Raw genomic sequence first — 130,223 nt, 5'->3', positions numbered from 1 at the left:
AAGAAAAAAGCTGCAACGCAACGTTCCAATAATGTTTCCGTCTTCATCGCGTAACAGAATGTGGAGTAATTGGTACGGGTTTCTTTATTGTAGTCGGACCTCGGGCGCTGAAAACAGCTTTAGGCAGCCGTTATATATGCTAATATTTGGCCCGCAAGCCATGTGAAATTTTTGGTACTGTCCATGCTTTAGAAAAAAGAAGAGCAGCCCAGTAGCCGAATTAGCAGCTACATCGTGGATATGGCATTGCGCTGCTCAACTCGAGCTCAAAGGCTGAATCCAGGTCGCGGAATGCGATGGGAACGAAATAGAAAAACCCTCGTGTACTTATGTTGAGGTGGAGGTTGAAGAAACCCAGGTGGTGATAACTGAACAGGATGTCTTATAATCATATGACTAAAAGTAAAACACCAGAATTTCAGTAAAAAAAGAAACAGAAGGTAGCTGCGTGCTTGGGCTTTTTTAGGGCTGTAAACGAAAGAAATTATTCTCAAGTCTGATTTCTTGAGAAAAACACGTTACGCTCATGTTATATTTCACACCTATATGTAATGCCGTTCCCAGCTGTAAATACACTCAACTAAGCAGATTCTGTATTATAAACGGCAGCTTTCAGTTATCCGATGCACTCTAATATTGACGATAATGAAGCAATTATAGGAACAGCATGCTTCACATACACGTAGAGATGTTTGTAGATATGCTGTGTTCATTGAAAAATATACTTGTCCTACCACGTTAGGCACCCAGCTTTAATGGTTTCGAGACATGGTGAGGCTGTCAAAAAAGTTTTCCTTGCCTAAATCAAATTAGCATATTTACAGGCTGCACAAGAACGGGGCGTTTACATTGAATGACAGCTAGGAACTTGTTCCCCAGAACCGATTAGCACCCGAGCGTGATTTCTCTCAGGAACTGGTGCGCCTTAGCGCAACAGCCCCGCTCCTGCAGCTGAAAAATCATTCGGAATAAGAGTGCTCGCATGCGTACACACCTCGCCTTCGAGGCTTCAGAAGGGGTGTTATGCGTTACATTTGGACGGAAACGTCTTTTCGACAATATTTAATTGCAAATTCGGAAGTCGAATACGATCTCAATAGCAAATACCATTCGATTAGACTGTTTCTACTACATTTCGCACGCTGGTACTTTGAAGGAAATCACCAGACAAGCCACAGGGAAAACAGTGGTAAATACTTCCCGGTCTCCCCGATTCAGTCTCTGTACATAGGCAATCTTTTTTCCCTAACACTGTTGTTTATATTAACGTTCAATAATTCCCTTGATTCCCTTTCTCGGAAAGTCGATTGGTTCAACTGGGGGCTGGTGCAGCTTTTAAAACAAACATGCTTATTTGGGCTGGGAGTTTTCACTTTTTTGAACAGTGCATTTAGAATATTTGATTATTACTTCCTCACAGATATGTCGTGGATATGTAAGTCTATGTACCCTTAGAATTGCCCAGAAGTGATTGGTCGTTCGCACCTCTTCGCGCCACGCAGTTTATTCCACTATAATAATTTTTATTGATGATATTCCCTGATCAATATTCCACCAACAAGAGGCACGCTAAAATGTCACGATAACAATAAAGTTTTTTACCTAGCTTTATGTTGTAGATAAGCGGCTACTGTGTCAAAAATGACATGTTACTTTTAGAAAACAATGTTACATATAGCAGTTCACTTGGCTAAAACTACAATTGGTAACGGCCGACAAAAGTCGCGGGCGCACCAAATCAAGTAAAACCATAGAAACTTGTACTGGAGACACTTTCTGCGAGAAAAACTGGGCGTCCGCAAACGTCCGCGGACAAACCGGGCGCTCGCTAGCAGACGAGTCACTCGACAACATCAAAACGACAGCAACGACACCAAAGACGTCATGTTGTATAGCCTACGCCTAAAATATATATACAAAGCAAAAAGGTGTCAATGTAAATTTCCACTTGAAATAAGCCACCATTATAAGAGCGTACGCGTGGAATCGGCGTCAGCGCCCGCAGCGAAATTACGTTAAATATGCCGTGAAGCGCGTCTTCGCCCCAATTCAGTTCGCTCGCAGCGCACTAGCGCAATTTTCCCACACGCGGCGCCTCGGCGTAAGAGCGTCGTTCTGCCCACTCGACCATTGTCTAGTAGACTCTAGTCACTGCGACGACGTTAAGATAGCTAAAATATTGGTTTGGAGAGATTGATACATGGATGAACGCAGATTTGGCGGATCGATGAAGACGATGATAAGGTCGCTTTCACGTGGGCCGAACTAGACATCATCTCTGACACTAGATTTTTTCGTAAATATTTTGTTTTTATATCCTTCGCCTGTATCTCGCCTCCGTAACATTTTGGTGGAAGTGCGGGGTACGTTACGCCTCGCAACAGAAATCGGCTGCGGCCGTCATATTGGATATCTGTCTGCAACGGCGGAAGACGCGGCGCCTGTACATCAGCGCCCGCCACTTCAACGGTGGTGCAACCCTGTGATGCTGGCGCGTTCTGCAGTTCCGGTTAAGCGGACGTTGAAGATTGGCTGGAGGAGTACGAACGCGTGATTGCTAACAACCGATGCGACCCTAGCCTGATGTTGGCAAATGTCGTTTTGTGCCTCAAAGGCACTTCAAAAGTATGGTTCAATAACCACGAACCTACGATCAGGAGCTTTGACACCTGCAAGGACAAACTACGAGGCTTGTTTGGGAAGCCAGTTGGCCAGAAGATCGCCGCGAAAAAGATGCTCGCGTCACGTGCGCAGACGTCTACAGAATATTACGTCCCGAACATTGAAGATGTGTTATCGGTATGTCGCACGGCTGATGCCGAGATGCCGGAGGGCGACAAGGGCGGGCATATAATAATAATAATAATAATAATAATAATAATAATAATAATAATAATAATAATAATAATAATAATAATAATAATAATAATAATAATAATAATAATAATAATAATAATAATAATAATGAAAGCAACGTTATTCATGAAAAGGTTTGCCGAAGACGCCTTCAACCTTTTGTTGTGCAAAAATGTATTTACAGTCGACGCTAATATAAAGGAGTGCGGCCGTTTTGAGCAGGCCAAAGCCGGCGCATTGGCCATGCGTTTTCCCGTCATCTCAACATGGAGGCGACGTCCTCTTGCGAAGTCCACAACACGGCAGCACAGCCGTCAGTTCTACCAGAACAGGTGGCACGCATTACATGCCGCGAACTTGAGGCCATGATCCCTGCCCCACTTCACGCTGGTGACTCGAACTCGATTACGACTGCATTCGTCCAAGCCATTGTCCGGCAGGAGCTCGCCTATTCACTCAATGTGCACCGTGGCTAGCCCAACACAAGCATCATGGCGTCCGCTCTCATACTATCGAGAGCAGCTATTCGCTACGCGATCTCGCGACCCTGCTGCGTGGAGAACCCCTAACGATCCACCGACATGCTTTATGTGCCACCGTATCGGCCACGACGCCAGTTACTGCGCCGTCCTCGCCGCCACGACCGCCGTCTTCTCCTTACCGCCGTTCAGACAGAAACAGCTGCCCACCTTCGACGCCGTCGTATTTTCGCAACGCGGATGCTCCCACAAGAATAAATAGTCGCTCCCCGTCGCCGCGTGGTCACCAGTCACGCTCGCCTCCAAGCCATCGCCCGTCGTCTCGCTCACCGCAGACTCGCCGCCCGTCGTCCCCCTTTAGCCCTGCACGTGCCTGTCGGGAATACTAAGCTGTGCAGCGTCCGGAGGTGACGCTGCATTGACAACTCCTACCACGAATGCTCCTCTGACGCTGCCGACTAGACGAAGCTTGTTAGGCCTTGATGTTGATGGCGTCACTATTTCTGTGCTCATCTACACAGGGGTGCATACTCTCTAATAAGTGCACATCTTCGTCGTCGCCTTCAAAAATCACACCTGCTACCTCCTGCATCCTCCGCGTCGCTGATGGAGACACTCTTTTCGTTCTTTGGGTGTGCACCGCCTGCGCCTGCATTGCTGGTCATCGAACCTCACTACAATTTGCCCTCATTGAGAAGTGCGCCCACGACCTAATCCTCGGCTTAGGTATTTTGTCCAGTCATTATTCCCTAATTTATTGTGCGACCGGTGCTATTCCGCTTGAGCTGCCCCATCTTCCCGCTATTCCACCCGGCATACCACCACGCTTATGCTTTCGCCATCACGTTCGCTTGCCGACGCCAGCTGCTACATACGTTTCATTGACGTCTTCAGGTGATATCCCTGATGGCGACTACGTCTTGTCTCCGATTAACGCCGTTCTGTTAGCCCGCGATGGCTTCCCTGCTAACACCATTGTTTTCATTGCTGACAATACAGTGGGTGTTCCCATTCTCAACGTCAGCCTGTTGACTAAAGTATAGGTGCAAGGCATGTCACTGGCCACCATTTCCGCGCTTGATCCCGGCAAGATTGTCGCTTTGGATGCAAATGTTTCGCCGCCTTCTTGCTCCGCCAACTTCGCTCCTTCGTCTCTCGGCGACATTAATAATATGACCGCTCCCAATGTAACCCAGGCCCAAGCTCAAAATATCAACCACGTTCTGGCCTTCTATCGTGATACCTTCAATTTTGACGGTCGCCCTCTTGGCCAAACATCTGCCATGACTCATCCAATAAACACTGGTGACGCCATTCCTATACGCCGGCAACCATTTCGAGTATCCGATCATGAACCTCAAGTCATCCTGAAAGAGGTCGACAAAATTATAGCAAAAGACGTCATCGAACCTTCGTTTAGCCTGTGGGCCTTCCTTGTCGTTATCGTGAAAACGAAGGTTGGCAACTTTCTGCGTTCATTATCGGATATTGGACAAAATAACCCGTGAGAACGTCTACCATTTGCTTCGCATCGACGACGCCCTCGAGTGCCTTCATGGAGCCGAATATTTTTCGTCCATCGACCTTCGGCCCGGCTATTGGCAGATTTCAGTTAACCCTATGGACCGCGAAAAAAAACTGCATTTATTACAGCATATGACCTGTACCTATTCAAGGTCATGCCGTTAGGACTGTCCAGACTCAGGAACTCTCGAACGTACGATGGACCCTCGGCTGCAGGGATATAAGTGGTAAGCCTGTCTATGCTATTTAGACGATGTCAGTGTCTACTCGCCAACATTTTACAGCCATCTCACCCGTTTATCGGCTGTTCTTTCGGTCTCCTTTCGAGCCAATGTTCTGCTTAACTCTGCCGAGTGCCGTTTCTGGCGATGCCAAGTAACTATGTTCGGTCGTCAGTTCTCCCGGTGTTCAACCAGACCCCGACAACGTGATAGCAGTGGAACGATTTCCCGTGCCGTGCTTAGCCAAAAATGTCTGGAGCTTCGTAGGATTATGTTCCTACTTTCGTCGCTTTATCCGAAAGTTTAAGGACATCGCCCGCCCTCTCACTGAACCCTTGAAGGACGTTCCTTTCGTGTGGGGCCCGAAGAAGTAGCTTTGTTTAGGGCTCTCGTCCATCTGCTTGCTACACCACCAATACTGGCCCATTTCGACCCCTCATCGCCCACAGATCTTCGCACCGATGCCAGTGCTCATTGAATTGCGGCAGTCCTAGGTCAAAAACAGCACGGCAAGAAACGTGCCGCCGCCTACGCCAGTCGCCTTCTTTCGTCGTCCAAACGTAAGTATTCCATCACTGAGTGCGAGTGCTTGGGCTGCCACGAAACTTGGACCTTAGTTGTTCGGCGCAACATTTTCTCTGATTACAGACCACCATGCTCTCTGCTGGCTCTCGTCGCTTAAGGACCCGTCTGGACGTCTCGACCCAGGAATACTCGTCGGCCCATTACGGCTCCAGGAATACTCTTTTGTTGTGCACTACAAATCTGGACGATTGCACCAAGACACAGATCGCTCGTCAGGCCACCCTGTCGATGTTCCCGGCCTCATTGACCCTGACTGAGATGCCTGAGTACTGGCGATCCTTGCTTCTGATGATATTCCCACCGAACCAAGACAAGACGAGTCTTTACGTTAGTCTGGTAATAGAACGAAGAGCACAGCAGTGCTCTCGCTATAGAGAAAGATAGTCTCTCACAGTCAAGTTGCTTCCGAAGGCGTCGCTATTCTCTTGCCAGGCACGCAGGCTGTCAGGCTGTTGTGTTTCAGGCTGTCTACACGACGGCGTGAAAGGTGCGCGTTTTTGCTTCAGACATGTCACGGCTAACTAATTTCCAATGGCTTCTTTAGGCGTGAGTTCTGAGTTTTTATGCATCCCTCCTTTAGGACATGCGTTAACTAGGACCTAATTAAGAGTGTGCATGAGCGTCTACATATCCTCGATACTTTTCTGCTCTGTACACGTCAATAACGTAATCAAGAATACTAACCACACGATACGTCACCTTCGCCGATACTTCACTTCTGCTTTATTATTAAAGCCAATTTTATACATTATTAGGAGTAAAATGCATAAGCCTTCTTCCATCTGAGATCTGCTTTCGGAAACCTTTATTCAATCACTTCAACTTCTTCAACACAATGGCGTTGGTTTTATTTCCCGTATGTACAGTTGTACAGCAAGCATAGCTTGAATGAAAAACTCTGCAACTTCCTCCGCTTTTGGCCGTCATAAGTGCTTTCTCAATTCTCTCTTTCACAAATTATAATTGCTCTTGAGTGTACAATAAAATGAAAGAAAGTAAATAAAGAACATCATCCGGCCTCAATGAGCTCTAGTTTATGAATTCGGACCTAATGTCCAAGAAACCAACCCGCCCGAACATCCCGTGTCCTAAATTACTGTTTAGCTTGCAGTAACATAAAACTTCCGCGTATTTGGCCTGCGCGAAGACATTTGGTCTGCGGCACCTAGCCGTGCTAGGCCCAGTAGAAGGACATGTGTGGCCATGTTGCATTCTTAATCAATAAACTTGTCACCTCAGACATTAATTGCAGCGTCCTGCAGCATCGTTGCAGATTATACAGCGTCTTGTTTGGCCAATAGACATTCGGCCACATCTCCGAGGTATGTCGTAGATTGTGCCCACGGTGCACCGCAGAAAAAACCTGGCCTGCTTTCTTTTTGCACGCAGGTTTTTCACTTCTAGAACAAATGCGGACGCAGGGTCTCGATATTTTGTTTGGAGCAGACTATACCACTGGTATTTCGGGCCGGTTTGCAACGTTTTCTGGTTATAATATGTTGTGGATATATGACACAACTTGTGGTCTTCATTTGTTCTCTCACTGCAAGGGCCCCAGCCTTCTGCTGACGTGTTTCAGCTTCTGAACGAACTACTAAGAAACAGTGATCAAGACGATCTGGAAAACCGGCTGCAATGAGCCGCGAGGTCGGTAAGTTAAACGTTTGCCCAGTGTAAGCTCGCATGACTTGAGTAGCGCCGAATGAAGACACAGTAGCAATAGTCCTTTTCACAACGTAGCAGGGAGCCTAACGAAAGGGACGTAAATCTTTCCGCTTTCTGTGACAAAACTTCATTGGGTGCTTCCTGGCATAAAATCAGTGGCGATGCTGTTTACTCCTTATGTCTCTAACTGTTTGCGTTGATCTTTACGCCACACATCCTTCTTAATACTTTGGGTGTTCAGCCTGAGACAAATGCAGTAAGTGTTTGTGATCCGCCTCAATAGTAAGATGGTCCGATCGTAATGATGATGATGATAAATGAACTTTGACAAAAAGAAGATAAAACTTCTCCATTGAGCACACCAGGGCCAGTGACTCGTGCTCGATTGCTTAGTATTGAATTTGACGTCAGGCAAGCTATCTGCTTGCATACGAAACGAGTTGTGGAACGCCCTCATGTTTTTGCATGTGGATGTGCCCTACGCCTTCGTCCGAAGCGTCGGAACGGAGTATTTTTTCATGCCCACTCTACTAATGGGCTCGGCACTCGTTGCGAGAACGGGTTTCACACTCCGGAAACGGACGTAAGCCCTATAGGTCTTATCCGATTTTTTACGAGGGTCAGAGGAGAGTCGCAGGGAGATTCAAACAATTCTTTCGGCTAAATTTCGGCATTACTTTCACCTATTTTAAAACAGCCTCCGGGATGACACAAGGCGGGATTGTTTGAGCCGTATGAATAGGGTTCTGTGTCGTCAGTGCGAGTCGACATCTCGACAAGTTTGTTCTTGCAGGGACTTCAGAGAAAATATCCTTATACAATTGCGACAAGTTTTCTACTTTTGACGTTTGTGGTTCGTTCAGTTTCTCCAACACTGGATGCATTCGATTTTAGATTCTTATACTCTATTAAGACTTCGAATCAGGCAATATGTCTCCGTTTCTTCAACAACAATAAATGTCGACGCTTGGAATGTCGTTAACACCTTGCGCTTAGTAGCGCTTCAACTTTTTGACGTGGAACAAATTTATGGTGTTTCGAACATCCAACAAATAGTCAGAGCTGTTTTTTGCAGTGAACATGAAAGGCCCCTTCCAATCCGTCAACCATTTCTTGTGTTTTTCCGGGCGTGATACCAATGCTCGCGCATCAATATTAAGCTGTCTACAACTACTTTGGCATAATAGTAATATTTCACATAGTAGTGACGGAGAATAATACAAGAAAACTGTGAATGACGAAACTGAATTATCATTGCGCGAACTTATGAACACGAAAGCAAGTTACACTCAAAGCACAGCGATAGCGGTGAACGCGGTCGGCGATCGTCGAATCTGATCTCCGGGTCAAACGCGTCGGCGTTTATATATGGGTCATCGAAGGTTCCAGAGCAATTGCTGGCGCAGCGTGTCTTTCAGAAAATGCTACACGATTCGCGTCGCTCATGCAATCAGATTACATACGCTTTGGTGACAACAGACAACGGACAGAACAATCCATAACATTCGAGAAACATTCGACACATGTAGGCGCGTCCTGCGCTGAGCGATAACGTTTAATATTTGTTAGCCGGTGAAAAGCGATCATCCGAATAAGATAAACAATTACACGTGTCAATGCCTCCTTCTTAAAAAGCATCGTCCCGATGCTACAAACAGGAGACTGAAAAAAGCACACTTATAGAAAAAATAACAAAACAAAGAAAGAAAGTAAAGTACAGCTATGCAAATTGCCAAAGTTCGTTAGCGCTGGCTAGAGGAATATACCTCAGGCCGACCTCTCTGCACTTCGTATCATTAAAGTTCTCTCTCTCTCTCTCTCTTTCTGTCTCTCGTTAGCGCTGGTAGAACGGCTTAAGCCGCCCAACATAGACTATTTCAGGTCGTGAGCGGCGCCGCCGTGATTGCGAAATGCCATCTGGCAAAACCTCATAGTCCAGAGCACTATTGCGTGGGATGGTTTTGTAGGGTCCGAAATAGCGGCGTAAAAGCTCCTCACCAAGTCCACGTTGGGCTATCGGGGTCAGAACCCAAACACGGCTGACAGTCTTGTATTCCATTGTATTGTAGTACCGTTTCTAGGTCCTCTACTGATTCTTGATACACAGGCACGCGAGCTGTCGGGCTTCTTCGGCGTGTTGGAGATAGGCAGCGGCGTCGAGATTCTCTTCGCCGATGACGTGCGGCAGCATGGCGTCGAGAGTCGTCGACGGCTTCTTTCGGTAAACTAACTTGAACGGGTTTATTTGAGCTGTTTCTTGTACTGCTGTTTCATAAGCAAAGGACGTCATTCCACGTCATGCGCTCGATGTAGTTGTACATTGCTAGCATGATGGGGGGAGGGGGGTCTTCTTCAGCCGCTCTGTAAGACCATTCGTCTGCGGGTGGTAGGCAATTGTCCTCTTGTGACTTGTCTGGATGTATCGTTGAATGGTTTGGCTGAGCTCTGCTGTAAAGACTTTTCCTCTATAAGTTATGAAGGCTTCTGGGCCACCATGCCGCAGCAGGATGTTCTCGAGGAGAGAGAGAGAGAGAGAGAGAGATAAAACTTTATTTGGTCCATTAAGGGTTTAGCGTTGGGTCTTCGTCTTCATCGCTGCAGACGCTTGACCTTCTTAGCAGGGTTGGGCCCCTAGTCCAGGGCTGCACTGAGCCGCGCTGCTTCGCTTGCGTGCTGCACCATTGCTCTTTGGGCGACGAGCTCGCAGCTGGTGAGCCGGCTCTCCCACTGCTCCGCACTCGCGGTATTGTGTTGGTGGAATGTGCAGTTACGTTCACACTCCCAGGTTATATGGTAAAGCGTGGGGGTTACCCCGCACCACGGGCATGTGTTCCTAATTTTTGTAGGATACATCTTGCTTAGTATATGTAAGTTAGAGAAGGTTCCCATTTGCAGCCTACGCCAACTAGTTGCTTCTTGCTATGTTAAGGCTTTGTGTGGCAGGGAGTATCTAATTCTCTTGCCTCTGTGGTAGTTCAGTAACTCTGACTAGCCGATCTCCACGGTGAAGTGCTGTTCCAGAGTGTGTGGCCGCTCGACTCGGTACGTGATCTCGCGAGCCAAGCTGTCCGCCCTTTCATTTCCTTCTATCCCCGTGTGTGCCGGAATCCAGATCAGTTTGTGGGTTGCGGTGTGTCTGAGGTGTTCAGCCTTGCGGAGGATAGCTAAGGCAGCCCTGCAGATACTACCCTTTGTGTAGTTGCTGCATGTATCTTTTGAATCCGTGAAAATGACCTTTGATTTCTCTTTTCGGCAGCCCTCAGCCGCTGCCAGCTCAACAGCGACCTCCTCCGCTTCCACTATCCTGGCGCTACGTGTAGTTGCGCAGGTGATTAGCTTGCCTGCGTTGTAAACCACTACCAAAGCTGCGTTAATGTAAATTGTATGTCTATTCCATGGATATAGTGTTGCATCCGTGAATTTTGCCGCTTCGGCTGCACTACCTTTCGGGAGAGCTTTCGTTTCAGCGAAACGGGTGAGGTAGTCCGTTTTCACGGCGACCCATTTATTTCTGGATGTTGACGTCGGAAAGGGTCCCAACAAATGAACCCGATCTGCTGAAATAGTCAAAAAGGAAGCTCGATTGGCTGTCGTATTCGCGCTGGCTTCGTTGTTGGCGTCTTGCGCCTCTGACAGTCTCGTCATTTCTTGACGTAACGCGCGACGTAGGCAGTCAGGAGCAGCGAGTAATACCTTTCCTGTATCCTCGATAGCGTCCGGGAGAATTCGAGGTGCCACGCGTTCGGATCGGCACGTAGGACGTGCAGTACCTTTGGACGCAGTGTTGAGGGAAGAGCTCGAAGGTAGCTGGCGCGGACTCGTGAGAATCTTCGTTGAGAGTCGGTTAATTTGCAATAAAAACGAACACAATCCTCGCTTAAGCGTGCTAGGGACAACGTCGCTCATCATCTTCACAATCATCAGCCTGCTTACGCCCACTGCAGGGAAAATGCCTCTCCGGTACTTCTCCAACTACCCCGGTCATGTACTAATTGTGGCCATGTTGTCCCTGGAAACTTGTTAATCTCATCCGCTCAACTAACTTTCTGCCGGCCCATGCTATAGGCTTCCATTCCCTTGGAATCCAGTCCGTAACCCTTGATGACCATTGGTTATCTGCCCTCATCATTACATATCCTGTCCATGCCTCCGCCCCCCCCCCCATTTCTTTTTCTTGATTTCAACTAAGATGTCATTAACTCGGGTTTGTTCCCTCACCCAATCTGCTCTTTTCTGATCCTTTAACGTTACACCCTCATTATTCTTTCCATAGCTCGTGGCGTCGTCCTCAATTTAAGTAGAACCCTTTTCGCAAGCCTCCAGGTTTCTGCCCCGTACGTGAGTACTGGTAAGATACAGCTGTTATACACTTTTTTCAGGGATAATGGCAACCTGCTGTTCATGATCTGAGAATGCCTGCCAAACGCACCCCAGCCCATTCTTATTCTTCTGATTGACGTCGGTGATGCATTCCAAATATTTGATGAGGCTTTTTAGCTCCGGGTCTGCTCGTTGCTGTTCAGCGAAATCTTGCGCATTTGTTATTCTAAGCAAAACGTCGTCACCTTCGTCGTATTGCGGCGGAGGGCCAATGGGGGCGCTTGATAGGCAGTCTCGCATCAGAGTGGTTCCGTCCCGACCATTAGACGACGGTGATGTTGAATTCCTGGAGTGTCAGACTCCATCGTGCGAGGCGTCCTCAAGGGTCCTTTAAATGTGCCAGCCGACACAAGCCATGGTGGTCGCTTATAACTTTAAAGGGCCTGTCATGAACGCAAGCGCGGAATTTCGTGGCAGATAAAATTATGGCAACGCATTCTTTTCCTTCGTCGAATAACTCGCTTCCACTTTCGACAGCGTCTAACTAGCGTAAGCAATGAACCTTTCAGATCCGTCTTTCCTTTGAACTAGGAAAGCGCTGAGGCCCAGGCTGCTTGCGTCGGTGCACGTGGATTTATGTGTCGGCTTTTTTGTCGAAGCGGGCAAGCACTCGTGGTGACTGAAGGCGCTGTTTGTTCTCTTTGAAAGCTTCAGCTTGTGGCACTTCTCAATTGAAATCGACGTGTGATTTCGTGAGAGAAGGCAATGGTTCGGCGATGCCCTAAAAGTTCTTGACAAGGCGTCTGTAACAGGCGCACAAGCCAAGGAATACGCGCACACCCTCCATGTCGGTGGGCTATGGGAAGTTAGCGATGACAGATGTCTTCTGCGGATCAGGGTGGACTCCAGATTTGCTGATGACGTGGCCCAAGAAGAGAAGCTCGTGGTAAGCGAAGCGGCGCCTTTTCGTCTTCAATGTGAACGCTAATGACTTCACGGCCTCTAATACTGTCTGAGGCCGCCTAACGTTATCATCTAATTCCTCGCCAAGACGATGACGGCATCTAAGTAATGAGACAGTTCTGCCACTTCAATCCTGTTAAAACCATGTCCATCAAGCGCTGGAACCTTGCAGGCGCCGAGCACACTCCGAATGGAATCACCTTGAACACTTTCTTTTCCTTTTTTTCCATTTATTTACCCTAAATACCCAGTCTGGGAATTATATCTGGCAGTCTCTTTAAATCTGTTAATCCACATTCACCTCTTAATTACAGACCTATTTCACTAACAAGCATTCCTTGCAAACTTCTTGAATATGTAATCTACTCGAACCTTGTCTCCTTTCTAAAATCAAACTCATTTCGCACTCCTTCCCTGCATGGCTTTTGTAAAAGTTGCTCCTGTGAAACACAATTATTTGCCTGCATTATTAACTTAGTTTGCGCTTTAGACAAAGGGCTACTAGTTGATTCCATCTTCGTAGGCTTTGCCAAGGCGTTCGACAAGGTGCCACACCTACTGATACTCCTTAAAATTCGTGCCCCAAATGTAGATCCAAACATACTGAAGTGGATTGATTGCTTCCTTACTTACCGTACGCAATTTGTTACTGCAAATCATTCAGTGTTCCAGAATTGCGCAGTTAAATCAGGTGTATCACAGGGCTCCGTCTTGGACCATTGCTATTTCTAGTATATAAAAAAGACCTCCGCGGTGCAATTACCTCTCCAATTAAACTCTTCGCAGACGACTGCATCCTTTGCCATGAGATAAGAAATTCGCTGGACTCTTTCATCCTGCAGACTGACCTTGACATGATCTACAACTGGTGTTACAAGTGTGAAATGGTCCTTACTTTAACCACATGCAAAGTAACGGCCTTTTCTCGGCAGTCTAACCCATCCAACCCCTTGCAGTACAAAGTAAACAAAATTTGTCTTGGAAGACTTCCGTCGTATAAGTATGTCGGTCGGTGTCCATGTGACTAATAATCTCTCTTGGCATGCACATATATCCAAAATCGCCAGTAACGCGAACAAAATGCTAGGCTTCATACGCAGGCATTTTTCTCAAGCCCCACAACACATAAACCTGCTTCTGTATGGAACACTCATTAGACCGAAGCTAGAGTATGCCTCATGTGTATGGGATCTTGGACTACAAAGAATAACAGATAGCGTTCAACCAGAAAGAAACCGAGCAGATCGCTTCATTGTTTCTAATATATTCACTCGGAGCTCGTATTTCCTCAATAAAGTCAAGCATGGGCCTTAACAATTTACAAATTAGATGAAAAATTCGCCTCTGTTTATTACACAAATTTTTCTTTCAGAATAAACTGTTAAAGCAAGAACTTTTGAAAGAACCAGCTTATGTGTCTTCCAGAGTGGATCACCCGCAAAAAGTCTTCGTTCCCTTTAGTGGAACAAATACATTGTTTGACTCTTTTTTGCCCAAGTACCGAGTGAAACCACCTTCTTTCATCAATCACCTGCATAGAAGACATAATAATTTTCGAGGCTGCCATTAGTGACTACCTACTTCACAGTAGTTGAGTAACATATCTTCACTAATATTTTGTTCGGAGCTTGTTGTTATTCATTTGCTTTATTTGAGTGTACTTGTCGCGCGCTGTCTGTAACATTCTTTTAGAATTTTTTTCTTTTCGTTTGAATGTTTTGTCGTTTCTTATTTTTTATTTATGTACATTATAACCATCCCCTCTCTAACGCCCAATGAGCCTTGAGAGTATTGCAAATAAAATAAATAGAATAAAACATACGGGGTGGATAACTATTGATATACCAAAATGTAAAGTAGCAAACATGCAAGTCGAACATCCTATACGAAGTTGTACAGGCTACATAGGAGTACAACTTATGTACGCTTTCTCATCCGACAACGCTAATTTTGACAATATACAAACAATAATCTTACATCCTCTGGCATTATAAGAATAACGATAATAAAGGTTATAGCAAGGCTATAAAATATCTTTTTTTGTATTATTGAAATCCAACAAGAAATCTACAAAAGAAATCTCAAAGTTTCGCCTTGTTAAATTTCGAAAGTTTCATAAGTCTATTTTTAATGTAATATGAGGGTCAGTTATTTCTGCTATACTAGTTGGAAGATTATTCCATTCCGAAATGGTAAGTGCAGGCGTGAAAACTGCAATAGTTTAGTGCGTGAAAATGGTTGTGCTACTTTAACTTCGTGATCAATTCGTGGACCGTCCGGCTAATGAAGGTGATCTGTTAGCGATTGCTCTCGTTGACCTCTATTTGCCAGTAGCCAGTCTTCAAATTCATCACCGAAAAGTATTTTGTGTTGAGGAACCGATCCGATGCGTTGCCTATCCGTGGGAGGAGTATACGCCCTTTTTCGGGATTTTGGTCAGTCGACGATAATCGACGTAGAAACGCAGAGTTGCGTCCTCTTTCTTCAGAAAGGGTACAGGAGATTTTCGACGGCTCGATGATATCGTCGCGCAGCGTTTCATCGACTTGTTGCCTGAGAGCTTCACGTTCTTGCGTCGGAACTGGGTAAGGGCTCTGTCAGAGTGGTCGTGCGCACTCTTGGTTTATTATGCGATAATTTGTAATAGGTTTTGGTCGAATCCTCAACGTCGAAAAGCAGTGTTTTTACTGTTGAAGAAAAATTATGAGCCGTTAATGCTTACTCATGGGAACACTTGGATTTGTGTCGAAGTCTGGTTCTGTAACTATGGTCGCCGAAAAAGATGCGGCAGAATTCAATAGGACAATCCCATTGCTGGTATCCAGAATTTCCTCGATGTATGGGATCGTCGTGCCACTGTTGATGTGCTTGAACTCCTGGCTGGAGTTTGTCAGCATCACTTCTGCTTTCCCTCCGTGCAGTCGAGCGATCCCTCTTGCGACACAAATTTCATGGTCGAGCTGTAGGCGTTAGTCGCGCTCGATGACGGCTTCTACGCCTGCAGGTATTTCAGTGCCGAAGGAAATGACAATGCTGGAGCGAGGTGGGATACTGACTCGGTCCCCAAGTACACTCAAGGCATGGCGACTACGAGCGTTTTCCGGTGGTATCGCTTGATCTTAGGATAGTGTTATCGACTTCGACTTCAGGTCGATGATTGCGCCATGTTGCTTCAAGAAATCCATGCCGAGAATGAAGTCTCGTGAGCAATGTTAGTATAACGAAGGTGGCAGGTAGGTCCGGTCATGAATGGTACTTTTCTTGTGGTGCAGAGTCCAGTCGGCAATTTTAGATGCCCTTCAGCCGTCCGAATTTTGAGAACCTCCCCATGCAGTCTTGACTTTCTTCAACTGGGCGGCAATGGGTCCACTCATAACGGAGTAGTTGGTTGTTGTGTCCACTAAAGCGGTGACTACGTGGCTGTCGAGAAGCACGTCGAGGTCACTGTTTCTTTGTTTTGCGTTGTAGTTTGGTCATGGCGTCGGATCACGGCTGCGTCAACCTCCGGAAGGCGAATGCTAGTTTCAGTTTCAAGGAAAATACGCGCTTTAAGCGGTTGCAGAACATCCTAACTACGGGTCAAACGCGTCGGCTTTTGTGCGTGAGTCATCGAACGTTCCAGAGTAAACTATGGTGCCCACGTGTCTTCCAGAAAGTACTAGACATTTGGCATCACTCATACAATCAGATTTTATAAGCTTCGCTGACAACAGACAACGATAGAACCATCGATAATGGTCGAGAAACATCCGATACATGCAGGCGCGTCCTTTGCTGAGCAATAACATTTAACCTTTGTTAGCTGGTGGAAAGTGGTCACGCGAAAAATATAAACAACTACACTTGTCAGTATTCGAATTCTTGTGCCTTGACCAGGTTCCGATGTGCAAGCTGTAGCGTTTGCTACAGCCGTTCTGCGAGGTACAGTAGATATCTGTATATCCTTTGAACTCGCTAACTAAGCTCTCCTTCTGTCTTTAGCTGATTAAGCACGCTGAGTGATCATCTAGCTTGATGACCGTATGTCACTGCGAATGGCGAGAACCCGATATTTTTTTCAACCATCTTTATGTATGCGAAAAGAAGCGAGTTATCGATCCCACTTCTTGGGTTGCTCCTGACACACTTCCGCAGCAGTTCTTTTAGCCTGCCATTAGAACGTTAGACCATTGCGTTGCACATCGAAGGGAGGTAATAGGGCTGATGTATTTCGTTGCGAGCCTGTCATTGTTTTCCTTCGTTACCGCAAGCATAAAACAAGAAAGCTTATCACACACGAATTCCGATGGCAACCCAATTATAGAGAACATTTGCTGGAAACTCTCCGCTACTTACTCACCAGCTGGTAATGGGAGAGCGTGAGGGAAATAAAAGCCGCGGGGACTACTTGCTCAAAAAAATCAAATCCTATAATAACGTGATGACCGGAATTAACTAAGCTAATTAAAGTGTTTTTATTTAGTTAGATATCTGTTTCAGTTGCTCATGCAAGCAATGTCCGTGTCTGTAAAAAAACAGCTCAAGGACTAAAATTAGGTTGTCCGCCAGAGATAATATTCGAAAATTATGTAAAACCTGTAGCAGTGACCACTGTTATATTGTATTCGCGCTTACATTCTTTGGAGATATAATTGTGTCTAAAGTGTTTAACGTTTCAATTGTTTCTTGTTTAGTTGGAAGGCTGACGAGAACCTCTAGATCCTATATTTAGGGTAACAGGCAACCGGTCTCAAATAAATTACTTGTTTCATACTGTGAAAATTTACAAATGTGTCAGTGTCATCAAAGTGTTATGCTGTAGGCGTGATTCACGATGAATACATTATTGCAGGCTTTCAAAAATATGTTATTGAGGAAACAGCCCTGGGGGTGAGAAGCAGTCACTGGCTGTGGCATGGGCTTCATGCTAAGCACTCGAACAACATGCTCACCTTTAAATAGAAGACATGAAAGAATTCTCGCAGACACGCGGCCACACCTTCCAAGGTCACAAAACTATATTTGTCAAAACGAGCGTCGTCAACCTTTATTGCGCTGCCATCATGCTTACGTTACAATAACTTCAAAGCGCCGTTCTACGTAGGCACTCTTCGACTAGGCAATTTCGGTTGACTTTTCCGGTTTCAGTCTTTGGTAGTGTGTCCACGAAGAACACGCCTCCGTAAAGGCGCTTGTGCACAGCCAAGTTATCTGCCAGGAAAGAAAGGTAAACGCCGTATTATAGTTTCACAACGTCTTTTCTTTTTGTCATAAAAAGGTAGATGCTTAATGTTCAAATTTATTCTACGAGGAATTCATCAGCGCCGACCAATTCCACATTTTTGTGACAACGGCGCGGCAAAACGTACTAGGCCACCAGAGGCAACATCACAGATACGAAATAGAGACGAACGTTACGACATGTATAGGTCGTTTTCCCGCGTTACACGTAGCTGCAACAGAGACAAGCACACGACTTGAGTCGTAATAAATTAAAGAGCTCCAGAATGGTAGGTGATCGAGCCAGTTGCTACATAATTAACAAGGTCAGACTAGCGCGAAAGACACGGCCGGAAAAGAAAGACAGGGACAACACGAGCACTTTCCTTCCCCTGCGTTTTGCACTAGTTTCACTTCTGTAATGAAATAAGAGGATAACAAATATGCGGTGTAACTTTCCATCGGAAATCAGCTGCAGTTTACGACATGCAGTAAATGCTTTGTTCCATTAATTGAAATTGTGTGTTTCAGAAATTTCAGTCTACCTACTGAAAAGGTAAGTCGTGTCCTTGTGGCTGCTAATATACGTATTTCACTCTCTATTATTAGTGCGATATATTACTTTTGAAATATGTTAATATAGGAGATATCGCTTGCAGTTTGTACCTGTGGGACCTTTTTTTTCATACGCTCTTACGTGCAAGCACTATTGCATTTACAATAAAGTTTGATTAGTTGCCTTTTTAGGCCTTCGACTGAGGTGGTCGTACTGTTAAATGTGGTATTGGAACAGCAGGCGCCGCACACGCCTAACGAGTCTGTGGTTTAGCTTTTACAGGCACTATAAAATAGTATAGAAAGGGCCTCAACGCATCGCACCGACAGGTTATTTATTATCTAGATAGCAATTTACCTAAAGTTACACTAACTAAAGCTGCTGAATTTAAAGCAGACCGTCAAAATGCCTGCGCATGTATCGGAAATTATGTGACTAGCCAGAGTTTGGATTTACATGTGCCCCAAGTTGGGTACCACAACATGTACTGGAGCTGGAGTCCCTGGCTTCCCAACAACCTCCATCACGAACTGTGAGACAAAATTGATCAGAAATTTAGTATGTTGAGTGCGACAGAAGTCAGAATATGTTGAATCATATTTTCGACGAGCAGATCGGCAAAGAATTCCGCAGGGCTATATTACTCCGTCATAGATAGGGCTTCTCTTTCAACGGCATTTTGCAGCAAGTGCAGTAATGTGAATGAGGTGGGACGCCATCCGATAACATGAATAAACTATGATTTCAAAATCTGACAAACGTAATCTATGATTTAGATTCATGAAGAGAATAACAAGCACATTTGTAAGACATTCGTTTCTAGTTCCAAAATTGTGCTACATACCCCAAATACAAGTCACCGGGAAACAATAGCCAGATTCACGTTTTGACGCTGAAGAACCGAGTGAAAACCACGAGGAAAATCAAATCCAACAATGTAATTTTTTATTTAAATTCTATTGTCTGTCTAAGTCGAGCTGACTGACTTTTTGAAGCAACGAATAAACTTACTTGTGTTCAACAAGCGACACGAGTCGTAATGCTGCTCTTCGTAATATTTAGCTTCTTTTGACTGATGTGAACTGTGGTATCGATACGTACTATGACGTCTGTCTTAAAGTGGTTATTTCCGCGCGCTAATTTTCGCTGTTTTAATAAGGCATTTCCTGATCTATTAGAAGCACTGCTATAAGTCTGGCTTTTGTCTGATCAAAGAGATGCGATGGTTGAAGAAAGCGGATTCTAGTCTCAAGCGAAGCGTGAATTCAGGGTGTTGGTGGATTATGTCGACATGGCTTATCTGGCGATACCGCAGGCAGGTCTGACAAGCCGCTTATCAGAACGCACCGTATTGTAAAGCGCACGAAAACTGCTATAATGGGCAGGCGAGAAACGAACATTTCAAATCCGTCTTTGTGGTGAGAAAGGCGGTAGTAAGGAAACAAACAGAAGTGGCAAATCCAGAGGCTCTGTTCTCTATAAATTTGACAATATTGTTAATTAGATTTGTGTCAGTCATCTACCCAAGAATCATCTTAAAACTGTCCACTGATGTGTAAATTCATACTTTGAAATCAGACGGAGTGGTTATTGCATTGTACGCCAGAATCGTTGCTATCAGGAAAATTTCTGATCTGAGTAATGCGATGGAACCAAACAAAATTAAGGACATTCGAAACGCCGATTATGTCACGCCATAAGTGCCACGAAATCCAGTGGTGTAAAGTAGGCGGTACGCAAATACGGTACATTAGCACTGTTTTGGAAACATTGAGGGCTACACTTTATGTCACCTGTATCATGTTTTAGAAATACCGTAATTTTTTAAAACTGGAAAGCGCTATGTACCATAAGCGACCAACCTGAAATTGTTGCTTTGATTTTCTGGGCGAAGTCGTGAGCCTGATTTTCAATGATAGTTGGCTGCTTGAGCACTACTACCGCAGCCGGTGCCTGCCCGTACTTTGGATGTGGCAGTCCTACTACCACAACCTCGGAGATGTATTCCAAGTGCTCTTCAAAGAGGAGCTCCTCGAGTTCCCCTGGCACCACCTGATTGTCCATGCACTTGATCATTTCTTTTAGCCGCTGTACAATGTACACCCTGCCATTTTCATCGTAGTAGCCGGCGTCTCCTGCACAAAAAGGATGTTTTTGCTGATGACAAGTATACTCGGTCCAAATGACGATTAAAGAAATTTTGTGTTAAGCGAATGATACGCTCAACGGTAAAGGAATCACGCAGCCAATGTTAACATGGAATATCGGTAAAGTTGGCCCATGTATTCTCAGTGCACCTTAGGTCCAGCGTAGCGAAACAAAAGATGAGAAAGCAAACACAAGGCCAGAGCTCTGTTGTCTCTTTAGTTTCCCGGCCTTTGTTTCTTCAGGCTTCTGCTAAGATATGCTTTCAGACGACAATGTGAAGTAACTTTTACCACTGCGTCACTTTAGGTCACGCGAGATTCTCAGTATAGGGTTATATATTCGCGTCTTCAATGGCAGACGGGAATGAATAAACCTATACAGAAAATATGGCGCCCCGTAGCTCACAGGGCCTTTAAGTAACGTTATTCCATCCATCCATCCATCCATCAATCCATCCATCCATCCATCCATCCATCCATCCATCAATGGCATGCAGTAACACCGGCCTAAAGGAACTGGAGAAGCTGTACCGCCGCTATCATTATGCGGTGCTGTTCAGACGAGCAACAATGTACCCGGAGCAGCACTTCAATTTCGGCAAATAGTGAAGCGGCACAAAAAAAGTGCTGCCTCGCCATTGCAATAGTGATCCGACTTGACAGCTTGCTCCGCACTCTAGAAATTCCTGTCGCAACGAGAGAGAGGCGCATGATGCTCATTCAAAAAATTAACTCATTATATTGCTTCCTGAACTAGCTTCACAGGCAAAAAAATATGTGTGTTGCATAGATATATTTGTCTAAGCTAGCGCATCAGTTAAAAATGCTTGCTGTTCGGAGTGCATGAAACTTAATTGCTCTACCTGACTTGCACCAGCCTTCCTGATCGAAGAGATTGGCTGTCTCTTTTGGCTTCTTGTAGTATTCCTTCATTAGCGTCGGAATGCGAAAGCAAATTTCTCCAACGTGGTTCGGCCCAAGCTTCTTTCGCGTCAGTAGGTCGACAACCTGCGAGATAACATTTTATAGCTTGATGCAAAAAATAAATATGAAGCTCTCTCGCTCTGAACAAATTTTGCAAGGTGCTCTCCAGTGATGATTGTCGGACAACTTCGCTCGTCTACATGCTAACCCATAACGAGATTGTGCTCAGATGTAGTGGTGAATGTGTATTCATTTGAAGTGCAATGAAATAGAAATAAATATTAATGGCAATATCTTTAGGGGCGCACTTTTGTCATCTTTGTGTACAAAATCCTCATGTGCATAAATTTGTTCAGGCCATCAAGAGAGGTATAAGTAGAACAGAACATGAGAGCCTTCTGACCGCACTCTGTGAGGCGGTCCCAGCTAAATTTAACCAAGCCGATAATAATAATTTGTACTATATATAATTACGAGACCTACGGTCATCTATTGTTTACAACAACGAGAATTATCCTTCTTACCCAATTAGCCGGCTATCGAGAGATTCTTTAGAGGAGTTACATTTTTTTTCAAGACAGGGTGTACTTTCCTGGTAGAACTATTATTGCACCTTAAACCACCACATTTAGTAATTTTGATTAAGCTTTGGCCTTCGTAATTACTTCTTGTACGTTTTATACTTACAGCGCGAGGAATAGGAAAACCCGCGTGATTGCACGCTTGCTCGCTGCAACACTAGTGGTTGTAAAAGTGATTTCAAGGAGCTAACTCCGCTTCACTCTGGAACTGCCTGGTTACTGAATAGCCTGCGAATATCATGCGAAACACGCAGCACGTGATACGTGGAAGGCAACACCGACAGCTTGCCCCTCTTCAGTGTGATTCGGTTTATGATGTAAATAATCTTCCAACCATTGCCGCAATAAGTAGAGTCACAATTTAACTATGCTGATCACATGCATTTCACCTTTTCACATCCTCCTCCCGCACGACTTTGATTTTGTGCCAGAATTTTCATCTTGTATTAATAAGACTAATGGTAATAATATGGCATATTATGGTATTAATGTAGCATTAACATGAGAATTCCCGACCAACACTCATCGCATGAAATGCGCTGAAAACATACCTGCTAACACTTTTACCGCATCTGCTGATATTGATACCTTTTTCTTCCTGCTTGCGCGACTTGAAGATTTATAAGCACCAGAGAAACACATACGTGCTGTCCGGTCAACACATCGCTCGTCCATGCATATGCATTCGTGACTCAGACATTCGCAATTTCTGCGACGTAAATGCGAGTTCTGGCCGCCAACGTCATTGGGCGTATCTCCACCTCCTCTTTTTTTGAACATCACAGGCTTGCACATCCCATGATGATAATGATGCTGTGTGGTGTTTGAGGTTGCAAGGGCCAACTATGGCGAAAAGAGCGCCATGACATATGGTATTGAATTGTCTACGTGTTCTGTAATAAATGTTCAGATGACTTGGAAATGATAAGTGTAATAAGGTTGCAAAGAGGGCTAAAAAATTTGACAGATACTCTTAAGACTGCTTACATGTGGGAATGCGAAAGCATTAGAGTCCCTCTGGCAAAATGTTGTTTCTGTGCGTTGCCTCATATCCAGCTTTTCTGGACACGTACCAACTAGCGCCAAACGCAGCCGCGCCACGAGCTAGCGCTTGTTTATTGGAACAAGCGGGGTTTTCGCGAATAATTAAAAGTGCAGGTCGATTATTGAAAAAGGCAGGTGGCGGACATTTTCCAGAAGATAATCCACACCAGACAAATGCAGTGATCATGCTGTGGAAATGCAGGATTTTGTCCCCAGAGTGGTTAAATATTCAGCAATGGAAGCCTATGGAAACAAAGAAAATTTGTATTCAATTTTTGACACAAGAACGGTAGCCGTGATAATACTACGGCTCCTATCGCAATAGCCGCTTGTGCCTATGTAGTCCGGGGACGCAGCTTTCGATTAATGCTGATTTCGACTCTCTACACATGGCTTAACAATGTTCCCAAAAGCGATTCTTGAAACGCCGTCGTGCAAATTCCCGTGGTTCCTTACTGAATCCAAGTGTATCACTGCGGAAACATCGGCAGTTGTAGCCGAGTAGCTTAATTGCACGCGCCTCTTATCCCGCGTCGTGCTGGCTGCGGTTCTATACCGTGCTCCATGACGTTATTTTTTGAACCACATAGGACTTAATTCCACACTGTCCCACTAGATTGCAGCAACACAAGACGCAATATGTCGTTTGGGTTTTTCAGTGGTACTCTTCACATATTACATTTTCTAATTTTCCTTCTAAAACATAGCAATGTATTGCTCATTTGTTAAGTCATACCTTTATAATCAGATTTTATTTCTTGGACAACGTAACAACAAGGATGCTCATGTCTTTGTGTTACGTTAAAAAAAGAAAATAGAAGTATCATCATGACTTGTAGCATAGACATACTCAGTAATTCTGTAGATTGTACCTTCCAGATTCTGCGGAACTTCAAGGCAATGCACATACGTAACTGAATGGTCAAAATGTTAGAAAATTTTATTTCATATTATCAGACGAGTATCAGCAAGTTTCAACTGACTGCGCCAAGAGGGTAGTCCCTTCTAAGAAAGTATGCATTTACGGTACTTAGTTTAAACTTTAGTGATGCGTTAAAGCAGTGTATTGGTCAGGCATGGGCGGCTATCTCACACGACAAGAGCATATCGTTGTGCACCCTGTCGGCAGAGCTCGCATAGTCTTGAAGAAGCGCCAAATTTCAAACGTAACGCTACTTACTACAGCTGGAGTGTGAACGGTAATTGCAGAGCGAATGCCATTCACTCTACACGCACAAGATGTTTTTTTTCGAAGCAGCAAGGAAGGAGAGAGAGCGTACATGCGTATATGCGAGTGCACGCCTTAAACATGCGTCGTGCGTACTTGCATTTACGCATGCGCGTCTGTTTGTGCCTCCGCATTTGAATTTGCGTGCGCATGAGTGCTTGTATGCGCGTGCGAGCATACACGCGTCTTTGTGTGCGTGCGTGCGCACATTTTTGTGCGTCTGTGGGCAAACATGTGTCGGATCTTTATGTGTGTTTGTGCGTGCGTTTGCGTGCATGCTTGTGTGTGTGTGTGTGTATGTGTGTATGAGCTAGCGACCGAGCATTTCCCTGCTTAACCTTACTCTTGGGGACGAATGTGATACAGTTTTGTTAAACACATATTTAAAACTATGAGACAAGAATGGATGACACTGCATTTATACCATTATCTCTTTCTGAAAGTACAATCAACGGAAAAAATCACCTCAGGCTGTAATATAACCGCCCCAGATTTCGTCACGATGGCACCATCAACACTACCTAGCAGTTCACCTTTGTTGTCTTCCTTGCTTCGGAGGCGGTGCATTGTCTTGACGTTATCGACGCGCTAAATCAGCACCATCATTGCATCATGCAGCGCTTCTGTGACCTAGCAAACTTTCGGTGGCACACGTTCCCTGCTATATTGACATCGGAACTTTAAGACTGCTTGCTTTTGAAAAGAACAACGTGAATAAAAATGGCAAGTGGTCTGGCTGCAAGGAATATGCCCATGGAACCCTAGTATTGATGGCAATATCATAAAAGGCTAAGTTGTGCAGAAACAGCAGTTGTACAGGCAAGGTAACATTTACCATCAACCCACTACTCTCGTATTACAGCAAACGCTGAAGAAATGAAACGTTCGCAGTCAACACTACCACTAATTATCGCCAATTAAAGCAAGCAACACAGAGAGCTTCGCTTATATTGATTCCCACAGTGCGTGGGATCCGTAGAATTTTCTACACCGTGAAACTTTGTACGCTTAAGGATATCGCTCATTAATGAAATAATCCTAGTCAAGTGAAATGTGCTGATGATACGGGGAATGAGCGTACTTTTTATGCACAGTTTCTATTTCTCTCCTCTGGTCGAGGACACGGAGAAAGAAGGCACCACACCTTCGACGTGAGGGAGGATCACTTCTTGCCAGTAGATAAAAGTGAGTGCCGAAGGTCTGGGCTATTCTTCATCGCCCAAGAAGCACTTCTTTGTATTGTACTGTTGTCTCCGACCCCCTAATTTAGGTTTGATCAAGTGTAGTTTATTGGACACTGGGTATCCCAGTGTTTCTGCCAGTGCGTCCTCAAGTTTGCTATACTTTAAGGTCTGCGGCTGGAATGTATATCAGTTTCGCTGAAAGCTACAGCGTTCTTGTCGACAGCTTCATTGATATTCATGCCACTGTGGCCACATAGCCAACACAGGACGCTGTATTGTTTTCCCATATAAGCTGAGCATAGCGATGCAAGTAATTCGTTAAAGACAATATATTTTTATGTTTTCGCAAACTTATTAGACTCGATGAGTCTGATACTTATTGTCTGATACTTATTGTCTGATACTGTCTGATACTTATTGTCGATGAGTCTGAAACTTATTGTTTTCAGACTCGATGAGTCTGAAAACAATAGCCATAGTGAGATTCGTTAGCTTTATGGGTTTACCTGTAGACAGTTTTGCGTATGCCTCCACCGTAAAAATATTTTTGTGTATTCAATGTGCCGGATATTAAAAAAGTATGTTCCCAGAGCTACGTAAGCAACACCAGCAGGAGGCTTAGAAGCACTGGTAAAAATTTTGTACAGGAATACTTCCTATGAAGTTCAAGAAATTGTGAACTTGTATGTGTTCTCAGGTGCTTCTTTTCATATTTCTACGAAAAAGAGGTCACACTGCACAGTCTGACACTTTCAAGGCAGTGGAAGTCGAGTAGGAGCCATTAGGACATTTTATAGACGAGGGACACCTGTTTTTTCTGGGAGCGATTTCAACCGGAATAGCAGAACAGACCTAGTGGCGTGGTGGTTATACAACAGCCTGGAAGTGTGCAAGTCGCAAATAATTGAATTACATGGATGATCTACATCTGTTTTGACTTTAGAGGTGTAGGAGAAGCTTAAATATATTCTTTGTAGATTGTATCAGGGCGGATACTGAAGTGGTGTACAGGACCTAACACTTTAAAGCACCAGGCGTACCCGAGTATGGCTCTGTGGTCAAGGTGTGTCACTTCCACAGGATGTGCGTGGCAAGAGGTTCAGCACATTCATAGTGTTGAGGCACTTCGCTTTAAGATACTTCAGGTAGGAGATAAAGGTTACTCTAGTCTCGGAGAGAATACCTAAAGGTATCTCCATATCTAAAAACACTGATAACAAGAATTTATGCACAAATGCATCACGGATATCAGTCTCGATGCGGACAATGTGACCTGTTGTGGATGTATTTTCGATGAAACCGCACTGTAAGCGGTGTATAATTGGTTTCAAGAAAGTAGAGCAGCCGCCGGTTAATCATTTTCTCAAAGAGTTTGCATAGACAACTTGTGAGAGCTATAGGCCTGTAACTGTTTTAGAATAGGTATTATGATCGCTTCTTCTCAGGCCGACGGAATGCTGCAGCCAGAGAACATGGAGTTCAAGATTGACACTAGTGTCTTGTAGCTTTCAGGGTGTAAGTGTTTCATCATTTCATGCAATATTCGGTCACTTTCTGGAGCGGACTTGTTACAGCGATTCAATGTAGGCTGAAGTTCCGCCACGTTAAATTTACGATTCTATACTTGATCGGTTGTGGTTTACCGACTCAGTGGCAGTCGCTCTGCTTGGGGCTCGTATCTTAGAAATCTTTCTATGTCATAGAATGTACTGGAAGTGTGCTCACAGTGTGCGCCAAGAGAATAATCCTGGTCGTAAAGGATGTATCCCTGTGCATTTTCTAGTGGTAGAGGATGAGCTTGCCGGCCTTTTATTTTGTTCAGCCTGTTCCAGACCTTTCTTTCGTCGGCACAAGACTCAATGCTGGATTTTGATGCTGATTTGATCTTCGCCAGCTTTCCCTGTTGGCACAAGGGCGCCTTCTGCTGCTTTCAGGCTTTATTTTCTTAAAGCTGATAGGGTTCTCAGTAGTCGGAGAGCCACGGAGTTCACTCCAATATTGTTTTTTTCCGCTTCCCTACGCTCGTCGGTCCACCGGAGAACATGTAGTTTAGAAGGTGATTCATTTCTTCGTGAGATACATATTGAGGCACATTCACACTATATGCTGGTAAATATGGAACTGCGTCGTCAGTACTGAGCGTGAAAACGTCATCCCAGGTCAAATGTGCTAGCTTTCTGTAAATCTACACTGAGTCAACATTTCATCGCGCTGCATGTGGAGGGCAGTCATCCAGTTGTCCCAATTTTCAAGTAATTGGGAAATGGTCCTCCTGTGTTGTCTCTTAAGCGCCTTCCACTAAAATTATGGCACGACTGCACTTGTTCCGATGGTTGAATCTACCGAGGAAATTGAATTGCTTGCAACGTTGAAGAATTATTATTTTTATTTATTAAACATGCCCCTGTACCAGGCACGTAACCAGGGGGGGGGTGCCCAGGGAGGCCCGGGGAGGCCCGGGTGTGAAGAGAAGTTTTTTCATCGATTCGGTGCCCGCGCGATTTACTCAATATGCGTTAAGTTGTCACCGTCTATTCAACGGTCGCACGTATCGCTGTTGATTCGTTAGTCGAACCTTATTCGTTTAGACTGATCCAGGGACAAGGAAAGGGATTTGGTTCGTACTCAGCTGGTCTGTATGCTCGTGGAACGAGCTACGGCCAGAGACAACGTCCGTTACGTCTAACTTGTGCTTTTGCTTCATTATTCCCTCGAATGACGGCTCACTGCGACGCCGGCAGATCCTCGGAACCATAAGCCCGTGATACGGTTCTGTATAATTATTTCAGTGCTAATTCAAAAAACTATTCTAGAAGTATTTTACACCGTCGCTTGTTGAATTGTTCTTGGCAGTGTTCTTCCTGCACCTCTTTCATGCGCGAGTCCATTTGATGTGGTTCCCTATTTGCCAAGTAAAAGAGGGGTGTATCTCACAGGCGTGCTTGTGAGATACACCTTATTTCCTTTCTGTTTTACGGCTTTACGTGTCTTTATGGCGAATGGTGGGCATTATTCCTATCTGCACTAGTAAAGGTACCCCCTCATTTGCATAAAAATGGTACCTCAGGCTGCCCCCCCCCAAAAAAAAGAAGAACAAATCCTAGGTTCGTGCCTGACCTGTACACAAGAGAAAGTTTTCTTTCAGCCACCCTCTTGCAACACATTGAGAGTCCCGCCACAGGCTATTATACGCATTTAGGTCTGAAAGGACAATATAACGCTCCGGTAGATGTGGAATAAATATTTCGAATTCCGTTATAGAGAGTTGGTAGTTGGGAGGGATGTATAAAGTAACTGTCAACAGCTTATCAAAAAGCTACGGAAATTCGGAGAATTGTCTACTAATTCGAAAACATTGTTTGGCTGCTCTATGACTTCGTTTTTTGCTTAGTTTCGCTCACTTTTTTTCCTAGTTTGTGCGAGTCTACCTATAGCCTTGACGCTGGCAAGGAATGTTTTGGCTGTAGTAGACAATTGTCAGATAATCTCGCCGCATCCTGCGCCTTGATTGCAATCGTAGCAATTGGGCCGGAACGCCATCCACGGGCGCGCTTTGACGTAGCACAATAGGGGACACCAGCGGCCGCACTGGACCGTGAGGCGTAATGCCACTAAGTAGTGAGGCATTGCGTCAGGGGAGAGTACATCGGCGCGAAACCATGTCACCGTCCCTGTCGCCCTCTCAAGCCTCTGTTATGCGCCCGTTCCTTGTCGACGCAAGCTCTTGCCTGCATTATGACTGCCTCAGTAATGCCAAATGAAAACATGCGAAGCGTCTCAATGTGCTGGTTTGCCCGCGAAGTGCTCATAACTCGAAGGACACTCAGCAGCATTCAATCGGACATCGGGCTATCCCGAAATCTCCACTTTGCCCAGCCCCAAATTTAAGTAGGTACACCCCCAAATTTCAAGTTGGCCCGAGCCCACATTTTGGTGGAGCCACAACATCTCGAAACTTCAAGTTGACTAACCCCTCAATTTAATTTGGCCCACACTCACTTTTAAAGTGGCCCCCTCCCATATTTGGTTTAGCCCACCCACAGACTTCTAGTTGACAAACCCACAAATTTAAGTTGGCCCACCCCCAAGCTTATGCTTACCCACCCCAAAGTTTACCTTGACCCACTTATAAATTTAGGTTGCACCACCCTCAAACTTCAATTTGGCCCAACCCCGAATTTCAGTTGGCCCATATTCAAACTTCAAGTTGGCTCACCCCAAATTTAATTTTGCCGATTTCCAAATTCCAAGGTGGCCCACACCGGAATATTAAGTCTGGCTCGCCCCATAATTTAAGTTCGCTGACCCCACATCCCATGTAGGCCCACCCACAAATTTACGTTGGCCCTCCCACAAAATTCAAGTTGGTCCAGACACCCAAACTTGAAGTTGACCCACCCCAAAGGTTCAGTTGGCCCACCCCTACTACAAGCTTGCCTATGTATTTGCTAAGGAGGCCTATGTATCTCTATGGGCATTCTCTTTTTATTTTAATTTTTTGCTTTAAATTGCTCCTGATCGCTTAAAAGCGATCATCCACATCCAAATCATCCACATTTACACTATTATATTGACTACAAGTGTTAACTTTGCAAATTACACATTTTTGTACAGGTAAAAGCCATTGCACTTCTCGCGTGGCAGGGGTGGCCAAAGAATGCTCATGTTTTAACAGCACTGTTGTGACTACAGCTACCTCAAGGGTCGTTGTAGCTATAAATCTTGGCAGGCGACACCCTTATCGACTATTATGGCCACACCGCCCGATAAGGTGAGAGCGTTGTTAAGGTTTTGCGGTAAATGGCATATTGCGGGAGAAAGTTTGTGTGTGCAGAATTGAGGTGTCTCTCTTGCATACACAGCGCCCTTGGATTGATCATATGTAGGAGCTCCTTTATGTCATCCAGATTGTGGTGTAGACCCCTCACATCCTATTGTAGTGTCCGAGTAGCAATATTGGAAGTGTTTGTGCTGTGTGTCAAGAGAAACAGATTAGGTTATCTCACGGAACCGTTGCAGGGACCGTGATATGGGATTTTCATTTTTTTTGCTGGCGATCTCCAAGGAGCTACAATAGCAGCTTGGGCTTGTTGGTTTTCCATCCTGCTAGTAACAGCGCAAAATGTAGACAAGGGATGAGACAAGAAGACACCACAAGCGCTGACTTTCAACAACGTTTATTCCGAAAGAAACACGGCTTCTTATAAACATTGCCCTCACGTGTCGCAGTCACGTGATCGCACATCATGTGAAACAAGCACTTTTTTTCGTTTATACACCCAAGATAGCGGTTGCACGTGCAAAAGCTCAAGTTCTTTTTTTGTCAGTAACAAGGACGGCGTGCTCACGCATTGGTCACCAAGTCTGGTAATCTCGGCCGCCTCAGTTATCTCCCGGACCAGCTGGTCATTGTGTTTCTTCGGCACTTTACAGCGTCTAAATTCTGCGGCGCAATCTTTTCAGGGGCAATCCCTGATATGTGTGCCTAGATTCCTGTTAGCCTGCTCGACGCTAAGTTTGTGTTCCTTCAGTCTCTCATTTGTGCATCTAGAAGTTTGCCCTACATACCTTTTTCCACATTTCAGATGTATTGAATACACAACGGCTTCCGTGCACTCCACAAAACGATTCTGGTGATTAGTCGTGCACCCTTCCTGGTTTTTCGGCTCTTCAGCATTGACGCGTCGGCAGAGGCTTTTTAGTTTTTTCGGGGCAGTAAGCACTACATTAACACCAGCTTTGCGCCCAATCTTTTTCAGGCGGTGAGATAAGTTGTGCACGTATGGCAGGGCCACGGTCCGTCGTTTTTCTTTTGGCTTCTCGCTACCTGGCTCGCCATGGGCACGCTTGAGTTTTAGGTTCTTGCTCATTTTTTCCGCAACGGACACAAGAAGGTGCGACGGGTAACCAGCCCTAGTAAGCCGGTCAACCTGCCGACGAAAACTTTGTTCCATTGCGTGGATGCACGATTTTTTGAGCGCATTTGTTAGACAAAGGTTTGCAATTGCTCTCTTCACTATTTTTGAATGCGCTGATTCGAATGGCAGTGGCGCATTGTCGCCTCTGGGTTCATAGGCCCAGCAGACCTTCCCTTTGGAGAGCTCGAGTCGGAGATCAAGGAATCTCAAAGACCCTTGCGTGGGGACCTCGTGGGTAACAGCCCTTGTCTACATTTTGCGCTGTTACTAGCAGCAAGGAGCTACGCCGTTGCTTCGACATCTGATATGCCTGATGTTGCATCCATCGCCTATTTGGAGGCGCTGGATGATGCCTGCTCAGCGGGCGCACTTGGGGGTTTTTCGGGCCTCTCTGGACGGCAGGCCCAGAAGTCTGCTGGCCCTTCATGTGTTCTCCTGCCGAGGTGGCTAATGGCGTCACCGCTGTACTACCCTGTTTCGACGACCGCCCTCTTACTTGGGTGGCCGCCGAAAAATGTGGCGCTGCCCCCAAGCGCGTCACATCGGTGCAGAAAGGAGCGAACTGATCGTAAAGAAAAAACGCGTACGTGCGTCTTACAAGCTTACCTTTAGTTTGACTTTCAGTTCTATGACCTCTCTTTTTCCACAAAAGGTACGATCGCTAGTAGGCGGGATGGGCCCGTGAAAGTTGGCACAGTGGGTGGCTGAATGTATATGACAAAAAGTGTTGAGTTGGACTACACTTAGCACAAATAGCACGCCATCTGCAGCTTTGCGACCTATGCCCAAAACGCTCACACTTGAAGCATTCATGTGCAGTAGGAAATTATGAATTGACACGAAACTTACATAACCGGTTTAGACTGATTCAGGTAGGTTGCTGGTTCTAAAGTTAGTGACTACGTGCTCGGTTGGTATTTTCTTGTCATCTCGCGTTATCGCCATCCTCTGCACCTTGAGCACGTCGTGGTTTTGCCATCCTCCCAGTAGTTCACTCACTGAGTTCCAGAAGTTTATCTTCCCCGATGACACCGCGCACTGTGTTCGTCGACCTGAGTGGGCCCACTCAAACGGTAGTGTCCCCAACCGCTACAAGTTTTAAGTTTGGTATACTCTGCTGTTATTGTGAACTTCGAGAAGAAGATCGCCGCTTCCCGTTTTCGCTACATCATAGCCTGGGCTGATTGTTTTCCATGAGACATTTTGCCGGAAGAAGAGCTGAGATCATTCGGACGTAATTTTGTGCTGACTTTCACAAGGTGGTACGTGGCAATGGGCAGTTTTGGTTGCAAAATGAAACTCAATGTTTCGTCGGTGCGCCTCCTCTTCAGGGAGCGATGAGGTAATAGGAAAAAGCGTTTGCCTCCTAAACGCTAGAAAACTCGGCGGCGATGGTAGCCCCCTACCACCGAGCACAAGGAGACGCTACAAGGTTGGAAGGATACCAGCAGATGCCAGCGATGCGTTACCGCACGAACATAATCTAACATATCCAAGATTGGATAGGTACACCAGATTAATCCCTGACCTCCAGAAATTTGGAAGTGAGAAGTAAAAAAAAAGACAGGAACGATGAAAAGGCGAGAGAGGAAGAGAAAACTTGAAGAGGGGGACAGGAATAGACGACTGCCGATTTTCTCCAGGTGGTCACTCTGTGTCTTTGTGCAGCAGAGGCCAAAAAGCTGTGTTGCCTCAGCCGGGGGCCTTAAAAATTCGAGCAGCAGGCACTGGCTAAATCCCCATGATCCTGCTTTCCCCAAACACGGCTAAGCCGCGCACGGCTGCACGCGATAGGCTCCAATCCTCACGTGCTCGAAAACGTGGCGCCTGAACACAAGAAACGCCTGCTCGTGCAGACGCCCCTGCGGTCGCTTTCACATCCCAGGGTATTTGCTTTACAACACTTCGTCACGGTCCGGCGTGTTTAGTCAGGATTCAGCAACGACGTTTGTACTTGGGCCCACTCATATATGTGCTGCCAATAGACAGCTAGCGGTGGCATACTTCTACCCGATTGGAGCAGTTCGCTGTTCCCAATACCCTTTTCACCTCCGTCCATGCAAGCGCCTTAGGATCATTCGCGCCTTCCAAGGGGCTCTGTTATATTTCGATCAACATGGACAGATTCGCCCGCTAGCTTGACGCGACACTATTACAAGACGTTACGTCCGAAACCGTCACTCAGACCCATGTTTGCGTTTCGGTGGCCAATTTAGGCCTAATCACCGGGATATTTACTACTTGCAGATTTGCCTTCCGTATAGTGGTCCAATTACGTTCAGGTAATAAATCTGATAATGCTTTAATGGCAGCCACCAGCATTATCAGGCAAGCCTTGTTGCGTACGCATAGACTCGTTGCTCAACTGTCAGGAAAAGAACGTGCACCTAAATGTTCCAATCAACACGGCCTCTGTGGGTCTCTCGCAACAAAAGCTAGTGATGAGCGCTACACTTGGAGCAAGCGGAGGGAAAATCAGACTTCAACAGACGTCCTCATCAAGGTAGTTGGAAAGACTGTTAATCAAACTTGTATGTAATTGATTACAAGTAACAAAATTACTTGAGACCGCTACACTTTTCTAATACCTTGTAATAAAAGAAAGGTCTTTCAAGAGTACTTTGTAGCGTAATTTCAGTACATAACAAAGAGGCTAATTCCTTTCGTATGTTAGTCTTCTTTTTTCAGAGACAAATTCTAAAGCGTACATTACATCGCGTCCTGAGCAGGCGCCTTTCCACTAAGAGAAAACCTGTAGTGCACCTTCTCACACCGTTGCTGCTCTTGCGGGTCTGAGCTGGTCAGCGCAGTCTCCCAGGAGGAAGGTGAAGGTGAAGGAATAGGGGAGTAGTCCGGAGGATGTGGGCACTCGTAAGTGCAACGATATACAGTGGGCTTTGCTCCACAATAGGGACAGTATGAGGGATATTGTGTGGGGTGGAAGTGGTGAAGGTAAAAGAGGCAGGGAAATGAATTAGTTTGAAGCTGTCACCACGTGACGGCATCTTCTTGATTAATGGAATTATGTGGTTGAGGGAAGTGTCTCCTGGTATCTCTGTAATCTTGTAGAGTTCCAGTGTAGTTCAGTGGTTCTGTCGGTGCGTCGTCTCGGTTGGACAGCTCTTCCAATGGCGCGCGGTTAGCGAGCTCTCGGGATACCGCATTAGCGCCTTCATTACCATGGAGAGAGGCGTGTCCAAGTGTCCAGACGATACGCACCCTGTGTAACGCTGTGCGGTGTAATGATGTAAGGATGCGGTGTGTGTAGAGTGTCACCCTCCCTTGTGCCAAGTCCTGCAGGCGGTCTGTGAATCAGTGACCACTGTGATGGGTCCACCCAGTGCCGGCATGGTTGAAGAGAGTACGATGGCTAGGGCGATAGCAGCTTCTTCCACCGTGCCACTGTCCACAGTGTTGAGCGTGGCCGAAGCCCTCAGGATGTTTGCACTATCTAGTACGACTAGAGATATGGCACGTTTCAGTGGGTAGCGGGCCACGTCGGTGTATAGGACCGCTGTGTTCGATGTGTCATCGCCAAAGAATCGAGCCAGGGCGTGTGCTCTTGCCTTTATTGGACCTTTGTGAAGGTCATGGTGCTTATTCCGGGGAACGGGGACCACGTCATTTTTGTTGCGAATGCTAAGCGGAAGAAGTGTGCGGCTTTCCTGTTGTGGTTTTCTTGGTGTTTGGTATTCTAGCCGGGATAGAATGCGGCACCCTTGCATTGTTCGTTGCAGACGTTGCAATTGGTTGTTAAGATGACCTTCAACTAGTTCGCGGATGGTGTTGTGCAATCCCAGGCGTAGTAGGATCTGCGTAGACGCATGTTGGGGTAGTCCCAGCGCTGCCTTTAGTGCCGTACGGAGGAGGGTGTCCATCTGGTGCTTCTCAGTCCGAGTCAGATTATGATAGGGGAGGTGGTAGTTTAATCGGCTAATTATGAGGCCTCGCACAATTCGGAGTACGTCATTTTGTTGTAGTCTTTGTCGGCGGTGTGTAATGCGTTTTGTCATGAGCGTTACATGGGTAAGTTGTTGGCTGAGCACGTGTAGGGTATGTGTGGCCTTCCCGTTGTGCTGTATGTGAAGGCCTAGTACACGTAGTCAGTCTACCCTTGGAATAGCGTTGCCATTGAGATGCAATGTGATGGGTGGTGGAATATCGGCCTTATTGCGTCTTTTGAACACAAGCAGAAGCTCCAACTTCTCAGCTGCGCATGTGAGTCATCCGGCTGTTGCATACTCTTGTACTAAATTTACGGCTTCCTGTAGTGTGTCCTGAATGGCGCCGTCTGACCCTGTGGTCACCCAGATTGTAAAATCATCGGCGTGCAGGGCGTGCTGCACGTTCGGAAGTATGTCGAGGAGCGGTGGTAGCGTTGCCATGGCCACGTTGAATAGGGTGGGTGAGAAAACCAAACCCTGGGGAGTTCCTCTGCCAGAAAGATACATGATATCCGACCGAATATCACCTAGGCCAATGGTGGCTGGGCGGTCAGATAAAAAGGCTCCGACATAGTCATAGATGCGTTTTCCGCATCCGGAGAATGAGGTTATGTGAGACGTTATCGCAGGCCTCTTGATGTCCAATGCCAGAATGACTCTTGTTTGAGCTTTACTTGGACTATCCACAACATCCTCCTTAAGTTGTAGGAGTATGTCCTGCGCAGACAGGCCTGGTCGATAGCCGAATAAGGTATTGGGGAAGAATTCGTTCGCTTCGAGGTGAGGCTGGAGGCGATTTAGAACTATGTGCTTGAAGAGTTTTGCCAATACACGAAGTCAGGGAAATGGGTCTGAGATTTTGGAGGGACAGCGGTTTCCCGGGTTTCGGAATTAAGGTGATATCGGCGTGTAGCCATTCCTGTGGAAGCGCTCCCTTTTTCCAATTGTCGTTGTAGTATGCAGTGATTTGCCGTATTGCCTGGTCGTCGAGGTTGCGTAGCAGTGCATAGTGAATGCCGTCTGCTCCGGGGGCCGTGTTACGTCTTATGCCGTCTAGGGCTGCCCTCGCTTCTGTCTCTGTAATATCGATGTCCAATTGGCTTTCTTCCTCCTGTGGATAGTCTTTGTACTCCAGTCGGTGGCCTGTAGCAATGTATCTCTGTTGCAGTGTTTGGAGGAGCGCGTCATCATGCATTTGTTCTAGGTGGATGATAGTGCGGACGGTGTTCGTTGTGTGCGTTTTTGTGTGCGTTGGGTTGAGTAGTGCTCTGAGGAGGGACGACGTCTTGGAACTACATAGTGGGCCACTAAGGCGGTCGCGGAGGTTGTGTCAATTGCTATTAGTGAGGCTGGTGGCGTATTCTTCAGCTTCTGCTGTGACCCGGGAGATTCTTTGTTTCAGCATACGGTTGTGCCACTGCCTCTTCCATCGTTTGGTCAGGCCTCTTCGAGGATCACAGAGATGGAGCAGATGTCTCTCCACATCCGGTGTCTCCGTTGTTGCAGTAAGTTGCTTAGTGGCTGCTTTAAAATCTGCTTGTAGCTGTTGTGTCCACTCGCGTAGAGATTGCGGGTCGTGTTGTTCACATTTGGTTCTGTTACGCCGGAAAGCGTCCCAGTTCGTTATTTTAATTGGACGTTTAGGTTGTTCCAGGAGCATTGAGTCAACCCCTTGACCATTGTTAGGTCAGGGCAGGTATCCCTGCTTACGCTGTTGCCCGTTCTGGTTGGTGTGTCAGGTTCTGTCAGCATAGTGAATTGATGAAGGTTCATGGCGTGGGCTAGACGGCGGCCTTTTTGAGCATCTGTTTGGTACCCCCAGGCAGGGTGGGTCACATTGAAATCTCCCAGAATAATCAATTTTTTGGCTTGTTTACTGGCGGCCGAAAAAAGTTGTCCGAAGTCGTCTCGTCGCGATTTGGGTGCACTGTAGATATTAAGTAAAAACAAGCTGGTTTTATATTGATTCCTAGGTACAATGTTTAAGAGCACGTGCGCAATATGGTATCTGTCGAGGGTGCGCTCGATCACTGTGATTTGTTTGGACACCAGGGTGGCAGCTAGTGGCGGTGTCATGCTTGTCGGTGTATGCACTGTATCTAGTGAGTGTGGGAGTGCAGTGTACTTCTTGAAGTGCTATAATGTCTGGTAGGTGAGGATGTGTCGCTAGGTGTGAGGGAACCCCTCTTCCTTCGGTACCCTCTACAATTCCATGGCCACACCCGTAAGGTGGTGGTAGTGCGCCTCTAAAGTTTGCTGGCCATGATTGGTTGATACAGCCTCCCTGGTGAGGGCACGTGTTGCTGTACGAGCCGGACGGGTATAAGGGTGTAACCTTCTTGGTTCTCGAGTGGCGTCAGTGCATGTGGAAGTGAGTTGTTTTGATGGCTGAAAGTTTAGCTAAAAGTTGCACTGATGAATTGTTTCATGTCAGTCATGGCATCTTGTATGACCTGTTGCAGCATGTGCTTCACATCAGATGATCTCTTACCTGAATTTTCGCATCTACGCTCTCAAAACAGTCGCCATTTCCTCTATCATTTCGCACGCTTCTTGTTTGGTGCAGGAATTGTGAGGGAGTTCCTCAGGTGCGAGTATGGGTCTCTGGGGGAGTAAGAGTGTCGCTGTGGGAGACTGTTTTGTTTGTTTGTTTGCTGTGCGGACAGAGGTGAAGGAAGGGAAGAGGAAAGAGAGGGAAACTGCGCTGACCAACTCACCGCTGTCACCTTCCTGGTGTAATGGTCGGGCGTTCGATGGTTTGCGCAAGGCTGCGGCTCCCAGATCGGCTTGGACCGCGTGATTGATTCTGGTCCTTGGAAGGCCTGCGGACCCTGGACCTACGGCGACTTTGGTACTGGCTGTGTCCCAGTGATCGGTAGCGGGGACGACCACGTGTTGCTTCAGTAGTCATAGGTGCCGCACCGTTGAATGTCGTTACCTTACTGGACTTCTGGTCGTGCTGGAGTTGTTGCTGCGTGATTTTCTGCTGCTCTCGGAAAACGTGGCTCTTGTTAAAGGGTGTACGTTGCCTTACTGAAAATTGACAGTCAGTGGCGGGGTGCTCACCACCACATTGAAAACATTTCAGCGTGCAATCATGTCCTTTGGAGGTGTTGGAAGTGCGGAACTGCGGAACTGCGCAACTGCGTGTGGGTTGGGAAAACATCCGCTCGATGACCTGTGGAGAGGCACACGCTGCACAGCTGCTGTCGGGGTTTATGAATGTAGCACCGGTATTCTGCCTCGTAATAGTAGATGTTCAGGGGAAACCGAATGCCAGAGAACGTGATGATGGCCGTGGCTGAATTTCCCATCATTCTTGGATGCAGGACCTGAGCCATCGGTGATCGGTTATTTGTCATCAGCGTTGTCGGCGTTGTGTTCTTTTCTATGCCGGAGATGGCTCCTTTGCAGGAAGCATCCGGAGCAGCCACATAGGCCTGAACCTCGTACTGCTTGTTTTCCAGGCATATAGACTTGATCAACTGCATTCTTTGCGCTAGTTCTTTGCCCGGTGTGCTGACCACTGCGACGTTCTGCTTTCGGCGTATGCGGATGGGTAGCTGGTGGAGCGTGCTCTCGTTTAATTTAGCCGTCGTGCCTATAGCTTTGGCTGTAGTGTGCTGCAGCCACTCACCGAGATTCAGTCCATCTCTCGGTGGGAAGTCCACTTTCAAGTGGTCGATCGGTAGCGGGGGCAGCTGCGAGCTCTTATTGCGCAATATCAGATGTAGGTGGTCTTGCTGTGCGGGTTCGGTGTTGGGTGGCAAGCTCGACGTAGCTTGGACCTGTTTCTTGCGCTTTCGGGCCGCGAGAAAACAAGTCCCGTCTTCGTTGTCTTGACTCGGTTCTTGATCCATAGCGGCGGCTGGTGTGGTTTCGTCCAATGCTGCGGCAGGCAGGGGGTCTCGGGCAGTCATCGTCACGGTAGCAGTGCAGTGGGCATGAGCGGCACGCGATGCTGTCACGCCGTAATCGCGGCGCCTACGTTAGGCCTAGCGTTGCGGCCTGCTCGCCTCGAAATGTGCAAGGGCAAAGTTATCACCGGATCTGGGGGATCTTGGTCTCAAAAGATTTCACCCGTTAAGATCCGTCGACTGGTGGTGGTAAGCACGTTGTAGACGCAAAAGATCAGCTGTGAGGTGTTCCAAGAGGCGGAGCCCATCGGATTTCATTCTTCACACGCGGTCTTCTTCTTCTGGTTCGCGAAAGCGTGAGAAGTAAAGCCCCTTAAACTTCGTAAAGTAAGGACACTCTCCTCCTCCGCCTTCACTCCTCCTCGTTTGTCCTCTCGTTAACGCTCCCTCCTCGACCGCGGCGCCGCTTACACTACTAGAGCGTAGCAACGGCGCCAACAAACGCTTCTCGCCACTCTGTAGACGCTTCTCGAGCAAAAATGGCGCTGATGCACGGCGCGAGCGCCCACGGGATGCTATTAGGCCAATAGCGACGCGGCGTCGGCCTCGGCCAGAGCGCGCATGGAGGAGGCGGCATTGTTCAAAGCGTGGCACTACTTTACGAAGCGTAAGGGGCTTTAGTGAGAAGAAAAGCGTATAGCCGCTCCGCGGCGACGGTGGGTACGCGGGAGTGCCGGAGTGGCACACGTCGTGTGTTCAACGATCGCATGCACGCGAGAGCGTCCTGCGTTACTATAAATGAAAACAAAGCGCTACATTAGCCGCGGTCTGCTTGCGGCGGCTGCTCTGAATCGCCTCCACGCGTCACCCACGCGCTGTCTCTTGCCACCTCCCGATTAGCGAGGCAGACGTGCCACACTTCGCTCCGTTTGCAACGTGCCGCCCTATATGTTGTCTGTGACAGCCAATACATCGCGAAATGAAAATACGCATAGAGCTGCTCTCAAAGTTTGCATTTGGGAGTATCGTAATCATGAATTTTTTTCAGCGCATTTCATTACAGTAATTTGGTGCATTTTGGCATTGTGCCATTGTATCTTTTTCCTCTCTCATTCTCAATAACGAGTTAAAGCTCGGTAATAATAATAGCAATAAATCTCCAGAGAACTTTAACGACTTCCTTGCTTCTGTGGCTGGACTTCCAATTGCGTTCGTATAAACTTGATATGCTTGTGTTCACGCACGCATTTTGGCTAACAGGTGATGACCCATTCATATTACAGGGTTTCTTATTTCTAGCGAAGTCTGTGTGCAACTCATAATTTCTGTGCTGTTGTTGTTGTTTGCAGCTCTTGTACGTACATCTATACATCCTCTTATGCGATTGTCGATAATTAAGTAGCAAAAATTAAAGTTTCCGATTAGCCGGGTGCAATATAATTACAGGCAGTGAACATCAGTAATTGCCCAAACACTTCCGCCCGCTCATGAACCGTCTCGGCATTTCTAAGGCTATACTTCTACACAACATATGTAAATAAACGGAGTGGTACAGTCGTATTCCCACTCGATGCTGCCAGCATGGCGGTATCAAACCAAAGGATTACTGCACGTGTTCCCGGAAGGGCCTGCTATGGCAATTAAATAGCTACTTTCTGCCGCTTTCAGGTACTGCAGGTGTGTCTGTCGCATGTGCCCGCTTTACGTTTGTTCGCTTCATCCTCCACAACACGGTATTGCCAGCAGTACTTGACCAGGTGTTCTACAGTACCCGTGTATTATTCACCAAGGCTCAGAGAAGAGAAACGCATTGAAGATATGGCATGCTTGTGAGCTTTGCATACGTGATTTTTGCAGTAAAACTCACTCAGCGCTCTCCACTGGTGTCGTTCACCAGCGCACATTTCTTGTTAGCTAGCCTCGTGAAGACGTTTTCAATAAACGTCAACAATCGCTACATCGTAGTGTTCAGTGAGCTTCTCAGCCAGGCCAAACTTCTCTCAGTGCATCATCTTTCACCACCACTTCCATTCCTCCACGCTCGTCCATTTCCTCCTCGAAGCAGTTAAAGGTACCACTCACGATCTCGTCGTACGCCTCATTAACAAAAGCCTGTCTAAAAACTAATGCAGATTAGGGCTATTTCTTTCGAAAGATGCCGTGAATGCTACAGGTGCACATGAGGTTACAGCTGGAATGCTAAGGCCTCTTAGAAGCGCGGAATGGCACATTTGATACATTAAGCCATTACAAGTGGAATTGAACAAGCCATTACAGCCACTACTTGCAGCTAGGAGCGCCTGCAACTACGAGGTGATTATAGAGAAGAAATGGGTATTGCATTTAAATGCCTACAACTCGCAAAACAAGCACATGATGATACTTTTATTGAGTGCTTAAAAGGCGTAATTTACGCTACTTAGTCGCACCCACCTTGATTTCCGATGATGGAGCAGGGAATCCAACGTCCATGCCAGTGACCGCATGAATGGATGGTGAGCACAGGATCCCCATAGACTCAGTCAGAGCGTATGCGTTCACTAGACATTCGAAGTCGCCAAACGCGGATTGCACTTCCTTGAAAAGGGCTTCCGGAAAAGTGCTGCCTCCGAGGCCGATGCGGCGGACGCCTCTGAGCGGGTTTCCTGTGCTCTTCATTTCGGCTAGAACAGCCCGTAGGTGTGCCGGTAGAACAGTAATGGCGGTCACCTGAATGGAAGGAATAATATTACGGAGTAAGCCCTTGAAATGGAGGAAAGGAAAATGGTTGGCACTGCCCTTGCGATTTTTCGCACTAGCACTGAAATATTGCGCCGAAGTGCTCGCAGATACCATCAGCGCTTTGCTGGTCGATATTATTGGGAAAATGGCCGTTGAATGCACTGGAGTGCCCTTTATACGACCGCGATGCCGTCGCCAAAGAGGCGCTTCTCTTCCAATTTATTATAATCGAGCTACTTACAAGATGGTTAAACAAGCGCCTGCGAATAATTCACCGTTTGTCTCAGAATGCTCGTAGGTGACGTTGGTCGATTGATGAATGATTATTGAGAACATACCAGCAGGGAACATTTCAGCGCAAGCACTTCGGTGTTGCGTGTTAGAACTGTCGGGAACTGGAGCTGCGTTGAAGCCCCTGCGTACATTGGCACACAAGGTGGACTGTCCGGACTTCAATGCCAGCTCCTTTGACGGGTCTGGGCAGCGACGCATTACATGTCTCAGCGCACACATGAAGGGCGCCACAAAGACAGCACATGACACGTGCAAAGATGTAAGTGGGGGATCATCACTTAACTAAAGCACACCTGTTTGTCTTCAATAATGTCAAGACGGTGGCGCAGGAGCAGCCACAGGGCCCCAGAAAATTTATCAAATCGTGGCTTATTCCCCATAATCCGGCGCCTGTACTTTAACAGTGGCCTCTGCCGGATATCTACGGCTGCTTCGTAGACCAATTTGGACATATTGCTACGGAATAGTATTACCAATGACGAAGAGGCGAGCAGTAAGAAGACGACGACGACGATTAGAGGCTAGCGCGGGCTGTGGACCCTTGGCCAAGTGCGGCGTATTACGTTGTAAATATACTTGTATATAGCTTTTCATCTGCGTCTTCTTACGTAACATATCTGGTGGAGGTGGACGTTGCCTGTACCTCGTCACGGAGCTTCGCAGTGGACGGTACGTCGAGCCTAGCTTCATGGCTCCCGGCGATGACGACTCAACTCAGCCGCCCCCGACACCTGCTGCCACTTCGACGACCTACATCACTCTCCCTGCTCCTCGTGATCCTGGCGTATTCTCGGGCAAAGATGGGGAAGATGTCGACGACTGGATCAGCCTGTACGAACATGTCAGCCGCAATAACCGGTGGGACCCTACTATCATGCTCGCCAACGTAGTCTTTTACCTCGGTGGCGCACCTCGAGTTTGGTTTCGGACGCACGAAGATGAGCTCACCAGTTGGGATTCGCTCAAACAAAAGCTCCGAGACTTGTTCGGCCACCCCTACGGTCACAAACTTGCCGCGCAGAAGGCGCTTTCCGGCCGTGTGCAGACGCCAACAGAGCCCTATGTCACGTACATTCAGGACGTCTTGGCTCTGTGCCGCAAAGTTGATGTACACATGACTGAGTCAGACAAGGTATCTCACATCCTCAAAGGCATTGCCGATGACGCCTTCAAGTTGCTCGTATTCAACAACGTCGCGACGGTGGATGCTGTTATAAAAGAGTGCCGCCGCCTGGAACTTGTTAAAAGCCGACGTATCGACCAGCAGTTTGCCCGTTTGCCCAACACCCCAGCGACATCTTCCTGTGCCGACGCTCCTCGCCCCAACAACACTGGCGATATTACCAAGATCGTCCGGCGTGAGATTGAGGCCGCCTATCCGGCTGCCTTCGAATCCAGCCCCACCAACACACCTGCAGTCACCGTTTCCCTGATCCAGGCAGTTGTCCGCCAGCAGTTCGAAAACATGGGCCTTCACACCATCTGCTCGGCCCATCGCCCTGATACCCATCCGGCTTCTTCGATTCCGCCCCGTCCCGCATCTTCTTACCCACCACGTTTCCGCAACCCATCTGAATGGCGCACTGCGGACGACAAGCCCATTTGTTTTCACTGCCGTCACATCGGGCACATTTCTCGGCACTGTCGAAGTCGCTGGACGTCCCCGACCCGGTCTGCTTATACTGCCTACTCTCGCCCCTCAGGTGGCCTTTCTCGTCCCTATGCCGCACGCTCCGATAATGCCGCCACTGACTCTCCTGCGCCGAACTGCCCCTCTTCTCGTTCACCTTCGCCCCAACGACGACAATCTCACTCTCCTCAGCCTCGTCGTTCCTTTTCGCCGACTCCCTTCGGACGCCGCTCCCAGCCGGAAAACTAGATGATGCAGCGCCTCGAGGTGACGCTGCATTGCTCCCTACGCCGCCAAATCCTCCACTGACGTTGCCCACTCATCTGAATCTTCTTGACGTGAAACTAGACGGTGTTCCTGTATCTGCTCCTATAGACACTGGGGCGCATTTGTCGGTAATGAGCGCTGACCTTCCTACCCGCCTGAAAAAAATCATCACGCCCGCCACGATGCATGTTGTCCGTGTCGCCGATGGCGGAACAGCCCCCGTAATTGGTATGTGTGCCGCCCGTGTCTCCTTCGCTGATCGATCCACAATTGTGCTATTCACAGTCATCGCCCACTGTCCCCACGACATCATCCTCGGCTTAGACTTCCTCTCCGCACATTTTGCTCTCATCGATTGTTCCGCCAGTACTCTCCGCCTTGACCTGCCTGTTCTGGATCCCGCTGAACCACACCCCAGTCGCCTCAGTTCCGTCGACTTCGTTCGCTTGCCGCCTACGGCACTGACTTACGTGGACCTAGTGTCATCCCCACCAGTGCCCGACGGTCACTATATCGCGGCTCCTATGCAAGACGTCCTCGTTACACACGGGATCACGGTACCTCATACCGTTTTATCTAGTACGGCGAATTGCGTCTGCCTGCAAGTGGTCAATTTTGGCTTGACGACACAAGTGCTGCCACGCGGGATGTCTGTGGCCCAGCTTTGCTCATTCGAGGATCACTCAATAGCATCTATTGAGGTAGACGACAATTCAGCCGATCCTCCTCTACCATCGCAGCCGACAAATTGTACCATCGCCGACTTACAGAAAATGATTGCGCCCGACATGCCGTCCGAGCACGCTCGTGAGCTCTACCGCGTTCTGTTTACCTACAACGATATTTTTGACTTTAACGATCGTCCTTTGGCCCAAACTACAGCTGTTAAACATCGCATTAATACCGGCGATGCCCCTCCTCTTCATCGCCGCCCGTATCGAGTGTCACCGGCTGAACCGGCTGAGCGTCAAGTTATTCACGCAGAAGTTCGCAAAATGCTTGCCAAGAACACCATAGAACCGTCATGTAGACCTTGGGCGTCACCTGCTGTACTGGTAAAAAAGAAGGATGGCTCATGGCGCTTTTGCGTGGACTATCGGCACCTTAACAGGGTTACCAAAAAGGACGTGTATCCCCTACCTCGGATCGATGACGCCCTTGACTGCCTCCATGGTGCTCGCTACTTCTCCTCTATTGACCTCCACTCCGGCTACTGGCAGATTGCCGTGGACGATCTCGACCGCGAGAAGACTGCTTTTGTAACTCCGGACGGTCTTTATCAATTCAAAGTGATGCCGTTCGGTCTATGTAACGCTCCTGCCACTTTTGAACGCATGATGGACTCCCTTCTTCATGGTTTCAAATGGTCCACATGCCTGTGCTACTTGGACGACGTTATAGTATTCTCCCCAACGTTCGCTACGCACCTCGAGCGCCTCTCGGCAGTCGTGGACGTTTTTCGTCGCGCCGGTCTGCAACTGAACGCATCGAAGTGCCAATTCGGCCGTCGCCAGATTACTGTCCTTGGGCATCTCGTTGACGCGAACGGAGTGCAACCGGACCCAGGCAAGATCCATGCTGTTACGCACGTCCCTGTTCCGAAGTGTGTCAAGGATGTACGCAACTTCATCGGCCTTTGTTCCTACTTCCGCCGTTTCGTGAAAAATTTCGCGGCCATAGCACGACCACTAACCGAGCTTTTGAAAAAAGACGCCCCTTTCCAGTGGGGCGATAACGAGGCCTCTGCATTCTCGCATCTAATAGACGTTCTCACAACGCCTCCCGTTCTGGCCCATTTCGATCCTTCTGCGCCTACCTAAGTCCGTACTGATGCCAGCGGTCATGGAATTGGCGCAGTACTGGCACAACGCCAGCGCGGCAACGACCGTGTTATCTCTTACGCCAGCAGGCTCCTCTCACCCTCCGAGCGCAACTATTCCATTACTGAGCGTGAGTGTCTGGCCCTAGTTTGGGCGGTTGCGAAGTTCCGCCCATACTTATATGGCCGACCCTTTTCCGTTATCACAGACCATCACGCGCTTTGCTGGTTATTCTCACTGAAAGATCCTACAGGAAGACTTGGTCGCTGGGCCTTACGCCTCCAAGAATATTCATATACTGTCACCTACAAATCTTGCCGACTACACAAGGACGCTCACTGCCTGTCTCGTTACCCGGTAGACGAGCCTGACGGCGCCGACAGTAGTACCGGCAACGGCATTTTCTCTGTGTATGCCTTCGCTAACATCGCCGGTGAGCAGTACCGAGGCCTGCCGCTGCGAGCACTCATCGAGCGCCTGCGCTCTACACCTACCGACGCGTCCGTTTGCCGATATGTCCTCCAGGGCGGCATTCAGTACCGAAGGAACTTCCTCCCTGACGGATCTGATCTTCTTCTTGTCGTGCCAAAACATCTACGACAGACTGTGCTCTTTGAGATGCATGACGCACCTACTGCAGGACATCTTGGCGTAACCAGCGCGTACGACCACGTCCGCCGCCGCTTGTATTGGCCTGGTCTCGCTCGCTCCGTCCGACGCTATGTTGCTGCCTGTGATACCTACCAGCGTCGGAAAACACCTCAGGTGCTACCTGCCGGTCATCTCCAGCCGATCACTGTCCCTGTTGAACCGTTCTTTCGCGTTGGATTAGACCTCCTCGGTCCCTTTCCCACGTCATCCTCTGGGAACAAATGGGTAGCCGTCGCAACTGATTACGCCACCCGGTACGCTATCACGCGGGCTCTCCCTACCAGTTGAGCCACTGACGTCGCGGATTTTCTCTTGCGTGACATTATCTTCATGGCGGCCCGCGACAGCTCCTTACTGACCGTGGTCGTAACTTCCTCTCGAAAGTTATCGCCGACATTGTACGTTCCTGCTCCACTCAACACAAGCTGACAACCTCATACCATCCTCAAACCAATGGCCTCACAGAGCGGTTAAACCGTACTCTTACCGATATGCTGTCCAAGTACGTTTCGAAGGATCACCACGAATGGGACATTGCCCTTCCTTACATCACATTTGCTTATAATTCTTCCCGGCACGACACCGCCGGATTTTCTCCCTTTTATCTACTCTACGGTCGCGAACCGACCTTGCCCCTTGACACGGCACTTCCTCCTGCTTCTATCTCAAAAAGCGAGTATGCGCGCGACGCCATCGCCCTCGCCGACCATGCCCGCCAGCCTGCCCGTGCTCGACTGACGGACTCGCAAATCACTCAGCAGCGTCACTACAGCGCCCGCCACCATGACGTACAGTTTTCGCCTGGTGCGCTCGTGCTCTTGTGGTCGCCCTCTCGTCACGTCGGACTTTCAGAAAAGCTCATTTCGCGATACACAGGGCCCTACCGCGTGCTGCGCCAGGTGACGCCTGTGACGTACGAAATTGCTCCTGTGAGCTCAACCTCGTCATCTACTCTGGCATCTAGTGATGTCGTGCACGTCAGTAGGCTCAAGGCCTACTACACTGCTTCCGAGTCCGGCCTTTAGTCGCTCCGGAACGGCGCTTTTGCCGCCGGGGGTAGTGCTACGGTATAGTATTACCAATGACGAAGAGGCGAGCAGTAAGAAGACGACGATGTTTAGAGGCTAGCGCGGGCTGTTGCCTCTTGGCCAAGTGCGGCGTATTACGTTGTAAATATACTTGTATATAGCTTTTCATCTGCGTCTTCTTACGTAACAATATTCTACTCTATTGGAAAATTTATGTACTGACGATGCCACCCCACATAGGTGGTGACACGTCCATATTTTTTTTTCAGTCCTTGCTGATTGAACCCAGTGCAATGACGTTGACAAGAATGAATTCTCCTAGGTTTCCGGAATATTTTTTCAACGCACCGTGCTACACAAATAACACGAAAACTAGTCTAGGAGGGCTATTTCCAGTTGGATGAGGCAATAGTTTTCTAGCTTTTTAATGGACGACGCTTCCGATATCTCCCACTTCGATTCTTTCCTTCCCCTTGTAATGTTCCATGCGCTGGAAAACGTTGGGGTGCGTCTATACTTTCGGGCAGTATACAGTACTCGAACGCATGTGTTCACGCACATTCTACTGTGCCATACGTAATACTTTCGGCACGACATTTACAGAAAAAGCTCACTGTAATTCCGCATATGCACGGATTATCGCACGGACTAAAGAATATAGCCCTGCGGTAAGGAATGCGAACTCTCACTCGCAGGAAAGCTTTCAAAGTACCGCAACAAGGAGGGAACGAAACTGCCTCTTCCACCCTTGTAGGTGTATGTCAAGTGAACTACACTTGTTCCTACGTTCCTTCTAATGCAGGCATCGTTTACCGGATGTTCTTATCACGCCGAAAATCTTACGTGGGGGAAAGTGGAAAGTGCGCTAGCACACGCCTTCGGGAACACCAGCTGTCCCTGAGAAACTAAGCTCGGTTTGACCTGTCCGGACTACATTGCAGAGAGTGGGGATGCACCCCAGCGTTCGCGCAGCACGGATCCTCAAAAGGAAAAGAGAACAACTCAACCGCAAGATAGCACAAGCATCTTCATTAGGAAACTTGGAAGAATGCATAAGCCAACCATCAATAGCCCTCACAGATAAGGAGTGTCCCTGTCTGTGCGGCACGAAACGTTGAATTTCGGCACATTGAAAATGTTCGTCTTTGTTTTTGTGAGCTACAGTGATTTTATGCTGCCCCGTTCTTTGTGCCGCAGATATCTTGACAAGTGTACCTAAGTGAGCTATTTGTTTCAAGCACCTTCCAAAATAAAGCAGTCGTGAACGTGCGCATGTGTTTCATTATGGAAAAAAGAGGTGAGGCGTGCAGACAGGATACAAAAGTAGAGTAGTGGACAACACAAACGCCGCCTATCAACTGAAGGGAGTACCGAGGCGAAAAAAGAAAGAAGAAACAAAACTCATCTGCGCAAGCTAAGGAATGGTATCACCACGTGTCAGTCAGGTAGATGTGCCAGTCTACCTGAGAGATAACTGTTATGGCACTTAATCTCTTTCTTATGCAAAGAAATAGAAGGGTGACTCACGCACGCACTGCCACCATTGTATATATATATATATATATACATATATATATATATGTATATATAATTCTCAAGGTGCTCCATGGCGTAAAATCAGGTTTGGAAGGATAAAACAAGCGACGTCTTTTTCTGCGGCAGATGCTAGAGCTGAAGTTTCAGTGTACCGCGTGAGGTGGTCGATAGCAACAATAAACCAGCGGTTGCCGCCTGAAGTGTTGGGAAGCGGACAGTATAGGTCAATGCCGACGCGGTCGAACGCTCTCACGGGACATGGTAAAGGTTGCAAGGGGCCGGCGGTATGTTGAGGCGGCGTCTTGCGTCGTAGGCATATGTCGCATAACCGGACGTACTGGCGAACGAAACGGTACATACCGCGCCAGTAGTACCGAAGCTGCAGGCGAGAGTACTACCTTAATACGCCAGCGTGGCGACATTGTGGGTCGTCGTAGAATGTGGCACAGATGTCGGAGCGAAGGTTTTGCTATATAACAAGCAACCACTTGCGACCGCTTGAATTGTATTTGCGGCGGTACAGCAGGTTATCCCGAATGATGAAGAGCGTGGCTAGGCGACGGAGCGTCCGAGAGATCGGCGCTCGCGACTGGCTAGACAAGAAGTCAATAAGCGAAAAGATCCATAGGTCTTTGCACTGCTCTGATGACATGTCGGAAATGTTGAGGGCGAAGCCACCGCAGGTGTAAATAGACGAGTGGGCAGGACGAGAAGGCATGGGTGACCGGGATAGAGCGTCTGCGTCTGAATGCTTTCGGCCTAAGTGATAAACGTGGATGTCGTACTCTAGCAGGTGCAATGCCCAACGGGCCTGCCGACCAGTTGGATCTTTTAGTGAAAAGAACCAGCATAGGGCATGATGTCCGGTCGCGATGTCAAATGGACGCCCATACACATAAGAACAAATTTTTCCGATATCCCAAATGATGGCCAGTCATTCCTTCTCGTTAACCAAGTAGTTCGCGTCTCCTTTGGTATGGGTGCTGCTGGCATACGCGACGACGTACCCTTAAAAGCCATCCTTGAGTTGTGCAAAAACAATGCCGAGCCCGACACCACTAGCGTTCGCATGGATCTCAGTAGGAGCAGAGGGATCGCAGTTTCGCAGTATTGCAGGCGAGGTGAGAACGTTTCGCAGTTCTTGGAATGCGTCGTCGCACGTCGTGGGCGAGGCTGATAGGTCAGAACTGCCGGTGACGTCAAGCGGGCGATGATAGAGGCAAAGTTACGCACAAAGCGTCGGAAATGAGCATCGGCCGATGAAACTGCGAAGCTCTCTCGTGTTGATTGGTTTACGGAACTCGGATACGGCCTAGGTTTCGTGGCGTTCAGGAGGATCTCAACTTCTGAAAATACATTGCCGAGAATAGTAAGCGTGCAAAAGCCGAAGTGGAATTTCTTCAAATTTAGTCGCAGTCTTGCAGAGGACACGCTCGAGGCGGCTGAGGTGCGACGCAAAGTCGGTGGAAAAAACCACGATGTCATCTAAATAACAAGGCACGTTTTACACTTTGGCCCTCGAAGAATGGTGTCCGTCATTCACTCGAAAGTGGCAGGCGTGTTGCAGAGGCGGAAGGGTGCGACAGTAAATTCATATAGCCCATCAGGTGTTACAAAAGCTGTCTTTTGGCGATCGGCCCCTGCCATTGGCACTTGCCAGTACCCGGAGCGCAGGTCCAGCGAGGAAAAGAATTACACTCCCTGCAGATTGTCGAAGGTATCGTCAATGCGCGGCAGAAGATAGACATCTTTGCACGTTATGAAGTTAAGGCGGCGATAGTCGACGCAGAACCGTATGGAACCATCTTTTTTTTTAATGAGGACAACAGGAGATACCCAGGGACTGTTAAGGGGCTGGATCATTCCCCACCCTAGCATGTCGTCAACCTGCTGGTCGATGATCCGGCGTTCAGCGGCCGACACACGATACCGACGCTGGCACAATGGTGTTTGTTGGCGGTGTCAATACGGTGAACTACTTCGGACGCTAAGCGCAAGGATGGTTGGTCAATGTCAAATGAGGCACGAAAACGCTGGAAGAGCTTGATAATTTCTGTGTGCTGCGCAGGTGTGAGTTCAGCGGCGACGGCACGATCGAAGACGTCTACAGGGACATCTGTCGCGGCGGGAGGAGCGACAGCACAAATTGGAAGTAATGCCGTATCACCAAATATGGTAGAACGCAATCGAATGCTTCAGAGGTACCCAGGCACCCACCACGGATTAGGGATGATGGACAGGCGGAGGGATTGTATGCATGAATGGCAGCAGAACCATGGAAAAAAATGATGACAGCAAACGGAAGCAGAAAGTTTCGGCGGCGTGCACAAGAGGCCGATGGCGTAAACAAAGCAGATGAGTTCGGAGCAGAATTACATGACATACGAACCAGAGTGGCGGAGAAAGGTGCGATTTCCATGTCAGAGGCGGCAAAAACTTTAGTGATTCTCAGATTCGAAGCACTGCAGTGATAATGTAAGTTCGGCACGAGCGCAGTCGACAAGCACTTGATTAACTGATGGAAATTCTATCCAAGGATAACGTCATGCGAGCAACGCGATGGGACAACGAATTCGACAACATACACAATGCTTTGAATGACGACCCGTGCTGTGCACGAAGATGAAGGCTAAATAAAATGCGAGCTTGCCGTACGCAGAGAAAGAGAGATAAGGGAAGTGGTCACTTTGCTCAAATCCGCCTCTTTCATTTTCCTGTGCTGCCCTCTGCCGGAAGCCGCTGAAAACGTTTTGGAAGGGTCCCGGGGCTTTCGTCGGTTGATTTGTGCACCTACGCCCACGTTCAGTGCGCGTCGGTTGTGCATTTCGTGGATCGCGAATCATTATTAATGGCTTCTTCGGGACAGCATGTCGTTCCTGAAGCCATGTAGCACTCAATGACTACTGGGGCAGCAGTCCTGAGCGCGCTGTTCTGCGAACAGTGCAGCCGATAAAGGCGCGCTGAGTTCCGTTTGGCGGCACGGCTGCCTTGGAATTTTTCACTGGTTTCTGCACTTGGACATCACTTTTTGTATTCTTTTTACACATTATTTAGACGTTTCGCATACTCAAAAAGTCTTCGAGCGCAGCCTTCTACGTCGGATTAAAGAGGTTCCCTTGTTTACATCGACATCTACAGCTCCAGGTCGTTATCGTCAAATATTGTAGAAAAGGTCCATCGCTGATATGAAATAGTGTCAAAATGTAGCAAAACATGCATAACTGCGCATATGTGCCACGTTGTTGCACCCTGAGACGACTCAATATGAACGGCCGAACCACTTAAACAACGGCAACTGTGATCCATATACATATATTACGGGCTGTTAATTAACTCATTTTCGCTTTTCTTTACACTTACAATTTTAGCGTGCTATAGAGCATTATTAGAGAAAACTGTGCTCGCACAAGTGCTCATTTGTAGGCCATGTTGTTCTCTCACGAAAACGTGCGGATGTGATCGCTCACACGGCGTTGGTATAAATGAACGAGACGGTTGTTTATGCTGCTGTATACCAAATACACCATCTCTTGTTTGCCGCTTAATGCGGAGGCAAACAGTGCATCTCTGAAATTGAGAAATGTGTCGGCAAAGCAACACGTGCAGACCCATCCATGTACGCAGCGAATGCGGCCGAAAGCCTAAAGGTACGGGGACGTACAGATCGATGTTGGCACAGCGCTGTGTCGCCGCTTACTGCTTATTGTGTACGCGCCGTGCGAAGTGAAGTGTAGTTGATTTCAAATCGGTAAGGCCAGAATTGAACTATAAATGCAGTTTAGTTCCACCTAACTGCTTGCATTTCAGTTCAGGTCCACCAGTAGCGAGTGCACGAACTCGACTGCGCCAGGTTAACCTTCGCTGAACAGGATCGACATTGGGTCAAGCTTCGTGAGCACCGCTTGAGAGGGTTAACGCTTGTGCATTTCAACTTGGTAGGCGTGCTCGACTCATCTTCAGCACGATTAATTATATATACAAACGAAGACGCTGTCGCTATCGTGTTGTCGGTTCGACGGCCGATCGTGCGGGGTTCGGTCGAGCGATGGATGGCTGGCACGCTGATTTTCCCGGTGCCTTCGGTAAGAAACCCTGTCCCAGTACACCTCGCGCTCGTCGGTTGCGTCTTTGTCGACCTGGTATGATAAAAACGTTTCAGAGACGCACAATAGTCGGTCAATCATTGCAGTGAGCGTCTTGTCGGTCTCGTACCGACCCCGTGTTGCCACGCCTTACGAGTACGTGCAGTCAGGAACGCGCTGCCACCACCAGCAAATGAGGACCGACGCTGCAAAAAGACTTCGTCAGCAACGTGATGTACTTAAGTGTCGCCCAAGTTAAACGTACGGGTTTTTCGTTAAATTAGCGAGCCATTATGAGGAAGCTTTAGCTCGGTTGCTACTATCTAAATACATGTAAAAGGAAAATTCGTTTTTCTCGGCAACCACTGCACCAAATTTGACGGGGTTTGTTACATTTAAATGAAAAACGTAAAATCTAGTGACTGTTGGTTTGTAATTTTCGATTTAGGTTGTCAATTCCTTATTAAAAATTGGCAAAAATCGCAAATTTTCCGAAAACGAAATTATCTAGTTTACAACTCTGTAACTCAGTAAGGAAAAATGATATCGCAATTCTGTGAATTGCACCTAATAGCACATATAAAGAGGACAAATTTGACATCTTACACATGAATATGAAAAAAATTATTAATATGTAAATACAACTTTTACAGAACCCTCGTAAACAACGTAACAAATTCACGTAATATGTAAAATAACATATGAAATTTGTCCGCTTTGAATGATCTAATGGATGCCGTTTACAGAACCGCGATATCTGTTATTGATGCAGTTTGTAAACTTCGTGCTTCTATATTTTTCAAACTTCTGAATTATTGAAAATCTTTTTTACAAACTTCCAGCCCTAACTCAAAATTCCACTTCCAACAGTCACTAGAATTTAACTTTCTCTCTCAGATGCACCAAATTTCATTAAAATCGGTCCGGGGGTTATCTCAGAAAAATGTTTTTGCGTTTTTACGTGTACTTGAATAGGCCGCGTCGGAGTTGGGCCCGAGCTAAAGCGTTCTCTCAATGAAAGGCGGCAACTACCTGGCTCACGGTGCAGTCCTGACAACTCGGACGATGCCCTGGCCGCTTTCTCCTTTAAAGTGGAGTTGCGATCTTACGCTACGCACGTTTTCGGCGCCGCACCGACGTCGAGCTACCAGTAGAGTTTCAACGCGGTACACGGCATGAGTGTTTGAAGCATCGCGCGTCCGAGCGCTTTCTTTTTTCTCGGGCGCGCGGCCACCCGCGCGACTTTCCAAAACGTTTCGCGACTAATCCGCTAGGGGAGGGCGCTAGCGCCGTCGCGCCATGAAAGAGGCGGATTGCGGCAAAACTCATTAATAAGAGAAACGTCGGCTCCAGTGTCAGTAAGTGCGTGTACGGTGACGCCGTCTACGGACAGTTCAATTTCGTTCGCCGGAGAGGAATGATCTTGAAATAGTCGACGTGAACACCGTTCTTGCCTCTGGAACTGCGACTGTTAGATTTCTAACTTGAAAGAGCGTAAGTTTCGGCATGTAGGTATTCCATAACTTTTACGTTTTTAGCGCCCGAAAAGGGACGAGAAACAGAAGTACGACGTGGACACAGTGTCCGCGTCATACCTCTGTCTCTCATCCCTTTTCGTGCGCTAAAAAAGGTAAAACGTAAATGTTAGATTTCCTTTTGGGCTGCAGGGCTGGGTCGGCGAACCATTGGGGAAGTGGCTCGGCGACTTGGGGAAAGCAACCGGCTTGAATCGAAGGGGCGGCGACTGTAAGAGGAGTCTGGAGGCAGATTGGATGGATCAGAACGCGGAAGTCGAGCAGCCCTGTAGCTTGAGGCGCCCCCACTCACAAGTAAACAGAGGATGCCACGGCGGCAGAATCGTGCCACGTGACCCGGAAATTTGCAGGAATAGCGTATAGCCTTGTTATCAGGTGTTCGCCACGGGAGACGACAGGGGCTCCAGCGGCCGAGTACGGGACGAGAATCGGACCTGAAGGTGGTGGCGGCACAAGGAAGGTACCAGTGGTCCGGTGGACGTCAGGAGCCGGAGGAGCGTAAGGCTGGGCGACAGCGTCAGCGTAAGTTAGCGGTCCAAGAGCAGGCTGCGGAGAAGGGTCAGGTGGCAGAACTGCGGCAACTTGCGCCTGAATGACGCGACGAAGCGAAGGAGCCAAGGTTGTCGACGGCTCGGGTGTACTAGTTGCGAGAGAGAGTTGGCGTGCGACTTCCTGGAGGAAGAACTGCTTTATCTCCGGCATTAAAGCAGAGATGTCGGCAGCGTCGCGGCCAAAATCCAAGGGAGATAGATCCGCGGTGTCCTGCTCAGCAGTGTGTGTTGAGGCACGCTGGTTGCGCAGCTCGTCGTACTGCTGGCGGAGCTGTATGACCTCGGCAATCGTCCGGGGATTCTTCGCGACGAGCATCGGGATGGCATGGTCATCAGTGCCTTTCATGGCGTGCTTGATCTTGTCAGCTCCACCCATAGATGAGTTGACGCGTTTGCAGAGCAAGAGCACGTCTTCAATGTAACTGGTGAAGTTCTTGTCATGGCGTTGAGCTCGGCCACGCAAGCGCTGCTCAGCACGAAGCCGCCAAACGGTGGGACGGCCGAACACTTCTGCCAAAGTTGTCGTGAAAGCCGACTGGTGGTAAGATCGGATTCATGATTGCGGAACCATAGGTTGGCCACGTCAATCAAGTAAAAGATCACATTAGTTGGCTTGGCGCGGTCGTCCCACTTATTATAGGTGATTACACAGTCATATTCGGCGAGCTAGTCTTCCACGTAATGGTCGTCTGTGCCGCTAAACATAGCAGATCACCCTGCTGGATGACGCCAGAGCAGACGACGGCCGGCGGCACGGGAGCAGCAGCCTGGGACGGTCGCGGATCACCGATTTCAATAGCTGGTGTTAGCGTCCGACTGCGGCGTTCCAGGATGTCGAAGAGAAACCCCGCGCTTGCACCAAATACAAAGGGGGTGTTCACCTAGCAGCACTTGCTCTTGGTTTACAGCCTGAAACTTAAGACTGAAACTGAAACAAGTCGGTGCTAGCGAAACGGGCAAGCGAGCGCTTCTGGTATTCGTCGTTCTTTTCATCAGCACTATGCCCACTGCCCAATGCCTTCAGTACAGATCATTCATCTGAACCCTTCGGTTAAAACAAGTTAGTATATTTTTTGTGATACTTTGGTCAATTACTACAGCGAGTCATTAATATGTATGCATGTGTGATGACAGCAACCCGAACGAATTTGTTTAACTCATGTTTGAACTAATTTACCCAAAGACAATGTATATCATCTTTGTATTTAAGCAGCGTTGTATCAACCCGACAGTAACGTCCAAGCGGTGCTATGTGTATTTAAATTAGTAAATAAATCAGAAGAAATTTAGGCTGCAGGTGAAGCATGTTGCCAGATATATATAGTTCATCAGGCAGACGCAAATCGCTACCGCCCTTTTACCTTGTACTGGGTGATGAGCTGGCTGATTTGCGTCAGATTGGCGCTTGGTGTTGCCATAACCACGGTGGCGCCCAGTAGGACTCCGAAAGTGATGCATACGAAGCCGGAGCCGTGTGTAATAGGGGCCGCAATGAGCACCACGTCGCTGGCGTCCCAGGAAAAGCAGGGCCTGCGATTATTAGCGTATCCAACAAATTGTTGTTTGAAGTGATTTGTATGCGCTATTTATTTGATTCGATTTTGGAAGGCCACCACTCAAGTAGTTTCCGAAGTATTTTGGAATTACATTACCTCGTAAAGTGACGGGTTCTAAACGTGTAGTGGGAACGAATGGGTGTAGTATTGATTGCAGAGATCTGCACTTATTTATACAGGTACCTTGCAGGTTGCGACTAGCGCGCGTTGCGCGAGGGGGGGTCACACCTTTGTTTTTACAAAGAGCACTAAAGAATAGACTATCATCATCATCATCAGCCTGGATACGCCCATTGCAATGCAAAGGCCTATCCCATACTTCAACTACCACGGTCATGTACTAATTGTGGCCATGTTGTTCCTGCAAGTTTCTTAATCTTATCCGCCCACCTAACTTTCTGCCGCCCCTTGCTATGCTATCCTACTCTTGGAATCCAGTCCGTAACCATTAATGAGCATCGGCTATCTTCCCTCCTCATTACATGCCTCTGCCCATGCCCCCCCCCCCCCCCATTCCTTTTTATTGATTTCAACTAAGATGTTATTAACTCGCGCTTGTCCCCTCACCCGATCTGCTCTCTTCTAATCCCTTAACGTTACACACCTCATTCTTCTTTCCGTAGCTCGTTATGTCGTTCTCAATTTAAGTAGAACCCTTTACGTGAGGCTCCAGGTTTCTGTTCTGTAGATGAGTACTGGTAAAGACACAACTGTTATACATTTTCTCTTGAGGGATAATGGCAATCTGCTGTTCATAATCTGAGAATGCCTGCAAAACGCACCCCAGCCCATTCTTATGCTTCTGCTTATTTCCGTCTCATGATCCGGATTCACGGTCACTACCTGCCCTAAGTAGATGTATTCTGTTACCACTTCCAGTGCCTTGCTACCTATCGTAAACTGCTGTTCTCTTCCGAGACTGTTAAACATTACTTTAGCTATTCGGAGATAAATTTTTAGACCCACCCTTCTGCTTTGCCTGTCCAGGTCAGTGAGCATGCATTGCAGTTGGTCCCCTGAGTTACTAAGCAACGCAATATCATCAGCGAATCGCAAGTTACTAAGGTATTCTCCATTAACTCTTATCCCAATTCTTCCCAATCGAGGTCTCTGAATGCCTCCTGGAAACACGCTGCGAATAGCATTAGAAAGATCGTATCTCCCTGCCTGACACCCTTCTTTATTGGGATCTTGTTGCTTTCGTTATGGAGCACTACGGTGGCTGTGAAGCAGCTGCAGATATATTTCAGTATTTTTACATTCTGATTCCGTAATGCCTGCATGACTGTTGAGGTTTCGACTGAATCAAACGCTTTCTCATAATCAATGAAAACTATATAAAAGAATTGGTGATATTCCGCACATTTCTCTACCACCTGATTGATAATGTGAATATGGTGTATTATTGAGTAGCCTTTACGAAATCCTGCCTAGTCCTTTGTTTGGCAGAAGTCTAAGGTGTTCCTGATTCTATTTGCGGTTACCTTAGTAAATAGATCAGCCTATATTTTTTTCATGTCATTGGCGTCCCCTTTCTTATGGATTAGGCGTTCGCCTAATCCATCCATGATCCGCGCTAATCCTTGATCCATCAATAAACCATGATCCGCGCTAGCCAACACGCCTTCTGTTGGCTAGCGAACTTAAAGGATCCTTCAGGACGGCTAGCGCGGTGGAACCTAAGAGTGCAACAATATATCACTGTAACCTATAAGTCCGGACGAAAACACTCGGATCCCGATTGCCTATCACGCGCCCCCATTGACTCGCCGCCGCAGGATGACGAAGATGACGACGCCTTCCTTGGCATTTTAAGCGCGGAAGACTTTGCTGAACAGCAGCGAGCAGACCCGGAGTTGGAAAACCTCGTCGAGTATTTGGAAGGGCACACCGACGTTGTCTCTAGGGCATTTAAGCGAGGATTGTCTTCGTTCTCGCTTCAAAACGACCTACTCGTAAAGAAGTTCTCACCAGTGCGTGCCTACTACCTTCTTGTTGTCCCGTCAGGACTGCGTCCAGAAGTATTGCACGCCCTACATGACGATCCCACCGCTGGACACCTCGGATTTTCCCGGACACTATCGAGGATGCAGGAAAGGTATTATTGGCCGCGCCTGACCGCCGACGTCGCCCCTTATGTCAGGAGATGCCGACACTGTCAGCGACACAAGACACCACCGACAAGGCCCACCGGATTACTACAGCCAATCGAGCCTCCTTGCCGACCATTCCAGCAGATCTGGATGGATTTGTTGGGACCCTTTCCGACGTCAACAACCGGAAATAAGTGGATCGTCATGGCGACGGACTACCTCACCCGCTTCTCTGAAACTAAAACACTGCCGAAAGGTAGCGCAGCCGAAGTGGCGAAATTCTTTGTCGAAAACATCCTGCTGCAACATGGCGCCCCAGAAGTCCTCATCACCGACCGAGGAACGGCCTTTACAGCGAAGCTCACTCAAGCCATTCTGCAATACAGTCAGACAAGGCACAGGAGGACAATATCCTACCATCCGCAGACGAATGGTCTTACGGAGCGGCTGAATAAGACCCTCGCCGACATGCTAGCAATGTACGTTGACGTTGAACACAAGACCTGGGATTCCGTCATGCCGTACATAACATTCGCTTACAACACGGCGGTGCAAGAAACAACACAGATCACGCCGTTCAAGCTGGTTTACGGCAGGAACCCGACGAAGACACTCGACGCCATGCTGACGCACGTCACTGACGAGGAGAATCTTGACGTCGCTACCTATCTCCAGCGCGCGCAAGAAGCGCGACAGCTCGCCCGCCTGCGGATCAAGAGCCAGCAGTGGACCGACAGCCGACACTACAACCTCCGGCGACGCTTCGTCGAGTACCAGCCCGGCGACCGTGTTTGGGTATGGACCCCAATACGCCGACGAGGACTCAGTGACTCAGTGAGAAACTACTGTGACGCTATTTCGGACCCTACAAGGTCATCCGATGTTTTGGCGCACTGGACAGCGGCGCCGCGCACGATCTGAAGTGGCCCACGCGGTGCGTCTTAAAGCCTTTTACGGACGCTGACGAACTTCTTTATTTTGTCTTTTTTTTTCGTTGCTGCAAGCGCTTTTCTTTATTACTTTCGTCTGTTTGCAGCATCGGGTCGATGCTCTTTAAGAGGGGGGTACTCGTGTACGTGTCTTCATCCGGCGGCACGTTTCACCGCCTAACAAATGTTATCGCACAGCGCAGAATGTGCTTGCATGTGTGGGAAGTTTCTGGAATGTTATCGATGGTTCCATCCACTGTCTGTGACCGAACCTTGTGTAATCTGATTGCATGTGTGCGAGACGCGAATGATGTAGAACTTTGTGGAAGGCGCGCGGGTCCCAGCGATTAGTCTGGAACATTCGACGGTTCATGTATAAAAGCCGACGCGATTGGCCTGTTGATCAGATTTTTGACAATCGCCGAGTGTGTTCGCCGCTACCGTTGTGCTATAAGTGTAGTCTGTTTTTGAGGGCACAAGTTTGCCCAATAAAACGCTCGTTTCGTTAATCACAGTTTTGCAGGTTCCTTAACCGCCACTACCACGTGACAATATTTACGCGCCAGCGTACGCAAATGGCGGACTACGTCTCCGGTCTGTGCATTGTAGAAACGCTGGAAAAGGGCTTTGTTTGAGTTTTCGCATAACAGGATTATGTTTTCTCGTAATTCAAACTAGAATCCGAGTGCTATCATGTCTGTAGGTTGTGCGTAAGTTGTAGTTTACGATGTTTCCGCGTATTTTAGCTTGAGAAATTCAATTACATCAGTCAATTTCTTACGTTACATGAACGGCCTGGGTATCTGTTGTTCGAAAACATTTGAGCCGACGTCCGATGCCGCACGCCGATGCGGGACGCCACCGTCGCTGCCGGCGCCAGATTTTTCTCCGACGCGGGCTCCTTAACGCCATCGCGTTAAAATGCGATATATTATTGGTGTCTACCGGAACTAAAAACAGGCGACTAGTAGAGCACATATATTTGTTGTGTAAATCGTATAACTTAACAATATTAGAAAGAGGTCGACATTGTTCTCAATTGTTCGTACAACCGACGCTAATTTTCTATGACGATTCTATTTTATAATATTGGCGGAATTTATGCGCTCGCTTGTGAAACTCTCTGTACCATCACTGGAAGCAACTCTGCTTCCAGTGATGGTACAGACACCTCACAGGGGGATCTCTCTCTTGACCCTGAATGTCTGACTCGGATATTCTCGCCGCCGATTAGGGTGGAATGAGGCCGCTCCCTTTTTTTTTTCGTCTCTACATATGCACTCCACGCACATTGAGCAGGAGACGGAACAATCAGCTAAGCCATTCAAATGACCAACATGAGTGAGCCAGTTTACCCCTTCACGATTTTTATGCCCTACTGACGGTGTGGATGGAACTGTTACTGTACACATCGATGTCTTATACGAGCCCTGTTATATGCGTTTGTGCAGTTTAGTTTCAGTTAGGGGGAGAAATTGGGCGAAATTCCCTATTCTAAAGAAATGAGGAGACTCAACTTTTCCCAAGGCTGGCAATGGTTACGAACTTCAGACAAAAGGATCCATGCCTCGCGACGAAATACACCGTCTAGTTTTTGTTAGGCATGTATGTGAAATGGTTAACATTTAAAACACTCGTTAAATTATGACCGCGCGCCATTCTTTCTTGTACGTTGCTTTGGTAAAATTACTTCCAAGGAATCCGTTTATCCGTATCATCTCAACTTCGTTTGGACAACATGGAAGACATAGTCTGTAATGCCCTAATTACTGTCTATGAAACCGTGCTTATTCATAGGTGAATTGGGGATTCAGCTAAAAAATGCCGGTTTGTTTGCGAAGCGGCGTCCATCAAATTGTAACCAGTCTGGCGTGATATTTCGCCATTGAGTCACAATATTGGGGATTGGCGGTTAAAAATAATTAATTCGCTGATCTACTAAAGCTATTTCAACAAGTAAATACTAGCAAGCATACAGAGAACAATTTCAGAGCACCATGCCACCGGAGAGATTGAGCGCAGAAGGAAGGCATGAGCATCCCGAGCATAGAAGACGGCACAAGCGAGTCTCTTTGCTGACGTCACCGTAGGGCCGCGATTATTCTTAGACGAGGCAAATATTTACACTATCAACGTGGGCCGCAAGGATGAAACAGAAAGTGTACATGGTGGACTGTGCCACTCTTCTGCTCCTCTGTGGCGTTCGCGCATGCCTTTGAATGTTTCGCAAAAACAAGGCATGCTCAGCAACAAGTCAACGCCAATGTCCTCATCACAGTCGCGTTGGCGGCCTACTTCGACCGCCATTAAATGTGGCATCCTGCTGTGACTTCACCAATCGGGTATCCCGGCTGCCTCACATTACCTAAATTATTGCAGGAACACTACGATTTGAGTTCGCCTGTATTGATTTCTTTATGTGCGAAGCGAAATCAGAAAATACAGGAAAGTCGCCGAAAATATCTTTTGTGTACAAAGAGTCACCATTGCACTGTCTTTAGTGCATGGTTTCTAGTTCACACTTTAGCAAAGCAATGAACTGCACTGCTTCAAAGGCAACGTGCCTGAATAGATACGGGGATAACTTTTCTTGGCACTGCCATGGAAGTTACTGGACCTAGACAAAATGTCTCTTTATGCACTGCTTAAAGAGTTCCCTAAATATATGTTTATGTTTCACATTTTCCTATCTCAAATGAGTTTAACTGGATTTATTATTACCATGTCAATGATGTCAATTATGTCGTCAGTTACACATAATATTAAATGATTGTGCACTTCCGTGTAGTATTTGTTCCATATTTTCGCGTATATTATTCTTTTTGTTTATTTTTTTGGACCGCGCCACATTACCGCCACGCCTGTTCGCTACTGCAAATACGGCACTCATATCATTCGAAAATGTAAAATAAATGTCACGTTAAATTTGAACAAAGATTCAGGGCAATTCTGGAGGTTGTGAAGTTAGCTAGCTATAGGGCGTACACAGCGTGCAAGGAAACCAAAAACTGGGACCACCTGCAAGCGGCCGTACTATTCAGCAAAGTAAGATTGTGCAGAAAGTGAGCCAGCCCCCTTGCCCTCCCCCGACTAGCCTTCGCTTCATGCCAAGATAAGTTGTCCCCGTGACATAAGTAGTAGCTACAGTGATCGTGAATGTACGTACCCTGCAATCGCCATATTTGCGACGAAGCCGTAGTGGGTGATGACCACGCCTTTGGGCAGACCTGTCGTGCCAGACGTGTAGCAAATACCGAGCACGCAGTTTCTTGGATCTTCGACGGGAACCTCACGATACGAGCCCTCTTCGATGTCGCGAAATGGGGCCGTTGATACAAACCGTTCCGCGACGCCCATGGTAAAGATTCCCTGCAGAAACGCTCTATTAGTGTCCGAACAAGCATTGCCGAGATATAAAGTGCAGCCTTAGCGCGTGCTGTGACGCTCACCACTACTGCTCGTTCTTTACACGTCGCTTTGTTAGAAATATTACTAAAGTAAAACCGCCAACGAGCATCCCTTGAAGGACGCTTTTGGAAGTGGCTTCAAATGGTGTATTGTCAGAATGATCCGAATATTTGGTCTGGTACGTTTATTGAGCTAATAATTTCGTGTTACAATGCTGCTGTCCTATTAGAACAAATTAAGGGGTACAAGAAGGCTAGGAAGCCGTGTGTAAATCGACCTATATATAAAGGAATGCAGGAACGTCAAAAATATTTGATACATTTATTCGCTAAAGGTATCTTCCCATTAATTACATACAAGAAAATAACAAACAAGTTGACTGCGGGCCTCAAGAAACCTACTAAAAAGTATTATAACACATGTTTCACACGGTACTAACGACACAAAGAAATTGTGGAACGCAGTTCGCAGGTCTAAAGGAATGAGTAAAACGCAAACCCTTATACTATAAGGATTGACTGTAGTGAATACAGTGAAACTTCTTTGGCTAACAAATTGAATTATCACTTTTTACATGATGTTGGGACATCGCACTCTTGTGCTTCAACAATGGAATCTAAAAAATATCTAATTTTTGAGAGCTCTATTTTCCTACTATCTTGCACTGAAATGGAATTGTTTTTCGTGCTGAAGGCCTTGAAAAAGGATACTACAACAAGGACTGATGATAAGAAGCAGCACCAATCACTGCTGTTGTTCATATTTTCTCGACTCCATTATGCCATATCTCTAACAGTGCTTTAGCGCATGGCACCTTTCCCGATTCTGTGAAAATCTCCAGAGTAATTGTGTTGCATGAAGAAGGCGCCGTCGCAGATTTAAATAGTTACAGATCGACGTCCACATTTCCTCTTGTCTCGAAAGTGCCGGGACGACTCCTAAAGTGCAGACTAACTAAATTCCGGGATGAAATGCACGCCCTTGTGGACGAACAATTTCACTTCCGCGATAACAGATCTACTGAATGGCGCCTGTTAAGAGTCTATCGGCGCGACCATCGCGTCCAAGGCAGGTGTAGATGGGCTCACGTGTGCAGGCAGCGCGAGAACACGCTGGTGCGCCCGATCTGAGCGGCCCCGGCCGCTGCCGCGATCGCTCCGCACCATGGCTGGCCGGCCTAAATAAACCGTGGCTCTGGCGTCTACCTCCTCGCGTCGTCTTCCAAAAGATCAAAGGAGAAAGTCTCAGTAATCTTGAGAACACATCAAAGAAGGTCGGCGGCTTCCGAGATCTTAGAAAAGCTATCAACTCCACTGAAGATACCATCCTAATAAATGAACTGTCATACTATTGAATACGCTGGTTGGCCCTATGACTGATTGAAGATTACTTCACTGCTGCACTGCAACAGACGTTATAAAATGTATTGTTCACAAAACAAGGAAATAGCACTATTCTTTTTTCTATGCGTAAACGAGGTTGTAAATATACCGCTTACACCAGTTAAAGCCTCGTATGCTGATGACGCAAGTTTATTTTTCTGATGTAACAGCCTACGTGTGCTCGAAACTGCAGCTAATAGCTGGTTAGATCAAGTTTTAGTTTGGTTAGCAGAGAACCGGAAACAGCTAACCGTCAATGAAACTAAATATGTTGCTTTTAGAACTAGAAATAAGCCTTGTGACTGTGCTATCAGCATCATGTTCAATACTTGCGTAATCGAGCGGACTTCAACTTTAAAATGTTTAGGTGTACTTTTTGATGAAAACCTGAGTTTTACACCGCACGTAACGAATATTTATTCGAGTATTTCTTGGTCAATGGACGTCAGACTCTGGAGTTTTGCAAGACGCGTAGCGCCACCTGCCGTTGCGAAGAGGCAGTAACTGAGTAGTGCGAAGCCCGACTCCCTGGCTACGTTGCCTATGCAGCTAGCAACTGCGAAACAACGATTTAACTAGATTTTGTTCCATATTGCGAGTGTTTTGCGCATTTAACACCCAGACAAAGACCTATGAATTTCTACGCTAGTCGGACGCGCCGCCGAACTGCCATAAAACGCTTGCTCGCTCACTCTTCAGACTGATGGCAGAAACGACGGCAACCGCGATAGCTCTGCGCGCTACGAAGAAACGCCGCAATTGACGCTACTGTTGTGTTGTAAATTGCCATGAACGTGAAGGACGGAATAACAACGCTCAGTTTTACCGATCTCCGTCGCGATCGTATGAAGGGGAAAGGCGAGAGCGCTGGATACGGGCCGTTCAACCTGTTGGGTAATCGGATTACTTGCATTCCCCACAACACAGCGGCTCGCATGAGAAAGTGCGACAATTTCGTTCTTCTGTAATTGTGTTGCGTATCCCTGACGGAGGACCGTGGCAACCAAGCGAAAACTGAAGAATCTGCAGCCGCCACTTCGTCGGTGACAGAAAAAACAACGTTGCGAGCAATCCTGCTTATGTGCCATCGATATCTCCACCTTTTAACAGACGTCCGCCTCCGCTTGATTCAACAAGTGGAACGGAGAGATCTGGCAGGTCAGCTTAACCAAACATTTTGGTTCGTTTATGAACTCAAAATCATGTTCTAGAGCATCGTTGTATCGCGAGCTCATTTCTACTTTCGGTATTTTGTATGTCCTGCGCCGATACAACAAGCATGCTTCGCAATGTGCTGAGCCTGCTCGACTGCGTTTTTCAAATGTGAGCAATAAAGTTGCTGTAGGAGCATTGGATGAGTAATTGCGAAGTAACGCACGCGTGTAAAGAGAAAATGTCGCGTTTATTTGCATTTATTTGTGCGCGCTTGTTGCACGAAGCGTCTGCGAAAAGTTCAAATTAAGGTACAGAGCGATGCTGTAGCTCCTGCTAACAGTTGAAACTTTATTTTATATTGTACACGTACTTCTCCCTGCTGAACTTCCTTTCCGAAGCGTGGATGGGCGGAAGACGCATTACAGGTCCTTGACTTTTAGGAAACCGTGCTTCAACAAACACGAAAGAGAAGGGCCCATTGTAGCCTACGCACCTTCGCTTACGGACAGCTCTCCTTGCACTACTCAGTTAGCGCCAAGGCTGCGATGGGGGCGCTGTTGACGGGCTTTTCCGCAGCGCCGCCTGGGCAGAGTCTGAGGTCTATAGCCCTATTCTTTAGAATTAGGTGCCTTGTTCCTGCTTCGTTATAGTGCCTTTGGTATTAAGCATTAATTCAGTCCCATCTTAGTTATTGCCTGTTGGCATGGGAGACCACATGCCAATAAGAATTGGATCGACTGATATATCTCCAAAAACAAGCTCGTCACTGCATTGCAATACTTGGACCCCGTGATCGTACGACACCTTTTTTTCTTGAAAGATGGCCTTTGAAAAATTATTAAACTATATGAATTTAAGCTCTTTGTATAGATACTAGGTGAACTCGAGAAAACGCCGTCATTTTTTTATCAAAGTAACCTTAAAGTAACACCCAATACAATTTAAGGCATGACCATTTTAGAGTTTCATTTCAAGAACTACAGTACAAACCAGCTACCATAATTAGCCCACCCTTCAGAAATGCACATCCTAATCAAATCACTATTGCGCAGAATTTCTGACCATGGAACTCTTTTAAAAATCCTCTGTGAACATATTCGTTTTCCCTTTCTGACGGAGACTGTACCAATTAGTTTCTTGTTTCCTTTATTCATATATATTTTTGTTAAGTCAATTTCATATGGTGCTTGTATATGTTTATCAATGTTTTTGTTACACATTTTGCACTCATGAAATACATCTTGAAATACAGCTCAACGGAACAGCACCATAGAAAGGAAGAAAAGCACAAGCGCAAACTAAGGACTGATTTTATTGAAGCCACAGGCATATATTGTCACGGTGCAAGGAAGATAGGAGATGAGAACACCAAGAAAGCAGCTCGTTTTAGTAGTAGAGCTTAGAGATGACTTCTTCTAATCTTCGCTAGGCCGACGCAACAGACGAAGTCTGTTCAAGCTCCCTTTGTAGGCTTTGTTGTAGACATGAAGAGATGCGGCATTTTCCTGAGACCCTGGCTGTGGTTCGAGAAGACAGTCATGGTTCTCTCAACAGTCTAATCTAATTCGTACTGAGGGACATCCTTCAAAATGACCAAGAAATCATCAACATATCTGTATATGGACACTACATGAGGTTCACGAATATTATTACTGACCTCAGCTACTACAACAGAAAGAAAGATATCGCAAAGGGCAGGACATACAGAAGAGCCGATGCATATCCCTTCCTTTTGCACATAAAATTTTCCTTCATACAAAATGGCGGTTGAGTTCAGGTAGAACTCTAATAAGGAAATGAAATTGTCAGCGCTTACGCCTGCAGCATTCTGGAAACCGATTTCACCAGTTTATTGGATCTTGTCCCTGACCGCCGCTAAGAGACGTTGGTTTACCAAGGAAGGTCTGAATAGTGGTCAACTCCAGTTTTTGGATATCAGGCTAGTGTTTCCAATAGAAGGCATCTGTTAGATGTACAATGCGAGTTCTTTGAAAGGCCTGCAACCCTTTGAGAGCGCCCATTCGAAGGATTGTAAAGTGGGCAATTGCTACCAATTCTCTGCAAACTGCTTTAACTAAGTGCAGTGTCCATTTGGTGTCAAGTAGCTTTAGCGCTTAAGTGCAACGACTACAACAGGCAGGCTTCCGGCCATGTCTAATTTCAGCTGTCTGCGTAACGATGCTCCAAAAACTCAAGCACCCGCCTCTTATCAGGGAGCGAGTTTCACGCAGTTCTGTTGCGGTAATTCCGTACGTTCATAAGGTATCGCACAACATGAAGAAAGTGGCGAGCAGGTATGATGTTCAGGTTGTCTTCTCGGCGCCTTGCAAGTTGTCTAAGCTTTGTGCCATGAACCGAGAGAAACGCCCGGCTTGTTCAATTCAGCATCAGAAGAAGTTTACTGAATGCAGGACGCGTGTCGTGTACCAAATCCCTCTAAGCTGTAGTCGCAGTTATATCCGACAAAAAGGTCCATGTTTCAATGAGCGTGCAATGGAACATTGTCGTAATGTGCGCAAAAATGTAGGGAACTTCCTTGCAGAGCATTGCAGAGACTGCACTAATTGCCGTCCTAAGTTCGACAAAATTTTGAAGTTTGGAAAAGACAGGTTCGAGCGGGAGATTGTGGAAGCCTATTTCATCAAGAAAGAGGGAAACAAATGCGTTAGCAGGCCGTCCATTGTGCTTAGTGACAAGGAGACTACTTTTTAGAAAGTTTCATTTAGGCCTCATGTTAGAGTGATTTCATTTAGTTTTTTCTGTCTATCTTCCTTTTATTTATCTAGTATTTATTTTATTGACGATTTTCTTGTGGCTCTTACAGGTTTTGTCGCCTTTTTATGACGCAGACGCTGTTCTTATACCCTTTATCGTTCAACTGTGCTGTCCATTTCATTGTTTGTCACATGGTTATTTTTCGCGCGGTCACACGTTTTATCAATTTTTTCAGGTAAGTGACCATTAGAGATTTCAGATTTGACGCAGACGCTGTACTTAGACGCCCTTTCTTCATGTTTTTTCCGTATTAATCCTTGGTCATTATTCCCATAGTCGTGAAGGTTTTATCATTGACTGGGCCTTGGGCGTTTGAACGGTGTTATGTTTTGGATAGTTTGATAGTGAAGCGTAGACGGTACTTTTTAATGTCTCGTTTTTTCTCCCCATTGGCTTGGTAAAGACTGTGCTCGATCAATGGCTTCCCGTGCTGCTCCACGTGTGGTTCTTGTTTGCTCATTTGATCTTTTGTGCCAGATATGATTCCTGAGTGGTCGATGGATTGCTGTATTTTACTTCTAACGTTTCGTGTGTGATTAGGCTTGCTTGACCTACATAAGGCAGGCTTGTTGCGGAAATAAACTTAGTTGTGATTGGCGCCGGTCCTGTGTTTTTGCATCCTTCTTCAGTCCTGGTCTTTTGCGCATTGCCTTTACTCATTCAAGCATGAACCAACTAGCCCAAGCAAGAGTTTTACTTCGTAGGTTGCTGGTCTATGGCGAGTGTTGTAGCGGCCTGCGTCGTAGTCCTGCTCTTGAAAGAACCGCACACGTGCAAGCTGTCTAGCTTTTTCAACGCGTTGCGTAAACGCATTTGCATCCGTGTCAGCGCCATCGCCTTCGTACGGGAGCATTGCATTCAGCATTGTCCGTACTTCTCATCCATTAACAATCTGAACGGAGCCATCCGTGTTGTTTCGTGCTTGGCAGTGTTGTACGCAAAAGTTATATAAGGCAAGATCTCGTCCCAATTTTGGTTTTCCACGTCCACATATATGGAAAGCATGTCTTCAAGAGTGTTGGTTGGGCAATCGGTTAGTCCTTTGGTTTGTGGATGGTAGCCTGCTGTCTTGCAGTGAGTCGTTCCACTGAGCATAAGGACATTATCCGAATGCGCTGCCGTGAATGCGGTTCCTCTGTCTGTGATTACGATGTTCGCTGCGCCATGTCTCAACACATTCTCTATGAAAATTCGCGCCGCCTCTGCTGCTGTGCCTCACGGCCGGAAGAGTCTTTGTTTCGGCGTAGCGAGTCAGACAATCAGTCGCAACAATAAGCCAGCGGTTTCCTCCAGTAAACACAGGATGGGTGCCCAAATGATCCATTCCGATCTGGTCAAATGGTGTTTGTGGGAACCGAACGGGTTGTGTCAGGCCCGGTGGTTTTATTGGGGGCTACTTGCGCCTTTGGCAATCGAGGCAAGTCCGTACATGATGTTTCACGACCACTGTAAGTCTTGGCCAGTAGTACCTTTGTCGTACTCTGTTCAGTGTGCGTGTGTAGCTTAAGCGGCCAGAAATTACCTCGTTGTGACATGCTTGGAGTAGTTCAATCCGATGTGGGGTAGGACTCAGAGTCATCGCGTTGTTGGTGTGCAACGGTGGGCGTGTCAAGAACAGCGAGGAATGTTGTTTCATCTTGATGGGATGAAACAGTCGACTCTACCAGTGACCGCCATAAATCCACATGCTGAGCACAGGCACCGTTACAAGTAAAAAATGCAGTCTGTCGAACAGGAAGTGATTAAACCAGGCACGAAAGGAATTTCATTTCTGCATTCTACTTGTATATCCTTGCCCGCCTGGTTTAATCACTTCCTGTTCGAGGAATTCCATCTTGTCCTTGTAAAGGTGCGTCTGCGCGCATTGTGGATATGCATACCTGTAGGTCTTGCTTCAGTAAAATCAGTCGTTAGTTTGCGCCTGGTGTTTGTATTCGCTTCCGTGGTGCCGTCCCGTTGCACTGTATTTCAAGATGGTTCTCGTGTCAAAAACCAACTAGCCCAACATTCAGCGCCTTTAACACATTACTCTGTTCAACCTAAACTGCTCCTACTTAGAAAGTTGCATAATGATACAGGCATTTAATGCACGTATCTTTATAATCTATGCCATACATGCATAATATATGCTAGTGATATGTATGTATGCTATATTTTATGCTGCGCTAACTGACCGTTGAACAATGTACGGGTCACAAAGCCTTAGTCAGGCCGACAAGATCCCGCCTTTATTCTTGCGATCTAGGGGCCCTATAACGTAAAACTATTCCAATATGTGTTATTCCACTCTCCTGACGTCAAATTTGCGTAACCACCAAAAAAAGCATCGGGTGGTGACCCGTAGGGTTGTCTGAAGAGGCTATGCAAGTGCTCTCCTCATTTATAGAAGGTCACTCTTGTTTGCTTTAAAAACGAATAGCATTGCCTGCACTGAGCGGCTTGTCTTGTCTAATTGGTTGACAAGAGGCGAGGAGCAGGGTCAAGTGGAGAGGGTTTCGGTGGGGCCGTGCCAGAGCACTGAAAATCGATAATCGCATGAAGAGGGTGGCGACGGCGTGTGCGATTGGTCCGCTTTCCCTTACATAGCTTGCGGTGGCTGGTCGAAAATCCCAGCGGCATGCAACGGGAGGTTAAGAATGCTGTTAAAACAGATCCTCAGCAAAAATAATTGGCAGAACGAGGTCGTAAACATTCCGAAAGTGTTTGAAAATGTTACATGGCCACGGAAAAAGTTTTATTCCAAGCAAATAAACCCATGCTCTCCGGCAGGTGCGAGTAGCCAGTGACTGAGCCATCGGCGGCGGCCATCATTGATTCCTTTCGGAACGGGGCAGGGCACCACAATGCGCAAAAAAATTCAGTTTTGTTCCGCCTATTACCGCATCTTTAACGCGTACACATCGCTCTGACGCCGTGAGATTTCGCGTTTTTATGACGTCGCGCGACAGGCAGGTGAAGTGCGTGCAGCCCTACAACGTTTGACCAATAGTCGACGGCTAATGGCGAAAAGGCGTCGAATCATAAATAATTATTTTTCTTTTGTTCGGTCCAATCATGCATAATCAGTGTGTACACGGCATATGAAATGAGGAGCTATCGCGGTCTCTGTGAGGTCACGTCACAGAGAGCGAACGTGGAGTGGTCCAAAATTGGTTTTGACCATTCGCGGAGGGCTGATTGCAGAATTGGAATAGACACGTTTGGAATAGCTTCTCGTTATACTGCCCCAGGACCTCTAGTGTCTGAATCAATGTTGAGTATATAAATACATCTAATAATTATTTACGATTAGTGACGCTGGGGGCCTGTGGGGGGGGGACGAGAGTTCGTAAATGCACAGCCGAAGGCAGTATACGAGTGTGTTTCAATATTGCGCGTCTAGTACATATTACAATGCAGGTGCCTCATGTGAAGTAGAACGTGCGACGCTGTATTCAGCAGTACAATTTATTAGCACCTGAATAAACCACCTTTAAAAAAAGAGGTACCAGTCAAGCTATCTTGCACATGCAGTATTAAAGTGCATAGTACATTTATACTGGAAGAATGAAGATATCAATCAATAAATACTAGGATGTATAAGAAGACATCCTAAAACATTCATAAACATTTACAGGAATGGTTTCCATGTATTCATATTGGTGCGCTACTGTCCGTAATAAGTTATCGTACTTTCAAGCACCCATGTGTACTTCAAAAAACAGCTGATGAGATACTACCCTTAACGTAACCTAAGCCTCGCCTTCACGGCGTTATCGTTTCACAACTCTTGGGTACGACCAGCTATGCTGATCTATTTTTATAGCTTCTTCGCTTTACGTTGCTCCTGTCGCATACTACTTAGCAGATTTCTTAGTCTGACCATTTTAAGGCATATTTCGGATCCTCGGCCACCAGATACTTTTATCTGAATCTCCAAGGCTAACGTGCTTTCATGACTCGAGTATACGGTAAAGTAGCAACGCTTCTGAAGCAAGCGCTTCACAGTGATATCTACAACTGCTTTCTACTGGCGCTCTATGGCCACGGCCCTTGTGCCGATAAACTCCAAGAATCATCACTGCTTTCCAGTTTAGTCAAAAGCAGGAACGGGAGTAGACTTAAAACGTAGAAGAAGTTTACGTTTTACCCGAAAGGCGAAGCATGGATTGCGATAGAAAATTAGTAGACAGCTATACGAAGTAAGGATAGTAGTGTTATCGGCCATGTAAACTTTGAAACAGTCGCGTACTGACTGAATTAACAAGCAAGGTGTCAGCGCCCGCAAGGAAACATGCACGCATCACATTCGGCAAGTCGAAGATGCCGCTTGCTGGCCTCAAGCATTTCGCGCTATCATACATTACTTACATGTATGGATATTACGAACATATTTTTACAGATGGTTCTGTGACACAGACCTCTTCCGCGGCGGCCTACACTGTGCCAGGAATGGGGTCGCCCAAGGGTTCAAGATAGGACACAGGACGTCCTCTACAGCAGCTGAGTTGACCGGAGTTCGAGAAGCAGTTCGCTGCATACTGCAACAAAGTCTCGAGAAGTGGACAGTGTTCTACGACTCAAAACCAGCACTGCAACTCATCAGCAATTATATGAGTGACAGAACCGCATATAGTCCCCTGGTTTATGACATCATGTATCTGCTTGCTGAGGCGTCTCATTCCGGACATACCATCGTGCTGCAGTGGATTCCTGGCCATTGTGGAATAGCTGGAAACGAACAGGCTGACGCAGAAGCAAAACAGGCACACACTGACGGAACTATTATACAAATTCATTTTTCCCGGTATGAGATTAACGCCTTGCTCCATACCTCCCTTAAAACTTCTACGGCGCAACATTGGGACAACCCCGAACATCGACAAGAGCGCCTCCATAGACTTGACGCTGGATTACAATTCCGGCATCCACTTCGGTTGCGGAGAAGCCAGGAAACGCTCATTCATCGATTACGGCTGGGTGTGGCATACACCAATCGATACCTTCATAAGACTGGACAAACACGGGACCCTGAATGTAGCGTCTGTCACACTCTCGAGACAATAGCTCACGTACTTTGCGTGTGCCCTCAATATGCGGCCGAACGCAGAAAACTCAAATCTACAGTTGACAGCTTGGACTCCCGCCCCTTTTCAGAAGAAAAGGTTTTGGGCGCGTGGAGGAGTGTTGACTGTGCCCAACGTGTCATAAAAGCACTTTTGAACTTTTTAAGTGAGACTGGTTTAGACGATCGCCTCTAGAAGCTGTGAGACGTGTAGTCAGCGCGAAATGTGTTTGCGCAAAAACTTTTTGTGGCAAGATTACTTTTTGTATGGACAAGATTACTCTTAGTGTATTGCGTCTCCAGTGCGCATCCGCATATTGGCCAACGTGTATATAGTATCTCATTGTACCATATCATAATCATCCGCCACCTACCTTTCCCTGTATTTCCCACTTCCCCATTCCCCAGTGAGGAGTAGCAGGCTAGAGACACGCTCTCCAGGCCGACCTCTCCTCCTTTCTCTCCATTAAAATCTACTCCTCACATTCGATGATAGTGGACACTCGCAGTCTACGCCGGTGTGACTCAGCGTAGCAGCGAGTGACGTGATTTTCGTGCTGTCTGTCGCTTGAACGAAAACTGGGCCGCGAAGGCACAGCACGCACAAAGGTGTGAGCCGTCTGCAGACCCCTTTCAAGATAGGACACGCGCCACCGCGCGGCCGCGCAAGTACGCAGTTGCTGGCCGAGTAGAAGCCGGCCCTCCTCAATCCCGCGCAGCCTCCCCGCTTTCCTACCTGTCACAGGCCCGATTGAGCTGCGATCGTTCGGCCCCTCCCTCAAAATCCCGACGGCGTTTCGCGCAACAGAAGACGGCGCGTTTGCTCCGCTTCCCTCCCTAGCGCGCGACATATTAGAGAGTTTTAGCCCAGCGGGTTTACGGCCAGCGGAGCGGAGTGGATGAGCGGAGACGCGACTGCGCATGCGCACAACGCTGATGCGGCCAGCGGTTTTACGGAGCAGCGTTTACACGCGCTGGAAAGCACTCCCCAGCGGAGGGTATACGCAGCGCACGAGCGTGCGTCAGCGCGCGCGGACGTGTATGTGAAATGCAAGATGGCGGCCGCGAACATGAACACCGGTAGTTCTGCATCAACGACGACGACTGCGGCGCTGACCCGTCTGGGAGCAAAAAAGGCCCGAAGGTGTTATACGGCCCAGCAAGACCTCACTCTGCTGCGTGAAGTCGCTGCGACAGGCGCACCCCCCCCCCCCCCCTTATTTGGCGATGATCTTAAATAGATTTCATTTATCGCGACGGTCAAGCAAGCAGTGGGACGCGAGCTCGCGCTGCGCGGCGTGACAGATCGTGTGGATCTCCGAATAGGGCACTGGCGACAACAGGACGCCAAGCACCTTAAAACGTGAGTATTTTGCTTTCTGATACAGCCAAAATGCTGTGCGTGCTTCTGCACTTGTTAACGTGACGTGCACGATTTTTACCTTTATTAAGGTCTGGCACGGAGGAGCAATATGCTGAGAAAGGACAGATCCTGCAAGATCTCTCCGACTATGCCCGGGCGATTAACTACGAACAGCGCATAATTCCACGAAGTGGAGGAACTGTCGTGACAGTCGTGACAGTCGTGACAGGAGTGGCGGGTCCTGCAGTATCGGCATCGTGCACAGCAGGAAGCCGCGGCGATTTTTGTGAAAATGGACCGTGAAGGGGCTTGCTCGATGGTTTCGGCTTGATCGCGCAGTCGCAGTACCTAACATATTTGGTAATACAACGTCGTCACTATTACATCGCAAACACCACTTTCAACAAATAATGCACTGAGAACATGTAACATATCTTTATTCAACATCTCTTGCATTATAAAAACAAGCGTAATTCAAATTCATTTCGCAGACTCTCCTTTTCTGACCACTAGGTGCGGCAGCAAAGCGCTCCGCTCGAGCGGGTGAGTGATCCGCCAGGCTAAAACTCTTTTCGCGCGCCGCTCCGCTGGCGCCACGGTGGAAACCGCGAGCGGAGCGAAACGTAAACCCGCTGAGCCAAAAGTCTCTACTAAGCCGCAATTGTCCGCTCCCCTGACATGCGTTCACTAGCACATACAGCATGCGGCGCGCGGTGACGGGGTTATTGTGCTTGGACTTAATACGGAACATCACGGCGACGACGCTGGTGACGGAAAAAAGGTGAGAGTTTCCATATAATTGATCTCGCAGTAAAATGTACGTTTAAACATTACCGAGAGTTGCGGGCATTAGCTGGGATATTCTGGCGCTTCACAAGGATGCGGCAAAGCGTGTACCCTTCTAATCACAATTCCCGTGGCGAAACAAGGCGTGATGTCCCTAGAATACTCTAATAACTGTCCTTGCTTAGACTTGTAGCAGATGCAGATGAAATATTCTAGCGCCTTGCAGAAACTGATGCCTACATTTATCTAGGGATTGGTTAGTTCATATAGAAAAGAAGAAAGCATAAAATTAGGTACACTCCTTAACATGGTCACCACGAGAGATTGTTCCCTTCCCTTACCTTGAGCTTTGGTGAAGATGCCACCTTCAGTACTTTTTCAGCAAAAGCGTCTTCCGTGAGAATATGAGTGCTGTCGCTGTCTGTCAGTTGGTAGTGCAGTTCCCCTTGACGCGAATAAGAAACAGAAATTATAATTCTTTGTGAAATGCAGTGCCACTTGAACACAGAAGAACAGATTAAACACAATGTATTTCTCAATGAACATAAACCACCTTGCCCATCTTTCACGCTTGTTACAGTAAGCCGTAATCTTCTTGGTCTTTGCTGTTCTGAATGATTTCAAGTTTGACCTTCTTGCTCATAGCTATACATTAGTGTCTTGCTGATGTAGCTGGAGATGCAAGCCAGGTGCCTCAGCCAGGTCCTGTGACAACACATTTCGGGGCTAAACTTTAAGGCTTCCTGCGTGTACGTGGCCGAGGCATCCCGGACGGAGAGCACAAAAAATCAGGAGCTATTCCAATATTTCAAGGTGGATGACTACCGAAGCTATGTAGGACACGACAAAGAGGTGAAACAAAATTTTGAAGAAAGGTACGAACACATTTATTGTCATGATCGGTGGTGACGTTGACGAGAGGTACGGACACATATATTTTTATGCATCCACCTTCATTCGTATTACGCGTTGGTTATGTACATTCGTGTTCTCATTTTGCGATATACTGAGGCAGAGAATTCGAGGCCGAAATCCCTGCATCGACTGCCAGTAAGCCAAAAAGAATGTGGGAAACTGTGGCATGGGGCGCCAACGAGCCATCTGCGGTACAACACGACGATGACCTCGCAAGCAGTGGCGCGAGCCATTGCTGCTGATGAGAATTTTTGCTGACACAGATTTGTTGACGGACACGGAAAATGCACGGAAGCTTAGCCACACGCAGCTTCACTATAATACAAATGGTGATACGCCCGACATTGTAATGTCCACCAAACCCTTGAGGGTAACCAATTCCAAGACGCCATTGCCTTTACGGGCCCTGCAGGGCGAGTACAGTCCAATTATACTGCGCTAAAGCCTCCAATGTATTTGCGGTTCAACGTATGACCAGTCGGTTGGCCAAGGTTGCTCTTTGATGGCCGCATCACAGTGCGTTGGCCAAATGTGTACTTGCTGTGCCCTGGAAACGCTGGCATCAGTGAACTGTTGTGCGGTACATAACTAACCGTCAGCAAATATTTCCCTTTGTGCTGCTTTCACACAAACGTGAGAATTATACGAAGATTCCAAGTGGTAGCTGTGATTCACACACGTCTTTTTCTCGAGGATGCCACCGTAACTTGAGCTGTTGTTGGGAGGGCGTGGTGTTACAGCAAACAACCAGCACCAGTGTTCGTTTCAAGCGACTAGACCGACGCCGACTGCTTAAAACTATCGCATGAACAATAAAGATTTTCGCACGCACGCTAATAATTTCTGCCAGTGGCGAGCTTGGACGTGTGTGGTGGCCGCGTGCGTAGGTGTGTGCGTTTGTGTTCCAGCACAAAATCTTCCTTCACTCTTTCCTTGTACCCGACACCACGTGCGTGCGAGTGAGAGAGTTTCGAGCTGGCCTGCCATTGCATGACGGACAGTGCGTCATGCAATGCAGGGAAGCTCCAAGACCAGTGCGCCTCGCCGGCAGTACTGATTTCGTGTTTGCTTTCGCCGTTCGTTCAGAGGCAGCTCCTTGAGCTGACTGTGTTATTTTTTAATGCGAAGCGCTCTTTGCGAATTTCAGGCACTTAAAATCTGTCCGTCCGTCCGTCCGCACATCCGCCCGTCCGTCCATTCGTTCATCCATCTATCCATCCATCCACCCATCCATCCATCCATCCATCCGTCCATCCATCCATCCATCAATCCATCCATCCATCCATCCATCCATCCATCCATCCATCCATCCATCCATCCATCCATCCATCCATCCATCCATCCATCCATCCATCCACATCCATCCATCCATCCTCCTACGCAGGCGGGTCTGGTGGCGGCTACCAACTAAATTTCCTAGGTGTTGTTCATGTTCGCGTTGCCGGGGGGTCGAGTCATTGTCTTCATTTGAGCTCCGTCCCCCGACCATTGCCTGTGATTGTCGCGTGCTACCTGCGCCGACCAAAATCTGAGTCTGTCGCCTGTGGAACACAGAATAGTGGTTGCCTCCGCACGACCCGCGACTGAAAGGCAAGTTTCCCACTCCGTGCGCGCCAACTGCCTCCTGATGCTAACAAAGGAAGTCCACAGATTCGCTGAGAAATATGTCCACTCAGATATTTTATTGCTCAGAGGTTTACTTGATCAGTTAGAGGAAGGCAGTGATCGCAAACACTGAGCAGCTAGGCAAGCCGATATCTTTTCGGACCCTCAGGATGTTCGCATTACATAATGAGCACCTGCTGGAAGTCATCGAGAGACTCAAAGAGCCGGATGAGGCGCCTCACCGCAGGGTCGATGGAATATGCAGCTAACTGGTAAACTCATCGTTTAAGTTTGATTCCCGCAGTACATGGGATCTGCGTAATTTTTTTCTACGTCGCATTGTTACTGCCCTAATCCTTCCCGCTGATCAACTTGGTCACCTCCAGGCCTCTGCACCAACGTTACCAAGGAACTCAGAAGCGCCACGAAAGAGAAAAAAGTTGATCTAATTTTGTTGATGTAAAATCGCGAATTTCGTATCCTTTGAAATGAACAGTGTTTGTTCACAAGAACTTACCGGGCGGCTACCTACCAAGCATGAGTAAATATACATGATTGTCTTTCATGTCGGCAGGAAGTGGCAACTACTTTCTGGCTTTCTAGGTGCGTCCAGAAGCGTGTGAAAACATGCTCGTCAACAGGACACAATATTTAAAGAACTCAGACAACGTTTGTTTCAGAATTTGCCTTCTCATCGGGAAATGAGATGTGCAGGATCGAATAATCAACGTTCTTGGTGATTGCACCTACGAAGTTTATATATTCTGCATCCTTGTCTGAGATGAAATACAATCTTCCGAGCTGTGGTGCTTACTCATAAGGAGGCAAGGGTCTCTATACCACCTAAACCATGCGTAAATTATGTAGAGAGCCCTAATTGTAGTGTAGTGTAGTGCAACAGTAATTATGTGGACTATAGCTGCGACAAGATCTGCCAAAATAATTGGAACAGTAGGATGTTTCTAAATTTTTATACTTGCTTCGTACATTTTACTGTGCTTTTTTTAACATGTTGAAAGTGTTAATTATGCTGGGGTCAACAGAACTGGAAACCTCAGTCACAGACGGGCAACTCACGTGCGGTGAGGGATGTTTTCGCAAGCATGACACTTGCACCGGCGAAGACGCATCCCCACATGGCCGCAAAGTTATCCACACTGTTTCCGAGGTGCACGCAGACTCTGTCTCCAGGCTGTATACCATGTCTCTGGAAGCCCGCCGCATAGCGTTGCATTAGGAAGAAGAGCTCGCTTCGGGTCACGGCGACGGAACCGTCCGCCTGCATTTCAGATTCATTTTTGGAGTACCGCCCCCCTTTCGCCAGTATGCAACATCTCAGAAAGAGTATCTACTGGCGCACTTATTTACGACTACGTTTCACGAGAAATATCCACCTGATTCTACGAGAAAGCTCAAAACAGTATGCTTACGTTACGGTTACACCGATAAATGAAAATGCGGTTCTAAATTATCGACATAGTAAAGAGTAACAACCAAATGGCGGATATTCTGTAATTCATGGAGCTATTAGTCTCCATTCCAACTATGAGCAAAGCCGTTTCTCTTTCAATGTTTTGAGCACTGTGGCATTGACGTCTGGCAGCGAAAGCGCCGACCTGGCATCTTCTAGAATGTTGGCGAATAGTACAACTTGTAGGAGAAAGCGTGGACGACGTTAGTGGAAGGAAAGCGAGGCGAGACTGGGCGAGGCTTTCTCATATGTGTTGCATTGCCCGACTCTGAGCGAGAGAGGACCCCACTGCGCCACAAGCGCGTTTTCTCGAAGAACAAGTGCGCCGATGCGCAAGGCAGAGGAGAACAAGGTCACCCACACCTTTATTCGCAACCAAGCTAACTGGCTCAGCGACTGGAGAGGGTTGGATGAAGTGTGTTAAAAGGCGCGTTGGTTCTGCTCCAAACAGAAGGCTGAGGGGAAAGTTGCCAGTGGGAACTTGGCGGGATGAGCTATACGTTAGGTTCACGTAGAGCAGGCCAGTATTCCTACTGTGATGGTGGACATTAGGAACGTGAACAACATACCCAGTTGAATAAGACAACAGAGGTTGCCTTCAGTACTACAGAAATCTGCGTTGTACCACAGGATCTTTCTGTAGTAACTACAGATTCCTCATGGAGCGACACACTTTTCTGTTGTACAACAGACATTTCTTGTTGTGACTACAGAAGTACACTCGGTCGTATGTCTGTTGTTACAACAGAAAGCTGAAGCTCTAAACAGATTTTTGTAGTACTGCAGAAAAATTGGTCATCAGAACAGGCACCCTGTTGTCCCAACATAAATGTTCCTGAAGTAACCCGACAAACTTTTGTAGTGCTACAGAGAGCTGTTGAAATACTACAGAAACATATTGTGGCAACAGACGCCAACTGTCACAACAGAAGTCTTCCTGAAGTACTGCGACCAACTTCTGTTCTACTACAGAAAAATGTTGTTGTACGACAGAAACCTATCGTTGCAACAGGCCCCCAATTGTCATAACAGAAGTCTTCCTCAAGTAATGCGACAAACTTCTGTTGTACGACAGAAACCTATCCTCGCAACATGTGTCCTATGATGACAACAGAAGTGCACTGAAATTATGCGATGCGACAAGCTTCGGTAGTGCCCAGTTGAAAAAGAAAACAGGAATTCCTGTCCCAACTACAGAAATTTCTGCTGTACTAAAGAAGTTCCTGACGTTTTTGTAGTTGCGACAGGCATTTCTGACGTTACGACAGAAATTCTGGTGTCGCAACAGAAGCATTCTGTCGCGAAGACCGGGAATTCTGAAGTGGCAACAGAAACTTTCTGTCGCGAGGACAAGAGTTCTGAAGTCGGAACAACAGCTTTCTATCGTGACAGCGACTGTGACGTTACAACAGCAATTCTGAAGTCGCAACAGAAACATTCGGTTCTGACGGCCAAGAGTTCTGAAGTCGCAACAGAAGCGCTTTTCGTCGCGGCCCTTTAAAATTGTATGTCAGTTTCGCATTGGTGGTGTACACTGTACTTTTCTCTTGCGCGGTATTTAATCGTGCTTCTCTGAAGCCGACAATGCTGATAGCACAGACACCGGAATTAAAGTCGACCTGACCAATTGTTATAATTGTGCCGTCACGACGCGGAACCACCAACGTTCTACCGGCCTCCTCAACATCTGCCGCTGATCAAAACCATACCATCTGCTGGAATGGATGCGTATCCGTTTTGTTTTATTTGGTAAGATGTGGCACACAGGCCTGTGCACTTACATGTGCGGTTACACTGACACATTAGTTGAATTCTCAGAAATATTGCACAAGCTTATGCGAAGGAGAAAAGAAGTTTTGGGTTGTTCCAGAAAGTTGCGTGAAAAGCTGTCTCGCTCGGGTCTCATTAATCTGGTACAGTGCTGCCGTGAGAAGCCAGTAAGCTGTCAGAATGAAGACTCATCCACGAGTGTTTATGCAGCTATTTTGCATTGAAAACGCGAATTATATGCGCGCTCAAATGTGTAAAGAGCGAGAGACAACTGTCGAATTGAGCAGTAACAACCCTAACAGTGTCCCCGGTCACCGTTGTCTATTTCTGAATTTCTTATTCAATATGGATATCGTACAGCAAAATCAATGTTCTAGCACTCCACGATGTACCTGTCGATGGTAACAACACTTTTGCTCTGCTAGAGATGCGGCAGTAGATGCGGTGGAGTGAAATATAATAATATTTGGGGTTTTACGTGCCAAAACCATTTTCTGATTATGAGGCACGCCGTAGTGGAGGACTCCGGAAATTTTGACCACCTGGGGTTCTTTAACGTGCGCCTAAATCTAAGCACACGGGTGTTTTCGCATTTCGCCCCCATCGAAATGCGGCCGCCGTGGCCGGGATTCGATCCCGCGACCTCGTGCTCAGCAGCCCAACACCATAGCCACTGAGCAACCACGGCGGGTGGAGTGAAAGCGCATCTTGGCTTTTAAAATTCAGACGTAAACAGCAATGCGGCGGCGATTTTTACTGTTGACATAGCCAAAATGTACTCTGACAGACATGTTCGGCGTGGATGGTCGGTGATCATCAAACGTGGCATCAGGGGCCGGTCCATTCAGACCAACATTCATGTTGCGAGATCGGTGCTAGGGCGTGTAGCTGAGGGGATTGGACAGGTGGCAATCGTATACCTAGACCTGGCTAAGGCGTTCGACAGGGTGAATCACTCATTCCTGTTTACTTTACTAGAGCATATAAATATTGGATCACGGCTCCTTAGAGGTGTCCGGATATGTTACGCTAATGGCTCCACGAGGCTCATAGTGAATGGCTAGTGAATAGTGAATAGTGAATGGTGAATCCGATTAGGCTTGTATCATCAGTACAAGGATGCCCTTTGTAACCGCTTCTGTTCTGCTTGTATTTAGAGCCACTTTGTATGAGCATTCTGAAGGCACAAAATTTCCATGGGTTTAAATTACTGACTAATGAGGCTTGGGTTCTTGCGTACGAAGACGACGTGGCCTTTTTTTTTGTACCGATAAGAAAGTGTAAAGACTGCAGGAGAATTTGGTGCGGCTTCTGGTGCAAGCGTTAACATTGAAGAAAGTTCAGGTTTTTTTTTGGATTATGGGTTACAATGCCATCACATTACGCAGGCATTCAATGGAAAGAAGATCGGCGTTACTTAGGTGTGCCTCTCTCACAGTATAGAAATAGCAACGCTCATTGGTCGGGAGAAGTTCGCAAAATTCAACGTAAAGTGAATTCATGGCGAGGGGGGAATTTGTCATTGTTTATTCGTGCTGATGTGTGCAATGTGTTCTTAGCTTCCCGTCTTATGTATGTGCTGCAAGTACTGCACTGCTCACGACTTCGCCTTCGGGCGCTGCATCGCATATTTGCAACATTTATATGGAGTTCGAGTTGTGAATGGATGCGGCGCGACAATCTGTTCCTCCCCCTTGAACGTGGTGGTCTAGGATTTGTCCACCTCTTCGTCAGGCAAATTGTTTGTCTCTTGTTTTTCTTTCGAGACAGGGACCATCCGTTCTTGTGTGAAATGTTGCAACTCTGTTTAGTTCATTATGTTCCTAATATACTAGTGTCATCAAATGCCAAAGATGTCCCACAGGCTCCTTGGGGCTTTCTCAAGGAGGTTGTTGACACATTTCTTTTCTTGAAAGTTAGATTCAGCCTGGGGAGTAGGTGTTCACTGCGAGTCGAAAAGCAATTTATGCGGCACTGGGGGACTCTATTTTCCCAGATCCTTTGTATCGTGCACCGTATTTAAGCCGACCTTATCAGGATGTACTTAAGCGTGCCCGAAAAATGTGTGTACCTCATGGAATGAAAACATTTTCCCTAAATTACATTCGGAAACGCTCCCTGTTAAAACTTGGTTGAATTCGAGGTGTTGCTTTGTGCCGTGCTCAACAAACTGTCAACTCTGTCCAGGAGCTGAAATCATAGATCACTGTTTCATAGACTGTAGGGACGCTGTATTTTTTTGGGACATTCTCCAACGGATGCTTAAACAAGACATTGACATGACTCCATATTCAATTAGGTTTCTACTGTTTAATGTTACGGGTGGTCCTCCTTTTGACATGTTCATAGTACTTGGCTTATATAGTCTATGGAGAAGTAGCCTGTGTGAGCGCCATGCCGAAAGCCCGCGATCCACCAAATCCTACTTTAGGGAAAGTGCTGCTTATCTGAGAAGTGTGTACGCTGCGCAGGAGGCTCCGCCAGACAGGTTGCACTTGTTGCATGCATGTGTGTGTTTGCCTGAGTTTTAAGGGCGTATTTGTGTCCCCTTTGTAATACACCTTAAGTTTTGTTTTCCATGTAATGAAGAAAGAAAAATTCGGCGTGATGCGGTGGTAAGATGCTAAGCTGGGGATCCTCAGGTCCCAAGTTTGAATCCCGGTGGGAAGTTCTTATTTTTCTTTATTTGTGCTAATAAATTTACATATCCTTAAAGTGGTCTCTGTCAATTTTTAATTAAATATTGATCAGGAACTACAGAACTTTCGATTACAGCACGTCACACTACAGACAACAGAACGTCCGACAACAGAACTATAGACAGCAGAACGACAGAAACAACGTTCCAAAATACGACAGACTCAAAATTTCCTGTTGTGTTTTTCAAGTGAGTATTAGCCGCTGGTAGTTACGCAACTTGAAGCGAGTATAAAAATAAGGGACACAAATGCGCATTCGCAGCACTTATACCAGAAAGTGTGTTGGTATTAGTTGGTCCCGGGCGATTGCAATAGTCGCCACTGTTGACGTGCATTTTGCCAAACCGAGACGAACACTGAGAGCCCAACTTCAGTAGCCTCTAGAGGACGAAGATTTGTCCCTGCAAGTGTTGATCAGTATGGGCAAACTGGTATCTCAGAAAGCCCACAATAAGAGCCCTGTAGTATCCCAACATTCATGGACCGACATTCTGCAAGTCGGTCCATCCAGAAACTTGAAAAGCTGGGACATTGCTGTTAGGCGCTGTTTCAAGTAGGTCACATGCACTTTTCGCTAGTACGTACCCATCATCTTGCAACAATACCGCCAGAAAGGCGGCCGAAAACATTTTGTGATAAGATTTTGGATTATTACACCCGCCTTCCTTCATTCTTCACCCCCACGACTAAGCCAGCGATTCATCCATGGTGTTTGGCTCGACCTGCAGTGCACCTCACCCCACAGGAATCAGAAAAAAATCTGAGCTGTCGTCAGCTGCTCGTAAACAGCTAACTTTCCGCCTTTTGCACGAGATGAATGCCGACTACGTGCATATTTGCACCGATGGATCAGCAAGTCCCTAGTGTTCTTCTGGAGCCATGGTTTCGCCAGCTAGAGCCACCATTATCTGTTTGAAAACGTGTCGCCCAACGACATTATGGCTGCGGCACTTGCAGCTCTTCACATTGCACTTCATCTCATCAGCCAAGAACATCCTTCAAAATGGTCAATACTCAGTGACTCGACGACAGCACTGCTGTCTTTCCTTTCAACCCTCCGACATGACTCACACAAGCAACTGGAATTCGAAAATAAAGATCTAATCAATAACTTGATTAAGAAAGGACATCAGGTGACAATTCAGTGGCTTCCAAGTCATATCAGCGTCATGTAGATGACGAGCACGCCGATAATGCTGCTCGGCTGACTCTTCAAGGCGACAAAGAGGAGTTGAAACTGTTATCAAGGACAGATGTCGCTAAAAAAACTTAGAAGGCTCAGCCGGGAATTCACATTCTCCATGTGGAGCACACGAAGTTTTGGAAGCAACCGGCTGCACCACCTACTCTCCTTTCTCTACCTTCGCATTCCACCTGGACGTGAAGCTAGCGACGCGAAGCTACGCTGCTTTTTCAAATATGGTTAAAGAGTGGTCTTTATGAAGCATTTATCATTCTGAATTGGATGTGCCGAAGACGTCTCGTCTTATGACTATGGTAGCGGGGAGGCTCTTCAGCAAAGACCTTTAACAGAGGAAATCATTTTAGAATGCCGACAACACAAGCCATCGCAATGGAGCGCCACGGGGGCACTGTTACAGTTTTTATGGACAATAGCGGCCCTATAGCATAAAACTATTTTAATGTGTTTTTAATGCAATCTCCTGACGTCAAAGTTGCGTAACCGCCGGCGCAAGCATCGGGCAGTGACCCGAAGGATTGTCTAAAGATACCAATGAAACGCTCTCCCCGTTTATAGGAACTCACTGTTGTTTGCTTTGAAAACGCATAACATTTCCTACACTGAGCGGCTCGACTTATCAAATTGGCTCATAGAAGAGAGCAGCACGTTCGAGGGGAGAGGAGTTCTATGGGGCCCAGGCAGTGCACTGAAAATCGATAACCGATTGATATGGCGTCTGCGATTGGTCCGCTTTCTCTTACTTTGCTTGCGGTGGCTGGTCGAAAATCGCGGCGGCATGCAACTGAAGGTTAAGAATGCCGCTAAAAAGGAATCTCAGCAAAGAAGAGTTGGCAGAGCGAGGTTGTAAACAAGCCGAAAGTGCTCCAGAACGCTACACCGCCACGTAAAAGGTATTATTGTACGCAAATAAACCCATGCTCTCCGGCAGAAGCGAGTAGACAGTGCCTGAGCGGTCGGTGGCAGCTATCTTTTATTCCTCTCAGAACGGGACAGCCTGTGGGTATTCAGATAAAAATTCACTTTTGTTCGGCATATTAATGCACCTTTAACGAGCACACATCCCTTTTACGAGGTGAGTTTCCACGGTTTTGTGACGTCGCGTGACAGGCAGGTGAAGTGGGTGCAGTCCAAAAACTTTCGACCAGTAACCGAAGGCTAATGGCGAAAATAAGTCGGATCAGAAATAACTATTTTTATTTTGTTCGGTTCAACCATGCATAATCAGTGTGTACACGTCATATCAGATGGAGAGATATCGCGATGTGTTATCACGCCATATCACATCGCGTGGCAGATAGGCCATGAGGGGTGGTCCAAAAAAGCTCTCGGCCAATCGCGGAGGGCTGGTTGCAGAATTGGAATAGAAAAGTTTCCAATAGCTTTATGTTATGGCGCTCCAGATCTGGACGAGCAGCTCTATACTCAACCGATGTTTGTAGTGCTATAAATGCTATGTTTCTGTGCGGTGAGAGTATACGATGACAGTTACCGACTCTGGTTGGTTATCTGTGCTCCCTTTACTGCTATCTTTCTCTACTTTCCTGTCATTTTACCTCCCCCTCCCCTCTACTCTGTTACCCTACCCTGGGTTTGTTACCCCAGGGTAGGGTAACAAACCGGATCTTCCCCTCTTGTTAAACTCCCTGCCATTACGTAGAAGTATACCAAAGCAATTTAAACTTATTGGGTATTCTTTCAGTAGTGACAATTTTGGTAGTTTTGCTGTAATAGGTTGATAATTGGAAGCGAAAATGAAGTCAAAGTTCCGTTTCTCAAATTTAGCATTGAATCCGTAGCGTCAATACGTCAGTGTAATGTCGCGGATTTCTGTGTATTCTTTTGTATTAAGGCCGTTGTGACTCAATAATTGTTCTTCAAATTTGCTAGGTTTAGTGTCCGGGTCTTTTGGTATACAGTGCAGTAAATCTTTAACAATGAAAAACGAACTCGGCCGCAGTGGACAGCTAAAATTGACGTCGTCGGAGCAAGCTGGTGCTGGATTTTCACGGCGGAGAAGCTACCCGGCTTGCACTTCTGCGTCTTTTACTGCTCACCACGATCTACTCTCGTAGTGAGAAGGCGTAATTAGCTCACGCAGCTAAATTTATTTCTCTTTTCTTTAAGGAAGGGTGTTGTACATTGATTCTCTGATTCAGGGATGGCTTGCTTTATATATTCCTAGCTCTGCACGCAGAAAGTTTGGAATGCACTTACTAACGCCAGCTTTTCTGGCTGATCCAGAAGCGCCTTTCTTGCAGCAAGGTAAAATGAACAGCATGGTGTATTGACCGTCGGAAACGGTGAGTATACGACGCCGTCTTCAATCTTTGCTCGCATTTCGTAAAGGAAGTGCCAGTGTTATATGTATACAAAATGCAGTTCTTGAACTCCAATGGCATCCGGAAGTACCGAGGGTTGCCCTGTAGAGAAATAAGCAATTGCCAGGAATGAGTCAAAAGGTTACGCCACAAAGATCAGTTATATGGCATAATAACACAGTAGTTTCCGCAAGAACAACTCATTCATTTGTATTACTGAAGATTGTGCCTAAAGGTGTGTCCGACGTGTCCCTTGAATTTTTTTTCACGACCACGTCAGAGCGATCCGGCAGGTTTTTCACGCAAAGAGGCCCTACGTATCTGGTTGGTTTCACCATGCTTCACGCTATCTAATATACTAAATTGATAAGCGGCAGGTTTTTCACGGAAACAGGCCCTACGTATCTGGTTAGTTTCACCATGTTTCACGTTATTTAAGATACGAAACTGATAAACACACTCTTTCTACACGTCAACGTTCATATTGTGGGCGTTGTGGTATAGAGAGCCTGTGTTACCTCTATCGGTGGAGAGTGGCATGTTCATTCACTGCTGTAATAACTGCACAAACGTTTAGAGTGTTCATTGGCGCAGGAAGAAAAAAAAAAGCATTTCATTCGGAACCTGTGAGCGCGATGCTATGAGAACGCTTCCTTCTTGCTAATCAACGAATGGTACAATTAAGCTCCGCTTGCAGTCCACTTGAATGAATGTTGGAAATGCGTCAGTGCATCACAATTACGCACATTGCCAAACCAAATCTGCCATCCAGAAAATAGCAGAAGTGTTAACTAATCGAAGCGGAGAAGTGCAGCCATTCTTCGAACAGTTAGCTCCGCTGAACGCTCTTCAAGTTGCCTTCAGTAGTAATCAACAAGCTAGCGCAAATGCTCCTTCTACCATTTGATTGTTCTCTCACAAACAATTATCTTGACACGTGTTAATGCGATTGCTTTAATATTTAATCATGCCGATTTGCAGGCCACCAAAATTTAGAAGTTGGTAGCGCTTGTTATGGCGTCATAGGAACGATACGTTTAGAAGCATTTCCCTCCGTCATGCTCTTATCTCTACTAAAAGTAGCGAATGCTTTATTGCGCTAACGTGGGTGGTAATGTAGTCTAGTGGCTCACTTCACTGGCAATCAGTGCCAGCGGGGCCCAGGACTAGCTTTTGTAGCAAAGAAGACGCTTAGAAGTTGGTGCAGGCGCTCAATACGTTATAGATAAAGGGTTAGAACAGAATGCAGGTGAATTGCGCGAGAATTGGCCCTCAGAAACCTCCAAATAAAGAAAAAGTATGCGGCAGAACGCTCCAGCGGCTTGCCGTCAGTGGTTACTATAACAAGTGCACCGTCGACTGTAAGTCACCCGTTGTTAGCAAGCGCTAATACCTCCAGGGGTTGCTACGCTGTTACTGCTTTCAGTACAAAGTAACAATTTCTTTTTTTTTATTTCGTTTGTTGGCTTTTTGTCTGCGTCAATTAACTTGCCATGACGGTGACAGCAACTAGTGCGTCTTTACTGCTGCCGGAAAGCCATGTCCATTGGAATGTCGGGTAACCCATTGAAGTTTATTGCGCTCTTTTTATTTGTACAAGAGAACACATGTAAAATCATTCAAATAAACGCAATCTTTCTTACTTGTGCATGAGAACACAAGTAGAAACAGAGGAATATGCGTAGTGACCCGATAGTTGTCGAATGATAGTGAGGACGTACTGCATGCTGTCGATTGCGGTGAAAAGGTACTTGGAACGCCAGTGAAGGTGTCGCCGAACAGAAAAAAACAATAAGCGAGAGAAGTGAGACTTTGCGTCGAACCCGAGTCCCTAGCATCACATGCAAAGTTTCTGTCGCAACACCAATAATTTTTCCTTGCACGATATTTGTTGCAGCGTTTTTTATTACTGTATGTGAGCCAACACACCGGATAATGATGGCCTGAAAAGGATCTATAAATCACAGTCTCTACACCTTGCAACAACAAAAAAAAACAAAAAACGAGTATTTAAGAAGAGAAGAATGCCACTTGGGTGGCGTTCTTTTCCTACCTGCGTAGCTCCTTTTGTACTCGTGGTTGCAACGTTATACATTACCTGTAAAGTGACCGGGTTCCTATCAGGTGATTTGGGTATCAGGTAAATTATTAGGCACTTTACGTATATTCTGCTGAAGCATTTTGCATGTAATGTATTTAAATCCTAGAGCCACTATCATCACTTCTTAAAGCCTCAAGCTTTCATTAAAACAGCGAGTCCTCAGCCATGCTGGCACTTATTACCACTAAGTGAGCTACTGCACATAGATTTCCCTTTTGCTTGTGCAGAATACCACTTAGCACATATGATCCCGGCAAAGTATCTGCGTATGATGGACAACTCTGTACGTATTCCAATCAATGTATCCGAACTGTACTGCGAAGTTTCGCGGCATGCGGCTTTGCGAAAGAGCTCTCTCGGATCCGCCGACATGCGACATATTTTCAATTAATATTAGCGCGTTCATCCTACTATTGTTACACATTTTTATTAAAGAAACTCGTCTCCTACGCGCAAACTATTATCCGTCCGTATATGCTTAAAACGGCACGAAATGGCTGTCATGACAACCTTGCAATCTGACTCGAATTCGCTTGAGTTCAATTATCAGCTGTGGGTGTTATCTCATCGCAAAGCCAACTTCAGGAACTTAAGGAACTGAACACTGGCTCGCTATCACAGTGATCTGTGAAATGCTGGCCGATAAGCCTCTGGTGCTCTTACATTAGACCGAAATAGGTGGCTGACATGTGAAAAAATGTCCAGCAAAAAAAGAGTGCTTCTATGAAAAGAAAACTTCTGTAATAAAGAGCGCGAATAAATTATAGCATAATCTTTGCAAAAGATTTGGTACACAGCTTCGAGCGCTAACTCCAGATGGCACGTCAACAAAGCTATACCTTCGAAGGTCCTGGCAAAGCACTTGGCAAGCTGCATAGTTTCTTGGCCACAATATCGTGGTATTGAATCAAAGGCAAACATCCGGGAGAGATCTGCCCATTTGGGTGCTCTGTGAAGTGGAGCATTCTCATTCTATAGTTACTGGACTGTGCTGGTGCGCGTAGCAACCATACTATAGTTGCTGGACTGTACTGCTGCGCGCAGCGACCATTCTATGGTTTCTGCACGTTACTGGAGGACGTAGCGACCGTCCTATTGTTACTAGAATGTGCTGGTCTTCGTAGCAGCCATCCTATCGGTACTGGACTGCTCTGGTGCATGTAGCTACCATGCTATGGTTACTGGACTGTTGTTGTGCGCGTAGCAATCATCCTATGGATACTAAACTGTGCTGGTGTGCATAGCGATCATCCTGTCGTTAGTGGACTGCTGGTGAACGTAACGACCATCCTAGTGTTACTGAACAGTGCTGGTGCGCGTAGCGACCATCCTATCATTATTAGACTGTGCTGGTGTGTGTAGCAACCGTCCTATGGTTACTGGACTGTACTGTTGTGCGTAGCGCCTATACTATCGTTACTGCACTCTGCTGGTGCACGTTGCGACCATCCTATGGTTGCTGGACTGTGCTGGTGGGCGTACCGACTATCTATGGTTACTGGGTTTCGCTTCTGGTGCTGGAGCTGGTGCCCGTAGATGAGACAATCTTTGTGCGCTTGTGTTCATGTGTCTGTATTCTCTCTTGAAATGTTTCTTTTTCCTTCTTATATTGTGTAACGCATATAACAGCTTTAATAGCGGGGCAAGACGTAGCCGATCCTCCCATACTTCTGCATTTAGCCACTAGAATTCAATGAAGTTTTATTGTTGTAGGAGCTCGGAAAAGACTGCAGAAAATATGTAAAAATATTCAGTGGGTGACTTGGGCGCAACAGCTTGCGACGTGATCGTATATTTTTAGCAGTCCCGATTCAAGTCATTGGTCATCATCTGGTCATACTCTAGCCGGCTCCCTTTACTCGTAAGAAAGTTAGACTTAAACCGAGGAAATGCGAGGGACGCCAGAGGATCGAAGTTCCCTCTTTTATCGAAAAGGTGGCTAAATTTTTAATCGGAATAAATAACATCACCGCCCGAGCACTCCATACAGATGGCTAACCAGCCAAGGTGAAACGTGCGGTCATGGCGTTTATCACTGTGTTAATCCCAACGGTTCATTTAAGGACGGCTTCGTAGGCTGCCGCATCTTAGATCCGCAGGTGCTGCTGGCGCTCGGCTGCACCAGCCCGGGCTGCAGCATCGGCATGGCGTAGCTGAGCTCATTCTCAGTTTTCGCGCCCTTGCACATTGAAAGCTGCCTGCTCCCCAGGACTACGTATGACGCGTGGCCTACACATATCGGAGCCTACCCATATCGGAGTCTTTTGCTACAATAAGGCAACTGGCTACATGTAACTGCTTACAGAAAAAGACTATTTGAACTTTGGAATCTGTGACCGTTACAAAGAAAAGTAATTGTTTCAGTAGAAAGATACATAAAATTTAATTCACAATAAAACAATTACATGCAAATACATCCGAGTCTATTAGGTAGACATAAACGCACGAATGTATGTATGTATGTATGTATGTATGTATGTATGTATGTATGTATGTATGTATGTATGTATGTATGTATGCATGCATGTATGTATGTATGTATGTATGTATGCATGCATGCATGTATGTATGTATGTATGTATGTATGTATGTATGTATGTATGTATGTATGTATGTATGTATGTACGTACGTACGTACGTACGTACGTACGTACGTACGTACATACATACGCACATACATACACACGTACGTACGCAAATACATCCGAGTCTATTAGGTAGACATAAACGCATGTATGTATGTATGTATGTATGTATGTATGTATGTATGTATGTATGTATGTATGTATGTATGTATGTATGTATGTATGTATGTATGCATGTATGTATGTATGTATGAATGTATGTATGTATGTATGTATGTATGTATGTATGTATGTATGTATGTACGTACGTACGTACGTACGTATGTATGCATGTGGGCAAACTTGCATAAGAGCTAATCTCCACAGCTAGATAACTTGTGCAGCCCATCGGTCATTGCGTAAGGTCGTTTCGCTTGCCCTCTGTGCCTTCTCAAATTTTCTGTATGGGTAAAGTGGGCCCGGTTTGAGGCCTGGGTGGTGTCAAAGATTCATGCCTTTTGATACTATCTTAAGATACCCTTCAGTTACCTTGTAACCGTATCACGATACATTGAATAAGACGGATATCCGCATCGGTATATTTACTACATCCTATGAAATATCGCGCATCCTAAGATAATAGATATATACGCCTACGGAAAATTCACGAAAGTCACCCAGAATCACTCAGTCGAAAAGATATTACGGGAGGAAACGTTTATTCTAGGAGACGATACTTTCACGATAATACTTTTTATAACCACAAACGATTTAGAAATTAGAATGCCGTGTGGTGTTAGTAGTAATACGCAATGAAATGTCGATAATTGACTTTCTAGTTATTGTCGTTAGACGGAAAGACGAAACTGCAGAAATGAGTCCGTCAGCTTTTCCCTGAAAAGTGTGCGTAAAAGCAGTTTTGAGTAATTCGCATTGAGCATGTGTCGTGAATTGCATTGCTGTTCCACATAACAGCTTTACCGCATTTGGTAGAGTGCAGAAATATAATATTTGGAAAAGCAATACATAGCCCCAGATGTTGAGTGCTTTTATTACACCTCCCTAGCGCTGATCCACTTCACAGATAATTTAGCAGACCGCTTTATGTTCTGCCCGGTTAAGACCGGTATCACTTAACAATTTGCACAGAGCCACGCGGTGGCTTAGCGGCTATGGTGTTGCGCTGCTAGGCACGAGGTTGCGGGATCCAATTCCGACAGCGGCGGCCGCATTTCGATGGGGGTAAAATGAAAAAAAAAACGCATGTCCCGTGCATTGGGGGCACCTTAAAGATATCCTGGTGGACAAAATTAACCTGGAGTTCCCCCGCTACGGCGCGTCTCATAATGACATCGCAGTTCTGGCACGTAAAACGCGAGAATCCAACCCAGTGCGCGCGCCCGCGATGGTCATACCAGAAGCGGAATGTGAAACAACGACCGCATGATCAAAACGCACAATTGTAGACGAATCCTCAGACTTCGCTCAATCGGCTTTGTACAGTAGGGTGGTCAGCATTCATCCAAGGCCGCTTCATCAAAAGACACGATTTGATCGAGTGACACTGGTTGAATGAGGACCACCCTACTGTTCGAAAGCGATTGAACGAAGCGTCATGTTTCGTCTGCACTGTTCATTTGTCGTTTACAGCCAAGCTGACTGCGTGCCGCTGGAGCCTCTTGACGACTGGCTTGTTAAAAATGCGGAATCAATACACTTATTTGCAGCCGTCGGAGCACGTGAATAGTGGATTGTTAAATACCAACACAGACACTGCTTAATGGAAATTGAAATCACGTCTGTGCTTTGGAAGCCTTTAAACAAGTCCAGGCTGTCAAATATCCTGGGCCTTTTATTATGGCCTCCCTCATAACCTGCTGTGGAGTTTCAACGCGCTAAAATCCTCTGTTAAAGTTTGAAGCCGCAAAAGGAGACAGTGAAAACGAGGGTAATGTCTTATTTGCACTTATTCTACTCGCCGCGGTTACCCGGTTGCCGATGTTGCATATCTATCTTCACACCAGCATGCTTTTTAATGTTACGTCACCTAAAATAAAGTTGCTGTCAATTGCACCTGATTTAGGCAGCAGCTAGACATCAGGAATGATCTGTAGCTTATGAGAGACAACAACATGACCACCGCCGCAATTAGCAAGGCACGCCTCGTGTAGAGGGAAGCGTGCTTATCATCAGAGGTGCCCATGACTCTAGTCATCTTGTATTATTCCCGAGTGACCTGCTCATTCATATTTTTCCTTTATTTAAGACCAATGCACTCTACAGAGCAATTACGTCATTTTTGCGTCCTGAATTACGCCATCGGCAGAGCAATTACATAGTGTTTAGCTGCTAAGAAAACAAGCACAGTACATGAACTTAAAAGGTGCCCCCGTGAACGCAATACCTCCCGCTAGAGGCCCCGTAGCAAGTGCAATTTCAACCTGCAAACTTTCTGCCACACTAATCGAAGAGTTCTTATTACATGACAAAGAGAATTAAATTATTATTCCAAATTACACAAAGTACTCTTGAATATTTACTCTACTTTTTTCCATTATAAACGCAAAATAACGTTGAGCATCATCGACCACCCACGTGACCTCGTGCCAGGATTTAAATTTTCATGCTGACGTGACTAGCGCAAGATGGACATGGGACACAAAAAGGCGACAAGGACAAGCCTAAACGTCCAACTGGGGTTTATTACAAAAAGGCACGTGTATGTACTCTCGCACACCTGATCATAATCAGTCACAATCGTGCAAGACAACGTGACCACCACAAATAAACAAGAGCGCACCATGGCCGGGCCAAGGCTTAAGGTGGCCTCCCACACACAAACCCCAGGAATGCGAATTCTTTAGCACTCGATGCTAGGAACGGTTTCCTAAGGCAGTTGCCTTCTGCAATAGCCGCTGCTTCAATGATGTGTCGAGCATTTCCCTTCCCGTTGGTTGCTATTATTTGTTTTCTTTCAAAGAGTGCATGACATTTGCATTAAACCAGTTGGAGGTTTCCGCTTGTCCTTGCCGCCTTTTTGTGCCCCGTGTCCACCCTGTCGCTAGCCACTTCTGCATGGAATACCAACTAGCGCGGTCTCACACCCTGCTTCAGTTTAAATTTTCGCATTCATGTTCGCGTGCTCGGCGGGCACACATTCGCTGGTTCGTACGCATTAGCTGGTTGCTATACCTTGTGCTGTTATCAGTTTATTGCGCTCCGTTATCTCGGGTTATTTAACTTGGTTTGGCGTGACGTGTTTGATGATGTAACCCGAAATCTAGGATTTGGTGATGAAGTATGCGTAACACGTCTGCATCCAAACGGGAGCCGGATTCTGCTGCGAATGAGGACGGCAATACCAGTGACTCTTTTAACATCGCTGCTGGAATCGTTACGTAATATTAATCTCGTTAACTTACAGGCAGAGACAACGCGAGAGTTCGGAGACAAGTTAATAAGCTAAATTCTGCATTAAACATAGGCTGTCACGACCCTCCGTCGCTGTTTCCGAAACAAACATTTATTGCGAGGCCGTGGTTATACACACAATCAAGAAAGACAGAGTGATATCGGAACGCGCTTCACATTGTTCATGTCGTCAAAGCCGCGGCCATGGGTGATTGAGTAGCCTTAACAAAACGTTTTTTTTTTCCAAGTCTTCCGGCAACTTCTTTCGTCCACAAAACCTAATAACCATTTCGTAAATTTTAGCGAATGAACTAAACTTAATATATTGAACAGTTGCACGTATGGTAATTCCCCCATATTTCGTACGTGTTGGTTCTAAACGTTCTTGCTGTTAAGATTGGTTTACCTTAAGGCATTTATTTTTGCAGTAGTGAAGCGGTGCATCACGTTCGTGCCGAAAAAGTACACATCAGTTCTAATTGGTTCATGTTTTTCATCCATTTGTTTGTGTAACGAGCAATGTGATCTCTTCTAGCGCATATATGAGCACAAAAATGTTCTCATATTTGATCGCAATAATACTAGTTAGGCAGACATCAATTCTATGGCCAGTAGCAGTAGTTAACTAATGTTCTCCTTAAGCACCATATTACAAACAGTGTACATTTGCATGTCTTGTGCCATCACAAACCATTACGATATATATGTCATAGGTTTTTGTGTTTCATATGGAAAAAGTGTGCTTATTCAATTTCTGATGCAGCCAATGTTTCAGTTCCAGGCATGCAGTAAAGAGGACGCCACCATTCTAAAGCAACACATTTCACACACTAAAGAGAAGATACTGCTTGCTACAACAAGGTCATTATGTGGGCTTTTGCTACTGCTACAAGGTAAACAACACGGTGTTCAGAAAGAAATATACCTAATATATGCTGTATTGGCATGCTAGGCATTCGCTTGTAGCAAATAATATGAATATTAGTTCGCATTTATCGTTCAACATAATTGGTTCAAACACAAGAGAATACACTAACTACATCGACATGGCTAATTTGCGCTGCATCCCATGCGTTACTGTTCTGCCCCAACAGAGTCCGGGCCAAGCGCATCTTGGTCCTCATCACTCAAGCCCCAATCTGTACCAACAAGAAAGAATTTGAGCCGAATGCACAAGGCTTTTCCACAACAAAAAATAAAGCGGTTCCCGAAGTATTTGTCTGCAATATCAAGCACAAGGAGGACTGTGGCAAGACTGAAAAGAGTTTCAGCCATCATTCTAACAACACAGACATCGTCTGGGACATGCATGTACCTAAACAAAGAAAATTCTTGTCCAGATAAACCTGCAACCTCTGAACAAGCGCGGACAACGCTGACCAAAAGAGTTTTCTCAGTTTGCGCTTCTTCAATCAACTTTGTCGACTCATAAAATTCCATTTGTGCCAAGTATAATATTTTTTGCTATGAATGACATTCCCCATTGTTGTTAGAGTTCATTCTTCCTCATCCAACATAAATGTCAACCGCTTCTTTGCTAATACTTAATACCAGTCACTGTCTGGTAGCATAACATACCTTTAGCCGTATATTTTAGTGCATATTGCCGTGTGGACTTCTCCCGAAATAGCTTATGCTTCATCGTCATGTGTCTTCCACTAACCTTTGCACCGTCTGCAATGCAATCTTTCTCATTCCCATATTTAATTCCTACTCTCATCGAGGCTTGCTCTTCTTCCTCACTCTGTTTTTTTTTTTGCACAGGCTGCACTGAAGTGATTGACGGAAGAATGTGCTTTCGCTGTTGCCGCACTTGGTCGTGGTTGCCGTGTTAGGTTTCTCGGATGTGGGAGCCTGGGTAGGTGGTCTTGAAAGTAGTCTCTCTAAGTAAGCACCTGCTGCTGCAGTACTCACAGCGGCACAGACTCCCGATATATACGAACCCTAACTGGTGCTTCCCGTTCATTCTTTCATGCTACGGCCGTGGGCAAACCACGCTTACGAACTTCCTCGGCCGAGATTTGGCGTTAACGGAAACCAGTATACGTGCTTACACAGTTAGATGCGTAAAGCTGATAGCCACAGGTGGAAAGGCCTGCACAGGTCGAAAGGCCCGCCAGCAAAGGCTGCCGAAGGTGACGCTCCCGAAATGATATTGAAATAAAATGGGGCACCATGTGTGAAGGACACTCTAGTGGCCCCGAAAGACAAAAAGAAACGTGCAGGTTGGAAAGGAGATGCTTCTAAAATGCCGAGTAGTTCATATTATTGTGCTGAGTGCGGCAGCAGACACCACCGTCACACGTTTGCTTCGTCGTGCAAGTTGGTAATCTTCAACGGTGACTCTCGGTGCAAACACGTGGGCACTGTCCAGTGTGCTTGCGCTGCTGGTTGTCGCTCGTTACCAGACCAGACGAAGGTAAGCAGATTGCGAGCTCACTTTAATGGTTTCAGCTCACCTCAATAAAAAAAATTCTTTTTTTCCATCCATATGCTCGTACACGAGAAGGCGCACTGCATGTCTTCTGCCAATAAAGCCGTACGTCCTATTCACTAACTTGTGGCTTGTTTGTATGGGCGTCAATAGAGGTTCTTTGGTCTCCTGGCAATTAGAACACACCAGCTACGTAGCAGCCGAGGCGTACCGCAAATCCAACAGGGCGAACACACCGTGTACCAGCGTAAGCGCGACCGGTGTAAAGCGCCATATTAGAGTTTGCAATAAAGAAATGCATTTCCGCTTCATGTTTGAGCAGTGCCATCTGTCGGGTGCCCCGGTAAGTTCCATGCACTACCGTTTTTTTATTTTTGTACCACTGTGGAAGCTACAGTTTCCCTTTTCTCAAGTTGGATCTTTATTCTGCGATTCCGCGCCGGCCTCGTCACCCAGAATGTACCACAGCCGCATCTCTCCGATGGTGGCGGCCCGTTCCCCTGCACATTGCAATCAGCTCGCACTTTGTTACAATATTGAAACTCTTAGTTACGTATAAAATGTCCATGCGTCTAAGCGCCGCGGCGCACGCGGTGGACTAGGGAGGAGCAGCAATAAACATTATTATATAGAAGCGAGCGAAGAATGAAGTCCAGGCTGGACAGGGGGACTAGGTCGGGAACCACGGAGCCGCAACACTAGCTGACCACTCTGCCAGGCAGGTTTGAGTGACCAGGTCCATTGATCGGAGTGTCAATTCCCACACCTCTGGTGAGGGAGCGTGCTTCGTGAGCTCTCTAGGGGGCGGATTGCTGGGATATTCCTATACACTGTGGTCCTAGCTCGCCTTTGCCAGGTCACCAATATATGCACATTGATATATTGCCATCTTTAGTGATGACAGCAAGGCAGCTGGGGCTTAAAACACTATGGCTTGACGCCCGCCTAAGGCTGTGGCCTGCGCACTTGTAAGAGAGTCGTGCGGTTGCGGATTGAGTCGACGTTGCTCTCTGTAGATGTTCAGCCAATAATCGTAGCTCAGGGCTATCCTTTGGGAGTGCGGCTCGTAAGTCTGGCCAACCAACCGGTTGGTTGTTGCTCGGGCAGCTAGGTGGGCCGCTTCATTTCCCGGATTTCCCGTGTGGCAAGGCACTCAGATGCGCTTGATGTCTTGTTTGAGTGCTTTTAGTATGCTTTGGGAACTTGGGCTGATAGATCCAGGCTTATAACTTTTTATGGCGGACATTGAGTTCCCTCGATGGTCGTTCCTAGAGCAATTGCTGTTTCTTGAGCTTCCGTGATTGAGTTTGCTGGAATCTTCATTGACGGTTGCGTTCGGCCGAGGACGTCAACCGCAGCTATAGCGTATATCTGGTCTGCCTTGGGAGTAGCGTAAACGTAAGCTGCAGGTTTGTCCTGCAGTCCTTTCAGTAGTGAAGGTGCGCGTGCTTCTCGTCTTGCGATGTTATGGCTTCCCATATTTTTAGGTAGGGGGAATATTTATTTTACCCCTGACGTGACTGGGAATTCGGATTCTCTCAGCTAGGCCTGACACCGGCTGTAGGTTCATGTTTTCAAGGACTTGTTGTCCTTGCTGAGTGTAGGAGAAGCGCCATACCTGCGATGCTCTCTGCGCTTCGATAATCTCTTCTACGGTGTTATGGACCCTGAGCTGCAATAAGTGGTTATTCCTGGTCCAGCTCGGGATCCCGAGAGTAACTCTGTAGACTGATCTTATCATGCCGTTAATTTGGCTTTCATCGGTCTTTATAAGGTAGAAGAATGGGCATGTATATGCTATTTTACAAATCAGGAAGGCTTGAGCCAGCCTGTTGGCATGCTTCTTCTTGGGGCCGAACTTTGTTTCAGTCACTTTTCTTAGTAGCCCCGTCACCTGAGTACTTGTGGTCTGTAGTGGTTTAATCGTTTCTTGATTCAATAGGTTGTCCTGTAGCAGCAGCCTGTGCACCCATATGATGGAGACCACTGGGACGATAGAATCGACTGTAACTGTGGAAGTGTTTTTGACTGCTTGAGGTATCTTATTGTCCATAAAGAGCTCTGAAGTTGCCGATGAGCATAATAATCTGCTGCATTTGGGATGAGCTTGCACAACGTATGCAGCTCTTCGGAGTGATTTTATGATCTCGACTCTGGAGCCCGACCTAGTACAGATAGTCACGCCACCGGCATATATTGCATGTGTAATATGCGGTATGTGGTCGAGTTTGCCTGGGAGTCCTCTCGTAGTGCAATTGAAGAGAAATGGGGAGCGGACCATTCCTTGAGGCGTGCCGTGCGCACCTACCTGAATTTCAGTGCTGTTAATGTCGCCGAATTCCAAGGTGGCCGTACGGACCTGGGGAAAGGCCGACACATAGTCATATGTGCGCTCGCTCATATTCATGTTAGACAGATTTTGAAGGACAGCTTTGTGGGCCACGTTATCGAATGTTTTTTAATGTCCAGGTCCGGTATACTTCTAGTTGTGTTTGCAACTATTTGCAACAACACGTCTTGCGTGGACATCCCTGGCAGGATACGGAACATCGAAGGCGGGAATAGCTGGTTTGTTGCCACGTATTCCTCCAGTCTAATGAGGAAGACATGTGCAAGGGCTTTGCCTAAACATGAAGTCAGTGACTGGTCTAAGATTTGCTGTGTTTAGAGGCTTGCCCGGTTTGGGAATAACAACCACCTTCGCCTCCTTACATTCTTTGGGTATAACGCCGGAGTGCCAAATCTGGCTGGACACTTTGGATGAATTTGTCATCTAAGTTTCTTAGCCTGTTATTGGTTACTCCATCCTTTTCATCTACGGAGGTGGTATTCAAGTCGGCCAGCGCAGTTCGGACCTCCGCCTCGGTGATGTCTTCGTCCACGATTTCTTTTGTATGTCCTATGTACGGAACGTACGTATTGTCGTTTTTATCTGTGTTCAGGCACATGGAGCAGAGGGAACGGATGATGTCTTCCTCCGATTCCGGAAGTGCGCCTACTAGCTTTTGAATTCTCCTTCGTAACACCCCTTTGATACTTCACGAGTCTAGTAGGTGTTTATTTAGTGACCATGTTTTTTTATCCCAGCTGTCCATTAAGCCGCTCGCATAATTGCATTCATTGGGCTGATCTGAGCTCCGCAGAGTATCTTTGAAAATTTTAGTCTAGTTGTGCAAGTTGACGTTTGAGATCCAGAATGAATTTATTCTTGAGCCATTCCGCGCTACCTGCTGTCGCTACCTGTTGTCGCTACCAGCCCATCCTCCTCTGCTGGCAATTTTACAGTGGTTTTGTTAGTGTCGTCGATGGGCTTTTTACCCATTCATCGATGTCTCCGATTTCCCGAGGTGTTTTTGGTTTCATTCATGTGTAAATAGGGTACAGTTGATATGCTTGAGAAGCGCTTGTTCCTTCTTCTAGCCGGTTGATGGGATACCGTTCGCTAACCTTACATTGATCGCTTCCAAGGTTGATCTCCACGCTTTCCTCAGTAGCCCTTTCGGCATGACGTACAAAGCAGAGGTACTCGGTGGACTATTGGGCGCGTGGACTTACGGAGTCGCCATTTGTCGGAAGCGCCTCGCTTGAGTAGTATGAGGAATACCACGGCGCGCTCCTCATAGGTTTGGCTGTCGGCGCTCAATAATAATGCCACGCGGGAGCCTTCCTGGGCATTTCTGTAAATACTCTCGAAACGAAGGAATTTCTTTTACTGTCACAATAATAATCTTGGGCAAACAGAAAGCACATAATGTTTTACAAACACTGTCTCTTTATCAAATACATATAATGAACGCCCAATGCGCGCAGTCACCGTGATGGAGTCACCAGAACCGGCTTCTTGCGTGAAAGGTCGGCAGTCGCTGAGAGCCGAATGGAGCATACTAGATTCAACTCTCAATACCGAGATCACGGTGACTTGTGGTGACAGACTGCGCATCTGCATGCCATGTCCGCGCACAATGTTTCGCTTTCGCCGTGCCGTGAGTTTTAGGCCCCAGCATACCAGCATTGGACAGTACACAAGCAACAATTGTTGCGTAGACACAATAGCAGCTGTTGAAAAAATATTCTCGTTTTGACTAAGGACTTCGACGCCTACGATGGCGCCGTGCAATGTGTCGTCGCGACGATTCAACATTTTTTTCTTCTAATGTCTCGGACTTTGAAATATCTTTACTTCACAAATTCCGTCGCGCTGCGTGCCTATCGGTCTTCTCAGTAGTCTTCCCGCTGATTCTTTTTCTTAATCCAGTACATTTGATTGCTTAGTGCTACACAAGCATGAGCATATGCCGTGCCTTATTTCTAATCTGCATTTTTAGCTTTCCCTCTCCATTCCAGTGAACTTGCCAGTGTCTAGCATAAGCAAGTTCATAGACAAAGGCTTCGTGTCATTACCCGGGCAGCGCGCGCGGGCAAGCGTCTCAGTGCGCACTTGCTGCTCACTGCGAGCATCGCAGCCGCGACGCCGTAGCTGAAATCTTCCTCGTGTAAGTGCTTGCTTGACATCGAAGTAGTGGCCGATGGCTGCTTACCATTTCTAAATTTAGTCATCCAAGCTGCGAGCAGCTCCTTGTCCTGCGGGTACGTGTGAAGGCTGACACCGGGCTCCGTCGCGTACGTCTGGCAGTGTGGCACCGTGCAGTAGCCTAAAATGTTGGACGCCTTGAAAGGCAGCCACTACATATTATAGGGCTTTCCAGTGTCGTCAAAAACGCCGCCGAATTGGGAATACCCCACGTAAGCACAACCACAGCACAGGTGGGCCTTTAAACTTTCGTGCTGAGCTCGCTTCGGCGTTTTCGCAGCAGCCGAAGTGGAGGCCGCTGTGTCCATGTGATCCTTCACACCGCATAACGTTGACGACAGCGCCAGCTTTTCCAATCTTGGAACTCGCCCACAGCCATGCAGAATGAAAACAGATAGAAGGCAGCATACCGCAAGGCTACTTAAACCAACCTGATGGCCGAACACGTTATCGCACGTCAAAGTGCGCGGTTGGTTTTAGTGTTCCCGCTTTGTAGGCAGAGTCACGGCTAGGCAACTGAACAAGCGTGCACTGAATAAAAGCTATTTGCATAGCCACTGAGAACCAAACGTCTCAGCAAATATCGATTCTTGCTCCGTCATCTTGACGCAAGAGGTCACGTGTTGGGCCACCACTGTGGCTTCACGGAGCGTTCGCATGCCAAGGCTGACTGCGTGACGTGATGCTCTCTTCTATATTTTTACTTCCGCAATGCTCGCAATAGCCGGGTCGCTTTTCTCGCCAACGTAAAGTGACGAATCTGGCGTCACCGACATCCGTCGACGCTGGCTGACGCGCACGCTTTTTCGGACGATCTTTACGCCGACGCTCAACCCACGAACGGGCATCCAAAGAGATATTGCGCGATGCATTTTTCTCAATATTGTTGCGTCCACACAATATGTGCCATCTTGTTCAGCGCAGAATCTGCAAGTTACATACTGGAACTGATCTGAAACATTCACGCACGAAGCAATGCTATTGTAGAACCACTTAATAAAATACCACGCGAACACGCTTTATGATAGGGGCGCCGAGCAGCATATCATGCCGATCGTATACGTGGCACGAACAAACTGCTGATTGCACCACATATCTGAATTGGTCCGGTTTAAGTTTTACCAGGGCCATACTTTGTTGCGTAATGAACACCCAGTACTTCGTTAGAACGTCGAATAATCTCTGTGTCATGAGATGATTTGACATATCTTTCCCCAGCCATGCCCGGATTCAACCTAAATTTGGCAAGAGGCCGTTGCGAAAGGCAACCGCCCCTTTTAGTAACAGCTGCGATTTAAGCCATGTCTGTAGGTCATACTACCACTCCTTAAAAATCAAGCATACGTAGTCATAGTTGGGCGCATCTCCTTTCGGAAACCTCTCAGTTTCGCGGTCGATGAGGTCGGCGATGCGCGGCTGCTGTATCCTCAGGTTCGCGTGCAGTTGCCTTTTCCTCAGAGGCATTGAAATGGCTGTACAAAAGCGTTAGCATCTCGCCTCCTCAGGTTCATAAATACAAGAGGCTCTGCTCCAGAGGCCATGGTAAAATTGGAACACGCTAAAATATTATTGCACAATATCACGGTGTTCCCTCGAAAAAGAAAAATTTTTTCATCCTCACAGTATATAGGTCGCAGAGGCGCCACCATCTCCTCAACGGACCGACTGTTGCTGAAACTTTTGCTGTCGCTATTTTACAAATAACCATGTATTAAAATGAGGGATCATCGGATATTTATGAACATATTGTGCTCCTCATTTATGAACAAGAAAATTATATATAACAATATACTAAGGCAAGTCTACGCTGTTTCATAATATCCTCCACGCCATAGCGACACGAAAGCGAGCCAGGAAAAAGAAGGCATGAACGCGAGAGCTCAGCTCACCTTTCCCGCAGGAACATAAGCTGACAATAGAATACTGACGGCGAAGAAAACGCCCAGGAAGTATGACGTGGGACGGTGCTACTATCTCGGCAGCTCAACCACCCACTGGAGCACAGGCACGTGTATTGTTGGCAAGAAGATATACTCGATGTTTACAAGACAATCAGCTTCATGGTGCATGCAACAGGCCGTAAAAATTTGCGAAAGATGTCCGGAAACGCAGATAACGCTTGTTGATAGTGAGTGTAAAAGAAGGCAGAAACTACTCAGTGTGGTCAGTAAAATGACGCATTCACCCTCCCCCCCCCCCCCCCGCACCCCGTCATAAGCTTTTCGGTTTCAAAAGGAGTCAGTGGCTGTGGCAGAGGCGCAACTTGACGCGGGAAGAATCATCGCCCGGATACATTGCAGCTTAGCTGGGCACTTGTAGGTGGGTATCAAACAACAAAACCAAAAATCGATCACTGCGAGCTAGCTTCTCACTGCCCTATTCACGATCGTAGCCACTTCAGGGATATTGATTTTATTTCTCACAAGAGCACATGTAGGTGAAAGCCGTAGGCAGCTCATGGGAGAAAATTTTACCATCTGGTGTCAGGAAAACTTCGGCGTCAGGCATTACAGCGCTAAAATTGGGGATCCATTCCTTGACTTTTGCTGGGAGTCGAACCCATGACCTCTTGTGCTAATTAGGGCGAAGCCGAGTAAGGCAACATGGAGATACGAGTGAACCGGCGATACCTTTCTGGTTCTGGATATTTGCAGGTTGGGTTTCAATTGACATCTTGAACGTCGACAGTCAAACCCGCTACCTTTGGTGTTAATTAAGGCACAGCTAATTAGGCAAAGGTTAATTAGGACACTCGAATTCACGACCTTTTGTGGGAGTCAAACCCACGACCTTAGGTCTTAATAAGGGCGAAGTTAATTAAGGCAGAGTTGGGGCACTAGAACACACAGCCTTTGGGGGGGTGGGAGAAGGAATAGGAAGTAACAACGCATCAGGATGAAAATATAATCTCATGAATGTCTCGTAAGGGCGCAGGCGTTCGCCTTGTTCCTCTTAGCGTATGCTAAACTGACAGTGGCTTTCTGTTCAACTTGAGAGGAAGTCAAGGTGATGGTTACATATCAAGCAGCTTGACCAGACCCACTTCCCTGATTATTATTATTTGTTTAGAAAACCTATATGCGCTTGAGCACCACTTGACCATAGCGAAGAATGCAGCTTGCACGAACAAGTATAATACAAAGATGTGTAAGAATTAACATAAGATAGAAGCATTTTCCGAGCACTCTAAAAATATGTATATACATTGAAACCAATAGCATTGCATATAACAAATAAGCCCTGCTTTGCCAATACACGAAGTAAATTTTAAGCTAATTTGTATTCATTGAGCATGTTTGGCAAAAAAATATTCAAGTGCGGCTAGCTGTAGTTAGTACGTGTCCTTGGGATATAATATTCAGTCTGTCGTCTGAAGATAATGCGTATTTTGTTTTCCAACAAATTTTCACGCATTTTGAGGTTATAACACCGTTTATGAAGTTCTGCCTTGAATGTAGGTAATGGCTTGCAGTCGTTCAATATTGCCACGTTGGGAACGTTATAGCTAAGGAATAAACAAGCTGTGTGAGCATTGTAGTCCAAACGAGTAACTACATACCCACTAGGCGTTTCTCTACTGAGAAACCAATTTATGAGGTGTGTTTTGCGTACTAATACCTCATCTTAAATGACAGAAACGTAGGTAAGAATTGAACAGAGCATTATGTATGAGTCGCTTTAGTTGTATTTTGCACCGAAGGCTCAAGTCTCAGTCACTGTTCGAACTGGACGCCGCGGTCGTGTCGTCTTATAGGATGACGACGCAACGGTGGCCTACGAGGCCTGTCATCGTCTCTAAATTTATTTGGTAGAGCGCAGTATAAGCTGAAGCGAGCAGGCCGGTTCACATTGAAAGCGCGTTCTGTGCTTGTGACGCACATCCCATCGCGCCGCACATATCGCGTGGCTTGGCAGCGCTAGTCTCCACAGCTCCGATGACTCTCTTCGCCCTTCGACTGAAATAAATGTAGCTACGACGGTACGGTTCGTTGGCCGCCATATAGTCTTCCTACAATGGTGAACCGGGAGACCCTGCGTATCGCCGAGCGGCCCACTGCCATGGACCTTCCAAGGCTCTAACCATCAGTTGCAGCGTTTTCGCGCCGACGATGGTTTGTCCACCTCGACGCGATCCACGAGCTGAAGGACCTCACGGTGCAACTATTGAAATTCGCTATCCTTGACACCCTCCGGACAGAAATTCATTCCTTCTTCGACGTCTCGTCTGGCAGCCTGGAGCCCTACGACGCTCTGCGCCGTTCTGCGCTTGTTCATTACAGAGTCTGTTATGTCCCGCTCCCAAAGCTCGACCATGACGTACCCGTTTTGCGGTTTCTCTCCGCTAACAGCTTCAACACTAGCGCCGACGATGTCTCTTTTTGCGCCTGGCTGCTTCCGTTATCAGGTAAACCTTCCTCCCTCGACCTACGGCGATACTGCGCCGTCAACCGAGACGTAGGCTACCGCGGAGCCTCCAGCCCGAGGCTTTCACCAGTGGTCTCCGTAGTGCGAGGAAGCGCACGACATTCTTGTGGAGAGCATCGGCACGAAAATAATTCTGGCCACGTCATCGCTTTCTCACCGCTATCGACGGCACATGACAGCGGTGAGGTTGCAGATCCAACGCCACCTTGCGTGACGCAGGCGATCGTGTCTATCGCCAAAACATCGTCACCTGCCGTTCGCCCACTAATCGGCTCCTTACACGATCGCAACTTGTATTTCTGCTCGAGGTTTCATTCCGACACAACTCTGTCCACGCCGTCCTGTGAGCCCGCCTCTCCGTCAGCACCCGCGCCGTGCTCCCTGCAGACTCTGTCCCTGCAGAGTCTCTGTCCCTGTGTCTGGCCGTGGCTGACATCAACACAGGATCCCTTTGCAACATAGTTCCATCGGCCTTAGCTGTACATGCGTCATGTCCTCGGCCGCCAGTGATGTCGTCGCGGTCGTCCACACAGGTGCCTGCTCCTAAAGAACATTTCAGGACCCTCTGTCGTTTTTTGACCTCAATTAACTTACGCGTTCTAGCATGCCACCACATGTCCTTGTCCTCCTCTTGGCTTCTGTAATGCAACAGCGACAGCTTCTTTGACTGGCCAACTAATATGCGCATAGCGTGGTCGACCAGACCACGCTATGGTTACAATGCCCACTCTGCCTGGCGTGCCGAGCGGTCACTCGCCATCCTTCGTGCTGCCAGGTGCGTTGCCTCACTTGTCAGGTGCAGGCCGTCACCTCGACGGCCTTGAGCCTACCTTTCAAGTATAACCAAGTACCTTTTTTGCACCGTCCCCTGCCGCATTCACATCTTAGGCCTCGACATCGTCGAACACACTGATCGTCGACGCACCGCAGCCGACTCCTGCTCCGGCACCGCCGACGCCTGTTGCAGCATTGCCGACGCACCACATGCGTAACACTCCATTGCTAGGCACCGCGATGCTCACATAACGTAAGCATCGAAGAGTGAGTCAGTGCTGTGCGCTCTCAAGAAGTCCCATTCTTGTTGTCACACAGCGTTGCAATGTCTGCCGGGTCGCACCGAGTTGTTCACGTTACCCGCACCGGAGCACGTGCGCCCACTCATACCACCCTCGTCGAGCAGTTATGCAAGTGGCGCCCACTTGTGTGACACGTAGCATTTCCGACCAAGATCATGTCGGATTGACTCGCTGCCGGCCACAGCACTGATTCGTCGCACTCTTCGTCTGCCACGCCGCTCCCTAACCCACCAACCGAAGCCTTTCACATTGACAATTCGGACTGTCTTGCCACCGCTTCTTAGGAGCGCTGAAGACAACTTCTACGTCCGAGCGTTGTCCTATTTCTTAAGCAATGGGAAATGCAGTGTACGTACGGTATGAAGGCGACGTTGTAGCGCTTCACGGCTGACCTTTGTTCTCCTCCGCCAGCAGCACTGCCTCGCTGGTTTTTTTTCTTTTAAGGTGCATTGCCTCAGCTACTGAGTCAAGCAAAGTTCCTTAGTAACCTGCTCCTTTTAAAGGTTTCGACTACGCTAAGAAACGGCCTTGCAGAGCATGGCGGCCGCGATTGTTCAAAGCGCTTGAGTAACATAACGGCACAATTGGTCTCTGCTATTTTACATGAACAGGTGTTATTGAAGAGACTGAGTTCAGTACGTGAGGCTCATATCGCGAGCACGCGTGACCCGCTGTGAACACAATCCTAATATCTCAAAACCTAATGCTGTCATTTTCTAGCCTCTCGAGTGCCAACAAAAGTGCACTAAAGCATTCCCGAACTATATCTAGTACCTGCGCGGCTTGCAGCTGGAAAATATGCGGATCACTACGAATAACAATTAAAAAAAATCAACGTATCTGAATGTCCTTATGACGGACAAGTCCCTTAAATATTCATTGAGTGCTCTATCACATTTCGCAAAAAAAAAACGCTTTGAACAGGCGTTATTGAAGACCCAATTAAACCCCCGCCTTTTTTAGTGAACGTCAGGTACAAAGATAAGAGGTCAGTCAACCCACGAGAGCTCATAGTAGCCGTGTTTTGGAATTGCAAAGCTCCATAATGATGACTATTTTCCTAGAGCACATCAGCAAATTTTTGTGCGATAGGAAATAACAGATGAATTTTATGTGGGCTGAGAAAACTTTGATGCACGTGCCTACCTGCTGCCTCAAAAATTGTAGTACCTGGCCTGAGTTTTCAATGATGAATGGGTCATCCACAGTGCCTGAGTTGGCGAAAGGGACCTCCCTTTTAAGAAAAGCTGAAGCCAATGCTCCGTTAAGCAAAGAGCACAGTTCGTGTACTGCGTAAAGAGTGCCGTTTACACAATTCCCACGTCCTGTGGTGCGTGCTATGTGAGCAAGAAGGGCAGGTGCGTCAATGAGCGCTTGCGGGAGCACGCCAATAATGTCTTCAATGGAAAGGAAGGCTGTTATGCTCTGCATGCCAGCAGGTGTGGATGTACCCGACAATTTCAGCGAACCAGAGTGATTCGTGAATGTAAGCATGAGCAAACGCGTGTAATGAGCGAGAGATCACAGATGGCGAGGGAACAATGCCTGTTCCTGAGCAAACCGTCCGTTGCTACATGGCCGGCGGAAGAGTGCGCCGCGACAGTCTGTGATTGTCTAAGCTTTAACTATTTTACTTTTTGGCTTTTGTTGCTTTTTAATCGTTTTCTTTCTCGTTGCACATTGGTTTCATGTAAATCTTCTCGCGCTTGCACCCCTGTCAGTAAATTTCTTCACTTCGAAACCATCACTTGTCCTGGCTGGTTGGTTTTCGTCTCCGTATTTTGTTCACGCTATGTACTGTCAGCGTTAATAAAGTTCGAAAGTGTTATACGCTTCTTTTTTCATTTGAACCTTCGCCAAATTATTCCATCCCTCTACCACTCAATTTAGAATGAAATTAATCTTTCGTTGCCGCTTGATGTAGATATACGCCACTTTTTGAAATACTTATTATAGGGACGCAATTGTAGTTTTTCACAAATACTTGCTGTATGGTACTGGTCATGGTCATAATTCTTTACCCGATTTATAAGTTCTGTTCAAGCGTGGCATAATAGCAACCACATTTAAATTGCTGTCCAAAGAAAAACAAAAAAAAACCTCCTTGTCACCTCACTCAGTAAAACTTCATCTTTTCGAGCATCTCTCTGTAGTCACAAAATCGTGGTCTGATTTCCGTCATGCGAAGGAGCCACTGTGACATCGCAGTATTTGACTGTATTTGTGCATTCAGTGTGTAGGTAATCCTTCTTAACGAATACAGGATTTCAGCAACAGAAAATGAGCATTTCGAAGTCACATTACTTACATCTTGCTATGGTACCTTGGCACAGTCCTTCAAAGTGGCAAGCTGCGACAAATGGCTCGGAGCTGCAACACACCGTCATTATGCTGTAGACGACGATGGTCCCCTCTAAATTTTTTGTGCCCAAGTTAAAATACACGAGGTTTGAAATTTCCGCAGCTTTGGCATGCTGCACAAAGCGGTTCATTCCTGTGTAGAGCGCGCGAGTAGACCTCTCCTGCGGAGGCATGCGAAGGCAGCTGGATTCGAGTTGGTGACGCATGCGCGCTCTCACAGAACTCCGCGGATTTTTCTTCACGGGTAGCGGTGGTCATGAGCGCGATTGCTTGAAAAAATATCTATTAGGGCCAAGAGGTGTTCCAACCTGCATGACGAATTGCGTGCGTTGTCAGCCCGTAATTGAATCGCCCTGTGACCCACCCAAACAGCGCTCTCGGGACACGCAAATGCTCTGCAGAATGAAGGTCCTTACCTGCGTCACCATTGTACGCCACCCTTGAACGTCCGAGAGCGGTTTGACGGCGAGCCGTACCACAAGTTGCCGCATGTGCAATAACACGAATTGAAGGAGTAATCTCGCGCCACTTGTTTCGATCTACATGGCTATCTTGAAATATAGACATACAGACAGCACTTTTATAATGATCCCCTTCAACTTTCCCATATTAGCTGATGCCGCGACGTTTGTAACGCAAAAAATATTAATCTAATTAGTTTATTTAGCGAAGGCATTGTGTTGGTCCTTTTTTTGTTAATGATCTTCACCTGCGTAGACAATTCAATTGTAGCGGTGTAATTCGAGTAACTTTTGTGGGCTTTCTAAAGACAAGCGTTCGAAGGTCTTTCACGTACGATGCTTCACTGTCGCGAGCTACTCGTGCATGCGATGCGAACGCGGGGGCGCGCTGTGACAGCGAGTAGCAGCGGGAACAGAAATTTCCTAAGCGGAACTAGTCTGAAAAGTTAATGCCACAAAGATGGTGCAAGTAAAAAATTGGCGCCAGTTTTGCAAGACATCGGCGCATTGCTACATAGGCTCTATTTAAAAGAGAGCAGGGTTCATACGATCGTGCGACAGTCAACAGAGTGGCAGTAAATGCTGTCTTAAGGACAACACTATTTGTCTACTGATGTTCTAGTATGTTTTCTCTGCTTCGCCTATGCGTCACTGCTGCAGATAATTTGAGCTCCTGTACCCGGTGCTCCCCCTTTATAAATTCACTAAACGCACTGTTACTTCTATAACCTGTTAGTGAAAGCCGTAATATTCTTCCGAATATTTGGACAGTTACACTAACAAAGAATAATTTTGTCGCACGCAGCAATGCTTACTTTAGAGAAATGTGAAATTCGGGGGTGATCTCGAAACTGTAGGTTTAAATGCCCATTAGTCTATTATATATCCGTCGATACAAGCACACACACACACACACACACACACACACACACACACACACACACACACACACACACACACACACACACACACACACACACACACACACACACATATATATATATATATATATATATATATATATATATATATATAGAGAGAGAGAGAGAGAGAGAGAGAGAGAGAGAGAGAGAGTCATATCATAACAAGTCAACAAACACTGACAACAAGGACAACACAGAGGAAATTACTTGGGCTTAGTAAATGAAATAAAGAAAGGATAAATTAACGGCAAATAAAGTGGATGAAAAAACAACTTGCCGCAGTTGGGAACCGAACCCCCAACCTTCGCATTTCGCATGCGATGCTCTACCAATTGAGCTTGAGCTACCACAGCGCCGTTTCCCCATCGACTTTTTTGGATATTTATGTTTCCTAGTGGAACCCCTGGGAGTGTTATCCTGCGCCACCACTCACAGAACTTGGCGGCGGACATGGAACGTCCTTCTTGCCGCTGGCGTCACGAGAACGTGTTCTTTTTGGGTGAAGGCAACTGGTCAATAAACCCGCACATGCTACCTGAAGGCATCAATGTTGCTGGATTCGAGACCCTCCTTATGCAATGAAATGAAGAAACGATAAATTAATGGAAATTAAAGTGGATGAAAGAACAACTTGCCGCAAGTGCGAACCGAACCCACAACTTTCGCATTTCGCATTTCAATTGGTAGAGCATCGCACGCGAAATGCGAAGGTTGTGGGTTCGGTTCCCACCTGCGGCAAGTTGTTTTTTCATCCACTCTAATTTCCATTAATTTATCGTTTCTTTATTTCATTTATGCTGGCTTAGTATCTTAAGACAATGCAGCGATAAAGAAATTTGCATGCCTTGATGAAAAGATATGGTTCCATTTGAAAGCAAAAAAAGGAAACTTATTACACCGAGTTCAATCGACAGATTATAAATTCGAGAATCTATAATCGTTTTCTGTCTGTCAATTTATGATTTAGTAGCGAAGAAAACTGTCAACAGAGGTATCGCGGTGCTACATAATTCGAATCACCCATGCCAGAACGCACGAGTTGATGTAATCCTCTCGTGAACTTCCTCTCTGCCGCTCTATATGACTCCTACAGTGTTGACGTCACATTAAAAGTACCATAGTTAAAAATGGGTGGTGCCACTCTTATTTTCCATCCCGCCGTTCTCTCGCCTGCGAAAGCGTGTTATCACTACAAATTACGAATTCGTTATTATAAAAGCCTATTATTCCAACCTGCCACGACCTATTTAGCTTCGCGTCACAGTAATTTCCCCTGTGATCTCCTTGGTGTCAGTGTTTGTTGGCTTCTTATATGACTAATAAAAATCAGGCCCCTCGGTTAACCCCCCTTCACGTTTATATATATATATATATATATATATCCTGTTTCACCGTCACTGCTTGATAACTGCGTCGCTCACTTTTGCGCCCAATGGCAGACACCACAAAACGCTTCTTGCAGCATTTGCTACCGCGGAGCCTAGGCCTGTGAGTGCAGGTGGCGAAAAAACTGCGGAAGCGCGTTGTAAGAGCTCGCATAGGTTTTGCGACAGGCATTACGCTCTCACCCTTTTGCTTGTCTCTTCAGGCGTGCAGGCATAGTGCCGTAATTTTCGTAGGAAGCAATGTCTTTATATATATATATATATATATATATATATATATATATATATATATATATATAAAGACATACATACATACATGCATACATATAATGTGTCTCCTATTGGGCAAACGCTGAGTACGCTTTGAGTTTGATAGTTTTTAGAGGTACGCTCATCTAAAAACCTCGGTGCCAGCGATATGGTATTGTGTGCCTCGAAGACATTGTTGCCGGAGAGGGAGGCGTTATCTCAGTGCCATGCTCGGCTGTTGATTGTTCGTGTAAGGTAGCGCATGCGTCTTCTGTTACGTTTTTCCTTTCTCTTTTTTAAAGTTGTGGTAAATTTCGCCCGCACGCATGATCGCTCTCGTTTCTTCGGGTTATGTACCGCAGTGCCTAGCTCGGAGCATATATCCATGATTCCTTTAGTTTGCCGTTCATATCACGCGGGGGAATATCATGGGAACTTGCCAGCCTCAGGCAGGCACTTTTTTAGGATATGCGCGTCAATTCAATAATGAGAGCTCTTATTCACTTATAAACGCCTTGCACTTGTGCGTCCTGCTCTAACGGATTTGTCTTATCTTGCAGTGACTTGTTCACACTTTTCGCATTCCCTGAAACCAACTGCACTAATGTGGTTGTTCATACGTAAATATGTATGATAGAGCTGGTGGGAACAATGACAAAGCAACGATGCTATTGAAAATTTGTATACCCGAAGGTGCTTTCTGATTTTTGTTCATCATTTCAGAAATCAAGGGTTAAACGTAACAACGTTTGTTGAAAAGAGGTCAGTGCATTCTAGGCATCATCAGTTGTTTGTTATTTGTAAGTGATTCGTGGCACCTTTCAGACTCATTCCTCTTATTCACCAGGGTCGATATGCAAGGGTTGACATTTTACCATATTGCACCATACTTCACAAACTTGAGAATCCTGTCGCGGCTTGAGCTGTATTTTCCATATGCTTTACGTCCTTCTAAACACCCCATGGGATCAGTCTAGATGATGATGATTTATGCATCTTATTGGCGCAAGGGCCAGATATGACCGAAGAGCGCCTAGCAGTTATTGTCGGTAGTCGACGGGAAAAAAAATCAATTTTAAAAGTTAATTTAACGCGGCTGTAACGAGACCTAAAATAAATCGACGTAAAGCTCGTAGAATGAACAAGTATTAGAATAATGACCCGGACTAGTTACGCACGCTTTAACCATAAAAGTTCTCTTACAAAGGGATGGTGCAGTCAACGTGTGAGTGAGAGTAGCACTCGTGCCTCACCGGTGAGCCCTCGAACGCAATGGCTGGGAGGCACGTGCTTTTGAAAATGCTATCGCTGCAGCAGCCCCCAATGGGAGGATACGAATGTTGTGGGCTGATAACGCGAAACGTGACAACATCTTGTAAAAACTTTAAAAATTGCTTATTGTCAAAAAGTCGTTCAATGCCCAGAAACATTGTCCGATGGATGGGAACGTGTTGTCTATATGCCGGGACGAAGCACTTTTTTCTTTGTGCTTCTACTTCCCGAAACTCTAACAAGACGCGGAGGAGCACAAAAGTCTCACGACATTTATCGCAGACATGATGATCGTCACCAGTCAATAGGTAGGAGCAAGTGCCATACGCGTCGCCTATCTTAAGATGACAGAAAATAATCTGTTTGTCGTGTTTTTCCACTTGGTGGCCAGCTTCCTGTATTTGGCTTAAAACCTTAAATTTATGAAGTGTTCCAGTGTCCCACGTATGGTGCCAATGGCCCCTCAATTTCCTGCGTAGGAACGGCTTTCAATCTACAGCAGAGAAAGCCATGGAACAATTATTTGGTTTGGTAGTTACTGAGGTGGCTGTACGGTCGGAAAGCATATTATCCTCGATGCCTGTGTGGCCAGATACCCAGCAAATATGATGTGCTGGTCAGATGCGTACAAAGCGCATAGGATTGAATAAAGATTGGTAAAGAAAGGATTTTTATTTTTTTTTGTAGAGACATTAAGGCTTTCACGACGCTTGATGAATCTATAAATATTATTCCCTTTCGTAGACTTAGGTATTTAATGTACCTTACAGCCTACAATAGTGTGTGCACTTCCGCCCTAAAGTTGCTTATGTTAGCGCACACAAAGCCGGATTTTGAGAAGGATGTGTCGATAACACAAGAAGTAAGGCCGACGTACGACTTTAATGCATCAGTGTAAAATTCTGGACATGAGCACTTTCACTGAAGTTCTGAAAAGTACATGTTTATCTGTATTTCTAGAGCGTTCTTGGTAACTTCTACAAAACACGTGTCACAATCTATCACCTGCCAGAACCACGATGGTACTGTACTGGCTGGAGCCATTACAGCGCTTCAAGAAGTGAGATATACATTTCTTCGGTAAGGTTCTTCACACGTAGTAAAGAGAGTTCTCTCCCTGTTGGGTGATTGTTGAAAAGTGTGGCACAAGTGACATTGTTCAAGGCTTTGTTACTAGGACGTACACGTTTACACTGTGCATTCAAGAAATACATGAACATGGAGTAAGATCATGGAAGACGGAAGGGTCACTCATTAGATTCTACATAGATGCTCTGTACTGGTAATCAATCCAGGTCGTGGCACGAAATCAGCACGGAAGCAGCATTTGGAGCACCATGGCTCATACAGCGCACCTTTCGACTTCGCAGGCGATCTTCGCGTTCCTGCTGCTGCTGTGTCCGTGCACAGCGTATTCGGAGTATGACCCTTCGCAACCACTACTACTATCAAGCAAGGCCACAATCTACCAGCAGACCGGCAACTATCTCCGCATCGACCCACTACAACTACTGCGCCCAGCCTTCTGCGCACCATCATCGTCAACCGTGTCGTCACATCGCAGTGGCAACTTAAGCGGCTGTCCGAGTGTCAGTCCGTTTAGTTGGCACGGAAGCAGCATTTGGAGCACCATGGCTCATACAGCGCACCTTTCGACTTCGCAGGTCTGTAAAAACGTTTCGCTTTATGCTAAGAAAAGTGACGACCCATTTTTGCTATTGCTTCCGTGCCAACAAGTGCTCTGTGAAATTGTCGCAGATTGTTTCTCTATGGCGTTGCTGTTATTGTGCTCAGGTGACGTGGAAACTAATCCCGGTCCTACTACGCGTACTGAGGCATTGCTCGAGCTGCAGAATTTGCCATCAAATCCTTCTGAGCAGACGGAAGTTCTTTTCCGGCTGTTAAAAGACCTTCAGGCTCGTTCTGTACAATCTGCTAAGGGTCAGGCCGAGTTGGTTAACGACGTCAAGGCTATTAAGGTTGGTCAAAAGAACATCGAAACAAAAATGGAATGTATCCAGAAAAGATTAGACAACCTTGAAGAAAAAACAAATGTTTTAGACCATCTCCACGATGAAATGACTGGCATTCAGGCGTCCGCTCAAGCCCAAACAACTCGGCTAGACTCTTTACTAATGCGCGTTGACGAACTTGAGGACAGATCGCGACGCAACAACCTCATATTTCATGGCATCCGTGACTCTCGGGAATCGTGGGAACAGTCCGAATCACGCATAAGAGAAGCACTAACCGGTGTAATCGACAGCCTGCCTGATACGGCAATCGAACGTGCTCATCGCATTAGTCATTACACGCCTAATAAGTGTCGCCCAATTGTAGTTAAATTCACCAACACGAAAATAAAAGACAAAGTACTTTCTATGCGCGCACAGCTGAAAGAAAAGGGCATTTCTACCTCCGAAGATTTTTCGCCCGCCACCCGTCACATCCGTAAAAAACTAATTGAGTACGCTAAAAGCCAGCCCCAACCATGCCCTTTCCAGTTAAGGTACACCAAACTAATAATGAATAAAAAACAGTTCGTCTATGACCCGGCAACAGACACCGTCAACGAGCATGCGCCATATGAACCACGAGATAACGGCGGGCATCCAAATTCCCAGCACGTGCCCAGTTAGGAAAACGTGAGGGGATGTGGACGAGATTCATGCATAGTATCTGTGTTCTTTACAAATATTCGAAGCGTCATGAATAAGCGCACTTCCTTAGCATCTGCATTGGATACTTGCAACGCCGACATTTTTGTGCTTACCGAAACGTGGCTACATTCACAGATTCACGATAACGAAATTCTTCAAACCGCACACAATTTTTCACTGTATCGTTGTGACCGTACAAAGCGTCAGGGAGGCGGCGTGCTCTTAGCCATTTCTAAAGATTTCCCATCTCAGTGTATTCATGTCAATACTGACCTCGAAACGGTTTGGGCCATCATTGAAATAAATCACCAGAAGATAATCATTGGCGTTTGTTACCGCCCCCCAACTTATTCATCTAATTTCGTAAATGAGATGCATGATGTCATTAATATTGTTACATCTCGTCATCCTACATTACCTTTATTTTTGCTTGGCGATTTTAACTTACCGAACATCATATGGAATACTGAACCTCCAACTTTATACCCTTTTTCTTCATTAGCCAATGAGTTCTTAGACATGTGCTCTGTCTTTTCACTTTCACAACTTGTTACTCAACCCACACGCACTACCGAATCCGTTGAGAACACACTTGACCTTGTATTAACATCGCGGCCTGACCTAGTTTCCGACATCACCTATTTACCCGGCTTGAGCGACCATTCAGCACTTTCGTTCGACATAAATATTTTGCGGCCAAAAACCGGTAAAAAATTCAAATCTTTTCGAGACTACGCGAAAGGAAATTTTGAAGCCATTAACGCCGAATTATCTGCTTTTCTAGACGTATTTATAAACAACTTCGACAGCCGTACCGTTCAGACCAACTGGAATATGTTTGCTACAAAAATTGCTCAACTAACAAACAAATACATCCCACTGCGCACCATTGCATGTAATCTAAACGCCCCATGGTACAACATCCGTCTCAAGCGCCTGTCTAATAAAAAGAAACGCCTGCACAAATTAGCCAAACGTTCACCTAGCGTAAACCGCTGGACCAAATACAAACTGGCGGCAGATGAGTATGTAGCCGCACTTAAGCAAGCCAAAGATCACTTTCTTGGCAATACCTTGCCTTTAATGCTGAAAACCGACACCAAGAAATTCTGGCGCGTCATTAACCCCAAGGCGAACGACATAATAACCTTAATCGACAGCTCTGGAAATGTTATTCCAACTAATCAATGTGCGTCCGCGCTTAATGATGTTTTCATGCACAACTTTTCATCAACTACACACATTACTCTTCCATCCACGCACGACTACGATTACCAAGCAATGTTTCCCATAATCATTGAACCAGCAGGCATCGTGCCAATTATCTCATCTTTAAAGCTATCTTCGGCTCCAGGACACGATTTAATAAACGCGAAATTTTTGAAAAGCACTAGCTGTTACTCTTCAATTTTCCTAGGAATGATCTTCCAACAGTCGCTAGATAAGGGTTCTTTGCCTGATGAATGGAAGATTGGGAAGGTGATCCCACTCCATAAGTCGGGTGACAAGCATTCTCCATATAACTACCGCCCTATCTCGCTCACTTCCATTCCATGTAAGATGTTAGAACATATACTTGCCTCTAATCTTGCTAGCTTTCTTGAAACTAACTCATTTTTTTCACCATCGCAACATGGCTTCCGCAAGACGTATTCATGTGAAACACAACTAGTTTTATTTACGCACAAGCTAAACGTCATTCTTGACCGCTCTTCAACTGCCGACTGTATATTCTTAGACTTTTCGAAAGCGTTTGACAAAGTGTGCCATAACCTTCTAATGTTTAAGTTGCATCGAATTAACATTGATCCCAGACTGCTTGCATGGCTTGAGTGCTTTCTTTCTAACCGTTCGCAGTTTGTCTTTGCTAATGACTCAAACTCTCAAACGAGCAGAGTACAGTCCGGCGTACCTCAAGGGTCGGTACTTGGTCCCCTCCTTTTTTTAATTTATATAAATGATCTACCCTCTTGTGTTTCCTCTAACATTCACTTATTCGCCGATGATTGTGTAATTTTCAGGGAAATAATATGTGAGACTGATATATCTTCTCTTCAATCCGACCTTAACGCTATTTCTACTTGGTGCCAATCATGGTCAATGGAATTAAATATTAAAAAATGTAAATTTATGCGCGTGTCCAGAACTTCTAACCAGCTTCCTTCTTACTGCATTAATAATCTCCCCTTAGACTCTGTTTCCTCCTACAAATATCTTGGTGTCCATATTACTAGAAACCTCTCGTGGTCCATGCACGCTTCTTACGTAATTAAAAATGCTAACCGCATGCTGGGATACCTAAAACGCAATTTCACTAAGGCACCATCTTCCCTAAAATTAATGTTATACAAGTCACTAGTTCGCTCAAAACTTGAGTACGCCGCAGCAGTTTGGGATCCCTTTCAGAAAAACCTAATTCACTCTTTAGAAATGGTACAAAATAACTCTGCTCGTTTCGTTTTTTCTAATTATAACCGAACTGCCAGCACTTCTGTAATGAAATTAAACCTTGATTTGCCATCTTTAGCCTCTCGCCGTAAAGGCCTTAGACTTTCACTTTTTCATAAGATATTTCATCATCCTTCACTTCGCGACGAACTTATCTCCCCTCCTCAATACATTTCATCAAGGTTAGATCACAATAACAAAGTTGGAATTTCATTATGCCAAACCAATGTCATGTCTCATTCATTCCTCCCGCGTACATCTGCCGAGTGGAATCGCCTACCAGCCTCAACCGCTACTATTGTTGACCATCAGCACTTCACGGCAGTATTAGATAACATTGTATAACTGGAGAATTTCATTCGTGTTTTTGTACTACCAATTGTATAACTGTTTTTGTATTACCGGAACACTGTATTACTGCACTGCATGCACCGTATTTAATTTTATTGACCAGCACTCCAGGAACACTCAGATAACATTGTATAACCGAGAACCATCTATTTCTGTACTATTAACTATTTTGCTGCACTGTACTTTTTTTTTGTATTTGATGTAACCACTCCCCTCTTTAATGCCTCTGGCCCTGAGGGTACACGAAATAAATAAATAAAACCAGAGCCACAATTTAACAAACACTAAAACGTTCATGCCCCGGAACATTTAGTATGTGTTCATTTTCTGCCCCAACGCTAACATCCTGTCTTCCTTGAGCATAGTCTTCAACATTGAATCTGTAGCCTCATAGGCCTTTTTTTAAGCAACACTGTCAGCCAAGTTGCTTTGTGTAATAAACCGGCTACTTTGAACTGTCTTACCTATTTAACATAGTACTACAAGTCGGCAGCGTTTCTTCTGTAGTAAACATCATTGACCACTATTTCTGATAAGGGGCCTGTTCGTGCTCTGTTTCAGTTTTTAAAGACAACAGAATTAGACAAACGGTGGTAACCTCAACTGATCTTTACAGCGCTACAAGTGCTACTTTGCTGTGCGGTTATTGTATCTAATGAGAGTGTCTGACTGTGATTGCGTATCTGTGCTCGCTTTTTTCTCTCTTCTTTCTTGTTTGTTTACGTCCCGCTCCCCTCTCTACCAAACGTCCCAGGTAGCACACAAAGTCTTGAAAACGTCATATTAAGGGATTCAACGTCTGAAACGGATTTTTGACCAAAATCGACGCATCAAAGACGTTCCAAACAAGATAGCTTAAAAACGAGGGGTGAATACGTCTTGATAACGTTGGAAGCCAGACAGCTTAAAAACGAGGGGTGAATACGTTTTGCAAACGACTCAAAACGCCACCGCCACGCCACGGCGCGTCAGCCTCTTTAGCGGCTTCTACAATATTCAACAACCCATCAACGCGATCCAACCCTGCGCAATGTGGCGATACCATCGTCAAATCATGTGACCAAGGTGGCCACGTGACTCGTGATGCCGGGCGAGCCGGGCGTAGTCGCGTCGTCCTGGCGTCGTCGCGTCACCGCACTCGCATTGCGCTGTGGTGTGTTTGCGGCTGTTCTGAACGTGCTGCCGCTGCCCTTTGCTATGTAAGTGTTGCAGTGTTTTGTTGTCAAGAAAACGATATTCTGTGGTCAGTTTGGGTTGTGCGATATGTTTGTGTGGTTTTAATTTGAAAATCAGTAGTATTTTCAATTGTTATGTGACCAAGGCGGCCACGTTATTCGTGAAGCCGGGCATAGTTGCGTTATCGCACTCGCATGGCACTATGGTCTGTTTGCGACTGTTCTGCATTTACTGCCGCTGCCCTTTGTCATGTAAGTGTTGCAGTAGTGTTCACTTGTTACACTGAATCCCCCGTTTAAGTATACTGTACTAATTTCACTTTATTGCTTTTTTGTTGTATGGTTATTTTTTCTCGCCATTACCTTCTTTGATATATCCTAAAGGCAATATTTCCAATTTTGCATTGTTCCCATTTTTTTATTTCTGTCACAGGATTGTTTTATGATGGTATACGGTGGTATTTCTTTTTGTGCTCTTTTCAAGCTTCTAGATGATTGGTAACATTGCTTGGAGGCAGTTGCCATCCAATTCATACTCTTGCATTTTTCAGTCTACTTCTTCCATTCGCTCCGATGTCACTTCTGCATAACTCTAGTCCATCTAATAGCACGCGCACTTTACTATGATAAATTAGACACTTTAGTACACTTCAGGTTTTTCTGTTCATTTTTGTATGTGTACTTGGAATTTTGTTTATGTGCTAGTGAATGTTCACTTTCGAGTTCGTTACGAATCCTTTCTGCGACTTTTGTCATTGTTGATGTACTTTTACTTCTATTTGCATTTCTCACACAGTTTGTTCGAACCTTGCATAAGCATTACATTTTAAAAAAGTGTTTTTGCTTTGTCACAATGTTCTCATTACATGCACTCTTGGCATGAAGGGCTTGGTCTGGCCACCTGCCAAGACGTGGCCATTTGTTCTTTGCAGGATGGCATTCCCATTGTGGTTGTAAGCATCGTAGCTTACTAAAGGCGGTATTAAGGATTTATTATTCCTAACAGGCTCATTTTCGTGCGACTTGGTAGAGGATGCGCCGGCCATGTGGGGAACAGTGCTTGGCACTGCGCCATGGCTCTTACAGTCAACACCGACGCTTCTACTCATCTGGGGCGCGATTGGAGATCGTTGTTCGAAACGCCCGATCAGTTTCACCTCACGCGATTGGCCTAGGCCGTGCCAACGGGTGCGGCTGACGACGTCTGCGCGGCATAGGCCAGTCGCGTGAGGCAAAACTAAACGCGTGTTTTGAACAACGATGTCTGATCGCGCCCGTCTCCCGCGAAAATTAGCTTCAGATGATCGTAAACCTTTCAAGACCGCTTCTAGACCAGCTTTTTGATAACGTCCTAAAAACGTTTAGAAATTGGTTACGAATAGTTTTGGCAAAGGAATTATTTGTGTCTTTCCCAATCCTATTCCTAGACCAGCTTTTCGAATACGTCTTGCAGACCTGTTCTAGATCGTCTCAAGAAAGTAATTAAGCAGGACATTAGCAGAGATATACGACGTTTTCCCGCCGAAGTTCTCTCATTCGTGTCTTCTTTAACCCGTTTTTATCGTCTTGGATAAACGCTACGAAAACGTTACGTATCTCTTTTGTGCTACCTGGGGTAGGGTAGCAAATCAGATCTTCCCTTCTGGTCAATGTCCCTGCCTTTCCCATTTCTTCTGTCTCCCTCATAGTATTTATTAAATCGAAAGCCTTAAGTGGCTCATTGCAATGGCTCATAACAGGAAAAAGCGGCGTCTAGTCAAGTGGCTCAAAAAATATTATCACCAAGCCAAGTGGTTTAAAATGTTGACGAGTGGTACAAAAAATGTCATCATCCGTAGTGGCTCGCATCCGAAAAAAAAAAGCATAATCTCGAATGGCTCATACCCCGGAAAGCAAGCAAAGCTGCAATGACTGAATATGAATGAAAACACGAAAAGAAAAGAACAAAGTAAAGAAAGAAAGGAGACATCAACATTAGAAATCATTCATACCCCCGTAAGCAAGCGAAGATCAATGGCTGAATAAGAATAGAAAAAACGAAAAGGAACGAAAGAAGCAACCAAATAAATAATGAAAGAAACAGAGTCAAAGAAAACAAGAAACAAAAAAGACTGAAGGAAAGAAAAAAACTAAATAACCTTTAGATAGTGCGTTAGGTGCTCACATGTGTAGTTGAGGAAATTGACATAAAGCACAATAAGTTTACATCACACTGCAGCTCGTTATGTGTCGCAAGTAGTCTGACGCCTCTGATCGTATAACTTAATGCATTACCACGTGTGCATTACCACACGTGCAGCAGACTTGTGCCTTCACGTGTTACAAGAGTGTAACATGCTGCCAATTTTTGCGAAGTAGAATGTCGGCTATTCCCGCTCGCTCTCTGATCCATAGCGCTCTCTTGCTGTTTCTTAACGTTGCGCCTAATATTTTTCGTTCATAGCTCTTTGCTCAGTCATCAACTTGTTCTCAAGCTTCTTTGTTAAGCTCCAAGCTTCTGCCCCATATGTTGGCACCAGTAAAATACAATTATTGCACACTTTTATTTTCAAGGACAATGGTATGCTCCCAGTGAGGATTTGGTAATGCCTGCCGTATGCACTCCAACCGATTTTAATTGAGGCGAAAGCAATAAGCGGCTCGTTGCAATAGCTCATACCTAAAAAAACGCGGATGGTACAAAAATGATCATCAGCAATAGCTCATAGACTGTTAAGCAAGCAAAGATTAAATGGCTCATACGCCTGTAAGCAATGAAGCCTAGGCGAGGCCGTGCGGCGCTCGCAAGCTAACAGGAGCCTGGAAATGGAGACCGTGGACGATGCCGCTCCCCCGGACGAGCTCTCAAGCGGGGGAACGTGGTTTATTCGGAGAAAAGGCCGTTTCATGCCCGAGCAAAGCGAGGCATCCGTCGGGCGCGAGCCGACGGGGAGCGGTACGAGGCCCAACCCCCGGCTGGGGAAGAAGCTGGCAGCAAGATCGGTCGAGAAGCAGCACGCGGAGGTTCCGGAAGGTGCTGAGAAAATTATTATTCGCCCGAAAGGAGGTATCAATCGCATCCTGGTGGAAGTTGGAAGATTGCGTATGCACGTCTACCTGGCCCAGGCCGCCGGGGTCGACCCGGAGGCTGCAGACGAAGACGTAGCGTCACCAAACCTGACGCAGCAGTCGATCATGATAGCTACGCTAGACGCAGCACGGGCAACTAAGTACGCTGCGATCACGGCACTTCGGGTCGGTGGATCGATGGTCGAGATGAAGGCGTATATTGCCATGCCGGAAAGCGGAGTGAAAGGAGTGATCCACGAGGTCCCACTGGATGCAACTCACGAGGAAATCCTTGATGCACTTAGAAGAAATAAGAAAAACCCATCGATCATTGGAGTCAGAAGACTTGGGGCGAAATCCAAATCTGTATTGATCCTGTTTGAAGACGGGAAAGTGCCGATGCAAGTTTACCTCCGATGCTTCCGCACACACTGCTACCTATACAAGAAAAAATATGAAGTATGCGTCACCTGCGGAAAACTTGGACATCGGGCGGATGTTTGCCCGAACCCCGAGCACGTCAGATGTCGGGGTTGCGGAGCCGAAAACCCCGAACCAAATCACAGCTGCGAGCCTCAATGCTTCCTATGCAAGAAAGCCCACCTCCTAGGCGACAACAAGTGTCAGGAGATATATCGCATGCCGTACATCATCAAGAAAAAATTGTGGGCGAAGAAGATAGAACAAGAGAAGCTCCAGTTGCAATACCCGACTCAAGGCAAGCCCCAGGCCACCACCTCGGCACCTAGAGAGGAGCACCGAGGCAGAGCAAGTGATACTACCAGACACCAGGCGGGGCAGCAGTCGAGAGCGAGATCTAGCTCGAGAGCCGGAGGGAGGTCCAGTTCGTGGTCCGCAGGAGGCCGCCAGCAGACTCCAACCAAGTGGCCTGCTGACCAGGGCCGGGGACCCGGCTTGCCGCCCAAGGACCCGTGGGGAAAAAAGAAGAAAGAAGAAAATACCCACTTGGTAAGCTTTGGTAGCCAGGGCTCCCAGGCTTAAAAACATGAGATTAGCTTACTTAAGAAAGAAACAGAGGAGCAGAAGAAAGCAAACATAAGGTTAGAACGATTGCTGAGGGAAACCCAAAATGAGCTGAGCACGCTAAAAACAGAGAAGGTACCTGCAGAGGCTCCCAAAAAAATGCAACACCCACATCACTCCTCCTGCTCCTGCGCCAGCTACATCTGGTCAGGAGGAAGACCGACCCGCTGGCGAGCTGGCAAAAGAAAATTGAAACGTGGCCGATGAAAATGGACAAGGAGAACGAAACCATGAAAGCAGGAGAGCTACAGAATGGAGGAGCAATTGCGCTATTACAGGCGCAAGTGAACCAACAGTCTTGCAAGATAGACGCCCTAAGCATGTCTATGGATACCTTAGGCCCGACAATTGCTAGGCTGTACAAGAAAATCGGCGCAATAGAAGCGATTCTTAATTGAAATGGATAAAAATTCGGGTAAGAAAAATGCCTCCACATTCTGGCAGTGGAATTGTAGGGGGTACAAGAGCAAAAGAGCGTTGCTGCAACAATACCTCGAGCTGCAACAGGAAGCACCTATAGCCATAGTCGTGAAGGAAAGGGGAAAGGCCCCTGTTAGATAATCGGGTTACCAAAGCTTTGACAGCGGCAAGGGGGATAAATGCCGAGTCGCCACCTTCGTAAAGCGAAACATTGCAACCATTGTCCATGATGTCTCCCCCAGCGAGGCAGAGGCTGTTCTCGCTGAGATTATCACAGGGAAGAAAAATAGAGATAGCATATTCCTGCTGAATGTGTACAGCACACCCAAGCAAAAGAAAATTAGATTCATTAATTTATTCCGCAAAGCACTCAAAGTCGCAGATGGGAGACCTCTCATCATTATGGGAGACTTCAACGCGGCTCACGAGGGATGGGGATATACATACTGGGACCCTGAAGGTAGATGAATATGGGAAGATACACAAACGCTAGGGCTTACTCTACATACTTGCGCATGCGTCCCTACGCCCACAGGCAACAGTATAACCAGGGACACTGCACCTGACCTCACGATAAGCCATATGGCGCGAACAGTAACATGGAAAAGTACAGGACAAATTCTAGGCAGCGACCACTTCATTATTTCGCTCACGCTACGAAAAGGCGTCAAAACTCGCCTCATCAAACAACCGAAATTAACTGAGTGGGATAAATTCAGAGAGATAAGAAAGGAGGCCTCACTGCCGGGCGATATCTACAACATCGACGAGTGGACACACCTCCTTAAAACGCACATAGGGGAAGCGACTACAACTGTAGAAGATGACGACGCACCCCCGGCACTAGACAGCAAACTGCTGAACATGTGGAGCAGAAAGAGAAACCTGGAGAAAAGACTCAAGGCACAAAGATGGAACAGGAATATCCGGCGCGAACTAGCCAGACTCAACAAAGAAATAAAAACATATGCGATTAAGTTCAACTAGCAGAATTGGCACAGCAAGGGCGATGAGATTTCAATCAATCAATGGCTCATACCTGCGTAGCAAGGCAAACAATTGAACACCTCATACCCACTTAAAGCAGAGGCTGCAAGTGCTCAGCAAAGTGAAGCGAACACTGCATACATTCATTGAAATCACACATATACAACACACAGAACAGCATGCGTTTAAATAAAAAAAACAAGCTGAAAACAAGCATCTGAACCATCAATAAAGCATTGCATAACCCCCTTGGAAGTACGTTACGGCCGAGAATGCTCGCCAAGCGAGAAATAAGGTGCGACGTGCGAAGCGGCGGGAGCAGGGCATTCGACCGTGAGTGATGCTTTCCCCTGCTGAGAGGATGCAACGTAAAGTCGGAGAGAAACGATGTTGGCGCTAGTCTGACCGCGCTATGCAAGCGCGCGAAGCCGCAGTGAGGCGTTGAAGAGGAGCCGAAGAAGCCGGACTGCGAAAGCGGCAACGCTGCGATGCGCGACGGTAAAGTAGATAGGAGGCCGAAGCTGGCTGGCATCGGCTTGCCAAACGTTGCGGGTCGTTATGTCTGGCAAGAAGCCTGACCCCTCCGATCGTATGACGTAATGCATTACCCAAGTGTGCAGCCGGCTTTCGCCTTCACGTCTTTCAGGACTGTGACATGCTGCCAAACTTTCTCTTGGCGCGCAACTACAAAAACTTGCTGTCCACTATTCCACTTGTGTGTATTGTAGCATCGAAGAAAAAGTAATATTACTGCCGAGAAAGAGCAATGAGCCAAGATATCTTGTTACTACGTGGTTACGGTTTATTCCTATACACATTACACATGATTCTAAATGCATAAGCGGATATAGTCTCCCAGTCAGCGATATTAGTAATTAGCGGTACACTCCAGCCTAACTCGAGTCAATTACACATGTCAGTCATTGTTTCTATCGGTTTGCTTCGTTTATTTGTTCAGACAGCTTGTGCATTCTTTATTTAGTTACAGAAAATTTCAGTATACTTTAAATGAGGGCTAACACAATTTGATTTTTGCATCAGCTGTTACTTGCTTTAGTTTTATTGCCAGCCACCTATTGCAGAGCTCTTCGATTTCAATTTGTCGTTCTTAAGATGCAGTGAATAACTAGTAAATTAAAATGTAACTTGTTTCTGGTAAAGCAATAAGGGTCTGCAGCAAGGATAATAAAAGACGCTTGCCACTAAACGGGATATTCTGATAATGGCGAATAATAAATGTGGCCTGTTAGTTTTCAGAGATAATAACAGTTCAAGAAGTGAGAAAAACATTTGAAATTACTGTAAATATGACAGCACGTCATTGTGGTACCGCGCAATGAAATTACAGAGGCATTTATACAGGATATTGCTGTAAATAAGAAGGGCTGTTATTTCGGCGACAAGGAATACAATTAGAGCCTTCCGTATATTTTACACATATTCCTGTAAATGTAACGGCGTGTTCTTGCGGTGCCATGGAATTGCGGTACATACGTCTATATTTTACACCGGAAATTACTGCAAATATGAAGGCACACTACTGCAGTGCTGTGGAGAGACGCTGCGGGTACCTGTACATTTTAATGAAATTAGCTGGCAGCTGATGCTCCCGGGAACAGTCCAGTAAAAATAATGGGGCAGTTTTTCTGTAGTTGTGAGCAGTTGTGTAGTTATGAATTACCCACTAGCCTGTTGGCATGTCATGCTTATATAATCGTGCCCCATGTCCGTGGCTTGTACTATAAAGAGGCAATAGTGGTTGGAGTCATGAAGTTATGACAATACGAGCTGCACCAGAATATACGCGTTAAAATAAAGTCATAGCTCTCGATAGTTCTTTTTTTCCGTCTGTGCGTTTGTGTATATGCGTTTGTGAGCGACTGTCCCCACAAAGTTCGCCAGGCAGTCATAACAATATGACGTGATCATATAAGCGGTAACATATATTCAATGGCGGTAACTAACATGATATGCAATCACTTAACGGAGCACCAATTTCTCTCGCCACCTGAAAATTTATGTAAGTAAGGGAGTTTCCCACAACGTCGACTAAGCTAGCTGAAACAGCTTTCACGAAATAAAACGGTAAAATATGTTTTTGAAGTTGCGATTTCGAATAGAAATTGCGATTATAATCAAGTCCAGAAAACGTAAAAAAATCGGTTGGCCTTTGTAGTATTACTAAAGGCGTGTGAGAAAAAGCTCTTCCGCTTTCTGAAAATAGGCCCTGAATTTCTTCCGTCATCACTCAATTGCCCATGCTGACACTGGGTCGGCCAGTTAGAAAGTCCGCCCTGTGAATACCACAGGGCTTATTCGTTCTTACCTTTTCTAGATGACTGAGTAGTTCGCTGTTGGCATATGTAGGAAGAGAATGGTTTCTTCTTGCCTGCTGTACGTCGTGGGAAGCGTCGCTTTCGATGTCGTACCGTAGTTCAGAAGATAGCTTTTGAGCTGCTAGCGCAGCGGCCTGAATGAGATAAGATATCACACACTCCAAGTAACAATGGCTTCAGAAAAACACAGCAGACCTATTCGACATTGCCACACCCCAGCCACATTTGCAGGGAAGCTCTTTCTTTCGAGTAATTCAGAATTTCAATTGCAAATAAACAGAGCCCACACTATCAAAAGTACCTCGCATATGACTCTACCGTTTCAAATATTGCCCGCATGTAACGTTCGATTCCGAGAAGTTGATTAAGGAGCGTTTAGCAAAGACCATACTTCGCCCAGACACATTTAAATTGATACATCATAGGCCTTGTGCTCGCTCCTTTCACATTAAACTAATTTATTCTTTTGTTCTGTCATAGTTCTTCCAATAGTAGTAGCTGTTTAATACGCGGTTTCTGTAAGACGCTTGTAACCCTCAGGACCGTTTTCAAAATTTTTTTTTTCTGCAAAGTCGAAAATAGTCCACGCACAGTAAGCTTTGTCCAAGCGTCATCAAAAACTGGCACGCTATTAGTAAAAATTATGAACAACGTGACTCGTTCTGTTCCCTAAAGACACCGCGGGTGCATCATATTAGGCATGAAAATGAGGAAGCACCGAGAGTTCAGTTAATATTTGAAAAGAGTTAAGTTTCGTTCGTTCTCCGTCCTCGCTTCA

At 46.6% G+C, this 130,223-nt stretch overlaps 2 protein-coding genes across 3 annotated transcripts; one reads left to right on the top strand and one right to left on the bottom strand.

Annotated features, from left to right (window-relative positions):
* Positions 1–17,609: 17,609 nt before the first annotated feature.
* Positions 17,610–129,542, bottom strand: LOC142580017 (uncharacterized). 2 transcript variants are annotated; one of them, XM_075690738.1, is made up of 10 exons: positions 129,436–129,542; positions 87,680–87,885; positions 79,399–79,600; positions 76,143–76,246; positions 63,055–63,257; positions 56,672–56,840; positions 41,629–41,904; positions 21,379–21,523; positions 20,231–20,503; positions 17,610–17,803 (listed from the first exon to the last, which is right to left on the bottom strand). In XM_075690738.1, the coding sequence occupies exons 2-10, from the start codon at positions 87,800–87,802 to the stop codon at positions 17,676–17,678; spliced, it is 1,623 nt and encodes a 540-aa protein (XP_075546853.1). In that variant the 5' UTR covers positions 87,803–87,885; positions 129,436–129,542; the 3' UTR covers positions 17,610–17,675. The 2 variants fall into 2 exon arrangements, with proteins under 2 accessions (XP_075546853.1, XP_075546854.1); XM_075690739.1 differs by lacking the exon at positions 129,436–129,542 and adding an exon at positions 104,714–104,823.
* LOC142578105 (uncharacterized) lies at positions 116,309–117,616 on the top strand. Its single transcript, XM_075687519.1, has one exon. It carries the CDS (start codon positions 116,314–116,316, stop codon positions 117,613–117,615), a length of 1,302 nt encoding a protein of 433 aa, XP_075543634.1. The 5' UTR covers positions 116,309–116,313; the 3' UTR covers position 117,616.
* Positions 129,543–130,223: the final 681 nt, after the last annotated feature.

The sequence above is a fragment of the Dermacentor variabilis genome, chromosome 4 (assembly GCF_050947875.1).
Source record: "Dermacentor variabilis isolate Ectoservices chromosome 4, ASM5094787v1, whole genome shotgun sequence".
Lineage (NCBI taxonomy): Eukaryota > Metazoa > Arthropoda > Arachnida > Ixodida > Ixodidae > Dermacentor > Dermacentor variabilis.
Note: the sequence above shows the minus strand (reverse complement) of the source record. Positions and strands in the feature narration are given on the sequence as shown.

What these genes read in the sequence shown, in the direction of transcription:
- LOC142578105 (XM_075687519.1), top strand. Translation starts at nt 116,314, where the DNA reads ATGGCTCATACAGCGCACCTTTCGACTTCGCAGGCGATCTTCGCGTTC.
- LOC142580017 (XM_075690738.1), bottom strand. Translation starts at nt 87,802, where the DNA reads ATGCGAGCAAAGATTGAAGACGGCGTCGTATACTCACCGTTTCCGACG. An exon ending in GAAAACATCCCTCACCGCAC is followed by an intron (nt 76,247 to 79,398) that starts GTGAGTTGCCCG and finishes ATTCGCGTCAAG; the next exon opens with GGGAACTGCACTACCAACTG. An exon ending in CTCCATCATCGGAAATCAAG is followed by an intron (nt 21,524 to 41,628) that starts GTGGGTGCGACT and finishes GTTATCTCGCAG; the next exon opens with GTTGTCGACCTACTGACGCG.